The following is a 107,617-nucleotide window of genomic DNA, read 5'->3' on the forward strand; positions in this document are numbered from 1 at the left end:
CTACACACTGGTCACAGACACGAAGGTGTACCTTTAATTTCTCCAAGCTGATTGATCAATACAAAAACCCACAGTCATAATGTTTTCAGCCCAATCCAAGTTTGATTTTGATGTGACAAAGCGGTGAAACGGCTGAGTTGTAAAGTTGTTCCAGAACGCACATGAAAGCAAGAGGCGGGATTAATCGCATGAACCAATCATATCCAATCATAACCGATCATATCCAATCATAGAGCGATGGAGGTATTGCCTCCTCCTCGTGACTTTCCCCCATTCATCCTCAATTACCCCCCACTAAACCCACCGCACGCAGGGTGTCTGTTTAAGTCAAGGGGACAGGGGAGGCGCACCTTGCGCTGTAACTTCGCCTGCAGGTGTCGCTGTTGGACACTAGCTATGTTTCCATCCAAAGTTGCGAATTTAACTTATGCGCAAAATTGCAATATCACATAAAATATTTGCAAATAAAGCACCGTTTCCATCCAGTGAGTCGAAGAGAACATAACCGTCACTTCCTGATAAACTAACGCTAAAAAAATCACTAAGAAACATAGGAGAAGCCACCATATAATAATTGTCGTATATATTAAATTATTTGCGTTTCGGAGAAACTTGTGCGTCTCAATAAACTTGTTGTCTTGCTTTCAGAGGCAGATGCTGCTGTTTGGGAACGCAGTCATGTAAGACTGTGTAAAAAGTTCTCGGAGAGAAATATACCGAGCATCTTTGACAACAGACTTCTGAATGACCAAAACAGCATTTCAGATGCTGTGCAAACAAGATTTTTTCGCTGGTTAGTAGTCATGCTGTTACATCGCGAAAGTCACATGATTTTTTTTTATGCGCATCGAGGAATTTATTCGGCAAATGCATGTCCATCGTAGTATATGCGCATGTTTTTGTATCGGATAGAACATTTATCCGACTCAAATGATCGCATCTGGTTTTTTATGCACATTTTTAGAATTTATGCGCATCTTGGCGTTTCCATTCAGCCTTTTTTGATGCGATATCCCAAAATGCGCTTAAAAATAGGTGGATGGAAACATAGCTACTGTTACTTTTTAAAAACCAGTGACTTTTACACATTTTAATGTCACATTTTGTAAAATCAACCTTAATTTTATGAAGCGACGAGAATACTTTTTGTGCGCTGTTTTTACAACGTAAACTGCGTAGGAGACTGGCACAGGCTAGAACGAAATTGTGGAATAAAGTTGTTATTTTTATTTGTTTTTGCGCACAAAAGTATACTTGACGCTTCATAAAATTAAGGTTGAACCACTGGAGTCACATGGACTATTTTATCAATATTTTTTCTACATTTCTGGACCTTGAAAGTGTTCATTAAATAGCTGTCTGTGGAGGGGCCCGAGAGCTCTCGGATTTCATCAAAAATATCTTAATTTGTGTTACGAAGATGAACGAAGGTCTCACGGGTTGGAACGACATGAGGGTGAGTAATTAATGACAGAATTTTCCTTTTTGGGATAACTATCCCTTTAAAATTTGTGACATGTACGATGTCAGAGAAATTCACAAAAATATAGAGAAGCATGTCGCTTCAGCCTGCGGTGGATATCCAACCCGGCCCACATCCAAGTGTGACGTCAAACCAGTGGAAACTCCGCCCTGCAGCCGATTCTTAAGATTGTATTGGTCAATAGACCCTTCACAGACTGTGATGACGCGTTTTAACGGTCATCAATATCGTAAATCCTGCAACGTTTTTTTGTTTTTTCATTAAAATGTAGGCTACATTTATAACACTAATATTTTGTATTTTATTACTTTTGCATCAAACTACAATAAAAAAGTTACTGCTGCTGTGAGGGTGTTTAGTAATAGCGTCTATGGGAGTGAGGGTAAAAAGTTCCAAAAAAAAATTTATTTCTCTCTTTTCACTGCCATTATCAATCTCACTCTATTTTGTCCCTCTTTTTGAAAGTTGTGAAATCACTACTGTGGCATTTTTCTTTTGCTATGTGAGCAAATGGGCACACAATTTTTTTTTTTTTAATGTTAATGTATTCTCTCATTCACAGCTATAATATTTAACCCAACTATGATGACTTCCGCTCTGAGAAACCCGGAAATGTGAAAAGGGTCTATCACAGTATTGCCTACACCAAACACTGATCCCAAAACCTACCCGTCACTGTAACCTTAACCAACGAAATTAGCTGCAGGGTGGGATTTCTAGTGAAGAAAAATTGCGCTTCCCTCACACCTAATTATTTTTCATTTAGTTCTTATATTTGTTTTTATGACAGACTGCACTGAAACCCACTCAAAACCTATATATATATATATATATATATATATATATATACACACACATGTATATATATATATATATATACACACACACATGTATATATATATATATATATAAACTAAAACCTACTCCTAAAAAAACCCTTTAATCTGGAAGCTACATACTGAAACCCACTCAAAACCTACCCTTAGGCTAAAAAAAAACTTTATTCTGGAAGCTACATACTGAAACCCAACTAAAACCCACTCAAAACCTACCCTTACGCCTAAAAAACCTTTTTAATCTAGAATCTACATACTGAAACCCAAGTAAAACCCACCCTTACGCCTGAACCCACTCAAAACCTTACACCTAAAACCCTTTCAAACAAAAACCTACATACAACAAATCTGGTTTCCAGGACAAACCGGGGATGAGGAGTGACAAGGTGGCGTTTTGGATGTGGGCGGGGTTGGATGTCCACCGCAGGATGCAGTGAGCCCTACTTCAAAACATAATATACACTACAGTGGGCAAAAGTCTATTCCTGGGTCCCAGGAGGATAAGGCAAGGCTTTTAGCTTAAAATGTTCCCAGCATTACTTGTCGTAATTGCATTTTTACTAGTAAGAATTAAATTAGAGACCTCTACAATTCAATTCTTACTAGTAACAAATACAATTAGAGAGCTCTATAATTCAATTGTTGCTAGTCAAGTCATGTCAAGTCTCCTTCATTTATATAGCGCTTTTTACAATGCAGATTGTTTCAAACTAGTACGAATTCAATTAGCGAGCTCTCTAATGATTGTTAGCTACTAGTAAGAACTGATTTAGAGAGTTCTCTAATTTTTTAAAATTATTTCTGTATAAAGGAGTTTAAAATGACCCAAACATACGGGACCTTTATACCCCTCGAGTTGAACAGTTGAGTTTTACCATTTTCGAATCCATTCAGCCGATCTCCGGGTCTGGCGGTAGCACTTTTAGCACAGCTTAGCATAGATCATTCAATCTGATTAGACCGTTAGCATCTCGCTCAAAAATGACCAAAGACTTTCGATATTTTTCCTATTTAAAACTTGACTCTTCTGTAGTTACATCGTGTACTAAGACGAACGGAAAATGAAAAGTTGCCATTTTCTAGGCCGATATGGTTAGGAACTATACTCCCATTCCTGCGTAATAATCAAGGAACTTTGATGCCGTACCATGGTTGCAGCAGCACAATAATATTATGCAGCGCCTGAAAATAGTCCCCAGCACGCTCCCTGTGCAGGTTGTCACGTTGGTTATGTTGATAGAAGTTAGCCATTTTCAGGTGCTGTGTAATATCATTGCTCCGCTGCACTCATGGTACGGCATCAAAGTTCCTTGATTATTATGCAGGAATAGTTGAGTATAGTTGGTCTTAGTACACGAAGTAACTACAGAAGAGTCAAGTTTTAAATAGGAAAAATATCTAAGCTCTTTGGTAATTTTTTTTGAGCAAGATGCTAACGGTCTACTCGGATTCAATGATCTATGCTAAGCTATTCTAAAAGTGCTACCCCGGAGATCGGCGGAATGAATTCGAAAACGGTAAAACTCAACTGTTTAACTCTAGGGCAGTTGGAAAATGAGCCTATTTTTTTTTTTTAAGTGGAGTGTTCCTAATGTTAATTCCATATATCTACATTGAAATTCCTCCCAGTCACAAAGCTAAATGTAGATATCTCCAAATAAAGGTGCCAAAACCTAGTCCAAATAACATTGTAGATGCATTCAACTAGTCATGATCACATTGTAGATATCTTAAAAGTCAAGATAGTTAATAGTAATCTAGTCAAAACTAAACTACGACTAGTACAGACAAGGGCATTAAATGCTAAAACGGCTTGCCATACTGTGACAGATGCCGTTGATGAGTGGCAGTAACGTTTGTCCTGGACTTTTTTGAAACTGTTCACAAACTAAATATGATACCATGGTTCATTTCTGTACATAATAGAGTATAAACTATACACTTAGTAAGATATGTCAAGATTTAAACTGCTTTAAAGTTTTTTTTTTTAACGTTTGTATAATTAGATATTTAAGCAAGCTGAAACCCAATACTTACGTTTACTTACATTTCTCTCAAAAAAAAAATCCTGTTGTCACTGGCACGCAATGAACTCCGGGGTGGGCAAAGCCATGAAGGATCCATCTGTTGTATCCTAGCGTGGTGCAGGTATGATGTCACGGGAAATGAAGGAAGCATTTGGAGGCCACATTTAAAGGAAACTTCGAATCGGGACAGCCTTCGTCGGGCCGTTGTGACGCTATCAGCCTTCGAAGGATGCAGCCTCTGAATTGGGATGCAGCTAATGATTTATGGTTTAGAAGACAGATAAGAATGGAGGCAAATTTCTGTCACATATGGAGGGAAAAAAAATGCGGTAAATCATAATTATGACAAAAAGTTGAACTTGTGAGATAAAAGTCAACAAAGTAATAATTATCAGATGAAAATATGAAATTATGACTTTCTAAATCAATTATGACAAGTCTAAATTGAGATAAAATAAATTACAACATTTAAAAGTCAAAATTATGAGATACTAAGTCAATTAAAAAGTCCAAATTGTGAGAATAAAAAGTCATGACAAAACGCAAAAATTATGCAATACAGTCTTAATAAAACACAAAAATTTTAATAAACCAAGTAAACATTTGGAGATTTCATAATGAGAGTCAGAATCTTTTCCATAATTGACTCACCTTTTTGTCATCATTTAGCTTTTTTTGCCTTATATTTATGGCATTTAATCTCAGAAACCTTACTTATGTCATAATTATGATTTACAAAAGCATGATTTTTTTGCTTATGTGATGGAAATGGTCATCCACAGCAATCCAGTCTAATCAGATAAACACTAGTAAAATAGATTTCCAGAGTTTGTTTTGATAAACACAAGTAAAACAGATAATATTTCAATAGTTTAATCACATAAACAGGTAAAACAGTTCATATCTGAATGGTTCAGTCAGACAAACATAAAACAAAGTTTATATTTCAATGGCTTAGTTAAGTAGTGATTGAGTTCATATTTCTATGGTTTAATCAGATTATCCTTTATCTGCTTCAGTGCTATGTGATTGTGTTCTCAAGTGCAATGAGTATAGAATGACGAGCCATGTGACGATTGATAATGCAGAAGACAGTACAGTGAATAGCAGACATTTAACATCACTTGATGGTCCTGCTATTGCTAAGTGAGATGTGTTTCTCATAGCTGGTGTTTTTCTGCGTAGGAAAGCCTGTGGGCATTCTCTTACTGTATTTGTTTACCTATGACCTGGAAAGCTGAATAACAAATTCATTCAGTGTGACCTCATTTCAGCGCTGCAAGATGTTGAGAAATGTAAACAGCCAGCATGCATGAGTGACCCAACTGTAAAAGACAGGGAAAGTCTACTGGGAGCTGTTGTCTTAGTACTGCTGCCTTGCACATGCTACCAACAGTCTGTCAAACAGAAGCAGAAAGATGTTACTCTTCATATATACTTTTATTATTAGACTTAATTTTTCTCCTCAACATTCTTCAGTATCATTAAAGGTTTATGGAAGCTTGTTTCTGTCACGGAATAATACGATTTGTGAAAGTTAAGTCAGAATAGCGAGATATAAACTCACACTTGCGAGTTATAAAGTCAGAATTGTAAGATATAAACTCGCAGTTACAATTTAAGTCAGAATAGTGGGATAAAAAATCTAAATTGTGTGTTATAAAGTCAGAATTGGGAGGTATAAACTTGCATGTGCAAGTTATAAAGTCATAATCGCAAGATATAAACTCGCAGTTACGATTTAAATCAGAATAGGGGGATATAAACTCAAAATTGCATGTTATAAAGTCAGAATTGGGAGGTATAAACTTGCATGTGCGAGTTATAAAGTCAGAATTGCAAGATATAAACTCGCAGTTACGATTTAAATCAGAATAGGAGGATATAAACTCAAAATTGTATGTTATAAAGTCAGAATTGGGAGGTATAAACTTGCATGTGCGAGTTATAAAGTCAGAATTGCAAGATATAAACTCGCAGTTACGATTTAAATCAGAATAGGAGGATATAAAATCAAAATTGTATGTTATAAAGTCAGAATTGCAAGATATAAACTCGCAGTTACGATTTAAATCAGAATAGGAGGATATAAACTCAAAATTGTATGTTATAAAGTCAGAATTGGGAGGTATAAACTTGCATGTGCGAGTTATAAAGTCAGGATTGCAAGATATAAACTCGAAATTGCGTGTTGTAAAGTCAGAATAGTGGGATATACACTTGCATTTGCAAATTATAATGTCCGAATTGCAAGATATAAACGTGCAATTATGAGTTAAGCCAGAATAACAAGATATAAAGAGTTAAAAAGTCAGAATTGCGAGTTATAAACTTGTATTTGCGAGTTGTCACCTTTTTCTCACAACTGCGATATAAACTCAAAATTACAAGTTAAGTCAGAAGAATTTCAAGATATAAACTTGCATTTGCGAGTTGTCAGAATTGCGAGATATAAATGTGCAATTATGAACTAAGCCAGAATAACAAGATATAAACTTGCATTTGCGAGTTTTAAAGTCAGAATTGCAAGATATAAACTCACAATTACAAGTTCAGTCAGAATTGCGAGATATAAACTCGCAAGTTACAATTTAAGTCAGAATAGTGGGATAAAACTCAAAATTGCGTGTTATAAAGTCAGAATTGGAAGGTATAAACTTGCATGTGCGAGTTATAAAGTCAGAATTGCAAGATATAAACTCGCAGTTATGATTTAAGTCAGAATTGCAAGATATAAACTCGAAATTGCGTGTTGTAAAGTCAGAATAGTGGGACATACACTTGCATTTGCAAATTATAATGTCCGAATTGCGAGATATAAACATGCAATTATGAGTTAAGCCAGAATAACGAGATATAAACTTGCATTTGTGAGTTTTAAAGTCAGAATTGCGAGTTTATATCTTACAATTTGGATTTTATAACTAGCAATTACAAGTATATCTATCAATTCTGAGAAAAAAAGACAATATTTTGAGATATAACTTGAGTTAATACCCCCAATTATGACTTTATAACTCTTTTTTTTTTTAAAAAAGCCCAAATTTTGTGAGATAAAGCAATTCACTTTTTTATTTTCTTATTCCCTTGCGGAATCAAGCTTCCATTAAAGTATGCAAACCAAAGGGCATAAACATTAAATCTGATATAATTTAAGTGACCTGATTAGGACACATAAAAATCTTGCTAAAGTTTTACAGCGATCATTCACATTCAAAAGGCAATATAATTCAATATTTACAACACATGGCCCCTGAATATTAGAATTTAAATAATACAAGGTACTACATGCTGAGCCACTGCCAGCAAATAATCTTATATAAGAATAAAATTATACAAGGTGCAAATCCAGTAACACTGTGTTACTTTCTGAATAATACATCATCTGTACATCACAGTTATATTCGGTGACAAACCCAGTCGAATTATAAATACACAGTAGAACAATTCCTCAAAAAATGCAAGGAGGGAACGCAGCAGAAGAGGAAAAACACACTTCTCTGCTTGATTCTCACTTGGTTACAGCATTTTCGTTTGCCTGTGCTGGACCAACATCCTTTTCAATGTACAATAAAGCGGTCCAAAATAAACTGCATCTCCAAACACGGCCCTTATTTACAGTTGCCATTTCTATTCACAGCTCAATTCCCGTAGGTATTACACCATATGTACATTGCAAAGGACTGACATGGTACGACACAAAGTGACTGTCGACAGCCATCCACTTTTGTTGCAACACACTGTGCCGCTTGCTCGCAGTGTATACTGTGTAACGTACCTTATCAAGTTCTAGTTTTCAATCTAAACCAATGCTTATAAATAAAATATAATATAAAAACAAATATAAACAGCAGATTTAAGGAACCAAGTGCGAGTTTCACACGTGAACCCACAAAAATCCATAGCCATTTCATAGTAAATATAACGGCTCAACAGTGATTCTTCTTCTGATGATAATAATTTCATGTAATGTGAAATACATGTGAACAAGATGACTGAGAGAATAAATATAAATATATTAACGATTTGTGTATCAATTTAATATTTACTTGACCTGTAGGATCATTTCAGTGTCCTCTATAGCTATCCTAAAGCACTCTTATTATTTTAAAAGGCAACATATTATGAGTGTTTTCTTCCCCCAAGCTTTTGTGGATAGTTTCCTATGTATATACACGTATAGTGTACAAGTTGCGGATTTGCTGAGTTTTACTGAGTTTTACTGATCTTAGATATTAATTTACATCTGCTGAACATGACAAAAACACTGCAATCAAAACATATTTTCTCTTCAAGAAGGAAAATCGATGCACTAGTCCCATAAATGACCAGAACTTCCTGTTTGGTAGTTGAATGGTGGAGGGCTCAGACCTCTGAGACTTGCCTTGAGTCCAGTGGTCCTCTGATGCCCCATCATGCCAGTAGTCTGACGTTAGTGATAAATTGTTCCCCAGACTTCTTGAATCTTCTTACACCATTTGTCTGCATTTCCACTGGGATCCATTAGATAGTATGTCCTGTTTGGCTGCATATGAGAAAAACAATGAAAAGATTTAGCAGCAACTCGCAAAGTCCCAAGAAGTACCATGATAATACCATGTTTTCACCATGTGTACTATGGCTTATAAATGATATTTAGTAATCATTCATTATTTATCAAAGTGCCATGATACTACATCTAAAGCTACTGGAGAAGCGCTGCCTATTAGGCAAATGCCTATAAAAAAATAACCTACACTGTAAACCCTAACGCTCAAAATAACTCATTGGTTTGAGTAGAGCCAACTCAAATTAAATAAATTAGTTCAAACGAATTCACTTTTATGAGTATTTAGAACTTTCTTTTTTTTTGAGTTCTCAAAACTGACATTTTAAGTAATCTGAATTGTTTCATTGTTTTGAGATTTATGAACTTGTTTATTTTAATTTAAGCTAACTTAAATTTATCTGAAACTGGGCTGGGATTTCTATTTCCCATGCTTTGCCATGACACAAAATTTCGACATGCCAAAATTAAGTGTTATATTATGCTTTTTGTGCAAGATTAACATTAACTGGGAGATTTAGTAGTGTTTAATGTTTTGTTATGCTAGTTTAGAAGATTTTCGTTATGTTGGGTTTTTTGTAGGGGTGATGAGTCGAGCATGAGCTTAGTTTGAGAACAGATATATAGCCGCTTTTCCACCGTCAGGCCGAACGGTTCTCATTGCAGAACCGTTCTACTCCGTGCTGATCCAGGCCAGCTGGTACGGTTCTGGTTTCATTTTCCACTGTGGGGCTGATAACGGCCACTCTTTGGAATGTGGTACAAAAGCGTCAGTAAAAAACGGTTTACTGATGATATGAGACGTAAATAACGACCGCATTATGGAGGATGATCAGATATTTCCTTTAATTGTATTATTAATTTGTGTTTACGTCGCTCAAATAGAGCGCTTATCCAGCTAAAGAGAAACTGGTAGCCAGGCAATAGACAAATGACCAATCCTGAGTGGCGACGTCATTTCATGGATTCTACCAGTACGTTAGTCAACCGTGCCGAGAACGGTTTGTAATCGTGCCGTGCCGTGCCGTAACAGGCTCAAGTGGAAACACAACTGGAATGTTAAATGTTATATATTGCTGTCCTCATTCAGAAAGTGCTAAGGCATTTATTGAATTAGCTAGTTAAAGCTAGTCAAGTTTCCACAACTAAAAATGTGAGATAACATGATATTTTTAAATAAAATGTTTGAATTAGCTTACTCAAATATTTCAAGTTCAGAGCAATTAAAATGTATAACGGGAAACATTTTACAATAAGGTTCATTAGTTAACATTAGTTAACATGAACTAATAATGAACTGCACTTATAAAGCATTTACTTATCTTTGCTAATGTTAATTTCAACCTTTACTAATACTTTATTAAAAGCTTAACATTAGTTAATGCACTGTGAACTAACATGAACAAACCATAAACAGCTGTATTTTTTATTAACTAAAGTTAACAAAGGTGAACAAATACAGTAACAAATGTACTGCTCATGGTTAGTTAGTGTTAGTTAATATATTAACTAATGTTAACAAATGAGACCTTGTTGTAAAGTGTTACCATGATAAAAAATAAAATAAAAAATTCTACAAGTTCTGCTTACTTAAACTTTTTTTTAAAGTCTTTATCAACTGATTGCCTCAATTTTTTGGGAGTTTTTCCAACTTATTCGGGTTTACAGTGTATAACAAAACGATAGAAATAGCTATATATTTAACCACCTATAACTAAAATTTTACCGTATGGACAAAAAACGTCTTGAAATTCTTGGCCTCAGGACGCAGCTCTGGAGACCATGGAATTTCCCCCTTCAGTACTTTATTCACAGGATCCACATAATATAGATGTGGTCCTTCAGTCAGTAAAAGCTGACGCCGTCGAGCAAACAGTCCCTGTGAAAATGACAAACAAGAAGGGTCTAAAACACTTACCAAAGGAAGCCAGTAGAGGGCGCTATTTGTTTTCTCACTCAACACTTAAAAAAATGAAAAACATGCACCTGTTTTATACCATAAAAGATAAGAAACATGGAGAAAAATGTTACCTTTCTTTTGTCAACTGGTCCCATTTTATATATCAAGTTATTTTCAACAAACTGGTGCCTTTAAGACAGAAAAAAACAGTTGTTAATGAATAACAAGCTGGCATTGCTACCCGTGTTGTTGACCGATTGAAAACAGAACTATTATGATCAAGAGTTCCTTTTACAACATGCTATAAAAAACCCAAGAGGAAATGCATGTGATAAAAACTAATCATTATTAGTGCAAACAACCACACAATCTCTATTACTATGTATAATAACAAAACGAATGTGTGTTTAACTGTGCTGTCATTACAGGATGACAATTTAATATTTAACCAGAATGAACGTTTATAAGCAGGAAAACAAATTTCTGAGTGAAGGTTACAACATACCAAGGGTTGCCTCTTGTTTGCTTCTGCAGCAGAAGTCGTTTCTCCTCACTGGAGAACTGCAGGTCCAGCTCAAAGGAGTTGCTGTCCAGGTCATGGATGTACTGCTCAATATTGCTGCAGGATCTCAGTGGGACGATCTGTGATGAGCTGGATGGTACCACCTGCAGGCTGTTGAACTGACTGAGGAGATCTTCATACTGTGGGATCCAAAGCAAACAGCAAATCAGTACACAGTGACAAGACCCAGCGAGCCTGCAGTTGAGAGCTCACAATTTATAACATTAACTGACCATACAAACGTAAATATTTAACTTTATTTAACCGGAAGTTGTGACCGACGATACTAGTAACGTGCCCTAACAAAGTAAATAGGGTAATTTAAAGCGGACACTGGTAAACATGAAATGGTATCCGTTAATGTAGGATATTTAATAAGAGGTCAATTCTGATGTCTTAAAACATTTTATATCAGGCAAGTTTCAAAAACAAAACAAAAGATCTAAACAAAAAACAACAAAACAATATAACAAAAGATATAAACAAAAACAACAACACAATAACAAAAAAACAAGACAAAAAGCCCAAAAAAACAACAAAATAAAAAGACCAAACAACAAAACAAAACAAAAAGACCAAACAAATCAAAGACCAAACAAAAACAGCAAAACAAAAGGTCCAAACAAAAATCAAACACAACAAAACCAAACAAATCAAAAGACCAAACAAAAGGTCCAAACAAAAATAAAACACAACAAAATAAAACAAAAAGAACAAACAAAAACAACGAAACAATTAAAACATTTTTAAAAAGCCGAAACAAAAAACAGCATAGCAATATAAAACAAAAACAACAAAATAAAACAAAACACCCAAAAAATTAAATAAAACAAAAAGATCCAAACAATAAAACAAAACAAAAAGTTGAAACAAAAAAACGCAAAACAAAACAAAAGGTCCAAACAAAAAACGACACAACAATAAAACAAAACAAAAAAGCACAAACAAAAAACATCAAAACAAAAAGACAAAACAGAAAACAACAAAACAAAAGGTAACAAAAAACAACAATACAATAATAAAACAAAAAACCCCAAACAAAAACCAATAAAACAACAACAAAGGGGAAAAATAACAAAAGACAGTAATTTTTCATTGTGGATAATGTGTATGATAAGTTGAACTAACATTGCCATAGTAGTCTTCATCATCTTCAGCCATGGCTGGTAGGTAAGGGGTCAGCTTGGGTGGGGTCTGAACCGGCAAGTTCTCCCATGAGATTGTCTCAAAGAACATGTGGCCTTTCAGTGGATTGAACCCACCCATTTCCTCACATCCCAGCCGCTTTCTCGGGTCCAAAGACTGAAACCAGCAGATAAACAATGAATTTGTCACAACAATGCAACAGAAAGTGATTATATGTAACGGAAACAAACTATTATTACCAACAGTCGCTGCACCAGATCTTTAGCTTTGGGGAAGAACTTCTCAGGGAATTCATATTCCAGCTTTATTATCTTTTGGAAAATCAAGTACTCGTTCCTATTAAAAGACAAAGTCAATGACTAACTCAACTAGATCAATATCAACAGAGTGTAGTCTCACAACTGAAGAGCTCTTAATCAGCTGAGAGAAGGAAAGGGTTCATTTGAAAGTCACGTGGCTCAATGTTTTGTTTTCAACGGCTGTCCGAGCCAATTTATTGGTTGTAATGTAACCAAAACGGCAAGCGTGTCATGTGACCCGGTGGTTGGGGTTTCCTCAGAAGCCCTCTGTACTGTCTACACAAACAAGTCATAAACACCAAAGCCAACACTTCCTGTTATTTCACACCATGTTTTTAAAACTGCGATTACAACAGTGATCAACCACCAGCACTTCAGCTGTATAGTACAAAGCACCATCCCCATAGTATTAACAACGTTTAATTACTAAATCTAAATTGATCAGTAACTCACCCAGCTCTAAACGGAGGTAATCCGGCCACCAGCTGATAGATTATGCAACCCAGTGCCCAGAGGTCCGAACTAAAAGAGAAAAGAAGATAAAAAACAAATTTGATGCGATTTATTAAACTCTTAATCGGGTAATATTGCGCTGCTATTGCACATTAAACGCCAAAACCTTTTGCAGGCGGATTTTTCCGTCAGCAGCTCTGGAGAGACATACTGTGCGGTGCCAACAAAAGAATTGGCTCTTGCTGTAAAGACAAATCTTGGCATTATCCAACAGAGAGAGCAGATTCAGGTGCGACAAACAGCATTACATACCTTCAGGGTCCATAACCCTGCTCACAACTCATATATGTGCATGGAGAAAAATCATAGACCGTCCCATATTTATGCTACTCGAGAACTGTTGTGAGTGTATCTATAGATAACAAACACTTCATGCCTGACCTACAAGGGGGTTGAAGGAAGTTAACGACTGTTGTTATGAAAAAAAAACAACAACACCACCCCAGAGCAAAGCAATTCCACGAAAAATTCATGTTACTTTGAGCGCTGTCCGAAGACAACTGCTTTGCAGTCCCGAAATCCGTAATATGAATGTGCATGTCTTCGCTCAGTAAGATGTTCTCTGGCTTAAGGTCCCTAGATAAAAACAGATAAATACATACATTCAAAAACATGCATTATGAAGGATTCCAATCAAAGTCATATTGTTGACAAAGTCAATATGCAATTACCTGTGAATAATTCCCAGTGTGTGCAAATACTCCAGTGCACAAACTATCTCAGCAGTGTAGAATCTTGTGCAAGTCTCATCAAATGAGCCTATTTTGCGAATGTATCTAAGCAGTTCTCCATTCTTTGCATAACTGAGGGCGAAATCTGATGGATTAGAGGTTAAGAACATTTTAACAAAGAAATAAGGAGTCGACTTGATTTCACAGTTTCACAGCTCAACGCCACAGCTTTGCTCTGAAAAGGATACAAAGTTTATGCGAATCTTGAAACGTGAAGTAGAGCTTTACGAAAAAGGGATGATCTATGCTCGACAATATATCCTTCTCTCTGAACACATAGTGGGCTTTATTCTCTTTCCTGATGTGATTCTTCTCTAGAATCTTCACTGGAAAACACACATTTCAAAATGACATGAATTTCGTTTATTTATTGTATTGTATTTCTACTATAATGTATATATATATATATATATAAATACATTGCCCATTACTTGCATATTCCTTTCCTGTGGCAAGTTCTTTTGCAAGCACAACCTGCAATTCAAATGTGTTCAGCTATTACAACATATCAATGGAGCCATCGTAAAACTACCATCGCTATACTGGCTATTTGGACCCCAAACGTACTGCAAAATCTTCAGGCATGAGGGATGCAAACACAACAAAATTGTACCCACCGTTGAGAAGGAACCCTCTCCTAAAATTTTGCCAAAGCTGAAATCCTCCTTCTTGCGTGATTGTGGAGGCTTGAGGGTCGATGTCTTTGGCTGGGCGCTTGCCTCCCCCCCGCGGACCTCCATACTGAGACAGTGAGGAAGGTTGGAGTTCAGCTGAGTCCTTACCATTGATGAAGAAGCACAGGAACGCAACACCACGCTAGGCTGGATGGGAGCAGCATCGTACTGAACGAGCAAAAACACACACACACACACACACACACACACAGAGCAAACATGACACTGACTCAGACATGCGGGTGCATGTGCAATGAGGAACAAAACCACCTTGGAGGCAGTAAACCAGCAGCTGATAAAGTACAGTAGAGCTTCCGCAGAAGGGAGGGCTGTGTTTGTTTTCACCCAGGATTACGAGTACTCAAATTCATTCACTCGGACCTGCCTTTGTTTACGCTGCAGAGAGAACGCAAAATATTTACCCTGCCGAAGTTACAAAAACATCGTTTTTGGTTAAGTCTGACCACACTTTTGACCTAAATGAAACGTTTGAGGTGATCGGTCGTTTAAAGGTGCACTCAGTCACTTTTGAACTCATTGAATAGTACATTTGAAAAATAGGTATAAAATCATCACGTTCACTCAAATGAGATGAGTAGCCTAATAAAACCAGTTTTATTTTACATGTGGGTCACCTCATGGGGGCAGACATGTTGAGATCACATGACTAGCTGAATACTACCTACTATTGGACCCTAACAATTGTGGAATAAATCTGAATTAACTTTATTGGCAAAGTATGCATAACATACAAGGAATTTGTCACGTATAAGGCGCCCCACACGTATATGCAAAGTATTAATATGATAGTTGCAGATACCAAATACACTGCTTAGCAGACAACAACACAACAACAACAACAAAATTATATAATAACTAGTGCCGGGAATCAATATATTTTTTAAAAACGAATTAATCAACTTTTTTCTGTAATTTATCGCGATTAATCGCAAGTTTTTAATATTTTACGTTTGTTTATATTTTGATATTGTAATAATTTCAGTTACTCTCCAAATTAATGTATAAACAATATAAAGACAGCATATTTTAAATATGTGTTGTAATGGCATCTTTTTATACTAATGTCCCTATGAAACATTAATGACGTTACATTACAGTATAACTGAAAGCTCCCAATTTCAACATTTATTAGGCTTTAAAAAAAACAACTTTTAATTTAAGTGAACTTAAAACAATCTTTACATTAACCCAAAATAATAAATATTATATTTACCCATGGCTTTCCCTGTTAGACATATACAGAAATGTAATAGTTATCAAACACCTTTCATAACTGCATAAATAATAAATTAAATATAGATTAATCATAATTAAAGCTACAATTTTCTCTGTTCCCGTTGTTCTTTGATGAACATTATTGACAGGCATCATCAGTGCTGCTGTCACTTTAAGACATGACGCGGATCTCACACGCTGTCCCGCGCATCTCATTTCCTCACTACTCTTTAAGTTCATTTAAGACGTTATTTAACTAATTTAAGACTCCTAATATGAGAATACTCCAAATTCTCTGTGTTGTTGTTATTGTTTGTTCAAGAGCAAAAGAGAACACGATGTGAGAGCAGGAGACTGACGCGAGTCTGTCTGTGCGTCGAGTGTGTGTGTGTCAGAGTGTCCCTCGATTAGCTGACATAAGACACAGACAGGACATTGACATACAGCGCGTTGGATATAAAAAACGGACGCTGCGTTATTTGCGTTAAATATTTTTAAAGCGTTAAGCTGAAAAAATTAATCGCCCGTGTTAACGCGTTAATTTGCCCAGCCCTAATAATAACAACAGTGCACTCAATAGAGTGGTGCAGGTGTGACGTCACTTTGTAGTCCAACTGGCAGTTAGCATCGCACTGGTTCCCCAAAAAACACAATAGGATTTTCCCTAAGGCTTTTGGATAATCGAAAAGAAAAAAAACAAGCTCTGGGATCAACAAAAGTTTATGATACTTACACGTTTTGTCCATCAAGATAATTAATCACAGATGAACACAACTTTTATTAATTTTGAAGCCTAAATGCAGTCGCCAGAAATAAAGAGCTAAAGGTAAGCTATAAACGGACTACTTCCGACGGATAACTAAGCTTCCGACAACTCTTTCATTTTTTATCTCAAAACATTTTCCCAGAACGTATGAGTTAGAATAGTTTATAAGAGCACAATTATGAGCATAATGAGCGGACTGAGTTTATCTGTTCGCCGTGATGACGTTTAATCTCCTTGATAGCCTCTGTAGTCCCATTTAGCCTTTTTCAAGACACGTAACAACTTCAAAAAATCCAGAGTGGGGTTATACTGATGTATTTTATGTCGATTAATAAAACGTGAAAGTGTCTTGAGCTTGTGTTCACCACAGACCTTATTTCAGCCGTATAACCGAAATCCAGATGTGGACAGTAACTAAGTACATTTACTTGAGTACTGTACTTAAGCACACTTTTTGAGAATCTGTACTTTCCTTGAGTAGTGTTTTTTATTTTTTTAATCAGTAATCACTCTTGTAGGATCACATGAAGTTCAATGATTTCCAAGTATTTTTTGAACACCAATCAATTGATGGAAAAATAGAAGGCGGCAGTTCAAGAGCAGACGGATAAGTCTAAAATAGTGCGACGACATTAAAGTGCACACAGAAAGCTGCCTCTCAGACGCCAGACCACAAGTACTGAATTTTAGTCTATTGAATCTACTAAAATCGTATTATCGTCGATTAAAATAAAACAATTCAGATGCCTCAAATGTTATAGTCAAAAGTCAAAATTTGCTGTCAAAATTAACACTGGTATGAAGTATGGTTGGTCAAATGATTTTTATAGATTTTTGTCATAGCCTTGTGGATACAGCGCTAACGCATAGGTAACGTTCGACAATGATGTTAGTTAGCATGCAAAAACATAGTTGGGTTAACAATGTTAACTGAAGTCCTTTCAGTAATATGTTTTTACATAATCCTGTCAAATAAACACAATGTAGAAACCTTTCTTTTCTAGTATGATTTTGACTTTGATAAGAGCTCTGTAACTTTTAAGCAAGTGTTTAAATGCGTTCAAGATATGCATGTCAGATGGAGCATGACTGGCTGAAACCCCCATGATGGAACAGCGTGCATTCATACAACAATGCAACAATAATAAAATAATGTGTTTACTTTTACTTTTGATACTTACTGTACTTTTACTTAAGTAAATATCTATCTTTACAACTTTCACTTGTAATGGAGTAATATTTAACCAATAGTACTTTTACTTTTACTTTTACTCAAGTAATGGAGTTGTGTACTTTGTCCACCTCTGCCAAAATCCCATTCAAAAAATATTATTGACTTTGGGTGGATGGAACCAGAAGTGCTAAAATGCTAACTTGCTTCCGCGTGTTGGCCAACAAAGTGATGTCATACAAGCACCACTCTATTATGGTACTACTCAAGAGAGAAAAATAGAGAGAAGTGATAAGTGAGTGATAAAATGAATCATGACTGACAGTGAATTACATCTTTTTATGGCATTGGTAACCTTTTGCTTCAACATGATGATACATCCAAACCACTAGGAGGCAGTATAAGACCAAGACAACTGCTATATCAGATTCGTATTGTGATGTACATTTGAGTGTAACGATAATCAGAAAAGAAAAAAAAAATGTAGGGGGGGTTGGGGACTTCGTTCTATGCATTGTTTCTTCTTAATTTGATTTGGAAAAAATCAAGAAATATTAAACAAACAAAAAACGCGCCCCCTCAGCCGGGACTGAGTGGCAGAAGAGCTGCTGCATGACTAGATTTAATAGGGGGAAACGTGAGTAAAACAAACTGTTATCAGTTTAAGCTAAAGGTTGTACTCGGTATAGTGTTCCTTACAACTTACCAAAGATCCAGTGATCCATAGATATTGACATGCAGCCAGGAATTGTGTTTTCATCAAAATTGTGATGAGCCTCAAAGTCCCGTTATATTAATCAGTGAAGCTGACTACACAATGAATTTCTTATTTACAACATGTCTACACTTTGTTAAAGAGGATTTGCGCACTTGCAGAACTCAGCACTGGACATCTGGATTCTAACTTTAACACCTGTGATTGATCGGCCATTGTGTTCAAGAAATCAACAAACATGTCTGTGATTGGCTACATTACTCACCGAAGCGAAAACACGTTGAAATTGAATCATTTGACGAGTGCAAATACAGATACGCACTGGATCTTTTGACAACTCTTTTCCGCTAATAATATGCTATCATTACAAAGAAAACAGATCCTAGACCAGCAGTTATGGGCAGCTTTTCCCTCTAAAGCAATCAGTAGCAGAAGCAGCAGGCGGCAGATTTTACACGCTATTATCAAGTCCGTCTCCCTCAGGATGTCTGGCATGGGGCCTGGTTTTGTGTATTTTTCACGGCATCCACGCCGAAAACCAATGTTGCCTTCTCAGTCTTTTTGCCACTCAGTGAGTGTAACCGCAGTCACTCCAGCCAACGGTGACGTCACGTGCATACCATATAAGATCTTTAGCTATGTTCCCATCCACCTATTTTTATGTGCATTTTGGGATATCGCATTAAACACTGGATGGAAATGCCAAGATTCATGATCGCTTTTATTGTATTTTGTCTGCGCGGTCTGAAGGCAAATAATCTATTATATACAAAAATTATTAGTAGCTTCTCCTACTGCAGCAACTTTTTCTTATTGATATTAAGCAACCGTTTATCAGGAAGTTACGATTGTGTTCTCTTCGGCTCACTGGGTGGAAAAAGTGCTTTATTCGTAGAAATGTTTAATGCAATATTCCCATTTTAAATTCGCAACTATGGATGAAAAACATAGCTTAACATTTTTTTAAATAATCGATAGTGTGAATTCTCATTTCATGCCGACTTCAAAGACAAAGTTGACAAAATAAACTTGTAACAACAAGTAAACTAGCACTTATAGGTTTGACAAATGCCGGTTGAATAAACTGCTAAGACTTAAAAGTTAGTCGTCTATTTTTTTCTTCAAGACTGTTCTTAACTTTTTAAAGTCAGTTACATTTAAAATTAGATTGGTCTAATTTGAATCAGAAAAGTTAGACTGATTACCTCTTGACTAATTGCTAGTGTGTCAAATTAGTTCTTAAGACACAGTCTAAACATAATGGCTAAGTTTATGCAACTGGCCCAAGTGCTGTTTTGAATAAGAACATTGCCCTAACACCACCTGCCACTGATGAGCAACAGCAAAACTTATGGCAAATTGTGGTTCATACCTGTGAATGATGTAACCTAAAGCCAATTGGCTATTTAAAAAAAAAAAAAAGGGACACAGGAAAGAAAACTGCACTCGTTTAGCCATTTAAAGTAACATCCAAATGCAGCAGGCAAATCTATCTCTCTATAAATGCCATTTTATGTTTATATGGGACAATATGGCACTTAGATAGACTATTAGTGTGCTAATATTAATGACTTCACAAAGAGTAACCAGAGACACAAGGTTAATTATAATTCAACCATCCAATTAAGAGGAATATTGCATATTTTATAAATGTTTTATCCGGTGCACATCATATTTTTTTTATTCATGTGTCCTCATAATCGTTCATCAAAATAACTCCCCTTCCCTCTTGCAGTGACATCTCTTCTCTGATGATGTGTTTACTGGAGTGACAGGGCTACATACAAATATACATACATATACACACACACACACACACATACATATATACATATATATATATATATAGGGCTCGACATTAAGTCTGTTCACATATGTCTGTCAGTCATTGTCCAAGTAAAAAATAAGCTTGTCCGGATTTTTATTTATTTTTGTAAATATAATCTATTCTGAAGCAATATTCTCACCAGTGTTCAATCAGCTTTTACATATTTAAATATGCATATTTGTGATATTTTTACCTTTTTATAAATAGCATTTTTCCATAATCTTATTAAATATAGGCTATGCTTCAGCTTTCATTTTATATTTTAAAATTGTATCTATAAATTAAATTAGAATAAGACACTATAGGCTATTACCAATCAAATTAAATCAATTACACTGAAAATGTACAACTGCATTAAATAATGTTATGAGATTATTTTAAATATTTTTGAATATACAAATAAGATTTCTGCTGAACACAAAAGAAGATATTTTGAAGAATGTTGGGAACCAAGCAGATAGAGCAACCATTGACTACCATACTATTTTTTCCCCTACTATAGTAGTCAATGGTTGCTTTCTCTGCTTGGTTACAAACATTCTTCAAAATATCTTCTTTTGTGTTCAGCAGAACAAAGAAACTCATACAGGGTTGGAACAACTTGAGGGTGAGTAAATAATGACAGAATTTTCATTTTTGGGTGAACTATCCCTTTAATGTCGAGCCCTGATATATATATATATATATATATATATATATATATATATATATATATATATATCACAATAGGGAAGAAAATACTAGGGCTGTAATCTCCCAGTCGATTATTAGTCGATACGTTCTGGCTCGACCAAAATTCAGATTGGTCGATTTTTTGCTGCGTTCATTTCATTAGTTTTGCTGCGTTCATTTAATCAGTTTTGCCGCGCCGCGTTCATTTGATCAGGTGGAAAGCACTAATTGCTAATGGGGGTGTTTTGAGAGCAGCCCTGTTTCACAGGTAACAGTCTGTCTTCAGAACACCCCCATTGTTTTCACGTCTTTTGGATTAGCCCAACCCACTGGAGAAGAGAGACAGATTGAAGAAGGCTAGTTTTCTTGTATATTATTTATTTAATTGTGAGAGCGTTTTTTCAACTCTTGGGGCCCTATCTTGCACCCAGCGCAATTGACTTTGTACACCGACGCATGTGCCATTCCTATTTTGCACCCGCGCAAAGCGCGCTTTTCCCTCCACAGAAGCACGTCGCTAAACTAGTGAATGAACTTGCGCTACCTGGGCGGTTCAGCGCAAAAAAGGAGGCGTGTTCCGGCGCAAACAATCCCTGGTGCTATTTTGCTGTTCCATTAAACAATTGCGCCACTGACCAGAAAAAACCTAGTCTAAAGTCAGTGGCGCGTTGCGCGTTGTTCATTATGCTATTTTAAGGGCGCATGCTTGACCATAATGTATAGCGTGCACAACGCGCATACACTTTGCTCATGTAACCTACACAGATGCAACAGTTATTTTTGCAAATCATAAATTGTTACACTAAAAAAATATTTACACATGAGATGACGGAAATCATTGTGGTGTGCCACGAAGATGTGAAAAAATAGGCATAAATCTAGCTTACAAATGATTCAGGCTAATTGTAATAATTAAGGATAAGACCTGTTTGCCCAATAGTGGCGAGACATATATGTATATAAGGACATCTGACAAATTGGTTTGTCCGTCAAGAACCAGGAAAAAAAATCGACTGAAAAACTGAAAAAACTGAAAGACTGAAAAAAAAAAAGACTGTGAAATCACCTTTACCATAATGTACAACATTACAACTTCACTTCTCTGTCTTTCACTGCTCTTACAAGAACATCAGTCTCCTCGGCTGTGAACCGCTCCTGGCGTGCGCCTGGTAAATACGCCATAATAATAGCAATCCATAATGGAACTTGTGCACCTGCTTTTAAAGGGAATGTTGGGTGACGCTCGGATCGGTTTATTCACGTTACGCCCAAACCACACCTATGAATAATGAAGCTACTTCAGACCAACCCATTTTAGATTTGCGCCGGGCGCAAGAGCCATTTATCCCGCCGGGAAAATAGCAACAGCGCCGAGACCCGCCCACAAAGTTACTTGCGCTTCGCGCTTTGACACTTGCGTTTCAGATCGTTAAAATAGGGCCCTTTATCTGGCTTGTTTAATAAATATTCCTTTTTTATTAAAGTGGACGTGCCTTTTGTGTTTAAGAGTAAAAGCTTTAAGTTAATAGTGTATTCGTGTCTATGCCGCGAAGCTGAGCTCAGCTCCTGTTCGAGCTGCACAGAGCGGCTGAAATGAGTGTCTGTCAGTTATTATAATACATATGACAAAAACAATTGTCTAAATTATGTTGCATATTCCTCAAAAGTTCTTGTGATGATATCTAGTTGACAACACATAGTACTATATTTTCGGAAGTCATAGTGCTATGATATTGTGCAGGTGCACTTGCGACGCTGTCAGAGCCGACAGACTCGTGTGTCAGACTCATTTCAGAGCAAAATAATCAGCTCAAAAACTATTTAATATACTGCAAATAGCCTACTAGTTTTTTTATGTTTATTTATAATTAATTTAGGTAGACAACAAGGCTACCAAGTACTGCGCACAGTGCGCAGCTTATTCATTTAACGTTTTTTTTTCCTAACGTAATTTTAGTCGATTTTTAGTCGAAAATTTCAGGACTTCAGTCGACCAAGATTTTCTTTGGTTGATTACAGCCCTAGAAAATACTACTTTAGGGAAATACACCGATCAGGCATTACATTATGTACAACATTACCACCTTCCTAATATTGTGTTGGTCCCTCTTTTGCTACCAAAACAGCCCTGACACGTCGAGGCATGGACTCCCCTAGTCCCCTGAAGGTGTGCTGTGGTATCTGGCACCAAGATGTTAGCAGCAGATCCTTAAAGTCCTGTAAGTTGCGAGGTGGATCGGACTTGTTTGTTCAGCACATCCCACAGATGCTCGATTGGATTGAGATCTGGGGAATTTGGAGGCCAAGTCAACACCTCAAACTCGTTGTTGTGCTCCTCAAACCATTCCTGGACCATTTTTGCTTCGTGGCAGGGCGCATTATCCCGCTGAAAGAGGACACAGCCACCACCAGCAAATACTTTTTCCATGAAAGGGTGTACATGGTCTGCAACAATGCTAAGGTAGGTGGTACGTGTCAAAGTAACATCCACATGGATGGCAGGACCCAAGATTTCCCAGCAGAACATTGCCTAAAGTATCACACTGCCTACACCGGCTTGCCTTCTTCCCATAGTGCATCCTGGTGCCATGTGTTCCCCAGGTAAGTCACGCACTTGTCCATCCACATGATGTAAAAGAAAATGTGATTCATCAGACCAGGCCAGCTTCTTCCATTGCTCTGTGGTCCAGTTCTGATGCTCACGTGCCCACTGTTGCCGCTTTCGGCAGTGGACAGGGGTCAGTATGGGCACCCAGACTGGACTGTGGTTATGCAGCCCCATACGCAACAAACTGAGATGCTCTGTGTATTCTGACACCTTTTTATCAGAACCAGCATGAACTTCTTGAGCAATTTGAGCTACAGTAGCTCGTCTGTTTGATCGGACCACACAGACCAGCCTTTGCTCCCCACGTTCATCAATGAGCCTTGGCTGTCCATAAACCTGTCGCCGGTTCACCACTTTTGGACTTCCTTGGACCACTTTTGATAGATACTGACCACTGCAGACCGGGAACACCCCACAAGAACTGCAGTTGGAGATGCTCTGACCCGGTCGTCTAGCCATCACAATTTGGCCCTTGTCAAACGGGCTCAAAACCTTACGCTTGCCCTAGGGATGCACCGAAATGAAATTCTTGGCCGAAGCCGAATAATAATGAAATGCTTGGCCGAATACCGAACGCGGTGTTTCGCATTTGTTCCATTTATTTTGCCAATATTTTCACCATTACAATAATTAAATAGTAAAAATTTGCTTTTTACTATTTTGTGTTGCTTTTCAGAGAAATAAATCAAATAACAAAAATACAATTTCAAAATATTTATTTAACACTGAACATTTTTTTAACATTCCAGCAGATATTATACAAACAAAGCACAATATAACTTAAAATAAATAAATTAGTAAAATAAAAAATATATTTTTATTTGGCCATCTTTGAAGCCCCCCTTCTTGAATAGCCTATGTTAGGCCTATAACTGACTGCTGAAAGAATGTAACTCTGTATGTCTACAACAACAAATGTGCATTGAATAGTGCAAAAAATGTGGATGAACCCACAACAAATAAATAACTGTCCTAGACATAAGCCTACTTCTTCAGGAAAAGTGGCAGGTTCTTCTTTATGAAAAGTAGCTTCTCTGCTTTCTCACATGAAAGTCGGTTCCTCTTCTCATCGATGACATGAGATGCAGCACTAAACAGTCTCTCGCTGTCGGTGCTTGTGCATGGAGCAGACAAGTACCTGCAGAATAGTTGACATTTTTATTGCAGTTTTCTGACAGTTGCTCATTTCAAAACGAACAATGTCTTCAAGATAATGAAATGGTTGAAACCCAGTGTAGCCCTACTTTTTAACTACACTGAAAATAGTTACATTTTTTTCACAAAATACATAATATAAAATATAGGTAGTAACACTTTACAATGCTTCCTTTTGTTAACATTATTGCATTAACTAACAATTAGCAATACATTTGTTATGGTATTTATTAGATAATAAATAATATTTAGTTCATGTTAGTATAAGTGCATTAACAATTTTATCAAATAGGCCTACCACTTTTGATACTTTTCAATTCAAAAATTAAAAATGTGATACTTAATTTTAAGACTGTATTAGTAAATATTAACATTAAGATTAATAAATGCTTTTAATAAGGGGTTTTCATTGTTAGTGAATGTTAAAAATAGAAAATACTTATAATGTCTACTAAGTGTTACCATAATCCAAAATATAAATAAAATCTTAAATTAATTTCCCATACAAGTAGCCTACCTGCGTGCCATCTGCGCCAGGTCGGGAAAGCGGCCTTGATTGGTCCTCCAAAATTCGAGAGGGTTATTGCTCCTGGGGATGGGGACTTCTGAGAGATAACCATCTAACTGTTGAGCGGTTGAGCTTGTCCTCTGTCTTGCAAATGGGTTATTCTCTTGGAGGATCTCATCGAACATGTCAGACAGCGAGACTGTGCGCGGCTCATCTGTAGTACGAGCGTGTTTACTTTCTGCGCTGTTTTCATCTCCTGCGCTGTGCATCACCTGACCGTCTCCATCACTTAGCGGCTTTCCCAAATCCAACTCGGCCTGGATCATTTCTCGTGTGCGCAGCTTTTTCCCCACATCCAAGTAATGATCTTTATATCGTGGATCAAGCACAGTCGCGATGCAGTACAGGGGTTCTGAGTCCGCCTGACTAAATCGTGTGCTGACAGCTTCTAAGAGCGCACTTTTAGTTGTTTTTACTCCGTGGTCTGTTTCAGCCTCTTTGTTTAAAAGACGCTTTAGTGCTGCAAGTAAGGGTATGATGTCTGCCACAGATGCATCAGATGAGCTTATCTCTTTTGTTATCTGCTCAAAGGGGGCGAGAAGAGAGAGAACGTTCTCGATTAACACCCACTGGTATGCGGTGAATGTCGCGGGCAGGTCATGATCTGCTATGTATGTAGCCAAGACTCGCTTTTGCGCAAAAAGGCTTTCCAGCATATAATATGTACTGTTCCACCTTGTGCTCACATCTTGTTGGAAACGTTTCTGTGGCGTTCCGAACTGTTCTTGGATAGATTGTAGGCGCGCATAGGCAAGCGGTGAATGCTTAAAATGGCCAACAATTTTCCTGCCTATCGCTACCACATCTGCTATACTGCGCTGACTCAACAATCCCTCGTTGACCGCCAGTTGAATTGTGTGTGCCATACACCGTATGCCTTTCAGATCGCTATCTTCCATGGCTTTAGCCATATTTCTTGCGTTGTCACTGACTACCGCATGCACTTTAGATCGGTCGATACGCCAAGTGTCAAACATGTTGGCGAACGCCTCGGATATGGCTATAGCTGTATGGGACCCTCTAAACTCTTGTGAGTGAAGCACAATCTTTTGTAGCTTGAAATCTGTGTCGATCCACTGCGCAGTTAAACTCAGCATACTGGTGGGGCTCACATCCGAGCTCCAAATATCAGTCGTGAAGCTGAGGGCTGCAATATCTGTAGCCAAGAGCTCATGGACGTGAGATGAAACGACGTTATACATCTCAGGTAAGCACACGTCTGAGAAATACCGTCTACTTGGCATGGTGTAACGGGGCTCAATATGGTCTATAAGCCTGCGAAATCCAACATCCTCTACAACAGAGAATGGTTGATCATCCAATGCGATGAATTCCATTATCCTCTTAGTAATACCTTTAGCTTTGGCACTGTCATTGGTAAACTTTTTTGCCTTTTCTAGGAAGTCAGCCACAGATGGAGTGGGTGTCCTAGGACTGGGAGGAGCTATTTTCCTTTTCACTGCTGCTGTTGCCGCTGCCGCCGCCGTGTCTTTCTCGTACTCTGCATGATGTTCGGGGTGTCTTGATTTTAAGTGATAAATTAAACTTGAAGTGCTGCACGTTTTTGCAGATGCACCCCCTCTGGACAATTCAGCAGAACAGTGTCTGCAAACGGCCGTTTTTGCCTCTTTCTCTGACACTTTAAAGTGCTTCCACACTGCTGACATGTTTGCTGCATAAAGCGCGCGCATCTAACTCTACGCGGGTTACTATTTGATCGCGTCATTAAAAATGTCATTGTTCGGCAAAATTTATTCGGCCTTATTACTTATTCGGCCGAATACCGAAAGTGCTTTTTTTGGCTATTTTCGGCCGAATAATTTCGGTTGCCGAACATTCGGTGCATCCCTAGCTTGCCCATTTTTCCTGCTTCTAACACATGAACTTTGAGGATAAAATGTTCACTTGCTGCCTAATATATCCCACCCACTAACAGGTGCCGTGATGAATATATCGTCGCTGTCCGATGAAAACCACGTATGTCCATTTTGCCGATTTTGAGATTTTTCGACGGATTGAATGTCCAGGTTCATTTCCGTATACAGTATGCGTCACATATCTAAATGGCCAATGAAAAGTTGTGAAATCATGTCATCTGATTTTCACGTATATCCATTTGGTGTCAAAGCTGTCAATCACGCCGCGTATCTCCCGCCCTGTGGAAGCATCTCGCCGGTCTCGTGAAGTTGTTTCATCGAAGCTCAGCACTGGATAGCCGAAAGTACGACATTGAAGCTCTCCACAGTTTAGTTCTAATCTAGTTCTTCACAGATTAGCCTAGTTTGCTTGCTAGTATGTAAATAAACTCGGTCTCATTGATAAGATTCAGCCTTTTTTTTCTTAGTCAAACTGATCAAACTATAGCCTGTAATGCTACTGTCATGATTGTCACTAGAACATGCCTCACTCATACTGCGATCACCGCTGGCCAGAGGCTGAGAATGTCCAGCACGTATTCCTCTGTCAATATGAAACGCGACTTGGCCATTCTAATTAATGATCGGAAGAACGCGCATCGACCACCGTTACTGTAAAATATGCACGTATGTCCATTTAAACTCAATTTTGGTCAAATGTGGATTATATCATTACACTGGCAGGAATATGGTTACATGTAAAGATGCCGTACGACAACGCTACATTCAACTGCTTTTGAAATACGGTGTTTTTTTTCACTTCCTGAAAAGTACGTGTTTTGGACATACGTGAGTTTCATCGGGCAGCGACAATATATACCTGTCAGTGGTCATAATGTTATGCCTGAACAATATATACGTATATAATGTTATATATCTTCTACATATCAGCATAAGGCAGTTTTAGCCTCAAGTCTGAGATAACACCCAAAGCCATGCAAATAAAGCAAGATCTGCTTCCTCACAGAAGCTTGATCACTCCTCATTTGTTTACTATGAGAAATGTGGCGAGAGAGAAAAAAACAAATTCTAAAAGGTTCTGTTATTAGTGTAAAACCTGGTACTTTCCAGACACCTGCTCCAATACCACTTTGCCAAACACACTCAACCACAGAAACTAAAGAGGACTGTCCCCTCTGCCTGTAACTGACAAAAAAAATGGCATGGATGCTACAGGAGCTTGACGTGAAGAGAAAAAAAACTGAAACCAGGCCATATGCACACATCTTAATTGACATTTTGAAAGATAGAAAAAAAGTCAACTGTCCGCAAACAGGACTGAGAGAAAGGCACTGAAAAAATGCAAAAAAAATGTATTATAACTATTTTTTTTAATTAAAAGTATTTTGGATAATATACATCTTCGACATTATCCAGGAACAAAAAAAGTGCATCCTGTGATGCTTTTTGGCCTTAGTTCACTATCTTTTAAAATAATTGAAATTAAAACAATTAAAATGTTGGGTTTGAAAAGAAATACACACATATACGTCTTCAAGCACAAACTTTGGACTGCTAGTGTATAAGGATCCGCCATCTGAAAAGTTTAAGTAATTCAAGCAGACACAGGTGACGTCACTTTCTTTATGACACGTTAATAATAATATAAATGGGAGTGGCATAAACACAATGGCTAAAACAACAATAACGATTATGAGCTGCGCAATACGGCCTCGGGATCAATGGCATCAAAACAGTTTGGCACATTGTAATCTGATAGCAATGGCCGGTTTTCCTGTAAGTGGTATTTAGAACTAGATTAGGAAGTGAAGTTTTGATAGTCAACAAATACAATACCCTTACATCTCTGACAGCCAGCATTGAGTGACTTACAAAGCAAATAGTGGCATTGCACGCATGAGAGAACAGTATAGTAAAGGTTGACAGGATGCCAAATTAAGTGTTCACACAAACAAGTTGCAAGCTAAAGTACCATCACAAGGTCAGGCCTGCTCAATATATCGAAATATCGCAAATGTACATATCGGGATATGCATATCGCAAAGGCACGCAATATATGAATGATAGGCCACTTCAACATTGTGAAAAGTGTACGTTTTAGGTCGCCGCATTTAGCAGAGAACAAACTGGGCACATGACTGTTACTTATGTGGCTTGCTTGAAGTTAAAAAGAGTTATTAAAAGCAATAACTTGTGAAAAACAACTCCTTGCAGTCTCGCGCTGTCTGACACACGCCGAAACCTGTGCACAAGCCGCCTCTCTGAAAGCGTGTGAACCCTTCAGTTCTGTTTTGTGTCTTGTTACGCACTCGAACTGTCAAATACACACACAGTTATGTCAAGTGCAGTAAACCTGCTAATACAGTAAACCTACAAATACAGTAAACCTGCTAATACAGTAAACCTGCAAATACAGTAAACCTGTTAATACAGTAAACCTGCTAATACAGTAAACCTACAAATACAGTAAACCTGTTAATACAGTAAACCTGCTAATACAGTAAACCTACAAATACAGTAAACCTGCTAATACAGTAAACCTACAAATACAGTAAACCTGTTAATACAGTAAACCTGCAAATACAGTAAACCTGCTAATACAGTAAACCTACAAATACAGTAAACCTGTTAATACAGTAAACCTACAAATACAGTAAACCTGCTAATACAGTAAACCTGCAAATACAGTAAACCTGCTAATACAGTAAACCTACAAATAGGGCTGTGCAATTAATCGAATTTCGATTTCGATTTCGATTTTGCCTCCCAACGATCACCAAAATAGTATAATCGAGAAAAAACGATTATTTTGCCATGTTCAGTTTTGCAAGAACACTCTTATTTTGTCTTGCGTTCTGAATGAAACGCGCACGCGCTCATCCGCCCCTCCCGAAGCCACAAACTTTCTCAGATCGTGAGTCTCGTGAGCATACAATCCGCTGGAATTTAAAAACTCGGCGCGAGTAAAGATGGCAGAAGGAGGGCAGTTACAGCAGCGTTTGCTGAGCGAAAAAGGCAAAACCAACTCCGTTGTCTGGGAACAGTTTGGCTTCGAGGAATCAGACGACGAGCAGAAACATGCTACGTGCAAGATTTGCTACATGGCAGTGGCTGCAACGCAAGGGAACAGCACGAATTTGTTTAACCACTTGAAAATTAAACAGAGTGACCTATGACAATCTAATAAAGAAACAAAAACTGACGAGAGCAGGGATGCCGTGTAAACGTCCTTTTTTCCCCTCATATTTTTTGTAAACTTTGTTCAATGCATGCGAGTGCTGCCGTATGTTCGAATATGTCCAGTCATTTTCACCGTCTTCACCCGGGTGTAGAGCCAGAAGACGCGAATGAGAAGCCGCGCGCGCTGTGAGGAAATGTATCTCTGTGCACTCACATCCGAGAGCGCGCACACGTCTCACAGCGCGCAAATATTGAGTTATCTTTCAAGTCTTGCTCTTGAACGGACAAACTCACACAAAACGTATGTCAACATGTCCATCTTGATGAGTTTCCTATCAGACATAGTCTGTATATGCCTTAAGTGAACTTTATACAGTCGATAAAGACGACGCATCTCCGATCCGGATTGAATAGCTTTTGTAAGTTTAATAGGATTCATCTTTAATTTATGCACTCAAATATGCAATGTTATTTTACATTTGATACATTTCTGTATCTGAAAACTAATGTTAGACGTACCTGAAAAGCATATCTAGCCGAACCATATTGTTGATCTTATTTATTTGTGGTTATCATTTTTACGTGAATACTTTTATACTTTGATTTGAATATATGTTATAATATTTATTTTAATAGTTCAAAAAGTACAACAAATGTTACAATTTCAATTGAATTGTTGAAAGGTGTATTTTTAATAAATACAACATATTCCCAAAGTCATGTGAAATAATCGTGTTACATAATCGTGATTTCAATATTGACCAAAATAATCGTGATTATGATTTTTTCCATAATCGAGCAGCCCTACCTACAAATACAGTAAACCTGCTAATACAGTAAACCTACAAATACAGTAAACCTGCTAATACAGTAAACCTGCTAATACAGTAAACCTACAAATACAGTAAACCTGCTAATACAGTAAACCTGCAAATACAGTAAACTTGCAAATACAGTGAACCTGCTAATACAGTAAACATGCTAATACAGTAAACCTGCAAATACAGTAAACCTACAAATACAGTAAACTTGCTAATACAGTAAACCTACAAATACAGTAAACCTGCTAATACAGTAAACCTACAAATACAGTAAACCTGCAAATACAGTAAACCTGCTAATACAGTTAAACCTACAAATATAGTAAACCTGCTAATACAGTAAACCTGCAAATACAGTAAACCTGTTAATACAGTAAACCTGCAAATACAGTAAACCTGCAAATACAGTAAACCTGCTAATACAGTAAACCTGCTAATACAGTAAAACTGCTAATAATACAGTAAACCTGCAAACAGTAAACCTACAAATACAGTAAACCTGCTAATACAGTAAACCTACATATACAGTTAACCTGCTAATACAGTAAACCTGCTAATAATACAGTAAACCTGCAAATGCATTAAACCTACAAATACATACTTGCTAATACAGTAAACCTACAAATACAGTAAATCTGCTAATACAGTTAAACCTACAAATACATACTTGCTAATACAGTAAACCTACAAATACAGTAAATCTGCTAATACAGTTAAACCTACAAATACAGTAAACCTGCTAGTAAACCTACAAATACAGTAAACCTGCTAATACAGTAAACCTAAAAATACAGTAAACCTGCTAATACAGTAAACCTACAAATACTGTAAACCTGCTAATATAGTAAAATACAGTAAAATGGCTGAATAACCTTTGTAGCTTTATTATGTATCAGTGTATATTTAATTAATGTGAAGACTACTGTTTTTAGTTCTTATTTCTAATAACAAAGACACATTTAAAATAACAAAAATAATCCTCCACCCCTAGTTCAGGTGTCTTTGTTTACCTGGAAGTTCTTGATGTTAACTTTTAGGTTGATATAACTATATATTACCATGTCAAGTCAAAGAGTTTTTGGTATTTAAATATTGGCGTTACATTTTTTGTTTGTTTACAATGTTAAAATTATATTGTCAGATTTGTAGGGTTGGGTACCGAACACGGTACTTTTAAGGGCACTGACCGAATTACGTTGGTACAACCGAGTACCGATTCACATGAAATCAAGCGGTACCAAATTTCGGTACCTGAGAACGTATCTGGTGTCTGTGAATTAGGGCTGTAATGATTTGACCAAAAATAAAAACCTCTATTAATTGAACATTTGACCTCGATTACGATTAATGAACGATTATTTTGCTTTTTTTTTTTTTTTTTTTTTTTGCCCTCATAAGGTTTTTGAGTAAGTTCACTGATAAGGTTTGTACTGTAAATATTTTATACTATCTAATAAAAAAGTGAATTTCTTTGTGCTTTTAAAATACTTGAAAGAAACGGTTCACTTTCAGCGGTTATTGTCTATGGGGCAGATTTCTGCTTGTTGTACATCAGATACAGATAAATTAGCGCACTAGGCCTACATTACATTTATTTGAATGCATTAATAAGAGAGTGATAGTGTGTGTGAATTACTCATACCGTCTCTATTCATTATGAAGCTGTGGTTTGTACTTACTGCAAAGGTATTAAAATCTATGCCTATAACGGTTGAGTTTCTAAGCTCCTTTTGTGACTTTACTTTAGTCACAGGACAGCGTTGACTGCGTTTCTGCGCTGCTCTCTGCGCGCGATCTTCACGTGATGTGCAAGCTTCTGTCTGAGTGTTCGTTTATCCCAATATCATTCAGCATTACGTTCATCAATGAAACACGACAATCCTTTCAACCCCCCCCACCCCCATCACCTTCAAACTTACAACCTCTACATGACAACTTTGAGGACGCACTTGATAGAGGTCTGACTTCAGGGCGCGCGCGCGTTGTTAGAGACGCGACACGGCTCGGCTCTGTGTGTCACAGAAAAAAGCTGAGCACTGAACAGAGAAGTTTTCCGTATTGTTGTTTTTGAATAGTGCACAATCGCGTTAAATGTTGAAACTGGCAAGCCTTTAAACGCATTTACTTGACAAACTTTATGAGGTCGAAAGTGAAAGCGATCTGGCTTTGGGGCTTGCGCGCGACGTCTCTCTGTGTGTGTGTGTGTGTGTCGCAGCGCGTAGGCTATAAGAACAGCAATTAACTGACCTGTATAAACTGTGTAAAACATGCAGTAACTATAGTGATTCTGGACATCTATATACAAAGATAACTGCTCCTGCATCTCTCTCTGTGCCTGCAAACTGCACTTGATGCGACTGACGGGGCGGAGTCACGTGAAAACCGAAATAACCGACATGGGAAAAATACGCCGGTTAGAGGTTCTGAATGTCGGTTTCGGTTATTTTTCGATTAATCGTACAGCCCTACTGTGAATATTAAACCTCAACAAGACTATTTAAACACGAATCCGGCCTGTCCCTGTGCAAAGGAATGCAGTAGATGCGCGGTTTACCACACACACACACACACACACTCACTCAGAATCGCACGTGACGGTCGCATGTTTCCTTCTCTGCCGTCTCATATGACGAACGTCATCTCCAGAGCCACTGAGAGTCCCTTAATGAGCATTTTACCATTTAATTTGAGAAAAACTACCATCATATCATAAACACACAGAAACTCAAAAGGTCTTCACGGCAACACGTGAAAATAAAAGTTTGGCTAACTTGACAAAAACATCACTATTGTACAGTAGAATTTAGATATGTCTCAATGTAATAATAATACTAACACTTTCTTTATTTTTTAAGTAATACATTTAAAAATGTCTTCATGTTTTAATTTTAACGGTATAAAGCTCAGTTGCGCATCACTTTGTTTAACAAAAAAAAAAGTTTAAATGAAAAGATAAATTAAATGAATGTCTTATGTCTTTATTTGATTACCCGAAAATACACAACACATAATTTGTGGGAAATCTTTTCATAGAAATGAAATTTAAAAATAATAATAATAATATGGTTGTTTTTATTAATTAAATTTAAGTAGCTAGTAGCCTACTATTTACTAGTAAATATTACAGTAATCATCACAGACCATGGCAGACATAGACCAGGGCAGCTCTAGCACAATGTCAATAACACTTCTATAAATGACTTACAAGCTATTTATAGTTATTGATGGAAACATCCCTAAAGTACAAAAACCCTACAGATTTGTGACATTCATTTTTGCTAAAACACTTCAGAAGTTGTCGCGATGCTTTCTTTTCCCAGAAAGAATGTGAAACACATAAATGGTATCAATAACTTTTTTGCACTTAAAGCAATATCGTATCGCATTATTTAACAAGTTATAGCATTTTTCTTCAATATCGCACAGCCCTAGAGTGTTTTTGTTCATTTATTTATTATTATTTTTTAAAATTGTAATCTTATTGAAACACAGCAGAAGACGATGTACACGACTATGTCTCTGTCGATGCCTGATGTGTGTCGAGGCATACAAGCTGCAAATGTCAGATCATATCTTTTAGACTGTAAACACGTTTAGCACACTGACTTCAAGTAACTGTTTCATTCAGTCGATGTGTGTAGGTAAGAGATGCGGCATGGGTTTCCTGCATGCGCTGTGGCTCATTATCAAATCTGTAGCCACACAAACAACATCCTGATGCAGATGTCATAACACAGCTTTCCCCAGCACTGCTGGATCTGTGCAATTAAATGCAGTATTTATCAGGAGGATATTCAAACCTAATAATCTTTTCAACCTTATCTTTTGAGAACCTCAGACAGGGTCTATTTACAGGGTCTTTTCTTTTGGCCCCTTGGATTAATTTGTGATACTAAACAAGTATTCATCATTGAGTAGAAACTGCTGTTGCAGATTTCCATTAGCATATTTACCATCGCTTAAATCATTCATTCTTAGAATTAATATAATATATTATAAATTAGCAAACCTTTTTCTGTCAAATAATATCTCTAATACACGAAAGCCCATTTCTGCCACATGAAAAAAGCATGCTTTGGTAATTCATAATTATGAAATAAAGTCGAAGTTATGAGATAGCCATAACTATGAGAAAATATAAAGTTGAAATTATGAGATAAAAAGTGTCATAACGGCTTAGTAGCTCATAATTTTGACTTTGTATCTTAATATATCACTTAAATAATTATGACTTATAATTACGTCTGAGATGCGTAATTAATTAGTATAATAAGCATTATAATAATTATGTATAATAATCATGAGTATCAATAATTAGTATAATAATTAGAAGAAAAACAATATCATAATTTCAATTTTTTGTGTCATAATTATGCCAGAGGTATAGAGTAGAAACTGCTGTTGCAGATTTCCTTTAGCATATTTCCCATCGCTTAAATCATTAATTCTTAGAATTAATATAATATATTATAAATTAGCAAACCTTTTTCTGTCAAATAATATCTCTAATACATGAAAGCCCATTTCAGCCACATAAAAAAAGCATGCTTTGGTAATTCATAATTATGAAATAAAGTCGAAGTTATGAGAGAGCCATAATTATGAGAACATATAAAGTTGAAATTATGAGATAAAAAGTGTCATAACGGCTTAGTAGCTCATAATTTTGACTTTGTATCTTAATATATCACTTAAATAATTATGACTTATAATTACGTCTGAGATGCGTAATTAATTAGTATAATAAGCATTATAATAATTATTAGGGCTGTCAAAAGATTAATCGCGATTAATCTCATCCAAATTAAAAGTTTTTGTTTACATAATATGAGTGTGTACTGTGTATAATTATTATTTATATATAAAAACACACACAAGCATGTATATATTTAAGAAAAATGTATTGTATTTATATATAAAATATTTATATTTATATATAATATAAATGATATAAATGTATATACAGTATATACATGCAAATATGTTTTAAATATATACATGAATGTGTTTGTATTTATATGTACATAATAATTATACAGAGTACACACAAATACATTATGTAAACACAAACTTTTATTTTGGATGTGATTATTTGGGACTTTTGACAGCCCTAATTATTATGTATAATAATCATGAGTATCAATAATTAGTATAATAATTAGAAGCAAAACAACAATCTCATAATTTCACTTTTTTTTTTTGTCATAATTATGTTTTTGTTTTTTGGCAGAAATTGGCGTTCATAATAAGATGCAGAAAATGTGGTATTTGAATTATTCATTGATTTTATATTTATTTCCATGACTGGACCATTAGCCTATGGGGAAAACCTTCATAAAAATTATTTTGTGCAACAAATGTCCAGAAAATAAAGCCATAAAAAGATTGGCAAAGCATTGGACAGAGTGATAGCCAAATGAAATGAAAAAAAAACACACATAAAATGCAAAAAGCAGAAGCATAGATTCATATCTCTGAACATGTTAAACCGAATAGGCGAATCGATAATCAATTGGGATTCATCCTTCTGTTCTGCTTTATAATCTGTACATGGGTAACGTTAATCGGAGGCATCGTTTGTTTTACACGGTATTTACATTTCTCTGCTGATTTAAAGCAGTGGTGATAGTCGGATGTGCGCATTTAGAGTTGGATTAGCTTGTGTGGCGCTGGTTAAAGTTCACACAGTGTTGTTTATCAAGTGAACACGCCTCGCGTGAGAGCGGTTTCATAAGGTGACTGTACGGACACCTTAAACAAATTAAACAAATCCATCATTAACCGACTCTGCGCTGCTGCGTCACTTCCTCTGGCATGTTCACGAGCACTGCTGTTTGTTTTTAGCCTGTCAGCTGACAAACTACATGTCAAAACAACCGGGGTAATTAATATAAAATGATATATAATTAATTACACCACTGGCGATGAACTACGTTAAAGCACGTCAAATAGTTTTTGTTTCATTTATTTATTTAGGAATCTGCTGAAACAAACAAGTGCGTGCTCTTCGTCTTTCAAAACACCCAAAAACAAATGACTGAAATAGTTTGAATTACGTTTAGATAATAAAACTTCCTAAATTGAAATCCCTCCCCGAACACCACGTTAAGCTGCTTAGCTAGAAGATGATAGCAACTGGCTAATTTGAACACTGTAAATAGAGATGCGTTCTAGGACACCCTTTTCATTCACTGTCACCCGGGATCTAATGCTGTATTTGTCATCATATACTCACTGTTTGGCTCTTGGTCTTGGCCATGGACGTTTACAGGCAGATGTCTCAGTAATGTTGTCATTACAGAGCTGTAGTGGATGGCCGCTGTTGCCTCTCTCCTGCCAGCTCTGACATCACACCACAACAACGTCTCATGCAGTGGAGAGCTCGCCATGGGAACTGCAGTACTCATCGGTGGACAGCAGAGGGCAGCACAGCCCGGCCGATGGGGCAGAGACCGTGAAGGGGATTTTTCCCTCATCCGACGGTGTGTATTGTTTTTATATTTTGAATTGTAGTGTAGTGGAAACGCAATGGTAGTGGATTTTTTCTTTTGTTGTTAAAGCAAATGGAATGACACAATTCTATCTATCTATCTATCTATCTATCTATCTATCTATCTATCTATCTATCTATCTATCTATCTATCTATCTATCTATCTATCTATCTATCTATCTATCTATCTATCTATCTATCTATCTATCTATCTATCTATCTATCTATCCTTTCTTTCACCTCTGTAGAAGTTCACCCTGGTAAAGATTACTTATAGTTCATTTTGTAAAAAAAAAAGTGTTTAGGGTCATTGTCCTGCAGGGGGGTTGATTTTGAACTCATGATGCAGATACAAAAATAAATCATAACATAGGCTACATTTCAGCTGTTCTGCCTCCAAGACAGTAAAGATCATCAGGCGATGATAATCAAATATCTTAGATTTTTTGATTGGATCAGTAATAAATCATACAATATTCTTTCACACTCTTGAGAGTCTTGATTGATTGGGATTGGTGTGCCATTAAAAATGTATAAAACAGTGGTGTCCCTTTCACATATAATTTAATTTAAAAAAAAAAAAAATGTGTGTGTGTGTTTCTCTTCAGACAATTCTCTGTAAACCCTGGAGATGGGTTGTGCATGAAAATCCCAGTAGATCAGCAGTTTCTGAAATACGCAGCTCGTCTGGCACCAACAACCATGACACAAAGTCACTTAAATCAAATGTCTTCCCTTTTCTGGTGCTCAGTTTGAACTTCACCAGATCGTCTTGACCATGGCCCTGTTCCAAATGGCACGCTTCATGTGCACTTTCGGTCTTTTTACAATGGCCGCTGCGTGTGCGTGTCCGTTAAAGGGATAGCTCACCCAAAAATGAAAATTATCCCATGATTTACTCACCCTCAAATCATCCGAGGTGTATATGACATTCGTCTTTCAGACGAACAAAAACTGAGTTATATTAAAAATGTTCTGGCTAATCCAAGCATTATAATAGCATTAATAGTTGCTCGGTTTTTGAAGTCAATAAAAAATGCATCTGTCCGTCAAATTACGTGCTCCACGCGGCTCCGGCGTGTTAATAAAGGCCTTCTGAAGCGAATCGATGCGTTTGTGTTAGAAAAATATCCATATTTAAAAATGTACACTCTAAAAAAAAAGGCTCGTAATCATAGGGGAACCTTTTTTAGTGCTTTATAGCACCAATTTTGGTGCTTCAGCGGTTCTTCAGAGGTGCTATATAGCACCTTAGTCAAAGAACCGGTGAAGAACCTCTGAAGAACCGCTGAAGAACCGCTGAAGAACCACTGAAGCACCAAAATTGGTGCTATATAGCACTAAAAAAGGTTCCCCTATGATTACGAGCCAAGAACCATTTTTGGTGCAATATAGAACCTTTTTTTTTTTAGAGTGTATGGCTCTGGTCAGTATTAGAAACAACGGCGTCAATAAAACCATATGAGCCCGAATCAGACCCAGAACATTTGAGTGAAGATGATCGAGCAGAACCTGTTCAGTCCTCAAGAGTAAAGACTGCGGATCTATAATGATCGCTACTGAATGGCACTTTAACTTTTGTATTTTTAGAACGATTATAGCCAAATATCTGTCGCAAGAACTAACCCAAAACGAACACTAAACACTGGCTTTAACTAGTAACTTAGCCAAATCACACACAGAACCATGTTTAGCAAGCCTGTAGATAAATAATACATAAAAGCTCTAATCAAAGAATCATTTACACTAATGTCAGGTTCGCTGTTGAGATTTTAACGTTAGTGTTTGTAACGTTAGGTGTTCGTCGGATAACGTTAAGTATGAATGAGCATTTAACAGACTGGTTTGCAGAACAGCGTTGTCATCTGTTTACTTCCTTGCTACAACGTACAATTAACCTATTACAGGAAAACACATAGATGAAAAATAAATCAGACTTACAGGTTGTGGCCCGTAAACAGCTTCTGTTTGTAAATCCAGCTTTCAGGACAAGCCGTTGTGCATATCCTGTATTGAACTCGCGAAGTTTGTGGAAGTTTGTGTTGTCCTCCGTGAAATGAGCAGCGCGCGCGTCGTGCATCCACGCATCGGCAGTGTTTTTTTCACGCAGCTGACGTTGTGCAAATCTGGCATTGAAATCGCGAAGACGGTGGATGTTTTCCTCTGTTAGATGTGCTGCAGAGAGCCCTGCGCGCGCCTGTTCCCCGCTGACTCAAACACACGTGCATATAACATGCTGTATGTTAAACGCTCTGCAACGCACCCCCGTCCCTATGAAGGCTGAACAGAGCAAGTACCCCAGACCTGCAATCCGGATGAAAATAACAGCGTTTCCTCGGCATCGCGGCAACAACACTCCAGCCTACTATACCACAACAGCGCCGCAATACAAAATGGCCTCACCCTCCCTTATTTTTATTCTCCGAGGAGGGGTTTATGTAAATATTGAGCCTGTTGATGTCACCAACCCTGGAGGAATGTGTGTAGTCGCCTGCTGGCCGTTTGCTGTAGTTCTTAGAAACTGATTTCTTTAAAAGCAAATATCTCCCTTTGCTTTAAACTTTGAACGTTGTAACTTTGCAGATGTTGTTTATGCTCAAGCAGCAACATTACACGCTAGCTAAAGTTAGAATAGTGAAATCGTGGTTTACCACCCCTTTAAGTGGCTGGTGAGTGTAGGGGAGAGCGGGGTAACGCTTTTTGACTTTCTCAGTTTTGGTAAATCCACCTGGGGTTCAGAGTATTTATTGTTTCCCACATTTGGTAAATCCACCTGGGGTTCAGAGTATTTATTGTTTCCCACATTAATTGCACAAATGTCTAGTACAATTATGTGGTTTTGTTTCATTAATACAGTGTTTACTTTTTTATTTATTTCCCCCGAAAGAATGGAAGTGAAATGTGATAAAATGCCCCATAGGTGGGGTACATTGTAACATGTGGTGGGGCACAATGTAACATGACCAAATAACAGCTTAAAATGTTACCTGATATAATCAAAAAAATATACAAGAAAAACTAAAATATTTAGTCAACAAAATACAATTATTAACTTTTTAAAATAAAATAATGGCATTTTTTAATCATTAAAAATATAAGCATTTTTGAATTTGACTACAAACACATCGCTAAATACAGCTATACAGCATAGTTCAAAACATAATAATAATGAATAATTTCTGAACATTAACTCTCAGACATTATTCACCCTTTTCTCATGGTTACTCAAAAGAATTCATAAAAGTATAGAATATAATGGCATATTTCTAATAGGGGCTCATTGTAACGCAGTGTTACAACACACCCCACCAGCACAACTGGGCACAAAACTAAACTTAAGTAGTAAATGTACTTTTGCTATGGTTAAATACATGTTCAGGGATATCTTCCAGAGATTTTTTAATTTTGCCACTATTTTTTCTCTAAATAATGTTGATATGGCAACTAGTAAATCCACTAAGTTTCGTCATTCTGGCATGTGTGGAAAGGGTTAAAACATGCGTGTTACAACTAACCCCGCGTTAGGTTGTGCCCCGCGCTCCCCTATGTATGTACCAATCCAGACCAAAAAAAAACAAAAAACGATATAATTTGTCATTAATATCTATAAAATAAGTAAATTAGCCAATTTTGTTTAAATGAAGGATTGAGTAAGAAATGAGTAGGCCTGCACCCTAGATTTGAGACCAGAGTATGGGTAGTCTATATTTTGTAAATATGGGCCTAATTGACTTTATTGTGCTTTGGCCACAGTAGGTAGTTCCAGTGTGGACAACAACCATGCATGTCGCCTACTGCAGGCTGCATCTTACTCTGTGAGATAAACACTCACTCTTTTCATAGCTTTTGCTGGCTCTGAGACACTCGCCTGGTAGTTCTCTTGCTCTTTGTCTAGCAAAAAAATCACTCATCACTAAATGAAAGCTTAAAATGAAGGCCTGATTATTTCAGGGGCCTTGTCAAAAGCCCATTGTTTTTGCATTTCTGTGTTACGTTTGCTATATTTTCACACTTAAAACAATGATTTGGTAATCCTCTTGAGCCACTGTCCTCTTTTGTGCTAAGAAATAAGTCACCTAACAGTTCTCTCCCAAGTGGTTTCATTGTTCTTCTCAGCATTAAGTCTGAGAATGATTCAGTGGGCTATTACACTTTTAATTGTCAAGAAATGACTTATCTTTAAATGGTTTGGTTCAACTTAATTACCTGTTGATCAAACATTTTAACTGCTTTAAACTTACAATATATTTAAATTTAATATATAATACAAATATTTACACTATATTGCCAAAAGTTTTGGGACGCCAGCCTTTACATTCACATGAAATATAATGACATCCCATTCTTAATGCATAGGGTTTACTATGGAGTTGGCCCACCCTTTGCAGCTATAACAGAGGTTATGAGACTTTCCCCAAGGTTTAGGAGTGTGTTTATGGGAATTTTTGACCATTCTTCTTGAAGCGCATTTGTGAGGTCAGGCTCTGATGCTGGACGAGAAGGCCTGGCTCGCAGTCTCCGCTCTAATTCATCCCAAAGGTGTTCTATCTGTGCAGGCCAGTCAAGTTCCTCCACACCAAACTCGCTCATCCATGTCTTTATGGGCCTTGCTCTGTGCACTTGTGCGCAGTCATGTTGGAACAGGAAGGGGCCATCCGTTCCTACAAAGTAGGGAGGATGGAAATGTCCAAAAGTTCCTTTCACTGGAACTAAGGGGCCAAGCCCAACCCCTGAGAAACAACCCCGCACCATAACCCCCCCCCCCCCTCCACCAAACTTTACACTTGGCACAATGTCAGGCAAGTACCATTCTCTCCTGGCAACGGCCAAACCTAGACTTGTCCATCGGATGGCCAGTCAGAGATGCGTGATTCTTCACTCCGAGAACACCTCTCCACTGCTCTAGAGTCCACTGGTGGCGTGCTGATTTAATAATACATGATGCTAAATTATTTCATACTCCTCACATATTGTTTTTTTTTTTTTTTTTTTTTTTTTTTTTTTTTACAAAGTGTAAAAACATTGGTGTCTGTGAATTGCTTAATAACATCTGCTATTCCTCTATGTGAAATTGTTATCGGTTCAAGGGTGGCTTTTCCACATGAAATACACACCATTTTAATTTCCTTCCCAGTACAAGTTTCACAAATAGCAATATAATGTTACTTAATGAAAAACATAATCTAGAGAATCAAATGACTGCACACAAAACCTCAATTAAACTGTCAGCTGTGGAGGCATAGGCTACTATAACACCTCGTAACTTGTTTTCATTGAAGAATAAGTATTTCTTCTTAACATCATTTGAAAATGCCTTTACATTTTGTTCTACAACATAAGGTTGTATACAGTCATTCTTCAAACATCTGAACAAATGATAAGCATTATATGTCCGTTCATAATGTCCACGTCTAGATGTCTGGAGCACTGGAGTTGTTTTCATCCAGCTCTATATCTCTGGTGATGGTGGGGACGGGGCCTGCAGGAGTGTCTGTGAGAGTGCAGTAGTCTTGTTTCAAACACATAGGCGTTGGGTTAATGATAACTGGTGCTTCAGAGGCCTCGCAGTCCTCAAGACTCTCAAGACTAAGAGCAGAGTCCTTCAGAGAGAGAACATCTCCACTCAGACACGCCACGCTGAGAGACTGCATGAGGCTGTCCACTTTATCTGGCAACTCTCCACAGAACAAAGAAAATTCCTCACACGGGATACTGGTCTCACTGCATGTATCGGGCATTTGGCGTGGGGCCCAGACCTCAGCTGTGGGGCCCACATAGGGTTGATGGCATTGTGCTTTGGGATACATGCCCGTTTTCTCTACCTGATCCTGTAATGTAGTTATGACCTCGGAAATCTTGTCGATTGTTGAAAAGTCTTCCATGACATGAATGTCTTGCAAAGGACTTTTTGACAAAACCCAATACTTGTGGAAAAAATTGGAAAATAAAAGAGGAAATATTAATCTGATATGAATATGAGGTTATATCTTACACAATTATATATGTAAATATATGTAAAAAAAAAAAAAAAGTATAAATATATACAGTATTGTACTGTAAATATAAATATACTGGTCATTAATTAATACATACAATTATTATAATAAGTATATAATATTATAATAATTAATCTATATTAAATTTCATAGGTTCTGAAGGTACATCCAACTATATATATATATACACACACACATACATACATACATACATACATCTATGTATATACATACGTGTGTGTGTGTGTGTGTGTGTGTGTGTATATATATATATATATATATATATATATATATATATATATATATATATATATATATATATATATATATATATATATATATATATATATATATATATATATATATATATATATATATATATATATATATATATATATATATATATATATATATATATATATATATATATATATATATATTAGTCGGATGTACACGAAAAAGCCAAAGGAGCAAAAGTCATGTGTAAAAAAAACAATTATACCTTGTAAAACATTCAGAACCTCTGAAATGTAATATAAATTAATTATTATAATATTATATACTTATACTGTAAATATATATAACATATTTATACTTGTTTTAATAAAATACACTTAAAAACAAATATGTGACCCTGGACCACTAAATCAGTCATAAGTCGCATGGGTTTATTTGTGGAATAGCCACCAGTACATTGTATGGGTCAAAAGTATCGATTTTTCTTTTATGCCACATATCATTAGGATATTAAGTTCCATGAAGATATTTTGTACATTTCCTATCTTAAATATATCAAAAAATGTATTAGCAGTAGTAATATACGTTGCTAAGGACTTCATTTGGACAACTTTAAAGAAGATTTTCCCCCTCAGATTTTCAAATAATTATATCTTATTTATTCAACTTTCAGATTGTATATAAATCCCAGTTTAAAACAACTGACCCTTATGACTGGTTTTGTGGTCCAGAGTCACATATCTATCTATGTATCTATTTATTTTCTTTAAAAGTAATACTTTTGCAAATTATTTATTCATGTTAATTTTTGCAACTTTTATAACAAGCCCCTTGTAGTCATTTCATGAACCACCAAAGGGTTCAAACCTTCAGTTGGGAAACCCTGGTCAATTTGAAGTCTGAAATCTTACCTGAAAATTGCCCTGGTAATTTTGATAAAGGGGCTGGAAGTACGTTGCCGGTGTCGGCACCCATGCAATTTCTTTCATCTTAAATCTGTAATGCATAAATGTCACATTTTATTTCCAGTTATCTTTCCTGTCTCACCTGTTGGTGTTGGTGCACTGCATCATTTTGCAGTAAATATAATAGCAGGTGTATATGATAAACAATTACCTTGCAGCAGGAACAGATATAAGCAGAATCAAAAGTCCAAGCATTACAATCACTCCAATGACAATCTTGCCAACTTGATTGGGCTCATCTTAAATACAAATAAAGAAAAAAGATTCAACTGGACAACCAAGGATGGATTCACTTCAAAGTTTAGTAAAAGATTTATGAAAAACACTGTTGATTTTTGAAATTGACCCAAACAAACACACCCCTCCCTTTATTGCTCCACCCCCAACATATATGGATCAAAAACAAAGCTACCTCAGTATCTATTTTCAGGCCTTCCCGCTAAGGACTGGGAAGCCAGGGTTTCTGCAGGTTTCATCAAGTTAAATTTAAGACTTTATAAGACCTTTTTAAAGACCATTATGAATTACATTTAAGACCTATATCGAGCAAAAAAAAAAAAAAAAACGTACAAAGGAAATGAAGAATCACAAAATTACAAAGCAAATAAATTCATTCAAATTGAACAGTAACTGAAGTATTAGTAAATTTTGCACTTCCTCATAGCTCAATCCTCATATTCACCGGACATGTCACCTATTGAGCATGTTTAGGATGCTCTGGATCGGCGTATATGACCGCATGTTCCAGTTCCTGCCAATATCCAGCAACTTCGCACATCCATTGAAGAGGAGTGGACCAACATTCCACAGGCCACAATCTACAACCTGATCAACTCTCCCGCGAAGGAGATGTGTTGCACTGCGTGAGGCAAATGGTGGTCACACCAGATACTGACTGGTTTTCGGACCCCCCCCCCCAATACAGTAAAACTGCACATTTTTGAGTGGCCTTTTATTGCCTTTTACACCTGTGCAATAATCATGCTGTCAAATCAGCATCTTGATATGCCACACCTGTGAGGAGGATGGATTATCTCGGGCAAAGGAGAAGTGCTCACTAACACAGATTTAGACAGATTTATGAACAATATTTGAGAGAAATAGTCATTTTGTGTACATAGAAAAACTCTTTGATCTTTGAGGTTAGCTCATGTTTTGTACCTTAAAATCTGTGACGGCAACTTATTTTTCCAGGCATTTCTATAGTAGCGCCCCCGAGAATAAGGTGGATATTTCTATCTCATATATATATATATATATATATATATATATATATATATATATGAGATAGAAATATCCACCTTATTCTCGGGGGCGCTACTATAGAAATATACATATACAGGTAAAAAAGTAGATTTATTTCACTAATTCCATTCAAAAAGTGAAACCTGTTCACAGTTTATTACACACAGACTGATATATTTCAAATGTTTATTTATTTTCATTTTGATTATTATAACTGACAACTAAGAAAAATCCTAAATTCAGTATCACAGAAAATTATTGATTTATTTCAAAAATATTGTGAAAAGGTTCAATATTGAAGACCCCTGGTGCCACACTCTAATCAGCTAATTAACTCAAAACACCTGGAAAGGCCTTTAAATGGTCTCTCAGTCTAGTTATGTAGGCTACACAATCATGGGGAAGACTGCTGACTTGACAGTTGTCCAAAAGACGACCATTGACACCTTGCACAAGGAGGGCAAGACACAAAAGGTCATTGCAAAAGAGGCTGGCTGTTCACAGTGCTCTGTGTCCAAGCACATTAATAGAGAGGGGAAGGGAAGGAAAAGATGTGGTAGAAAAAAGTGTACAAGCAATAGGGATAACTGCACCGTGGAGAACCCATTCAAAAATGTGGGGGAGATGGACTGCAGCTGGAGTCAGTGCTTCAAGAACCACTATGCACAGATGTATGCAAGACATGGTTTTCAGCTGTCGCATTCCTTGTGTCAAGCCACTCTTGAACAACAGACAGTGTCAGAAGCTTCTCTCCTGGGCTAAAGACAAAAAGGACTGGACTGCTGCTGAGTGGTCCAAAGTTATGTTCTCTGATGAAAGTATATTTTGCATTTCCTTTGGAAATCAGGGTCCCAGAGTCTGGAGGAAGAGAGAAGAGGCACACAATCCACGTTGCTTGAGGTCCAGTGTAAAGTTTCCACATAAAGTTGGTTTGGGGTGCCATGTCATCTGCTGGTGTTGGTCCACTGTGTTTTCTGAGGTCCAAGGTCAACACAGCCGTATACCAGGAAGTTTTAGAGCACTTCATGCTTCCTGCTGCTGACCAACTTTAGGAGATGCAGATTTCATTTTCCAACAGGACTTGGCACCTGCACACAGTGCCAAAGCAACCAGTACCTGGTTTAAGGACCATGGTATCCCTGTTCTTAATTGGCCAGCAAACTCACCTGACCTTAACCCCATAGAAAATCTATGGGGTATTGTGAAGAGGAAGATGCGATATGCCAGACCCAACAATGCAGAAGAGCTGAAGGCCACTATCAGAGCAACCTGGGCTCTCATAACACCTGAGCAGTGCCACAGACTGATCGACTCCATGCCACGCCGCATTGCTGCAGTAATTCAGGCTAAAGGAGCCCCAACTAAGTATTGAGTGCTGTACATGCTCATACTTTTCATGTTCATACTTTTCAGTTGGCCAAGATTTCTAAAAATCCTTTCTTTGTATTGGTCTTAAGTAATATTCTAATTTTCTGAGATACTGAATTTGGGATTTTCCTTAGTTGTCAGTTAAAAACATCAAAATGAAAATAAATAAATATTTGAAATATATCAGTCTGTGTTTATTGAATGAATATAATATACAAGTTTCACTTTTTGAATGGAATTAGTGAAATAAATCAACTTTTTGATGATATTCTAATTATATGACCATCACCTGTATATATATAAAATGTTTCTTTTTTGGACTAGCGAAAGAAGAACTACAACACCCCAGAATAAAACACACACACACACACACACACACACACACACACACACACACACACACACACACACACACAGACACACACACACACACACACACACACACACACACACACACACACACACACACACACACACACACACACACACACACACACACACACACACACACACACACACACACACACACACACACACACACACACACACACACACACACACACTATTTTATATATATATATATACATAATCCATTGCCATACAACAGAGAAAGTGTTACCAAAAAATATATTGCCTAACATAAAAATAAAATACAATACAATAAAATAAAATATCTAAATGCAAACACGTCATTGGACAACATTACTTACTCCTTTGGATCGAATAAAGTTATAGTTCGGTAATTCTCACAACAGCTACCAGCACAACATATCCCAGGCATATTGTAACCTTGTTGTGAACCTTTCTGGAGTGTTTCGTTGATCTTCCTCAAGTTGTGGCTGCTGCGCCCATAGATTGAAAGTGCAGCTGTGACGTCACATGGTCCGCATGAATAGGCTATATTAGGTTGCTTTCACTTTAAGACCTACAGAAATGTGCAGATCCTGACACATGTCCCAAACTATTTTACTCAAGACATAACCGCCATTATGGGCATAATAATGTGTGTATTTGATAATTCAAGGGCAATACGCCTAGAAATAGAACACATTTGTATACTCGCACGAGCGCTGACAGGCAACAAACGCATGAACAGAATCCGCAGCCGGTCTGACATCGTTTCGTCATCGGTTTACATCACTTTTATTAACACTTTTTTAATACTATCAGGAATATCATACTTTTATTTGGTCATTATGCGAGATGGCAGGTGAGAAAGATTCGCCTTAGCTTTCACAATCGCGGAACTGGAAGAACTATGATTGAAGAATAAAATCTGTTTTATGTGTGTGTTTACAATCCGAAAGAGACAATAACACGAAAGCTGATTGGCTGCAATATAAGATGCATGTTGGTCTTATTTGCAGTTGTAATACAGGGAACCATATTTAGACTAGCGAAACAAAGAACTACAACACCCCGGAATAAAACACACACACAGACACACACACTCTGTTGGAGCATTTCAATGAGCAGTAGAGGTAGCGTTACATGGACTTAGAAAAATTAAGATCTGTTTAAAATGATTTAAGACCTAGAACTCAATACTTTAAGACTTTTAGTGCCTACATTTTTTATTTTTAAATTTGAGACTTTTTAAGACCCGGCGGGAACCCTGAAAGCTTTTCTAATACTAACACGGGCCCTAAAGCCCTTGCCTGATCATAACCCGTCTTTTTCCAGTGATATTTTCTCTTTTGTCTCTCAGCCATCTCTCTTTCTACAGTCTTTCTTTAAATCTCCCTCTTGTTCACTCTCTCTCTCCTCCCCCATCATGAGTTGAGTGTTGTGCTGCTCGATCTGATTCACTTTTAACAACATTTCTCAGAAATCGCTTACTGCACCTTTAAGCTCACATCAAACAGATAGATTAAAACTCAAGTACATGAGAGTGTAGATATAAATCAGTACCACAGTATTCACCTCTGTATGCCGTCTTCCATTTGACTGCGCTGCTCCAGTCGCTCCAAGTTCCACTGTAATTCACATCTTCGTGTATCCCAGTCTTCACCATAGCGGTGTACACAGTGCCCGGATCAAGCTTCATTTCATCAATCTGAATCTTTTCATCTTGAACACTGACCTCCTGAAAAACATAATATTAATGTGTAACCATTCATAGAAAACATTCATTTTCAAAGCAAGAACACACATATAGATGGCGTTTTGATGTGGGTGAAACAGAGGATGTTCTCTGAGAACATGCACCATGAATGGTGGACATTTACAGCTGAATCATAACTAATTAATCTTACGCTGTCATGATCTCCATCTTTGAAGTACAGGAATGTGTACACGATGGGTAGAGAATTTTTGTAAAAATGATCTTCATATCCGTTCTTCCAAAAGAAGCAATACGTCCCATTTGCAAATTGTAACATCAGATTAAATGGGGGTTTTGGTTTAACTGGGAAAAGAGAGAAGCTTCATGTACATGAAATATAAGAAGAAGGGAAAAAAAATGTCTTTAGTTACATAAAGATCTACTCACTGTTTTTTGCCGGACGAAAATCATCATCCAACAGAGACGAATTCTTATTGCCGTTTTCCAAATAATGAAGTGTCACAGCATAAACATCAACACTAGTCGTTGCGTTGTTATCCTTATTTACTGTGAAACTACAGGTGTGATCTTCTCGTGCTCTCTGGAGTGGGCATCTATACGGCCCATTGGGATGATCTGGATCTTCACTGGTAATGCACATTTACATTGGCATACAAATCAACTGAAAGAAATAGTGTATGAATGACTAAACAGACAATGGTACTACTTACAAGTCAAGGTTCCAACGTAATTCCAGCCAGTATGATATGTTTCTAGTGGATGTGTCTGGTAGTTTTAAAGAGCAGTTGATGGTAATCCAGTAATCTGCCACACAGGTGAGCTCTTTTGTCAGAGCTGAAACAGGAAACAGGAAAATGGTCACATATTTTTGGAAGTACATGTAAAATCCATTGTGAATGAAAGTGCAGATTTGAGAAGCATGTTTCACCCTGTAAACTGGTGTTAAGTTCCACTGAAAAAGCCAAGAAAATGCAGATGATTCCAGTGCGTTTCATCATTCTTGTACAGGACTGTATGTACACACACTTCCAGATTTCAACGCATAATTCAGCATGCAACTGAAAAGACCCAATTAAAAAAGTTAACCACAAACGGAACAATTATCCAACTGATAAAGGAATACTTTCAATATAAGTCACTTAGGTTCCATTTAATTCAATTCTAAGCAGAGTTCTACAAATTAGGTGCTTATTCTGAATGTAAAAGCTATTTAATCAAAAATGGTTAAAAATCACAAAAACCTACGTATAATGCATTCCTGTATTTAGGCTCAAATTTTAAAGAACACATATTAGAACAGACACAATTATATCAACTCACCAAATTTATTCTGGAGCATTAGAGATATATTACATAATAGCGTGAAAGTTGATGTCTGTGGCAGTGAAGGGCAGCCAGTTGATTTTATATGAGAAGTTCCTGTTTATGTAGGAGGTCTAAACCTCAAGTTATCTGAAATCTGATTAGTCGTTTGAGATGGCATCACAAGGTTCTCTCTTTGCCAAACATCACATATGGCATCATGTGTTAAATTCTCACATTCAATTAAATTGCTCATGTGAACATTCTTAAGAGTATATACAACAAAATAAACAACATAATATAACAATGAAGAGAAGAGAAAGTTTCCTCACATTATGATATACAGTAAGCACAGGTGTTAAAGCAAAGGGAGGACCTGAATGCATTGTGAATAGAAATAATAGCCTGAAATAATTGTCCTTTTTCTTATACTAAATTACAGAATTAAAAAGATATATCTATAACACTTTCAGACCGAAAAATTTTTTTCATGTGACTTTCCCATGCATGACTGATTCTATAAATGACTGCAGCTGACATTTAGTGCAGTAGTAAGTGGCTTTAAAGATTAAAAGTTACAAATATGAACTTTTGTTTGTGGTTTCCTACTGTATGTCACTGTGCCTTTTTCATCTTCCAGTTTCAGATGTTGCAGAGAACTTCTGAAGTGCTCCTGTGCGGTGTAGGCTACAATTCAAAGAATAAGGCAAAACATTTTGCAGTTTCTATCTTATATAGCTAAGGTATAGCCTACTATTTGTTAATACTTGGCCATATAGCTTTTTAAACTAAATTAATAGTAAAATAATAAACCTAAAGGCCCGTCCCAATCAAGAACGATAACTATAAAGACAACTACTATTAGACTGGGTAAACCTAGCCTGATCTGCCGGCGATTTGATTTCGCCCTGCAACTCAGTCTGGAAACCTGTACATACATTTCTACTGCTTCTGTTCCACTTTAACGCGAACCAATCACAGACTGGCTTATCCACCTGGCGTGCTATTGGCGGGTTTAACAAGACGGATCATAGCGACGGATAGAGAAGCGATGGGTCGTTGCCCGTTGATCATGCCTCTTGTGGTCTGATTGGTTGAAGGACTATCCAATTGAGTACAGAGTCATTTAATTTATGCTCGTTTATCACGTCTCTTGAGCTTTGATTGGTTGAAGGACTATCCAATTGCGTACAGAGTCATTTAATTGATGCTCGTTTATCACGCCTCTTGTGGTCTGATTGGTTGAAGGACTGTCAAATTGCGTACAGAGTCATTTAATTTATGCTCGTTTATCACGTCTCTTGAGCTTTGATTGGTTGAAGGACTATCCAATTGCGTACAGAGTCATTTAATTGATGCTCGTTTATCACGCCTCTTGTGGTCTGATTGGTTGAAGGACTATCCAATTCCGTACAAAGTCATTTAATTTATGCTCGTTTATCACGCCTCTTGAGGTCTGATTGGTTGAAGGACTATCCAATTGCGTACAGAGTCATTTGAATTATGCTCGTTTATCACGCCTCTTGTGGTTTGAATGGTTGAAGGACTATCCAATTACGTACAGAATCATTTGAATTATGCTCGTTTATCACGCCTCTTGTGGTCTGATTGGTTGAAGGACTATCCAATTGCGTACAGAGTCATTTAATTTATGCTCGTTTATCACACCTCTTGTGGTCTGATTGGTTGAAGGACTATCCAATTGCGTACAGAGTCATTTAATTGATGCTCGTTTATCACGCCTCTTGTGGTCTGATTGGTTGAAGGACTATCCAATTGCGTACAAAGTCATTTAATTTATGCTCGTTTATCACGCCTCTTGAGGTCTGATTGGTTGAAGGACTATCCAATTGCGTACAGAGTCATTTGAATTATGCTCGTTTATCACGCCTCTTGTGGTTTGAATGGTTGAAGGACTATCCAATTACGTACAGAATCATTTGAATTATGCTCGTTTATCACGCCTCTTGTGGTCTGATTGGTTGAAGGACTATCCAATTGCGTACAGTCATTTAATTTATGCTCGTTTATCACGTCTCTTGAGCTTTGATTGGTTGAAGGACTATCCAATTGCGTACAGAGTCATTTAATTGATGCTCGTTTATCACGCCTCTTGTGCTCTGATTGGTTGAAGGACTATCCAATTACGTACAGAATCATTTGAATTATGCTCGTTTATCACACCTCTTGTGGTCTGATTGGTTGAAGGACTATCCAATTGCGTACAGAGTCATTTAATTGATGCTCGTTTATCACGCCTCTTGTGGTCTGATTGGTTGAAGGACTATCCAATTACGTACAGAATCATTTAATTGATGCTCGTTTATCACACCTCTTGTGGTCTGATTGGTTGAAGGACTATCCAATTGCGTACAGAGTCATTTAATTGATGCTCGTTTATCACACCTCTTGAGGTCTGATTGGTTGAAGGACTATCCAATTGCGTACAGAATCATTTGAATTATGCTCGTTTATCACGCCTCTTGTGGTTTGAATGGTTGAAGGACTATCCAATTACGTACAGAATCATTTGAATTATGCTCGTTTATCACGCCTCTTGTGGTCTGATTGGTTGAAGGACTATCCAATTGCGTACAGAGTCATTTGAATTATGCTCGTTTATCACACCTCTTGAGCTTTGATTGGTTGAAGGACTATCCAATTGCGTACAGAGTCATTTAATTGATGCTCGTTTATCACGCCTCTTGTGCTCTGATTGGTTGAAGGACTATCCAATTACGTACAGAATCATTTGAATTATGCTCGTTTATCACACCTCTTGTGGTCTGATTGGTTGAAGGACTATCCAATTGCGTACAGAGTCATTTAATTGATGCTCGTTTATCACGCCTCTTGTGGTCTGATTGGTTGAAGGACTATCCAATTGCGTACAGAGTCATTTAATTTATGCTCGTTTATCACACCTCTTGAGGTCTGATTGGTTGAAGGACTATCCAATTGCGTACAGAATCATTTGAATTATGCTCGTTTATCACGCCTCTTGTGGTTTGAATGGTGGAAGGACTATCCAATTACGTACAGAATCATTTAATTGATGCTCGTTTATCACGCCTCTTGTGGTCTGATTGGTTGAAGGACTATCCAATTGCGTACAGAGTCATTTAATTTATGCTCGTTTATCACACCTCTTGAGGTCTGATTGGTTGAAGGACTATCCAATTGCGTACAGAATCATTTGAATTATGCTCGTTTATCACGCCTCTTGTGGTTTGAATGGTTGAAGGACTATCCAATTACGTACAGAATCATTTGAATTATGCTCGTTTATCACGCCTCTTGTGGTCTGATTGGTTGAAGGACTATCCAATTGCGTACAGAGTCATTTAATTTATGCTCGTTTATCACACCTCTTGAGGTCTGATTGGTTGAAGGACTATCCAATTGCGTACAGTCATTTAATTTATGCTGGTTTATCACGCCTCTTGTGCAGTAGAAAACACATAGCAGACTGCCAAGACCAATGTTCAATCTTAAAGCTACACTGTGTAACTTTTTTAGTTTATTCTTAGCTAAAAACACTTAGTTATTTCAAAAATATATGTGCTCATCAATGTATATTTACTTCTTTCAAGTAATAAAGTATTCTCGTAAGTTTATAATATGCCATTGAACATACATACGGGTAAGGGGTTCGAATGCAGGTCGCCATGTTGCCCCTCCATCTTGAAAGTACATTAGCCAAAGAGGGACATACCCGTAAATTCAAGCTTCACCTTTCGCGTTTTAACACTCGATGGCACCGTGTCGAATGTGGACGAGGTCAAGCTGGAAGCCATGTTAATCTTGGACTAAATCGGCCACCGTAGGAGTTAAAACGAAATCGGAATTGAGAGGAACAGAAACTAAAATTCACTGGATGGTCATATACAGTTCACCACTAGATGGGGGAAAATATCACATAGTGTAGCTTTAAATTGAGCTTGGTCTGGTGATAGCAAGACAAAACTACTATATCAGCGTCCATACAAACGCCAAGCGCGTGCTGTTGTGATGTCTCCCGCTTTAAATGCTTGAGCGCATTAAAGCAGGGTGGATTCTGATTGGCTGTCAATGTTTTTACCATTCATCAGCTGAAAAAAAAAAAACATTCTGAAAGTGATTCAATATCGTTTTTCTGTGCCGTTATCGTTATGTTGTGGACTTCTATTATTTTATATTTAGAACGATTTTTAGTTAACTCTATATCTTTAACATTATAGTTATCGTTCTTGGTGTGAACGGGCCTTAAGTCATGTGTTTGTCAAGTGACCATACATTTTGCTTTCAAACTTTCCATTCTAGTTGCATAACTGAAGTCTGTAATCACCTGCTCCAACCATCAAAGTGTCCCTTAAGAGTAATAAATAATAAGATCATGAAAATAAAGTGTGTGAAATCATTTCATTAATGGATTTATGGAAAAATACAAGGCTCATCAAGATAAAGATATTCTGCTGAGCTACTTATTTGTTCAAAAGATCTGATATGTAGAAATACCCGTCACATTTATCAGGTGGCTGGCACTTTGTAGATCCGTCTGTGACTCATGCCTTATCTTGCTCTGAGCAGCAAACACTGATAACTCCAACATTGTTTGCAATAACCAAAGAACCGCACAGCTCATGTATTTCGCACGCAAAAAGTCACAAAGTGCATCACTTCTCAGTATTACCTCGATAGATAATCAGTACCTAGGCATTGATCGCACCTCATGCTTCAGCTTTACACGCTAAATGTACTTCAGCTGATGCAGAGTATGTGGTTAGATGGTATGTCAGTATTAAAACATACATCATAAAATCCCCACAGTCCCGTGTCATGTACTGTTGGCGTTAGCATGTAAACATTAGCATGTAGCTACTCTTCTTAGGGTCAAACATTTTAACACATCCCCCAAATATTCAGAATATTAGTCGTTCAGTATGGTCTTTTTAGTGAACAATTATTCAACTTCGACTTAAATATTTGGTTACATCCTTGTCAGCTTAAAAAAAGCAAGTGCAATGTTTTTTGAACATGTCACCTGACATCCCAGCTAACGGAGAATGTTCCCAGAACTTTAGCCAACGCTCTAACAAGGTTCTCTGAAAGTTACGAACAAACGATCTTCCAGGAAAGTCAATAGAACGTCCGTTCAATGTTATCCAGTCTTTAATAATGTTAGCACAAAAATATTTTTACATTGTTTACTTTTTGGCTGAAATGTTTTAGTTGGACGTTCATCTAACATTTTTTAAATGCTACTAGTTTCAGAACGTTCAGAGAATATAAAAAAAAAGTAACATTCACATAATGTTTTAAGAATTATAAAATTGAGGTTTCCTTAACATTGGCGTCATTTTGAACTTTTCAAAGAAAAAAAAAGAAATAACGTTTTCATGACTTAAAGCTACACTGTGTAACTTTTTTAGTCTATTCTTAGCTAAAAACACTTAGTTCTTTGAAAAATATATGTGCTCATTAATGTATATTTACTTCTTTCAAGTAATAAAGTATTCTCGTAAGTTTATAATATGCCATTGAAAATACATAAGGTAATGGGATCTAACGGTGGTCGCCATGTTGCCCCTCCATCTTGAAAGTACATTAGCCAAAGAGGGACATACCCGTAAATTCAAGCTTCGCCTTTTGCGTTTCACTCGATGGCACTGTACAAAATTCTCTGCCTCGCGCATGTGCGCGTCAACTTGTTCAGACTTGTCTGGTGCATGTGCAGAGAGTTTTCATCTCAGCTGCGTCCAGTAACAGAGTTATACGGAGTTTTCCTGGCTTGTTCATTCCTCAAAAGTCTGTTTTTCCTTGTGTGGTATTTCTGTGCGTTAATAACTCCGTAAGTAATAATAGTTATTGTCATTGTAACGTTAGATGTGTTTCAGAGTGTGTCATCGCGTAATTCAGTTGATGTCACCTCAGAAGTATTTTTGTGTCAACATACAAAAGCGTAATGCTCACCTATTTGAATAATCATTCAGTTATTTTGTTATCAACAATGTTTATTCGTTTTTAGAAAATATTTGCTTGTAATGTATGTTGACGGAAATATGTATCAGGTCTGATCGGCATTTTAACAATTGTTATACAGAGCGCACTGCAGTGCTAACGTTAAAGCGCCGCACACACTTTTGTAACCGGACACCGCTTGTTAGCAGCGGCAGCTCCGCTCCTTTTAATGCAGCTGCATTTAGCACCTATATATGGTACAATAAGCTCTGGTTTACGGTTACATTATACAAATGTAACTTATAAGTATACTTATACAGTTCTGAACTGTGTATGTATATTTACCATCCTTATTTGTTCTCTCACAGAAACCACATTTATGTACATATCCACGCAAACCTGTTTATGCCTTGCAATTGGATGACTGAATAAACATTACTATCATCAAAGTTCACTCTGGATTAGCTGCAGTTCTTTCTAGCCGAATAATTAGGCCAGTTGAGTTCCAACCATCCCACTGCGCACAGAATATCCCACAGGCACCGTGTTGAATGTGGACGAGGTCGAACTGGAAGCCATATTAATCTTGGACTAATTCGGCCACCGTAGGAGTTGAAACGAAATCGGAATTGAGAAGAACAGAAACTAAAATTCACTGGATGGTCATATACCTTTTAACCGCTAGATGGGGGAAAATATCACACAGTGTAGCTTTAATGGGAATGCTCTTCAAATCCATTTTGTTAGCTGGGATAGTAAACCACCCAGGCACTTTTGGCATACGATTTTCAACGGACTAATGATTTTGGACACACTAATTGTACTCTTGCAAACTATAGGCGGAGGTTGTGTTAACATCATTCCCAGAGTAAGAGATGTTAATTATAGAATTCTGTAAAGTATACAGTCCAAATTCTGTCAATAAAAAGGATATTGTGACTTTATATATCACAACTGAAAAGTCACAATTACCTTACCAAGACTAAAGTCACAATTACCCTTTTATTTATTTAATTTTATTCTGAGACGCTATTTCTTGTAATTGTGACCTTCATTTACTCCATTTTATTTACTCTGAGCTGAAAATGGGATTCCATAGTTATTTGGGATTAGATGTGAAGCATAGGGGAGAAAATAAAGTGCAAAACTGACCAGGAGAGGGACCATTTGAAGACAAAAACATTCCAAGTATAGTTCAGTGGAATAATTCATGGGATTCTGTTCAGAAGTTCTTGTGATATGAATCTCACATTAAAAATGCCAAACGTTACAATATTTTACTGACAGATAAAAAATAGAGCATGACAGAAAATGTACAATTAGAGTGATGGAGTTGCGCAAACTCTGCCCTACAGGTTTGATAGTATGCAAATCGAGACGCATCCATACATGCTGTCCTGCAGCCTAATGTAGACCAATGTACTGTGAACGATCATACAACTGACTTAACATTTAGTCTATTTTGTGGCATTATGCCATAAATACAGTTCAGTGTAAGAAGAAACTGCTCACAAACACATTGTGAGCAAATTAGGTCCAAACAGAGATGTCTTCAGATATTTCGTAGACGCTTCCACCATCTCCCGTGTCGATTCAGTTAGCTGTAGTAATAGAAACTCCCATGAACAGCTACTTTCCAGTGCTGTGGGCATCAACTTGAACTGCTGTAAAAGCCACCCACTGTTTGACATAATTTGAATGGGAGCCTCCCACGCCATCCAATGATTCAGTCTCTATCTGCTCGTTCCCATCAAAAGCCGACGGGCTTGAACAGTCTGACTCCAGAAATCCACTGTCTATGGTGTCTAAATCCAATCCCATTTGTGGGTAGCCATCATCGGACTGCTCATTGGAACTGTACGAGTCCAGCGAGACCTGTTCAATGTTCTCCAGGTCGTGCTCCTGTAGATGCCAGTCGTCGCAGTCTGAACCCTGTAAACTTCCGCTGCCTTCTGGTACAAGAGGCTGTCTGTCTGCGATCTCAGCCGCTCTCTGATTGGCATCTTTGTCATTGAGGAAATCCTTGTGACTGTCACCGGACCAGTCGGCCACGACGCCCTCCTGACCAGACACTGTAACGGTGTCTATCGATATGTGGCCGCCGGAGTGCGCGATGCTGTTGCCGTTGCTTCCAAGGAAGTAGAGTTTCGAAGAGTTTTGACCCCCCAGGCCAAAGTCCCGCTCACCGTCCCTGCTGTTACTAGGTTCCTCTGAGCTTTCATTCTGCTGCTTCTCACAAAGCACCTGCAAAGTGGTGCTCTTCTCATGGAAATCTAATTTATTGAAGGTCAGGACTGGTCCAACCCATCTCTGAAACAAAACACAGGTAGATCCTTTTTTTAATTTTGTCATGAAAATAAAATGCTTTACGTAAAAGACTGGAAGGATCAACAGTAAGCATGTGAGAAGTGCGAAAGTTTGACAGGACAGTCACTTCTACAGTCCTGCGACATAACTAAAGGTTTTGTATTCGTTGGTGGGCCAATGACAAATAAGACTTACTAAGGTCCCATACACATGGAGACCCTAGTCAGACGCACGCTCTCGTCCATGTTAAGTGTCTCTGTGGCAGAATTACAGCGTAATTCATTGGTCTGGTATGTCTACTACATCATTTTGAGCTGGTTTCAGTAGTTTTCGTGAGTACGCAGATATTTTTCTATTATTACAAAAATGCGATTATTTTACCTCTTAACAGAGGAACGCGATCGTCTCTGAGCTCCGCCATTACTTCCGGAGAGTGAGGTCAAATTAGATCATGGTTATAGATATATCGATAGTAGATGCCTCATTCTACTGATCCGTGAAGTCGCTAATGAGGCATCTACGTATACATCTATGACCACGATCAAATTTGACCTCACTCTCCGGAAGTAATGGCGGAGCTCAGAGACGATCGCATTCCTCTGTTAAGAGGTAAAATAATAGCATAAATACTGCTCGGTTTCTCGCAGAAACTGATCGTTTCGCTAGAAGACCCTTATTTATCGTCTGGTATCGTTTAAAGCCCTTCGAAGCTGCACTGAAACTGTCAATTGGACCTTGAACCGTTTGGGTCCCACTGAAGTGCATTATATGGAGAAAAACCCTGGACTGGTTTCATCCAAAACCTTAATTTCTTTTTGACTGCAGAAAGAAAGACATGGACATCTTGGATGACATGGGGGTGAGTAAATTATCAGCAAAAGTTTATTTAAAAGTGAACTAATCCTTTAACATTTTTAACATTATGCCCAATCAAAAATGTAAGCAAATTTTAATTATGAAATTAAAAACATGTTTATCTAGATGAAGGGTATTTAAGGCATTGTATTGATGTGAAATGTATAAGCTACCATTTAAAAGGTTATGTAAAAATCTAAGTTATATTAAAAAAGTCCAGGCTAATCCAAGCATTATAATTACCGTAATAGTTGCTCTGTTTTTGAAGTCCATAAAAAAAAATGCACCTGTCCATCGAATAACGTGCTTCACACGGCTCCGGGGTGTTAATAAAGGCCTTCTGAAGTTTGTTTAAGAAAAATATCCATATTTAAAACTTTATCAAGTAAAATTCCAGCCGATCGCCTTCCGTGGAAAAGTGTTGAAAGTAGAAAGTGAAACTCAAGATGCGTACGTGACGTCATGACGAGCGTACCTGGCAGAGGACCTTTCAACACTTTTTCCATATATTGAACAGGGAAGGCGATCGTCTGGACCTTAAATATGGATATTTTTCTTACACAAACGCATCGATTCGCTTCAGAAGGCCTTTATTAACCCCCCGGAGCCGTGTGGAGCACGTTATTTGACGGACATGTGCGTTTTTTATGGCCTTCAAAAACAGAGCAACAGTCACTGCCATTATAAAGCTTGGAAGAGCCAGGACTTTTGTAATATAACTCCGATTTTATTTGTCTGAAAGAAGAATGTCATATACACCTAGGATGACTTGAGGGTGAGTAAATCATGGGCTAATTTTTGGGTGAACTATCCCTTTAATGCTTTGCATTTATTTGTAGTAAAAACTGTAATATTGTGAAATATTGGTTTAAAATAACTTTTTTTATTTCAATATATTTAAACATTTAAAAAGTAATTTATTCCTGTGATAAAAACTGAATTTTCAGCATCATTACAGTGTCATTGTACAGGTGTTCCTTCAGAAATCCTTCTAATATGTTGATTTACTGCTTAAGAGACATTTATTATTATCATTATTATTATCAGTGTTGAAAAGTGTTTAGTATTCTTTTTTAGGATTCTTTGATTAATCTAACATTCAAAAGAACAGCATTTGAGATCTCACTTTTGATCAATTTCATGCGTCCTTGCTGAATAAAAGCAGTACCCCCCCCCCCCCCCCAAAAAAAAACTTTCTAACTATATATTCAGTTGTATGACATTCTAATCCCCTGAATGAACCTTCTAAGAAAAAAAACCTGATAATGTCAAACACTTCTTGAAAACAACGCCTACTTGAAGATAAAGCAAATAACATCCGCAACGAGCTTAATCGTTTTCATCATTTCCTGACCCTTCAAATGTGTTAATGTGTTTACCAACCATTCATAAAGACAAAAAAAAAAGAAAGCAAAGCTTTTAATGAATGATTCACTTATTATGAATGCTAAACAGCACAACTACAAAAAATGTAATAAAAATATATGCTGGTCAAAATTACTAATTTTTCAATTATTTACTTTGTATACTTTTCTGAGTAGGATCTATTTTAGCATTAATGATTAAGAGGGTTGGAAAATTACAGAGGGTGTCACGGAGCAATTTAGCTACACCAAAAACGGAGCAGATCAAAACACTTACCCCTCACTACACCTCTACTATTTTCACACAGTTGAAAACCAGGCTGGTTGGTATTTATTAAAAATATCCTTCTAAATGTTTTAAAAAGTAGTTTTTTTTTAACATGACGCTTGATGTTTTTAACTTTACATTCGCTGACGCAGAGCTCTAGCGGTTGCTAATGCAGAACATTACTGACCTCTACTGGAGCATGTGTTCCTTTACAGTTTGAAAATAAACATTCACACTTCCTCAAGTCTTGCAAGTTCGCTCACAGCCACATTTCATAACGCTAACGTTTCAGAGAAAGCCTCAAGCTGCAACTATTAATATCTTAGAGTTACTGAAGTGCCCAGAGGGACAATAACAACAAGAAATATCTCTTTTTATTTTGTTGTAGCCTACCGAGCTTTAGATAGAGGGTAGTATTTTTCCAGTGGAATATTCACTAAATTCCCCTTTTGTTAAAAACAACTATTTATAACTACCCACCTTATCAGAGTTTGGGTTTCAACTCATAGTACTTTCCATTAGAGGGGAAAGCTGCTACTTTCAGTTTTCATATTCAATACGATCTCTACCAAATGTTAAGGGAGCCCTCCTGTTCCTTTGAAGCCCCTACAGACTGACTCATTTGAAAATGTCACATTCCCCGCTTGCGAGTGAGGTTACGTCGCATGTATGAAAGTCCCCTAATGTTATCGCGCTCTCACACACTCACACACACACACACACACACACACACACGTACAGAGACTTCTGCTTATGCACAAGAGATTTAAAAAACATAACATACCTTAAAGTCTCCTTCACATGTATGGTAGAGTGGTGTGAAGTACTCATGCGGGCTTGGGATGTGCTGCCATAAGGTCGGCTTTTTGATGCCCCCTCTACACATGCAAAAAGACCGTGTTATAGGACTGGAGTGGAGTTTGGTGTATGCATTTAAAAACAGACTGTTATTGCTGGACATATGACAATTATGTGCTGAAAAACAAGTGAAAACAGCAGCTGTCATGGAAACTGTCGAGCTTTATGCACTTGCAGAGCTTGTAGCTCTGACTTCCTCCAGTTTTTGACCTACATGAAAATAGACAGTCTGCACAAACACATCTGATGCTGTTGTGGTTTTTGAGAACGTGGGAGGTGAAAAAAAAGGACTATTCATATACGGTAAGTGTCGTCATATCGATTACTGGAAAATCATTTAGAGGAGGCGCTAATCGAAATGTAAGATCATACTTGTCTGTAGTCTTTTATTAAGCCCGCCACTATGTGGGATATCAGGCAAACTTCTCAGTACATAATCTTTCAGATTTTCAAGAAGGAGTGAACCGATCTAGATGGGTTTTAAAAGGTTAATATAGGCCTGAAAGGCATATGACTAACAGATAATAAAGATACTCATGTGACTCATAAATGAAGTAGCAGTCATAATGAGAGAGGTTAGAGTTTGCTTCACTTCTCCATATCCCAAAGTGACTTCTGTATAAGCTTGTACAATTCCCTAAAGTCTTAAAATGTACCTCATGGCCTCCGAACTTTGAACTTTTTGACAAGTAAACAGTTAGTACGAAGAAAGCCATTTTGTGTAGGCAAGCGCATAACTTAACTGGGACATAAGTGCCTGGGTTACACAGGCAAGGCTAAAGCCTAAAATGCATGTATGAGCGGTTTTAACTGAAAGTAACTTGCACTGGCATATCTTAAAATTTGTCAGTGCCATTGATTTGTCTCAGGATGCACATCAGTGATTTTTTTCTAAGGCACATTTATAAAAGCAACTTAAAGGGGTACTTCAGCGCTGGGGAGATGAATGTGTATTTAAACGGTGTCATTTATGTAGTAGAAATGTGAAATTATTTTTGAATTTGGTGCCTTCTAGACCGAGAAAAGACAGAAAATGTATTTGTCTCATGTGGATGAAAGACAACAACTCCCAGAATGCACTTGCTTCGCTTGTCCTCAACTCTCAAAGCCACGGAACCATACTGGTTATCACTTGCCCACCATTACACCGCCCCCACCGTTGTTTTGATATTCATAGTAATAAAATAATTTAGTCCAGTTAGAGAATGGACACTACAATTCAAAACTGAACGAGCCTTTTGAATAAAGTGTGAGTGAGCCGAACGAAAGTCACGGCGCAAACGCACCAGGAGTCAGATTTCATTCATCACGAGAGCAAAGAGCTGAGCGGAGCTGCGATGACGCAAAATTACAAGGATTTTTTCCAGAAATAAAATGCATAATTCTCTCGTCTCAGGGGGACATGAGGGGGGAAAAGTACGATAATTTGAATATAAAACCGGGTTTCTACTGATGCAAAGCTTAATGCTAACTCGCTGAAGTAACCCTTTAAATGTCCTAATTTAACAAAGGCCTACTCCTGGCTTAGTCTAAATCCTGTCTGTAAAACCAGGTCAAAATTAAATACTGGACAAAGAAAACAAGTAAAAGTGATACTCACAGTTTCCCACTGTACACCAGCAGCAGCACCGCCACCACAGGAAGAGCCAGCAGCAGGAAATAGTACTGATCTGTCTCTGGAGAGTCCGATGTCCAGTCAACGCTCTTGCTCCATTCACTCCACGTGGAGATAATCCAGCTCGGATGTATGGCGACCTGAATGTCTGCCACATACTGCTTCCCTGGCAGGAGTCTTTCACTGATGAAAACCATGGATTGCTGGTTCTCCTTCAGGATGTAAATTTGGCCCTTCTGTGGAATAATCAGCATTAAATGATGTTGTTCAGTAAATTCTGCAAAATGTGTGTCATTTTCCCAACATATGGATAGACAAATTGATTACCTTTTCTGGGTCACCTTTAGTTCGTAATCGTACTCTGTAATATAATTTTTTATACAGTTCGTGCTCTGTATAAGCCACATCCCAAGTGAGGTTGAAACCACCATCGATTTTTGCAATGCTTAGTTTGAAAGGTTGCTCTAGCTTAACTAGAAAAGAAAAGCAGAGAAAACAAATGTTAGTGAAGAAGTAAACAAGGCTGTTGAATTACAGTGGAGTCCAAAAAGTCTGAGATCACAAACCTGGGATTAAATTGTAATTGTAAATTGTATGGGATTTTGAGGAAGGTTATGATGTAAAATTAAGCAGAAATATTCAAGATTCTGCATCATTTCTGTCACTGATGAGTGAAGTATATGACTGAACGATGGTCATGTGACATTTCGTACAAACAGTGCCATGTTCTTCTTTTATTGAAGCTCAAGATGTTCTTTGGATCATCTCAAATCATGCATGAAAAAAAAAACGAACTTTAAAGCAAAAGAGATCCTCTTAAAAATAAAAGCCCCAAAAGGGGGGTTTTTCAGCGACGCCACAGAAGAACCATTTCAAGTTCCCCAAACAACCTGTCTGAAAGACATTTTAATAATCTAAAGAACAGGGGTGTAACAATACCCTCATGTCACGATTCGATACATATGGTGACACCAGAATAAAAACATTCACGATTCTGAAGCTGAAAAACACAGAATTATTTTAGATGAGTATTCTTGCACTCGACTAACTAGATATATTTAAAATAATATAGGCCACTTTTTACTGGTGACATAAGATATTTGGCATTATCAGGACCCACAAATATTCCCCCATTGCATTATACTCAACATTATATAGTAGTTTAATGTAGTACTGACACCAAAATTCTGTACATTTCTTCCTCACACAGTAATTTTAAAAACTATACACGACACATATTGTATTGTGATATATTGTGACACGATATATTGTTACACCCCTACTAAAGAAACATTTGTGCAGTGGAAAGGTTCCATGGATGTTAAAGCTTCTTTAACCATTGATTGAAGTTCATTTTAAGAGTGTATTCAATTACAAATTCTAAGCATTTCCACTAGTGATCTCAGATTTGGATTCCACTGTATATGACGCTTATTTTTACACTGCGGGTGAAGTGGTTAGAGGAACGTACTAGATTTGTATAAAGTGATTTTTTCATAGTAACGCTTTGTCGGGGTCTCCGTATTGCCTTGTTTGGCCATTTGTGTTACTATGATAGAGCAGTTGGTATCAGAGGCCATGATCATATCCATATCGTCTGGTTCCATTGTGCACCAGGTTTGCGGCGATTTGATACTGCAGCTCCCATTCACGGCAGAAAATTCATCCCTGCAAGACATGAAACGTGCAAATGAAACAATATGTTCACCGACGCCCTGGTAATAACCATGAGCAGAGGCCAGACAATGTTTCAGTAGAGTGATTCACATTCGAAGGACACAATGTGCTAGATCTGTACCTGCAATCTGCCACAACGTCACACCAAGCTGTTCCTGCCAAGTCAGAGTTAGAGCAGTTCAGCTTGGAGATGTAGTCTGTGGTGCAGGTCACACTGCAGACACCGTCATCTGCAAAGAGTGATGTGAGAGGAAGTGTGGTCAGTCGAGCCACAAAAACAGCAGCATTTCTTCTCAGAGCAACACCTGAATAGGTCAAATCATAATGTTGCAACTATATCCTCCTGAGGATGTTCTGCTATGTCTACACTTATTTTACAAGATGCTCAGAATGACTTTAGAGGAATGGTTATATTGCAATAAATGCAAACTTACTGCACTCAATAAGTCCACAAACAACAAGCAAGAATATGGCTTGCCATAGAGCCATCGTGGAGAAACAATAACAGAAACTGTGGTCAGCCCTGCTCAAATGCATTGTACAGAGCCCACATGCAAACTGCAATGAAAGCAAACATGTTTTATTACATAACGGCATTTAAAATGGTACATTTAATTTAATTCATGTGATTTTATAACAACAAATTTAAGCAAATAATAAATACAAAAGTAAATCACAATACATTTTTCGTCATAAATGTTTAAGACAATTATCATCATAATAGTTTAGTCTATAAATCAACCTATGATGATTAAACAAGAAAATGAAAAAACAGGTGAAAGTGACTGTAAAAGAAGTAAAGGATTTCTAAATCTTACCTTGATGATATTCCCATTGAACCGGTTTACAAAAATATAAAATATTGCTGAAAATATAATAATCCCCAATCCTCAATCAAATACCAGTTGTACATTGTATAAGTTCTCCTGACATTTACACTATGCCAATCTTCTGCTGATCTACATGCACAGTCAGAGCGCTTGTGACGAAAGTATGACATGAAGGATGTGGTTGTGGTTAAAACAAGAGCCCATTTGCAGATGTTCCGCCCCCAAAAAGGCCAATTAAGGATAGTTCCTGTTGTGTAGGTGTTTCCACCAGGGGATGGATAAATGTGCAGTGTCATTAGAATCTCATTTTGGGGGTCAATATAGCAGACAAAAGACAAATCACGGCTTGTCATGGGCAAAACACAAACAAAACAAAAAACGAATAAATACAAATGAAAAAGCAGTGATTATCTGTACCATTTTATATTTGTGTGCTGTTAAATGCTAATATAGCCTACAGTACTGCATAAAAAATAACGTGTTTTGAATATTAGACTTCAATATTTATTCATATAGCCTATGTGCGATTGAGAGCATCTTATAGGTGGCTAAGAAATGCCTGACCAAAAATGTTTAAATCTTAAATCGGTGGGTTTCTCTGACTCGGTTTGTAAAAACAAGCAGTACTTTAAAATGCATTGTTATTGCACTATTCAAAAAATATAAATCCCCATGTTTTAATCATCTACATTGTTTTATTAATTAATTAACTGTTGGTGCTTTACCTCAAATTGGACGTTCAGGTGATATCCATCATCTTGCGATTATAGAGAATCCCTTGCAAGTCATCAGCCTATAATTATAGGAAACAATCCATTCAATTTGACTCAGTATATATGGACATAGCTGAAAGTTTCATTCAGGCATCTGCGCGGGGGCTCACGGGTCCTAATTATCTTGGCTAAATGTCTGTGTTTTCTTTTTTTCCAGGAGGGAAACTTCGCTAAATTTGTTTGCTTTGAGCTTGACGCGATTTCCCAATTAAACGGATTTTGATCTAGAGTACAGTACTCCTCTTCACTGACAAGGTATGTCTGGTGTAAAAACAAGGTTAATTTGTGGACGTGTGCTGTAGTTTGCGGTGTTTTTTGTTTGCGGGTCTTGTTAGCTAACCGGCTATGCTAGGCTAACAGCCTATCCGGACCGCACGCGTCGCGACAAACTACAGCGCGCGCATGTATTATAATAGTGTAATTGCACACATCCAAAGTTATCAGCTCCGTCCGTGTAGATTGACATGAGCCGTTAATCCAACAAAGCGTGATTTGGTTCCATTAGCGGCTGCAGTGCGCGCAGTGAGGGATGCTGCTGTGCGGCATCGCGCAAAAATGCGCATCTGACAGGTAGATTCATTCAGAGCGGGGTATTTGCTCTTTACACTAATCAAACATAGGTGGCCAGCTTATTAATTTATAAGTAAGTTGTTTTGATTGTGCCAAATATGGAAAGAAACCCTGAGAGTAATTTGCATATTTATTTAGCATTCATGCATTGTTCTCCCACCGAATATTTTTACTATACACCTTCATTATAGATTAAAATTTTCAGAATTATTTTCAACTATATAATAAGCATGTTTGTATGATAATGCTTATCAGCTCCTCTATTTAGAGTTGACGGCACCTTTAAAATGACACTTTGTTGGGTCGGATTACACGATCATTTTTGCATGCGTTGGTAAAACCTTAGTTACACACTTTTAATATAACCGCTTCTCCATTTATACATTGTCTCACCGCACTATTATAAATTCATTAACTTTTTTTTTTTTTTTTTAACTTGGAATAGCTCACCCAAAAATAAATTGTCACTAAAGGGGGCAAAAAACACTGTCAGTTTTATGTTAATCTTGAGTACCTATAGAGAAGCACTGCATCCTTCATATCTCAGAGTTTTTAGTTTGTTATATTTATAAAAGACCGATACGCTGTACCGATTCTTTCCGAAAACAGCCGAGCTTGTGCAGTGGGCGGAGCTAAAGAACCACGAGCGCACGCACACAAAATACATTACGGCATTATAACTGGATAACTTTCGATTCACTATACGTTCGTGTTGTTTACATTTATATGCACTTACGCGCTGATTGCCAACAAAACACAGACATTTGATGCAGTTTCACTCACCACCTGCGGTTTCGACTCATGAACGCGAACTAACAAAAACACACTTGCAGATCTCAGTTGCTGCTCCAGAAAAACAAACTGCATCCACTGTTTCCTTAACGCTGGGTTATTTGGGAAGCTGAACAAGGTTCTTTCCCTCACGACCAGAAACGCACTACTTAAGTGACGTTGATTTATTATTATTTTTGTGGTCTAAAAACAAAATGGCCGCACCGTTGACGGCTTCAGTAACCCAAACGAAGCTAGTTGACGGGCCTGCTCTTTCTCTCGCTCTGGTTGGTGCACATACGCGCTCATCCGGGAGAAGTGCCCATACAAGGAATTTCGCCCTTTATGATGTCATACAGGGCCATACTCTAACATATTTGAATCCTGAAGGAGTGTATTTGGCACAGATATACTGTCACACGTCCAACTTGTTTTGTTTTTTTATTTTGGCCATGTTAAGCATGAGAATCCAACTCTTTAACAGTTTAAATAAGTCAGAATGCATGAAATGGCATTAGACCCCCCCCCATGTCACGATACCAAAATTCCAGTAGTCAGTACAAATCCAATAAAAAATGTCGGTTCTCGGTACCACAGCAACATTTTTCATTTTATTTAACTATTTGAAGAAAAATAACTGCTCGTGTGCGCCATTCATTCACACAGAGACGCAGAACATGCAGGAGTAATATTGAAATGGTGTTTTGCAGTTTAATATTGACAGACACTCGTATATATTCGGCAACAGTCTGGAGCCCTGCGCTTGGATAAACCCTGAAGCGACTGACCGCATCTGCGGGTACAGAATATACTTGGGAGTCGGTACTACAGAAATGCCGGTATCGTCACATTTTTTTTTTTTAATTACAGTACCGACTTGGTACCGAAGTACCGGTACTTGTGACATCCCTACTCACCCTCATGTCGTTACAAACCTGTAAGACCTTTGTTCGTCATCAGAACACAAATGAAGATATTTGATTAAATCCGAGAGCTCTCTGACTCCTCCTTAGACTTACTAGATTTAATGAACAATTTCAAAGCCCAGAAAGGTAGTATTTGTTAAAATAGTCCATGTGACTCCAGTGGTTCAACCTTAATTTTATTATATTATCATCGTTCTAGCCTGTGTCAGTCTCCTACGCAGTTCATGGAATCATGGATCTTTGTGTTTGTCTATATTGAATAGTTAACGAAAGATGAGACGATGACAAGACGACACCAAGCTCATTACACGATAACTGATATATCATAGATGGGAAAAAAGACAGGACTAAAAAATTTCTTTCTTCAAAAAACCCCCCAAAACATTACACAAGCCTCTACTACGAGCTTTCATGCTTGCGTTTGCCAGATGTCATGAGCTTAAATCCCCCAATTAGAATATTTTTTTTTTCTCTTAAAAGGATTCATTTTCTTCCCAGTGATTTACTTGGTCTTCGCAATCTGGCAAACATGTGCACATGCGTCGCCAATAATGTGAAAACACTGACAAGCAAGTAAGCTAGAGTTCAGACAGAGCTCTTCATTGAGTTTTTCTGCTTAAATAAGTGTCATTCAGCCAGTCTGTTCCTTCACGAGCCGCTTGTGCTGTTTGCCGTGACTAAATCTTCCCTCAAACCTTCTCAGTGATAATCTGTAATAAATCCAAACATGGATCTCGACTCTATCTGCGATCTGTTAATGAATAAATGCACTTGTGAAGGTCTGTGTTTTAAAAGAAAAACTTTAATGTAATTTGGAATTGGGGATTTTACCGGGGGTCCGCCAATTAATGTTTGATCAAACAATTTTTTGATAAAAAAAAAAAATTATGACATGGGGAGAACATCACAAAGTCCAATTCAATTATAAGCACCCTAAAACGAAAGCGGAGCACCCTCCGTTGATACTCTAATAGTATAATATTATTGGAGAAACAGATTTGGCAAACATTGCGTTTTGATTTTGCGCTCTGGAGAATGTCAAGTCAACTTTATTTATATAGCGCTTTTAACAATGTCGATTGTTTCAAAGCAGCTTTACAGTGTTAAACAGGAAAATAATGCAGCATAATTTTATTCAGCTGTATAGCCATTCTGGAAAAATTTCAAGTATCATACAGTGACAGTGTGGGCTTTAGATCAATAATTTGATCAGTAATTTAGTTTAAATGGTTAATTTAGTTTATTATTTAGATGTATTTCGATGTTTAGTTGAAAAATTTAGTGTCCCCAACTGAGCACGCCAAGCCAGAGGCAACAGTGGCAAGGAAACCAAAACCCCATTAGGTGACCTAATGGAGAAAAATAAACCTTGGGAGAAACCAGGCTCAGTGTGAAACCTTCCTATTCACAGCGGGTTTTGCAGCCGTGAGAAATGTAGCCAATCATAGACATGCTCGGTGATCTCTGGAACGCAACGGCCAATCAGAGGTGTTTAAGTTAGAATCCACACACCGCTCAAAACAGAGTTTTTATTAAGAGCTGAGTTCTGCTCACTCTTGTGAATTGTCATTAACAAACACACAATGTAAGTAAGAGATTCATTATTTAGTGTAGACAACTTTACAGATTTTGATGGAACGATATGAGATCGCGAACTGAGATGAGTGACAGATTAATTGTTATTGTAAAGTAGGGCTGTTCGATTCATCGAAAAATAATCGAAAACCGACATTCAGAACCTCTGACCGACGTATTTTTCCCATGTCGGTTATTTCGGTTTTCACGTGACTCCGCCCCGTCAGTCGCATCAAGTGCAGTTTGCAGGCACAGAGAGAGATGCAGGAGCAGTTATCTGTGTATATAGATGTCCAGAATCACTATAGTTACTGCATGTTTTACACAGTTTATACAGGTCAGTTAATTGCTGTTCTTATAGCCTACGCGCTGCGACACACACACACACACACACACACACACACACACACACACACACACAGAGAAAGACGTCGCGCGCAAGCCCCAAAGCCAGATCGCTTTCACTTTCGTGCTCATAAAGTTTGTCAAGTATGCGTTTAAAGGCTTGCTAGTTTCAACATTTAAAGCGATTGTGCACTATTCAAAAACAACAATACGGAAAACTTCTCAGTTCAGTGCTCAGCTTTTTTCTGTGAGACAGAGCCGTTTCGCGTCTCTGACAACGCGCTCGCCCTGACGGCAGACCTCTTTCACCTGCGTCCTCTCAAAGCTTTTTCATTTGTATGTGGTTTAAGGCCTGCCAGTTGGAACATTTAAAGTGATTTTTAGACCATCAGATGTGTATTATGTTGAACTAATGCCTGATATTTTGTGACAAACGAACACTCAGACAGAAGCTCGCACATCCCATGACAACACAGTGTCAACTCTGTCCTGTGACTAAAGTGAAGTCACTAAAGTAGCTTAGAAACGCAACCGTTATAGGCATATATTTTAATACCTTTGAAGGAAGTACAAACCACAGCTTCATAATGAATAGAGACGGTATGAGTAATTCACACACACAATCACTCTCTCATTAATGCATTCAAATAAATGTAATGTAGGCCTAGTGCGCTAATTTATCTGTATCTGATGTACAACAAGCAGAAATCTGCCCCATAGACAATAACTGCTGAAAGTGAACCGTGAAAACCGCTGAAAGTGAACCGCTGAAAGTTCCACCTTTTTAAAAGTAGAAAATATTTACAGTACAAATCTTATCAGTGAACGTACTCAACCTTTATGAGGGCAAAAAATGGAAAGCAAAAAAAAAGAGCAAAATAATCGTTCATTAATCGTAATCGAGGTAAAATATTCAATTAATTGAGGTTTTTATTTTTGGTCAAATCGTTACAGCCCTATTGTAAAGTGTTCGCTCTTTCCTGCTTTTGAGGTTATATAGCTATAATCCATTGAATAAAAGTGTTGTTTAACATGCTGCTAAGAGGAACGACGCCAAATTACACACTGCAAAGTTTTGGGAGTGACGTCTACATATAAATGCATGTTTCTCTCGAAATTGCAATTGACACTGATAACTAGCACGGGACAAAAATATGGCTTGTCAAAATAGATACACGATGTAAATACAGAATCATAGATTAAAAAACATTCATACTGATCCACTGTCTTAACATATCTTATTCTTAATCTTAATCATAATATAGTTCGTTTCTATTAATATCGAAGGTGCTATGCTTAATATGTAGCTCTGTTTGACACATTTTGTATCGGGGGTCCCTGCTCCGTGTCTCTATCACCTAAGGGTACTTCCCCTGATGTAGAGAGTGTTCATTTTATATGATAAATGGGCGATAATAAATCTACATGTGGTAAAATAAACCACATGTCATTTCTGCTTATAGGTAAGTGCAATAATTCTGATTAAAAAGTAACTACTTGCATGACAACTATCGTTATGATTATAAGTGAGCAAAATAATCATGATTATCAATTTAACCATTATGCAGCATGACACTTTTTTTTACTGACCAAAACTAGGCTAAAATGACCATACATTTCAACTTTGCTAAACAAAAACATGACAAGGTCAACTAAATATGATATAAAGTACATTTGACACAGGACAAAGACAAAAAATCGCTTGCAGAATTAATACAAATTTTGGATTTTATTAAATTGAAGGGAGAGCTGCAATATTTGTCATTTTAGAGACCCCCAGTACATACTAATGACGACCGGTTTTAGAAACGTATTAAATTTGACATGTTCAGTCAAACACTGGTTAAGATGTTTGAACGTAATAACCTTATCACTGCTGACAAATTTAGCGCACCTTTAATTTATACTGTACATAGTTTCTCATGCTGGGGGTCTCTAGATTAAGGGAACCAGGATTTGTATGATTCAGTCAGATCATACATCTCCTACTGATGGAGATTTGGGAAATGTACAGATATTCTGTACTAGAACCATCTGGTTGAGAACAATTTTTTTTTTTTTTTTTTTAAATAAAATTGACTTTCTAGGTTTTTATCTGTTCCCCATTATTGTTTATCTTGGCTAAAATGTTATTATTGAGGTAAATATGGATGGTGAATGGTAAGGAAGAAAATTGAACAATGTCTGTGTATAGTTTTACAGATACGTGCACCTTGCTCAAAGAGAAATTTCTTTTTTTTTTCAGGTTTTCAATCATTTATTCGGCCACAAGTCATGTCTGGTATAGCGTTAAGTCGTCTCGCACAAGAACGAAAGGCTTGGCGGAAAGACCATCCTTTTGTAAGTATGTTTTCCGATCACATATGTGAGGCTGTAATACAGAAATTAAGAGCGCGAGATGGGTTTGTTTTGCTTTTAAATGTTTGAGAAGCAACAGGCTTTGTGTAGACCCGTGAAGGGACTTTTTATCAGTTCCAAATCAACGACATTTGTACAGAAGCTTATTAAATGATTAGAGCTGCAGTACTAACCTTTGGAAGAAAAGCAATGAAGGGGTTACTGAAGGGGAGTGCTTTCCATTTGTGGTGGAGAAGCTGTTATTTTAAGATGTCTCTTTTTTTCTTTTTTTTTATTCAACTGAAAAGTCAATATTGAAACTGTTGGGGTGTATGTGCTCACACAAACGAGACCATATATTAAAAAGGTTCTAGAGTATGGCGTTTTGAAACTTTTGCAGCCACCCACAGCATTTAAAAAAAAAAATCAATCTTTTTTTTTTTTTTTTTTTTTTTTTTTTTTTTTAGGGTTTTGTAGCTGTACCAACAAAAAACCCTGATGGAACTATGAACTTGATGAATTGGGAGTGTGCCATCCCAGGGAAAAAGGGAGTAAGTGCCATTTTAACCATTTTAACCATTTTAAGTGCCATTTTAACATTTACAGTACAGGAGCACATGCCTGTTTATGCCTGGTATATATATGATTGGAAAACAAAATGTTGAGTAAATAAGTACTAATAAATAATTTTCCTCAGACACCGTGGGAGGGAGGCTTGTTCAAACTTCGGATGCTGTTCAAGGACGACTATCCTTCCTCTCCACCAAAGTGTAAATCAGATGTCCAGTGGAGCTAATCCTTTATCTGTACTTTGTATGCACGTTGTGTTGTTTTTAATTGTGCCAGATTTTTATCATGTGACTTCTTCTACAGGTAAATTTGAGCCTCCTTTATTCCATCCGAATGTATATCCGTCTGGTACCGTATGCTTGTCTATTTTAGAGGAAGACAAAGATTGGAGGCCTGCCATTACAATCAAGCAGGTAAGCTGTAAAGCTTGGATCCCTAAATGTTGCACCCCTAAAAACCTTTGTAAATTGACTAGGGATGCTCATAATTAATTAACTGGTTAACCGACAATAAGAATTATGACCGATTTAAATGGTTAGCACGCCCATATAAACCCCCCCCCCCCGAAAAAAGGTAATTTAATTTACTCAACCTTGTGTTGTTCAAAACCCATACAAATTATATATATATATACATACACACACACTTTTATATAAAATCTGAGAGCGTTCTGTCTCTCCATTGACAGTCTAAGCAACTACCACTTTGATGCTTGAAATAGTTTTAAACTAATTGAGCGGTTTAGTCTGAATTTTCTGAAGAGACATGATCGCTTTATATAATTTAATGTAGGCTTTTATTTACACACACGTGCGTTCCACGCACACCCCAGATATGGTAAATGGAAGATCAAGCACGTTCGTTTGACGTGCAATAACCAATGAGGTTAATTTCTCGTGTGTTATGCAGCACATTTGAGCTTCTGCAAGAACCAATGAGGTTAATTTCTCGTGTGTTACGCAGCACATTTGAGCTTCAGCAAGAACCAATGAGGTTCATTTCTCGTGTGTTACGCAGCACATTTGAGCTTCAGCAAGAACCAATGAGGTTCATTTCTCGTGTGTTACGCAGCACATTTGAGCTTCAGCAAGAACCAATGAGGTTCATTTCTCGTGTGTTATGCAGCACATTTGAGTTTCTGCAAGAACCAATGAGGTTCATTTCTTGTGTGTTACGCAGCACATTGAGCTTCAGCAAGAACCAATGAGGTTCATTCTCGTGTAATGCAGCACATTTGAGCTTCAGCAAGAACCAAGGAAGTTCATTCTTCTGTTAAGCACCACGTTCAACACGGTCTCACTCCTATTCGTCACTTAATGACGCTTGGTCAGGACCCCTCAGCGTCATTTTTTTTTTTAATGCACAGGGTACCCCTTTAGCGTTGTTTTTCCCATGCACAGGGTACTCCATTTGATTTCAGTTGTTTGCCCAATGCGTCAGATCGAGACAATCAATTAGTAATCAATAGACATGATTTTATGAATAATTACAGGCTACTTATATATTTTGGAACAACTAACCCCACTCCTACCCTAAACCTACCCACTTCTCAACAATATAAAACGCGTACCAGGCAAACAAAAGTACAGTCACAGGTATTTATTCCAAAAACAGTATAAAAGTATTAACTTGTTGCATTCCAAGTCTTCTGAAGTCATACGATATCTAAATGTGAAGAACAGAGTTGATCTTAATGGTTTAATCGCTGAAATGATGATCCCACTGCTCCGTGAACACACACTCCACTCATTCAAATGATACACAGACTCTTTAGCATGATACAGTCGGTCACGAGAGCCAATGCCATTTTACAATCAAAGCTGACGTAGTGACGCAATTGGTCACAAGACATACGACAGCCAATGCTGGCAAAGCTGATGTAACGTTTCCTCGGGCGGCAATTTTTGAAATGTGTTCATGATCTTTAGCAGATGAACTCAACGCTGCTTGCATTTGGAGATTTTCTTCACACCAATCAATTGTTTGGCCCCGGAACACTTTATAATACTCAAATGGGTAGGTTTAGGGATAAGGTTGAGTTATGTGTTCAAAACGTGTCTGAATAGCGTACATAAAAAAAGAAAATAAATGTAAATAAAATGATGCTGGCTAATTAAATTGAGAATCACACTCCTTGTCATAATGGCAAAATCATAACCCTATATTTAGTTTCATCATGACTACAACCATGCACAACACGTCTGTATATGACGCCAAAGGTTTCTCACTGAAATCAATGGAGTACTGCGTGTCGAAGAACGGTGCTAAAGGGGTACCCTGTACGTTAAAAAGTGACGCAGACGGGAACTGACCAAGCGTCAATATGTGACAAATAGGAGTGAGACCGTGTTGGGACGTTTGAGCTTCCGCAAGAACCAATGAGGATTATTCTCGCGCGACAAAGCAAGTACGGTTGAGTTTAAATTCAATCTATTCATCATATAAAGTGATCAAGTCCCTTCAGAAGGTTGACTAAATCTCTTGATTCATATGGATTCGTTTTACGATCTCTTTTTATGAAGTTTTTGAAGCATCAAAGTGGTAGTTGTGTAGCTGTCAAATCTCTCTCATTTCATCAAAAAGGTCTTCTTTTGTGTTCTGAAGATGAACAAAAGTCTTACAGGTTTGGAATGACACCGGTGAGGTTGTGTGAACTAACCCTTGAATACTATAAATGATTGAAAAATTACTTTTAAAGAGGTTTTAAAATGTTTGCTGCATGGTTAAATACACTACACATTAGGGATGTCTATTTACACAAATTCCCATGATCGATTGTCATTTAAATGAACGAGCAATCATTAGCCTTAATAATATGCATCTACAGCAGAAGCTTATAGCCGTGTGTGTGTGTGTGTGTGTGTGGTTCCTCACCAAATTAAGGGGTTTTAATCTAAAGGCCTAGTAGGATTGTAAAATGAGTCGATTTGATTGATCATTTAATTAAATTACTTATTTAATCAAATATAACCTCTAATACAATGTGTCACCAACACCGCCTCAGATGGTTGCTGGTCAGAATGTGTGGACACTCCTCCTGGAACAACGCGCTGAACACTGCAACTAAACCCAATGAATTTACGCCGATTTATTAAAATAGTGTTCACATTAATGTTATGTAATATGAGAGTCGCAATCATGGTTATTATTAATCGTGCATTGCTGTTTGAACTGCGTGTGCTGAAGCTGAAACGAAGGAAGGAAGGTTTGGCATGCGTCCAACTAAATTTATATATATATATATATATATATATATATATATATACACACATTACACTTTGGCCCCCCAATTCCTGAATCCAAACAAGATCACATACAAGATGCCAGCACGTTGCTATGGTTACCACAGTGTCAGTCATCGCAGTTTCGGGAGCAAGTTGTGTACTGTACACACGGAATGATAATTAATGGGACACACGCCCGCATTTAAATGCGGTTGTCACTCCTGAATTGTACGTGGCCTATTTGTGCATGTGTAACTAAACCATTTTGGTATTTTTAATGAGTCACAAACCCTTAACCTTTCTAATTTCTCAGTCTTGTCGGTTGACTTTTAATGATCTGATAACAAGCGTCGGTTGTCATTCAGGCAAAAAAACAAAAACAAATTGAACATCCCTTAAAATTCATGCATTGCTAAATGGCATTTTAATTGGTATAGCAAAGTGTGGTTCAAGATCATTTAAGGATTAATTGTAGTTTCACTGGGTTTTGTATAAGTGGGAGGTTTTTTGAGAAGATTAACTACAAATGCTACATGGGTTTGTCTTGATTTTTAAACTCTTCATAAGCCAAATGTTCAATGCATTCCTGAAGAGGGCAGTATTATCTCATGAAGCACCAACTTGTTTATATATATATTTTTTTTTAGATCTTGCTAGGAATCCAAGAACTCCTCAATGAACCAAATATTCAGGACCCCGCACAGGCTGAGGCATACACAATTTACTGGTACGCGCCTCCAGTTCAAATATAGTCTTGCCTATTGAGACTAAAAATCTTATTGCCTTTTGTTATGAATCTTGTGTTTTGCATTTCTGTTTCAGCCAAAACAGAGTGGAGTATGAAAAAAGGGTCCGAGCACAAGCCAAAAAGTTCTCGCCGTAAACCTCAAGATTTCACAGTGTAATGGAAATGGGTTTTGACCAGGTCTCCTCACCCCTGTCCCCCCCCCTGCCCCTCCCATCCCCTACAGATCACATCCACTTCATACTAATTTACTGCTGGGCTTAAAGAAATGAATGTCGTGCCATTGTCAATCCAGTGATGCTCGCCCTAACAAACACTTCCTGGAGGTTTTAAATTTGGCCTTTTGTATAATATATCTATTTTTTTTTTCCTTCCCAGTTGGGCAAATCCACAGCAGAGCTCGCACTGTGTGAGGTGTGGCTTTTTTTTTTTTTTCTCGGTGGGTGGGGTTACTTGGTAACAGTGCTACATATTTGCAAAAAAAAAAGAAGAAAAGGCACAAACGTCACCCACATGCAGAAGAAATGATATTCCACAGATGCAGAGGCATGAGCCTAAAACTTTTGTTACGCTTAATCTTTGTTTTCTTTCAGACTGGCCTCCTTAGTCTCTTTCATGGTTTTAATGATTTAAAACTTGCTATTAATGTCAGTATTTCAACTGCTGTAAAATGATACTTTTATACTTTCTTTACTTTGAATTAGTGTCTATAGAGAGATTTCCATTCCTGATGCAGGCAGTGTACTAAGCATGTACTGTTCAGTATGATAGCGTTGTGCTGTCTGTGTTTCACAAAAAGAAAAAAAAGGAAGAAAAAAAAAGACTTGCGTAAAAGGCCTCTGAATCAAATGGTTAGTTAACCGCTGCATCAGTCTCTTTGTGTTTATATGGTGTTTTGTTCATGTAAGTGTATAGAGTAAATAAAATGTTTATACAAAGCCAGTTGAGACTGCAGGTACGTTTTTCACATGGTTCACACCATGAATGGATTGATTTCAACTGTGCTTGAAAGGTAAGTCTTCTCATGTTTCTCGTTTTTTTTTTATGTTTGAAGATTATGCGACTGGAATGAATTGAATCAAAAGGTTGAATTTGTCTGGGTTGCATGTCGTATGCAGTGAGTGGAAACAAGCGGATGTCGAATTTTGTGGTTTGGCATTGAATGCCTGGGGCAAAAAACGTAGAACTTGTCCCGTGACCTGTGATATGTGACATCACTGGAACATTATTAATATCAGTAGTAGTATTAAAGATGTAGTAAAAAATTATTTAAAGATGTTTTTATGATTAAATAACACTTATAAAATCTCCAACATGAATTAGAAAAGATTTGAGAATACCAAACGAATGTATTACTTGAACTATTGAGCATTTATCTTTGTTATTAGCTAATGTTTACAAATTAGACATTATTGTAGAGTGTTACCATTTGTAGTATTATGGTCAATTGATCTTTGTTTATACATTTCTGATTGTGATATTTTATGAATCTGCTTTTGACTCATTAGTTTCAGCACTCCTGTTTTGAGCATGATATTGACGAACCACCCTTTTGACAGTGAGTGAAGTGCCGTCTTAAGTTATGATGCTCTTGCATATGACTTAATCTACAGTAGGCTAATATTGGTGATCTATGAGCTCAATAGGCTACACCGAACGTCACGTGAACAAAACGGAAAACGGGTCTCGTTGCATCCAAAGGTTGACGAATCGGCGATATCTGGACATTTTAACCCTAAAAAGGTTTTTGTATCCTGGAGGATAGGTTACTAATATTTGAAAGGCAGTGCAAATTGTGAATATTTAAATCGGGTGTTTATTTTGTTGTTGTTGTTGTTGTTGTTTTTACCCCCAGACATTGTTGGTTTAGCTCACGGGCTACATGACCACAGTAGGCCTACCTAGTGGGAAATCTACTTGCCTTAAGATAAAAGTTGATATATTTCACATATTTAGAATAGATGTAGCCTAGAGGACTGGCATGTTTTAAAAGATGTTAAGCGCTAGCTTATGTTAATGTTGAAATTTTATTTTCTGTAAATAGGCTATTTGCATCTCAATTTGCATGTTGACCTTTCAGAGGTAGGAAAAATGACTTGGACTTTATATTGCCTGTTTTATAAATCAATTCAGTACTTAATGCTTTTAGATTAAAGTTTATATTCCATCATGTAGTCATTTAATAATTTAGTTGGCTACATTGAGTTCAGTTTTAGGACAACTATGTGTTGTTTTTGTTTTTTCAGGCAATTTTTGTCAACACTTTCCATTGTAGAAGGAAGGATTAGGTCGGGGAATAATTTTTCCACCTGGGGCTTTGGTATACTAACCATGAACCTACCCCTAAACCTAACCTTAATTAGGCCTACCAGTGCTTTCTTACACTAGAAGTACACGTACTGTAAAAAATATAAAGTGCAACCAATATTTTTTTTGCATTTGTTTCATCAGCAGAACAATCCAAAAACACATTAAATTACAGTGCAACCCACTGAAGAGATCGATGTATGTCTATCCCTCACTGCCACTCTTTCATTCCCGCTGAAAGATGGAGCTGTGATCCAGGCAGGTTTTTGAGCCTGTAAGTTACGACTTAAAACCACAACTCACGACTTTGTAGCGTTCCAGGCAAAGTCACAACAAACTGCCTGAGCGTAAGGAATTGTGGGAGCTAGATGTAAACAAAGCATGGTGGACCGTACGGGGCTTATGCTCATTTACAATCATTTCTATCGCCAAAGGTGCTTACTTCTTGCTTATTTGAGGGAAACGGAGGAGAAAAAAACCGCGCATGAGGCAAGAGAAGCTATTATACCTTTTTATTTTACGTTATTTGTATATTTGGAAATGTATTTGGTATTAATTTATTCTTGCACTCAATGGACTGAAAACTAGCTAACGCTAGAAAAGCTGCTGATAATGCATAACATTTGCGGATAAATAACGTTCGCGCAATACCTTATTTTAATAAACGATCTATGTGACGTCAGAGCTCGTAACTGGGAGTACATCGATCTACTACGAGTTCATGGGCGGGAAGTCCCGGCTTTCCAGTGCACTTTCACAGGTAGAATGTTGGAAAAACACAGATTACGGGTTGCCTGGAACGCGGCATAATATCTATTCAGAAGTTTGTTGCGTATATAGGCCTATAACCCACATTTGTTGAAATGAGAGGCAACATTTGTGGTTAGGTTGGACTTGTAGGTTCTGTACATTTATATTTTCAAATTTATACCTGAATCTTCTGTGTGCATCTACCTCTTTCTGCATTGTCTTTGCATGGGAGAGGTACATTTCTAATAAGCTCTGAATAATCGAATTTCATCTTTGCCTTAAATTACTTATACTGACATTTTACTGGCAAATCATATTTATGGCCTTTTCCATACATGTTTGAAATTGTCATCTGTGAATTTGAAGTGCATGCTGATTGCATTTGCACTTCAACAGAAATGTCAAGGGCGAAAGCAAACATTATATATGGCTGTTTTTCTTTTTATCAGGAATGTTTTTCATGTTAAATCTTTATTTTATTGATGTATTCCTTCTCCAGACATACATAACCGCTTAGACTCTTCATTTACACTGATAAAGAGACCATTGAATCACAAGAAAACACACAATGCAGACAACAAACCAGTTACACTGATTTATTAGTCCAAATCTGGTTTAGCTGAAGCGCTCCAATGCTGCCTATAGCACAGACCATGAGATTTGTGGGGTTGGCTAGAGGAAGCTAACAGCCAGACCGCTAGAGAAAATGCCCCACACTGAATGTTAAAGGTGAAGCTAGCCCTGGATTTGATAAACCTCCTCTCACTGAAACGAGATGTTAAAGCAGGAGAATTTCCATGCTTATTATGCATTCTTCCTAACAAAGGCAATGTTTAATCACACTGACATTAACTTGGTAAGGTGTTCTCACTGCGCTCATTCCCGTGAGATTTGTAGCGTTGGGTTCTGTGAGCTTGTCAAGGCTGTTCTAATAGAATGAGGAAACGCTGGACTCCAGGCTCTTGCGGGGTTAGCACAATTATGAATATGAATATTTTCAGCATGATTTCTACAGCATGAGCTGTACGGAAACTGGCTTTGCTATTAGCGGGAAATCCTGTCAGCGGAGAGACAGAAAGACTCACTTAATACGCAAGTCTGCTAATTGCAGGAGATTTCTAAAGTGTAACTTCCTGGTAATTACTGGTTTTATTTCATTCTTTTTTTGATATTTGACCATTTTTGGCTGTATGCATTTAAAATTAAACCCAAAAACGTAGCATTACTAAGCTGACACTGAGGCAAGCATCACTATTTCTATTGCTCATATTGGTGAGATTTTTTTTGTTATGCTACAGACATGAACTGTGCTGTGTTATCAAAGGTGTGCTATACCTTCCCACATGATCTAAGTTATGAGTTTGATCAGATGATAAATGAGTGGGAAAATCCCATTGATTTAGCCTACAATGAAAATCCTTAGCCATCTGTAGGGGTTTGAATATCATAGAAGCTTGGAAATGGGCCCTTTGACGTGGGCCAAAGCAACCAACCAGCGCACCATAGCAACCACAAAAAAATGGCCTAACAACCACTAGCGCTAACACTGTGCTGGCTTGATTTCATCGAAAAACAGCTGATGTTTTCTTGAGCTCTAATTGGATCGTAATACTCTCTATGCATTTCATGACACAATGGGCTTTTGGAACCTTATGCATCAATTTGCATTTTGCTAATAATGTCAGTAAAATAATGTCCTCAGAAGCTTTTAGAGTCATTTGTATGTCTTGAGGGATTCCTTACAGTAACCTTTTTGATTGGCATCGTTGAGTAGCTGGTTAAATAAGATTAACACACAATGCAAATGACAGTTCTGCAATGCAAATTAAATCATTATCACTGCTCTACGCACATCCTCGGCATTGAAGCAATTTATGCCTTTTTTCCAAGTCTCTGGAAAGGTGGCGTTGATTATTTGTCACGTTTCATAAATGCTGATTGCCATTTAGAGACCTTTTACTCCTGACATCCATTTCATTTTTAAAAGACTTATTTTCTCTGTGTCTGGAATCGCTGCATATAATATCCATTTAGGAATCACTGAATGTGATGAGAGATTATGTGTCCAGGTGTCTCAGTCTGAGACCAGGAAGAGAAATTCCTTTTGCGTTTCCAAAACGTGATCATTCAAATATGATCCGACATTTTTATATTAATCAATGTTAGATCCGAGTGCCTCTTTAAAGTAAAGCTGTGCGGTATACCATAGTCTGAGCCAGCCGGGACGGTGCACTAATGATGTGCCCATGGAAACAGATGGAAGGGTCATCCTGTACATTTTCCACGGATCAAAAACGAACAGATATCTGTAGCTGTCCACCGAGTGAGGAGATCTAACACACATTAATGTCAAGCGTCTGTCATTTATTCAATGCGAATTGAAGTTCTCTGCATATATTGATGCGTTAGTTTAAATGTATGAGTCATTTTAATATCAAGAAATAACTTTTCTGTATTTGTGTCTGGCTGTTTATAGTGCCGAGCTTTGTTGACTTGACGTTGAGGCCTTTCAAATTAACTCGATTTCTGCATGAATGACTCATGAAATGTGATTTCAGCTGCATCCAGGTACCAATAAGAATTATTTAATTAGCACCATGCACATCATTTGACTGCTGTGTTTTTAATGAACAAATGCTTTGTACTACCAAAATAATTAATGGAAAAAGTATATTGGTAACTGGCAAAACTTAATTGCTATGCCATTGATTAGACCCCTGCAGTGTATATGCACTCAAAAAAAACAAAACAATCTTGGGTTGTTTTGTATATCCAAAATCTGGGTTGAGGCTATTTTTTTTCAGTGTTTGGGTAATTTTTTTTGTGTTACCCAGATACCAGGTCAAATTTGTGCATGTCTTCGGTAAAATACAGGTTTGTGTACATTTTATTTTTGTCTATAAATTCGAGTGTATGCAAAGCAATATACAGGGGCGCAATGTGAGTCACCTAAACAAGTGCCGCGCCGGTGTTTTCGCGTGATGAAAATGCTTGACGCCTTGCATAACATTTTATATTACTGCATATAAATACTTGTATGTTAAAATGTTTCATCTGAGCTCTTCACTGCTTGATTATGGGCAGATTATGGAGCCAGTCACAGCGAGACTGGGTAAACCCGGCCTGATCTGCCGGCGATTTGATTTCGCCCTGCAACTCCATCTGGAAACCTGTACATTCATTTCTACTGCTTCTGTTACACTTTTGCAGGAACCAATCACAGACTGGCTTATCCCCTTACCTGTCACCCCCCTTTTTGAGAATATACATGAAAATGCACTATCCAAACTTAAAGGGCTGTAATTCAAGAATGCTTTGGAATATAGACCTAAGTTTGGTCTTGTTTTAAAGAAGACACAGATTATTGCTGAAGTGAACACAATTCAAAATATGAAAGTATGAAAAAGTTATGGAAATTTAAATTTACTGTAAATAAAAAATACTGTACTAAATATTTTTATTTTATATAAAATATACATTTTACAAAAATGTTTTAATCTAAAATTACTATAAAATCAAAGCCATATGTCTAACCAAGTTGTGTTCCAAATTTGAAGTTGATATCACAAAAATTGAAGTTCCCATGAGATTTTGTTCAGGCGCTGTACCACAAATAGCCACCGGGTGTCACACATATTCCATTGATTGTTTTTTGATGCATTTTTCTGTAAATTTCTGTCCAAATATCTTTTCCATCACAAAATGGTCACCAAATATGGAACCTTGAGACTCAGACCTTTCCGACGATATGTGTTTTGTCAAGATTAGAAAAGATTTGTATTATAAAGTAGTTATAATACTTGTAATGTAATAAATGTTGTAATATAAAACATGATGACGGCCACTAGGGGAGGAGCCCGCTGGAAGAATTTAAAGTACCGTTTCCATGGTAACGCAATGTCCAATTTCAAAACGGTTTTCACAGGATGAATTTTGAGTTCGTACGCTTTCGAATGATACCTAATTTATGATAATTACTCAAATATATGATACAAAAAAAAGCCGATCAAAAAAAGAGTGCCAGGTGTCCCGCCAGCGGGACGGTGACAGGGAAGAGGTTATCCACCTGGTGTGCTATTGGCTGGAGAAGCGATGGGTCATTGTTGATCACGCCTCTTGTGAACTGATTGGTTGAAGGACTATCCAATTGCGTACAGAGTCATTTAATTTATGCTCATTTATCACACCTCTTGTGCAGTAGAAAATACATAGCAGACTCCCTAGACCAATGTTCAATTTTAAAATTCACAGCATATTTTGGCTACAAGAGAAATGCAGGGCGGCTGACTAAAGTTATAAGTTATCCTGCTGAACATGATACAAGCTCTGGCATGAGATTCTTCTTATTTGATGTTTAATGGCGTTTGGCATCCAACTTCAATGGTACAGTACTGCCACCTACTGTACTGGAGTGTGGACCAAAGCTTAGGCAGAGATAAACTATATCTATAATACATGAAATAAATGAAAAATTATAAATAAATAACAAACAAAAAAATATATATATATATGGTAAATGGTAAAAATTTGTTTCGAAATGTCATTTAAGTGAAAATGTAGCCATTTTGAAAAAACTTCTAAAGACCAATAAAGACTAGCACTTAACCATTATATTCTTTTTTTTGTGTAAAAAAAAAAAAAAGTGTATCTGTACTGTACTATGTGTACTCCACTAGATTAACTGAGACTTGTTACAACACTCGCATGCTGTTGCCCCTTGTTTGTTTATTGCTCTCCTCATTTGTAAGTCGCTTTGGATAAAAGCGTCTGCTAAATGATTAAATGTAAATGTCATTTGATGTTTTTCCCAGTATTTCCTTAGGTCAGTGTTTCCCAACCACGATCCTGGAGGCACACCAACACTGCACATTTTGCATGTGTCCCTAATCAAACACACCTGATTCAAATGATCATCTTATTAGTGGAGACTCAAAGGGTGCGTTCCATTCGACAGGGTCCCTACGTACTGTTCACTGCTCCCTACTCCCTGAGCACGAGATATCAGGTGAAGTGGACTTCGCTGACAATAATCGCTCATTTGGAACGCCCTGCAACGTCATCAAAGAAAGGCAACGACGGGGGAGCGCAGATTGATATAACATAAATTAATATTGTAATTTCCTTTACTTTTAAATGTAAAACTATATAATAATCAAAACACTTATCTAAAAATATATAATCAAAACATTTTCCATTAGTTTTATTAGTTTACATATACCTTTATTGACTATGAACAGAAACTCCTCCATAGCAAAACTTTAAAAACTCTTCCAACGGCTCTGCACCATCATTAGTTCAGACAGCTGATGCGATTCGCAATGACAGTTGGGTGATTTTCGCTCTCCACTTCCTGTGAAGTGATGTATCGATGTTCCCTTCTTCCCTACGCCGTTCACAGTACCCTTCAGACTGACCATGTTCGCTCCCTTTGGATTGGAATCTCACTTAAGATGGCGGAATACCCTCTGAAGTCCACTTCGCAGTCCCATCACGGTCGAATGGAATGCACCCAAAGACCTGAAATGGGTGTGGCAGAGAAAGGAGACATGCAAAATGTGCAGTGTTGGTGTGCCTCCAGGATCGTGGTTGGGAGACGCTGCCTTAAGTGAATTTCCTTGAATTTCTCTTCTTTCATCTTTATGAAGATTTCCCTCTCATATTTCATGTTCAATAGACTCAATATTATTACAAAGTTCACACATTCCTGATGCTTCCCTATAATACATAAATATTTATTTAACCCTGTGTCCAACCCTTAGCCTATTAAAGATTATTTCTTCCCTTCGATTCCTTCCAGAGACCCTCCCTGTCCCAGCCTTTTGTTTTATGCTGTATAGATTCAGTCTTTCACCTCTGCGTCCCAGCATCTCTGCCACTTTTCCATAATTTCCTCCAAATTTAGGCCTTAGCTTCTGCTTTACTTATTAAAATTGATATTTCAACAGATTCCCTTTTACTGGCTTGCTTTGCCAAACCATCTATTTCCTTTAACCCCAACATGCGCTGGAACCCATGTGAATTTGACTCTCATACCCTGACAAATGCATGAGTAACATTCTACCTCATATACTATGCCCTGCCTTGATTGTGATTTGAATGATTGCGAATTCTTTAAAACTGCACTAGAATCTGAGCAAATTACAACTTTATCTGGTCTTCTACCCACTGCAACGCCAACCAAATACCACCAGCTCTATTGTGAATATTGATAAATGATCAGACAGTCTCTTCTGTACCTTGATCCCTATCTTTGGTATTCCCTGTTTGTCCAGATTGAGGATCTTTAGACCCCTCCAAATACCCATTATACTCAATTCAACTGATTATAAAATCCATCACATAAATCCACATCCCTTCTACTCTTTAGGTAACTATTTAACATCTGCAGGTCCACACTAAGCTGCACAAGTAGCCATGGTGGTCTGACTGCATCGGAACTTTTGGGCTAAATTTCTTTCCCTCCAGTCCCATCTCTTTTCCTATAACATCACCCACCCATCCAAAACTCAGACTTGTAACCCTTCCATGCTCCCAGCATACCTGCAGAACTGCTCCGGCATGAGATCCAGCGCCGTTACGGAGGAAACGGGACAATGTTGACTGGTTAATTACAATTGAGTTACTTCTAAATGTTTCGGTAACACTTTACAATAAGGTTGTATTAGTTAACATTAGTTAATGCATTAGTTAACATGACCTAACCATGAACAACGCCTCTGTTCAGCATTAGTTAATCTCTGTTAACGTTAGTTAATAAAAATACAGCTTTTCATGGTTTGTTTATGTTAGTTCACAGTGCATTAACTAATGTTAACAAGATTTTAATAATGCATTAGTAAATGTCGAAATTAACATTAACAAAGATAAATAAATGCATTATAAGTGCAGTTCATTATTAGTTCATGTTAACTAATGTAGTTAACTAATGTTAACTAACAAACCTTATTGTAAAGTGTTACCAATGTTTCATTTTTACTTCTAATATTTGTCAAACAAGCTTAAATACAGGCAATATGTATTTAAAAAATGATATAAAATATGCTATATTGTCAAATATGACAATAAAGGAATTATCATGCAAAACAATGTTTGTGTAGAGTATTTAAGTTAATACGTAAACATTAATTCATGTATGAAGTAAAAGATAGTCAAAATATAGCAATCAAACCATTATTTTTGGTTAAATAAACAACCCAATGTGCTGGGTAAAATTAACCCATTATGTGTTCTGTCCCAGCTAGACCTTGGGCTAAAAACAATCCAAATTAGGTTGTTTTTGACCCAGAGTTATCGTAGACTTGTGAAACTGTTTGTCATGTTGTGGTTCACATGAATGTTCATAAAAGTCTTAAAGAAAGTGTGAAAACCTGATTCTGCTTCAAAAAGGCTAATTGCAATAATTATTTTACCCAGCTGTGATCGTGAATATTTCATAGTTGCATAATTGCAATTGCTTTATATGTCTCAGCTGTGACTTGAAATGTGATCTCTTTATTACTTATTGGAAAATTATATATTTCTTATTGTAAACTTTAGTTCAGTTTTTTTACTCTGAGGTGGGAACGGGCTTCTGCAAAAACACAACTTTCTATCTGATGAACTTTTTTTAAGATAAACATTCGAAGAGGCTCTATCATGATCGCCTGGGACGGCACTGAAGAAGCTCCTAACATACGAACACTTCCGATTACACAAAAGGAGACGTTTGTGGGATGACGATTTGAAAGCTTCGAGTGCAAGCGATGAGGGAAGCTTGAAAGAAATATTTCCATTTGATCCTTTCAAACTGTGATGTATTTTAATACAAAACAGTTCGCAGCATCACAAGTGGGCTGGTGGAACCTCTAGAGCTTCAAAGGACCCATCAATTGCGACGAATGGCTATTTATAAAGTGCAGGCCCTAATTCTCCATGTTACAAGCACTCAGTGTTTGCAGGAACACAAAACAGTAGCATCCTGTTTAAATCTAATTCATTCTGAACCAACCACTTAGCATGCACTCAGAAAAAAGAAACCTGCATGCTGTAGTCCAGTGGAGCTCATTACATGGGTTATTGCTCAATAACAGTACTCTTAATTATGTTTTTTACGACTTTTAACGTTCTATTTGTCGTGATAAATATGTTTCAGTGCTAATGCATCTATAAATGACTAAATTGGACATGTAGCCACTCAGCAGTGGAGCCAAATGTATCATAATAGAATGAGCTGTAGGGTGTAACTTGAGTTTTTCCTGTGCTTTAGCAGTTTTTTTCTTTAACATGCTAGTAGCATGGAGCACCTATAAAGCATAGCTTACTTGTTACAGAAAAAAAAAACTGCATTTCAGCTATTTTAGTAACACTGTATTTCGCTCCACTACTCCACTACAATGCTCCACTTTAGACATTCTACCAAATAACTGCAACAAGCTACATAACTAACTCTAGACTATTAGTAGACTGTTTGTAATCTACTAACTCAAACCTAACCTAATGACTGGAAGTTGACATGTAGCTGTAAAGTTATAATGTCTAAAGTGGACTCGAAATAATGTATAATCACTTTTTTTAACCATCATAATAGTCAAACCAAAATGTATTCAGACGCTGTTTATATGCGTTAGAAAATGGCAATAAAATATGACAAGAACTCAGAGTTAAACTGTGTCAGAATCTTGATAATATCAGATAACATTGATGAAGATCAACCAATCAGCTGTCAGCAAGTAAACAATTATACCAATTTAGGTCACCCAATCACCAAGCAATGATTCATTTTGTTCAGTCTGTGGTGTAAAAGGTCCATTAAAGAAAAAACACTTAAGCAAAACATGGTCAGGTCAAAGTGTCTGAATAATTTTGGTCCCAAATGTTTTATCAATTTTACTGGTAGTCCACTGTATGAAGAATATTTGGGTATAATATGTCACAGTTTACTTTATTTTGCTATCCTCATTTACATAAATTAACTTTAGAGTCCTGCACCCACTAGTAACAAAATTATATCTAGTGTCTGAATAATTTTTGGTTTGACTGCAACATAGTTTTTCATTTGTGGGTTTTGAAATTAAGATTTTTACATGAACTTCAGAATATCAATATTCATGAGAAATCTTATTTAAATATCTAAGAATTAACTATCATTTTTATTATTAATATCAAAAGTCTGCTCAAAAACAGTACAATTTATGAAACAACCTTAAAGGAACACTCCACTTTTTTTGAAAATCGTCTCATTTTACAAGTCCCCTAGAGTTAAATAGTGGAGTTTTACCGTTTTTGAATCCATTCAGCCGATCTTTGTCTCTGGCGGTAGCACTTTTAGCATGGCTTAGCATACATCCTTGATTCAGATCAGTCCATTAGCATCTCATTCAAAAAATGGCAAACGACACTTTCAATATTTTTCCTATTTAAAACTTGACTTTTCTACAGTTACATCGTGTGCTAAGACCAACTGAAAATGAAAAGTTGCGATTGTCTACACCTTTATGGCTAGGAACTACTTTCTCATTCCTGCGTAATAGTCGCAGATCTTCGTGGCCGTACCATGGCTGCAGCGGCGCAATGATTCGTTGGTATTCTGTGAAACATGGTGGTAGTTTACACCTTCGACTTACTATCACAGCCCTTTACAACACACAGAACCATGGCTAATCACACAGGTAAATCCACAACACAATTTGTCGGCTGCAAGCCTGAAACTTTCTCTGCAACTACACAAACTTAGTGCCGGTCACATTGAAAGTTACCTAGCTGGGGGCTACTTTCAGGCGCTGTAATATCATTGCGCTGCTGCAGCCATGGTACGGCCGCAAAGATCCGCGGCTATTAGGCAGGAATGAGAAAGTAGTTCCTAGCCATATAGGTGTAGAAAATCGCAACTTTTCATTTTCAGTTGGTCTTAGCACACGATGTAACTGTAGAAGAGTCCAGTTTTAAATAGGAAAAATATTGAAAGTGTTTTTGGTCATTTTTTGAATGAGATGCTAATGGACTGATCAGAATCAATGATGTATGCTTAGCTATGCTAAAAGTGCTACCGCCAGATACAAAGATCGGCTGAATGGGTTCAAAAACGGTAAAACTCAACTATTTAACTCTAGGGGACTTGTAAAATGAGCCTATTTTTCAAAAAAGTGGAGTGTTCCTTTAAAGCAACATAAATGTTATTTTATAAGGTTTTAATTAAAATAAATACATTTCTCTTGCATAAACTTTCACTTTGATGAACAATACATTTTTAAATGCTGCAATGGTTCATCATGCATATTCATGTTTATCAACAAAATTCAGTGTGTGTGAGATATGGTAAAGAGACTATATATATTTTACAAAAGTATTTCTGAAACAAATCTCGTATATCAAAATAATAATAATGTGTAAAGCTTTATTTGATACCTGCGTAAAAATGGACCCGATTGCAAAAACTTTTTTTATGGTTATACAGTGAGCCAAAATGTATTCAGACACCTTCAACATTTTCCTCACATCACCACAGTTTATTCGCTATAGTTTATGGAAATGGTAATAAAATATGACAAGAACTCAGAGTTAAACTGTCAGAACAAATTTGTCTTGATAATGTCAGATAACTTTGATAGAAAGGTATGTAATGCATTACAATCAGCCAATCAGCTGTTAAATTTAAGTACACAATTATATAATACCAATTTAGGTCAACCAATCACCAAGCAATGCTTAGTTTTGTTCAGTCTGTGGTGTAAAAGGTCCATTAAAGAAAAAACACTTCAGCAAAACATGGTCAGGTCAAAGTGTCTGAAAAATTTTGGTCCCCAATTTTGATCAATTTTACTGCTAGTCCACTGTATGAAGAAATGTTAGGTATAATATGTCACAGTTTACTTTATTTTGCTATCCTCACTTACATAAATGAACTATAGTGTCCTGCACCCACTAGTAAAAAAATTTATCTGGTGTCTGAATAATTTTTGGTTTGACTGTATATCTCTTAAAATATGAAAAGATAAAATAAAAAATATGTGTATTTTAATAGTCTTGACACATTTCCAATGTTTGGTTCACACTTACAATATCTCTTCAGGGTCAAAATGGACCCAAATGCATAATGAGGGTGAGCAGTGGTGGTCATTTTTTGTCTTATGTAATAATACCTTTTATTTATAAAGTGCCTTTCCCAAGCTGTACAAGAAAATAACACATACACACCATCAAACATAAGCATCATTACATATCCACATACAAATAAGTAACTAAACAGCAGAACACTAAACAGAGGAGGGTTGGAAATACTGTAAGAAAAGATACATTTTTAGTTGAGCTTTGAAAACAGTACCTTCAGAGTACTGTTTGTAGCTTCTAGCTAACTGCCTGTTCAAAACAGTAACTTGCCTATTACTTTAATCGATTATATTGTTTCTTGAAAAGCTGCGATTTCAAAACCCAAGAATTTTGATGCTGATAATCCCAATCTATTCCACCATTCAAGCCAGGTAGAATACGATTTCAGCACATTTGGGAAATCAATGAAAGTAAATAACCATTGGATACATCCCCCATCCCCGCCTTCTTGTTTGCAGGTAAAGCTGTTTAGAGCTCCTTCCAGCCATTTGGAAATCTTTAAGTCAGAAGAGATGCCCGGCTGGTGCTTTGTTTTATTGGCTCTGCTAAAGAATAATTTCAGTACTGAGAGGCACCTCACCCCAGCAGCTACGTAATTAATGTGTCCGAGCCTATTTATAGTAGCGAGGAAAGGCAGTGGAGACGTGGGTGGTAGATGGGTGAGGGGTACGGATGGTGGTGAGGAGGTATAAGGAACGATCCTAGTGGTCGTGAATTCTGAGACTTCCTATGTGAATGACAAATAGTAAAACGCTCTGAGACAGGCTCTGATGTGGCAATGAAAAACACAAATTGAATAAAGTCTGGAAACATCTTCAGGTGATTTCCAGATTTCTACTTTTACCTCTTCTGTTCACACACACACACACACACACACACACACACACACACACACACACACACACACACACACACACACACACACACACACACACACACACACACACACACACACACACACACACACACACACACACACACACACACACACACACACACACACACACACACACACACACACACACACACAAATCGGCAGATCCTTGTTAGAGTCTTTTCCTGAGCATGTACGGGTTTGCGATCCATTCAACAGAACTGTTGTTCACTCTTAAAAATAAAGGTTCCAAAAGGTTTTTTTTTTTTTACAGCAATGCCATAGAACAACCATGTTGGTCTCCCAAAAGATTTTTTTTTCTTAGTGTGAGGAACATTTAAAAAATATAAAGAATCCTTTTCCATTATAAAGAAACTTTTGTGGAATAGAAAGGTTCCATAGGTGTTGAACTGAACCATCAATGCCGACAAAGAACCTTTATTTTTAAGAGCATATGGCATTGCTCTGAGAACTTCTAAATGTCTAAATATCAATGTTGTGTCAAATGTTTCTCCTAAAATTCATGATGAGAAATAAAATAGACAATTGTTGACATGGAAGGAGTTATAAAATGAATTTGGTTAGCATATCTCAGAGCATTTGGATTAGAAGAATTTGACGGTTCATATGGAGAGCTGACATCTGATTGTAGACATAGCAAATCAGAGCAGAGTTTGTGACATTGTTTTCAAAGGAGATGTGTTAAGGTCTTTTTCTGAGAATAAAAAATGAGCAAAAAATGTGACTAATGTCTCTATTTCCTCTCTATTGAATCTGATTGCTGTTAGAGAAACAATTGAGATATTAGGGAGGTCTTCAACCCCAGCAGCATTCTTTGAACAAAAATGGCCGATGATAGACTGGGTAATCCCAGCCTGATCTGCTGGACACTTTTGCGGGAACCAATCACAGACCAGCTTATCCACCTGGTGTGCTATTGGCGGGTTTAACACGATGACGGATAGAGAAGCGATGGGTCATTGCCCATTGATCACGCCTCTTGTGGTCTGATTGGTTGAAAGACTATCCAATTGCGTACAGAGTCATTTAATTTATGCTCGTTTATCACACCTCTTGTGCAGTAGAAAATAAATAGCAGACTGCCCAGACCAATGTTCAATCTTAAATTGAGTTTGGTCTAGTGATAGCCAGACAAGGCCGATGATTGAATCACCTGGGGTTCTGCTCGAGGCTAAAAGCTCCTGTGTGGGACTTTAAACAAAATTAACAACTGGCATTTGGCAAAGATTGCGTTTTAATTTCCTGAGTTGACTTGCCATATTAGTCCTTTGAGTGTAACGTTGGCTAGTCCAATGTTGACACTAATCCATAGGCTATCTAATCTAGTTTCCCATGTTGAATCAATAACCGCAGCTCAATACGATCATTAATCAAGAAGTAGGCCAATTTGAAAGAACACCCAAATTTACAGCCTGTCACATGTGCACATTTAAATTATTACTTATCTGGAGACAAAACTAAAGAATAAGAAACAAAACACCTGAGAGTGGAGATGATTTTCCTCTTGCAATCTGCAAAGACTCCTCAACGTCCTGTGCTTTCTTCCCTTGCTCGGAGCCCTAAAAACATCATGTTTCATCATATTCTCACACACATGGGCATGATCACAAGGCTCTCACACGTTTGGTCTGTGACAGTATGAGTCACCGCACTGTTTGGGAGCTCAGGTCCACGCTTCTGTTTTACTCATACTAATAAATGTCTCAGATACTGTCTGCAGGGTAGCACCTCCTCCTACTGGTTTGTCTAATTGGAACAAAATAGAGGAGACCTACATAAATGCCAAGTCTTGGCTGTGGCTTTCTTTCTGGGAGCTCTGAAAACAATAGCCTAGAGGGTTTTATGGAGGTTTTGTGAAATTTGCCTTAGTTATGCAATGGCACAGTATGCAAAACCCACAGTTAAGGGAGAGTCAATTATTGGGCTGATTTATTAAATTGTAGGCTGTCCAAATTGTGATATTCATCTGTTTGGCAGGCAACAATCAAGCAACCATTACAGAGAATCTATTATTTTCTAGGCTATTAAAAAAAGCAGCTGACTTGCTCTACGATTCACACTTTTCTGTAGGCTACGTTTTTACCTGCCGTTTATGGTTTTGTATATATGACTCTGATAAGCATTTCATTTATTTCATGTTATAGTACCTGCTGTACACATAAAAATGAATATATGCTTTTGTTCTGTAATAGTATAAAAGACGGCAAAGCCGTCCTTTCTTGGCAAAGCGGCTGACAGCCCCTCAGCAACAGCTCGAGGCATGCAAAGTAGCCTTGCACTTCCCTTTACCATATATGGATTATACCGGTGCGCACGAGAGCAGACGGAAACGTCTAGCAGAAATTAAAACGTTTTCCGATCATCAGATGAGGGCAAATTAACGTATATTGCTAAGTTGACATCTCCCGTCTTAAAGAGATATACCACCAACCAGTTGCGTAGATTTCGATGGGAGAAGAAAAGTCTGAGACGCACAGAAACAGTCGCGCGCGCATCGCACAGCAGTGAATGAGAAATCCACAGGTGAGAGGCATTTATATGGATTTATACGTGCCTGGATCATATTCATTAATTTAACACGGGGAATTATAGTCTAATAAGCATGAGAGGGAAGTATTACTTGTTTATTCTAGCTTTTCTGTGAGTATGTCTTGCTTTAAACCTCCCTTTGTTGTTACGGGATTTCTCTATTAAACTAAATCATAATATTTGTATATGCTTGATGGCTTATTGTGCTTTTGAATTGGGTTTTAGTTATATTATAAAGGATTAATTGAGATTTTTCAGCATTTGATTTAATGTTGCTAGCTTTTTTTTTTTTTTTTTTTGCTGCGTTCAGATCTGTTTATAGTAGTTAAACACCTGTAGCTGTCTCTCAACAGATGTTATAGGTGGTAAAGTCGCCAACAGAGAGCTCTCTTTTTTGTCTAGATTTACTGACAATTCTTTTTTTTTTTTTTACTGAACAGAAACTGAACCATCATCTTGCTTCTGTCATGCACTGCATTCATTACACAAAAGTAGACTCGTGAATTGTTATGTGTTTTGTTGGTGTATTAGTTGATGCAGTGTTCCATATCACGTTCAATTGTCTTTATTGTAAATTATAATAATTGAAATATTATAAAACTGCACCACACACTACAGAGATGTTTTTTTTTTTTTTTTTTTTTCAAATCAGAAATTTTAAATGTGTGTGGGTTACAGCTACCAAAAGTAGAAATAATGCAGGAATAAATGGAAGACGTGTGTCTGGATAACTTAGAGTACCAATAACAATTTTCATTTAAATGCGATCACATATTTTATTTTTCCCCTGGGTGATGTGATGGTGCAATGGTGCACAAGGGAGTTAGTTTCCAAGACAACAACATATAGACAGAAGATAAGGTTGACCACCCAAGAAGCAAATTAAAAATCAAGTTGAGTATATTCATTTAAACAGCGCAAAAACTTTTCAGTTCAATGCAAAACAAACAATAAAATCTCTTAAAAATGCTTGAGAATTAAATGACAAATTTAACCTCAACAAGATTAGAGTTTATTGGTGAAAGTGTTTTAAATAACAACTTAGTGATGATCTTAGTAAAAACAATGTGAGTAGAAACATTATTTAGATATGTTAATGTCAATGTTCTATGATTTTTTTCCATGATTTGAAAAGGTTTATATTTATTGTGAACTAATAAATGGTTGAGAATCCAGAAATATAGTATATAAGACTGAGGTATCAAGATGGAAAATACGCCTATTTCTTTTTCCGTAGAGAAGCAAGCCCTCGCACATGAGCTTGTCCCAGTGTAATTGCATGTGAAAGCTCGGCAGACTTCCCTTTGGTCTCTGATTGACAGTTTAAATCTGTGCTGTTCTTAATGGGGGCTTGAGCAGACGTGTAAGCAGAGCTTCCTGCCACAGGTGAAAGACAGCACTCCATTCTCTCATCTGTCTTTCTGTGAGTTGCTGTGAACGTCTCCGTACAGCTATAGAAAGATGAGAGTAATTGTTTTACTTTTTTTGAGGCGAATATGTATTTTAATGCGCAGCAGTCAGATGCAGTTTTGGCGTTTAAGTGCTCCTTTGATTTGAAGTTAAACTGTATTTTATTAGAGCTGTTGGCTTGCAAATGTCCATCCCTTTTTTTTTTTACCCCTCTCTAAAATCATGATGGCTTGTGAACATTTACCCTTTATTTTACCCAATAATCAGCTGCTCCACTTTAGTTGAGTGACAGTTTACTACCCAATTTAAAAATGCCTCTTAGACTTTGCTGTTGATTTTAAATGTATTCCACTCCTAACAGTGGCTTGTTAAAACCATGGCCGTAAATGTTCAAATAAATCTGTAATATTATTGTTTTATTCTGTCATATGAAATAAGCATCACAAGGTAAATTCCCAATGATATTATGCTATGAAGTGGACTACACAGCCTGACAACTGGAAAATATCTGTATTAAATTGTGATGGTTCATCCAGAAAAAACACTCCTATGATTGTTGCAGAATCTTCACTTCCTTGTGATGAGAATTCACAGCGATAATTCATGATAATGTCCGAAAATGCACAATACAATGCATTATTCTTATATTCTATTCAATGAAGTATTGTGTGAAGTGCAAACTGAAATTGAAGTTGTTATTCACTGAAAATCTCAATCTGAAAGTCAGTGCGAGTTGAAGAGAACCACAAAACTATCATAGTTTTGAAATATAGTTCCTTTTTTTGTTATGTTTGGAGCTTTACGGCTATTGTCAAACTTTTTGTTATAATGAAGAAAAAATCATACAGGTTTGGAACGACATGAGGGTGAGAAAATGATGACAGAAATTCACTTTTTTGGTTGGACTACTAACACCCTGTAACACTCTGTAACAAATTCCCGAAATAAATTTTTTTTTGCATTTAAGCAGTGTAAATTAAGTTGCAATTTTGGCCAAAATTCAGTGCAGCATTGCATTGCATGGAAAATTGAGGTTTTCTGAAAGCGTGCTGCACTGCTACAGCAAATGCTGACTAAGTATTTAAAGGTTTTTTAACATTAATATGAGTTCCCCTAGCCTGTATATGGTCCCCAAGTGGCTAGAAATTTTAGTAGGTGTAAACTGAGTTCTGGGTGTTCTGCTCTGCTTTTGAGAAAATGAAAGCTCAGACGAGCTGATCTGGAATCTTCCCTGTTATGTCGTCATACGGGGAACGGTTACCGCCCCTTCCTTTGCTTTGCCCGCCCAGAGAATTTGGAGAAAATGGATTCCGTTTATCAGTCGCGATGTCAGCACAGGCTTTACAAACAGACTTTTACGATATGGATTCGACAGCACCGCCACAAACAGTGAGTAACAGTGTTCATTAATGTACACACTCAGGACATCTGCAACTAGCAACCCCGACAGCTGCTGAAAGAGCTTTAAATAAACGATTAATCCGTGTTGACTGTACTAAGTGCATGTGCCATGTACTTCACAAAAGACGTACTGTAGTTTTGTCAAAGCAAAGTGCAACACAAGGGTAAGCGCATTGTTGTTATTTATTTGTTGACGGATTATTGTACAGTATCAATGAATTACGCATTTTGGCAGTGGTGTGTGCATTAACGTGTGAAATGCTTGTTTATTACATTGCTTTTTCCAATCTCTATATTGGGCACTTTTTGCACGTAAATTGGCTTCTTACTGTTGACATTGAAAATCTTGTGTTTTTCTAAGGGATTGCTGTTTTGACAGTTTCTACCTGGACATATAGTCATATTTGAACCGTTTTACTGGGAATTTTTTTTTTTTTAATCATCAATGTTATGCTTTAAGGAGATAAAATGGTAACTTACTTATCAACATTGATTGGTATGGCAATAAAATAATATCACATTATTTTGGCAGTTTAAGTTTTGGGTTTTTTTCTTCGAGTGACTAGTTGCCTATAAGTAGGCTATTGTAAGAAGTGCAAAATTGTTATCAATAGCAGGCATGTTATCAATAACCATTTTTTTTAAATATAAATGTACATTTGGTGAGGTTTTTGGGCTGGAAATTGTTGACCCAATCTGGCCACACTGATCACACATTCAAAAAATGGTTATTGATAACATGCCTCTGAATTTTGACTTTTTGCACCTTTACAATATTTATAGGCAACTAGTCATCAAATCTTCCACTCCATGAAACACGTTAATGCTCAGTAGTACACAATATGGTTCTTTAATGTATTTGCATTGTCCTAAAATGCGTTCATTTTCAATGGGAATATATGCGGCTGAAACGCGTAGTCAAGTGCATCTAAAAATGTTCAACATTAACTTTTTAATATAACATTATAGTCATTATGGCCTTCAGAAAAATGTTTTTTTGAGGAGGTGGGGTATGCACTGTGGCACGGCCTAATCTTTTGTCCTTAAAGGGATACTTCACCCAAAAATGAAAATTCTGTCATCATTTACTCACCCTCAAGTTGTTCCAAACCTGTATGAGTTTTTGTTCTGAAGATATTTTGAAGAATGTTTGTAACCAAGCAGATAGAGCAACCATTGACTGCCATAGTAGGGGAAAATACTATGGCAGTCAATGGTTGCATATAATCTGCTTGGTTACAACAATTCTTCAATCTTCAGAACAAAGAAACTCATACAGGTTTGGAACAATTTGAGTAAATTATGACAGAATTTTCATTTTTGGGTGAACTACCCCTTTAATGGCATTTTTCCCCTTACATTACTTTTACTTTTATACTTTAAGTAGTTTTGAAACCAGTTACTTTTACACTTTTACTTGAGTAAAAAGCTTGAGTTGATACTTCAACTTCTACAGAAGTCTTTTTAAACCCCAGTATCTATACTTCTACTTGAGTAATGAATGCGAATACTTTTGACTTTTGACATTATAGCTTGTCCAATTTGCCCCTATTTGGGTTTGAGCAAAAACACGCAGTTTTTTGTGTGTCCCTTTAAATGCAAATGAGCTGCTACTGATCCCCCCCCCCTCTCCAACTGCTCCTTTACATGCGCTTCTGATACAATGCAAGCGGCAACCTCCCCCAGTTTCTCTTGAAGCCAATATAGAAGTGACTTAAACTGCAGTAAATCGACTGGCCGCTAGGGACAGGCTCCAGAAGGGAGCAGAATCTCATTGAACTCCATGTTAAAATGCCCGACTTTGCAGCAGAAAAAAAAAACATGTTTACAGCCTGGTACAAATTGTGGTTTTGGTCTATATAGCTAATTTTGCCCTTCATGACAACTGTGAGGGTGGTGGATTTTTGTATAACTCATTCGTTTACATTATATAAAGCATTAAAGTTCTACATAATTAAGGGCGTGGCCATTTTGAGTGACAGGTGGATTGCCGTTTGTCTTCTGTCTGTTAGTCATCGCGTCAGCTCAGCTCCACCCACGTCCCGCCTCTTTGCCCATTTTCTGTTAGCCGGGAGTGACGCGCAATGACGCGCTGCCAAAATGGCAACGGCCAGCTCGACCCTACTTTACGCTTCAAAACTGCTCTTCAGAAACCTATGAGTGATGTCACGGACACTACGTCCATATTTTTTTAGCCTATGATACAACGTCAGCAACAAAACAAATATCACTCTAAAATGTCAGAAATAACCAGTTGTGGTGTGCAGTCTTACATGTTTGAACTGGAGTCTGTTGGACACAGATGAGAGACTCAGGAAGAAGTTGCAACTTTTAGACTGCACCTGGATGTTTCTGAATGGTTAGTGGATACATTTATGTAATGTTAGTTGTGGCAGAGTTATGTTGATTCAACTCATCAACTAGCATGTACTGTCATGTTAATCTATAAATTGTTGTATAAGTGCTCGTGTAGGAATGTAACATGTCCGCCACCTGACTATAGCCTACAATGCATAATAAATGCATAATAAATGTGTGTTCATGAATTACGCAGACGGTGAGTGTTTTCGGGATAAAACTAACGACATAGCTCTAGTTTCTGTGAGTACAGTCAGAGACTATGGTAACTTTAGTCATATTAGCCGTACAGCATTCTAGAAAGCTCATTCAGAAAGGAAATTCGCAAACATTTACAAAATATGAAGTGCCATCCTTACTTGTTCAGCATATGATGTTAGAGCCTGAAGCGTTGGTATTGACCCATCCTTCAGAAACAACTTTGTCGCGAATCCAGTGTTATACTGACCACATTTCCTTAAAAAATGTAATTCAACCACGTTGTCCTCAGTGGCTCGAATGCCGGGATTCGTAAGTTCGTTGGTACAGCCAACAACAGAATATTTGTAATTTAGCGCAGATATTGAAACACTCTAGGTAGCTGATACAGCGAGTAAACAGAAATGGCGGTCTCTGTGCTTCTCACTCAGGGGTGTGACTATGCTAAAAGGGCCAATCGTCAACATTCATGGGTGGGGTTTCCCTACTCTTACGTATGGGGGGAAATGTGAAACAGAGTGTTATGAGAGATTTATAAAGATTGATGAGGATTATAAAAAAAGTATTGGCTGGATTTTTATCATTATGGGCTGGTTGTTTACACACACACTGTGGACATACATCTGTGTTCTAAAAGTGAATTTTACATTATATGTCCCGTTTAATTGGACAATGGCCGCCATGTTTTTCAAGATATATAAACATCCTCATAGAAAATGATGGCGTCTTGGACAAAGACACCACATGCCAATTTTCAAGTCAATTGGACAAATGGTTCCATAGTTAGAGCCATTTACAAATAAATACAATTAAAAATAAAAATAAACATTGGGTAATATTTTACTCAACATTTCGGTCCTTTGGTTATTTATGCTTAAGAATATTGCAGTGTTACCTCAGCAACAGTGACAAACTCTATTGAAATCAATTGTGTGCGTCAAGTCTCCTTTGCAGAGTGCTATTTGTGTTGCTGCCTATAGCTAAACACAGTGCAGGATTCAAACATGTTGATTGATTTAAGCTGATGACTAGTTTGCAGCAAGAAATCTAAGATCGCAGTGCACGTCGTCTGCTGAAGTTCATCTGGAGAGCTGACTTGTGAGATGACAGCATGCTGTTTGTTGACATGTCAAGAATCAGCAGTCCCGTTTGTATGCGAGCAAATTCTTGAGAGAATGTATTCAAGGTCCAGGGATAACAACAGTCTCGTAATTGACGCACCTAATCAGGAAACACTTGTATTCACCACCATGACAGGAGTCTTTTAGTGCCCGCAGGGAGACATTTTCAGTCTTGAAGTGTGTGCTTTGGCTTATGTGGAGAGTTTTTTAAATCATTAGAGGTGCCATGATGGTTATAGGATGCTGCCTTAGAGGCAAGTTGCCAATGTAGGCAACAAAGCAGCTCACTAGGTTTTGGAACTAATATTTCAATAGGTGTCATCGTTCAGCATCTAGTTACACAACACACGTCTATCTGATTTGTTCCATCACATGGTGTGTGTAAATGCCTGTAAACATCTCGAATGCATCTTGGATAGAAACAGGACTGTAGATATATTCTTTTTTAGTTTCATTTCAGAGAGACCAATAAGTCTTAGTCGGATCGATCCCAATTGTGAAACGTCTCTGTGGTACTATGCTTGATGTTAACGTTGATCAACACTGCAGATTGGCTCTGTGAAAATGGCCTAGTGGGGAATAAGCTGGCATAGATCCCCTGATGGCCCCATACACCTTTATCACAGCCTGGAGGATTATTGGTCTTATCGGCTCCTAGATCGTAATGATATGAGCCCCGGTTCCTCCCCTGTGCTACCTGCCCTGTATTACTGTTTCCTAATCTATTTTTTTGTCTAAGGACCCCCACAGCCCAGCAGTATCGTTCACACCAAACCAGAGATATGTTCCTTCTGACTTAGGTTACACTGAAATAATGTAGAAGCAATTTAGAAATCTACCTCTGTCTAAAGTCTTTTTATGTAAATAATGTTCTGCTAAAAGGCATTCTGTGGAAAGTGTCATGCTTATAATTCATTTAGTCAATTTGTAATAAGTTTTTTCCTCACAGTTTTTATTTATTATTATTTTTTCATAAATCAAATTAAAATCATGTCCCAGTTACACTTAATGTTGTCACTTTTTCCCCTGGTTAAATAAATTACATCAAAAAAGAGAAACAAAATACAATTTTATTTAGTATTTTTACATGAACTAGGCCTCTGTAATAAAGTGCTATTCATTAAAACAAGTTAATCTCAAGTTAGTGATTTTTATTTCCAAAATAATAACTAAAGACGGTAACAATTTAAACAATGCATATTATTTGTAAACTAATGTTCAGCTTTTCTTTTTAATAGTCAACTTATTTTCATCAGTCATCAAGCTCGGTAAACACTGGTTTACAAACACAAAGATGAACACCAAGCTGATCGCTCACTAATAACCACACAGTCATCATGTTGTCAGGCCAATTTAAGTTTTATTTTGACGTGACATAAAGTGGTGATATCCAAGTGGGTGAGTTGTTTACTTATTTTTTAATTAGTCCTCCCATTAATGCTATAATTTTGTTTAATCTGACCGATTTGCAAAATGAACAAAAACAAAATGAAAACAAGAGGCTGGATTTATCGCACGAACCAATCATGTCCAATCATAGTGCGATGGAGGCATTGCCTCCTCTCACGTGACTTTCCCCCGTTAATTTTCAATAACCCCCATCTCACGCCTTAGGGTGTCTGTGTGTTGCCAAGTCCAGTGTACAGTTACAGTTGCCGCAGGTTTTTTTGCCCGCAGTGTACCCCTGGAACGCGTTTTATTTTTGCAATATGGATTTTTTTGAGGAGGCACTAACTCCCTTGCCTCCTTGGAGAAAGGGCTGTTATCTTCCATTTTGCCAAATAGTAAAACTTCAACTCCCATAATGCACTAGGCATGTTGCTGTCCATGGCCACTCCCACCAGTTGGTTATCGATACGCTTACCAGAGTCAAATACCAAATTGCTTTAGTAGGAAATACTGCTTAGGAAACTTTTAGTCATAACTGGTGTCTATCAGGGTGCAGGAATACAAAGAGTAAACGTTTAGTGCGAGTTACTTTGGGTTTCCAGTGAAGGATCCAGTGCGTTGTAGGCTGTGGCTAAAGGCAAAGAATTGTAAAAATGAGAGAGCACTATGACAGAAAATCTGAAAAACCTCCATGTTTGTAGTCAACATTTCAAATTAGAGGACTACGAATACAACGTTTTATGCCAAATGGAGGGGGGAAAAACTCAGGGTATTCCACACCCACACAACCAATAAAGATGACACGTTTGGGGAAAGAATTGTAGGTCTGGTTTGATTGGATTACTTTCTGGCTATAGGCAGGTTAAAATATTAAATAAAGGTGTATATCATTTCATTATTGAAGTGAAAAAATGGGCACCCTTACAGGTAACCTTTTACCCCACCATTCAGAGCTTCATAATGAGAAGGACACTTGACATTTCTCCAATTTATGAAAGACTAGAGACACGGTTATGGGCAGTCTCTCAGTGCTTATCAAGACAGACTTCCTTCATTGTGTGAGAAGAGAGCAGTGATTGCATCAATGACAATCACAGGGCCTGCCATCATAAATTATTATGAAAACAGAGTGGGCAGAGAGTAATAGAATAGTATCAAAGATCTTGCATATGTTCCCAGCACATTTATGTTGAAATAGCTCAAAAGTAATGCAATACAGAACTTTATTTGCTATTTTATGACACCAGAATCATACAGAATGGTCTATTTAGTGACATATGGCTAGTGGAGGCTACATACTGATACATACTGACCAGACCCTGTAGTCTGAAAGGTCTTCCTTGGATGGCATATCTTGTCAGAAAGAATTTGCCACAAATAAATGAAGGTTGAGGAAAAGCACTGGCGAGAATTGTGTGTCAGACTGGCGAAAGCATTATACAGCAGCCCTGCCTCATTTCGCTTGACAAAGATCAGAAGGTTAACTCATCTCTATGAATGAGAATGAAAATCCATATGACAAAGGAGCCGTTCAGCCTTTGTATATGAATGAGAGTGGCAATCTATGGAAAAGAAGATTATGAAATCAATAAAACAATTTGGTAGCAATTGGCGAAACTGAAATCGATACATCTAAATCTAAGGAGAGAAGCATATCAGCAATATTGCTTATCAGCTGGGGGCACTCTTAACTTTTACTTGCGAGTTTAGGAATAGAAGATGATGTTGATTTTTTCCCCCCCAGAATTCTCTGGTCACTTAAATGCCCCAACAAAAGATGATATAAGCAAAACAAGAGCGTGATTTGTGCAGCTTTTGTTGAATCCTGTGTACCTGCATTGGCGGTTCCTCGTGCTCAACCGTTACCATAGTGACCCCTCCGTCCCCAGCGGAGAAGCCTTTGACTGCCAGGCTTACTGTCTCTCTATCGAGCAGCAGTGTCATTCACGTGGCCCAAGAGCTTTTGCGAGGGACAGAGGCTCAGCGGGGACGACCTGGCGAGATTGAGCCGATGTTCCTGCTCTCGGCTATGGCAACGCTCCCTTGGCAGCTGTTGTCTTGTGTTTGGTAGCATGTCAGTTCTCGCCTTTCATGGGAGCTGATGACTGCGACGGAGTGACATTCAATTCAGGTGGCGGAGTGCGTAATTGAAATGAGTTCACCTGGGAAGCAGCTGCTCGGTGGCCTGGTGCTAATTGCCACCAGTAAGAGCTGAGAATTCAGGTGAATGCACTGCGGTCCCCTTCGATGCACATTGCGCTCGATTCCAGCACAGCGACTGGTGGAATCTGCTCTGTGGAGGGACTCGAAAAAGGTGCCGGGAGTCCGATAGACTGCTTTGCTTTGTCTAATCTTTTGACATTTCTTAATGCACTTCTGGTCAGATTAAAGAGGGTGAAAAGCAGACACATCCTCTCCTGATGTCTTGCATGATTAATCAAGCTGAGAGAAACCGGACCAAAGGCTAGAATACACTATACCACTTTTGCCCAGATTTTTGCCCCGATTTACAGTCTGGACAAGTAGACGCTAATTACCGAAAGTCAGAGCCAGTTTGTAGATTTGTGTTGACATATTTTACAGAAAATCATATCTTGTATGATGGGACACAAACTAAAAATGTTTCGTTTTTATACTATAATTCCATCCAGTCAGAGGATGCTTCTCATAGAACACTTCCAGCAGAGTTTGTTGTGTTCAGAACTTTAAAGTCTGGATAGTGTGTGATCTTCAGTCATTTAGGGTGTGTTCACACTTGGCATGTTTGGTTTGATTAAAAAAAAACCCTGGTGCGATTGCTCTGTTAGTGCGGTTCATTTGAATAAGTGTAACGCTGCCATCCGAACCCTGGTGTGAACCAAACAAGCAGACAGAGGCCGCTGAAAATATGGATTATGAGATATATAAGCTCTTCACGAGTTCTCAGCTGGTCAAAATACCATCTTATTTAGGCTGCGCACAACAAGCACATTTATCCCAGCACACAGCATTGTTTTAGATGTTTGGTTTCCATTATGAAATATACACTAATAAAAGCCGACCAATCAGATTGTGCTTTTAGGTTCAGTATCTTGTGTCCGGACCAAATGAACCAAGCAAACCAAACTACAAGTGTGAACATACCCTTGGTGTATGATGCCCAGTTTTTCTCTCTAACCATTTAAAATCAGGCAGAAGACCAACTGGGAGACCAGCAACCAGCTTAGGCTAAGACAGGGGTGTCTGATCCTCCTACTGGAGGGCCACTGTCCTGCAAAGTTTAGCCCCAATTAAACACACTTGAACCAGCTAATCAAGGTCTTCAGGAATCTGTAGGAAGGTAGTCCACCAGGAGCAGGATTCTTAAGCTAAGAGGGTTTTTTTTCGCCAACTGGGTTGGATTCAAAACAACCCTGAACTAGCTAAATTGGTAACCAGCTTAAATTACCAGTTTGTTACATCATATTCACCAGTACAAGGTGTTGATGCACCTTCATATTGTTTTGGCTGGTCATATCCAAGACTTGGTCAAGCTGGAATGCAATAATCAGCATATAGGTAGTATGTTGCTATATAAACTCCAAACTGGTCTACGGGGATTTAAAATGCTGAATCTTCAGAAAAATACACCCTTACTCCAAAATGTACGATGTAGTAGTATG

General features: G+C 37.4%; 4 protein-coding genes across 6 annotated transcripts; 1 reads left to right on the forward strand and 3 right to left on the reverse strand.

Moving 5' to 3' along the window:
• Positions 1-4,913: 4,913 nt before the first annotated feature.
• pdpk1a (3-phosphoinositide dependent protein kinase 1a) lies at positions 4,914-37,674 on the reverse strand. 3 transcript variants are annotated; one of them, XM_079829056.1, is made up of 15 exons: positions 37,550-37,674; positions 14,661-14,885; positions 14,475-14,517; positions 14,232-14,369; positions 13,984-14,128; positions 13,791-13,888; positions 13,419-13,494; positions 13,253-13,321; positions 12,740-12,836; positions 12,483-12,656; positions 11,298-11,494; positions 10,924-10,981; positions 10,619-10,771; positions 8,731-8,871; positions 4,914-5,743 (listed from the first exon to the last, which is right to left on the reverse strand). In XM_079829056.1, the coding sequence occupies exons 1-14, from the start codon at positions 37,571-37,573 to the stop codon at positions 8,779-8,781; spliced, it is 1,590 nt and encodes a 529-aa protein (XP_079685182.1). In that variant the 5' UTR covers positions 37,574-37,674; the 3' UTR covers positions 4,914-5,743; positions 8,731-8,778. The 3 variants fall into 3 exon arrangements, 2 of the variants coding, with proteins under 2 accessions (XP_079685182.1, XP_079685181.1); XR_013817489.1 differs by lacking the exon at positions 4,914-5,743 and adding an exon at positions 5,771-6,167 and having other exon boundaries at positions 6,372-8,871; XM_079829055.1 differs by lacking the exon at positions 4,914-5,743 and having other exon boundaries at positions 6,162-8,871.
• Positions 37,675-42,811: 5,137 nt separating this feature from the next.
• On the reverse strand, positions 42,812-51,140 carry il21r.2 (interleukin 21 receptor, tandem duplicate 2). Its single transcript, XM_079820888.1, has 9 exons — positions 51,002-51,140; positions 50,610-50,739; positions 50,392-50,515; positions 50,108-50,307; positions 49,872-50,023; positions 49,540-49,702; positions 45,155-45,242; positions 44,950-45,034; positions 42,812-43,729 (listed from the first exon to the last, which is right to left on the reverse strand). The coding sequence occupies exons 2-9, from the start codon at positions 50,677-50,679 to the stop codon at positions 43,217-43,219; spliced, it is 1,395 nt and encodes a 464-aa protein (XP_079677014.1). The 5' UTR covers positions 50,680-50,739; positions 51,002-51,140; the 3' UTR covers positions 42,812-43,216.
• A 4,226-nt stretch (positions 51,141-55,366) lies between these two features.
• Positions 55,367-66,899, reverse strand: il21r.1 (interleukin 21 receptor, tandem duplicate 1). The gene is made up of 9 exons (XM_079812785.1): positions 66,686-66,899; positions 66,302-66,425; positions 65,989-66,097; positions 65,662-65,858; positions 64,518-64,663; positions 64,176-64,426; positions 62,502-62,595; positions 57,636-59,233; positions 55,367-56,365 (listed from the first exon to the last, which is right to left on the reverse strand). The coding sequence occupies exons 2-8, from the start codon at positions 66,402-66,404 to the stop codon at positions 58,553-58,555; spliced, it is 1,581 nt and encodes a 526-aa protein (XP_079668911.1). The 5' UTR covers positions 66,405-66,425; positions 66,686-66,899; the 3' UTR covers positions 55,367-56,365; positions 57,636-58,552.
• A 667-nt stretch (positions 66,900-67,566) lies between these two features.
• Positions 67,567-79,474, forward strand: ube2ia (ubiquitin-conjugating enzyme E2Ia). Its single transcript, XM_079828274.1, has 7 exons — positions 67,567-67,725; positions 73,903-73,997; positions 74,462-74,545; positions 74,692-74,764; positions 74,868-74,977; positions 78,436-78,515; positions 78,611-79,474. The coding sequence occupies exons 2-7, from the start codon at positions 73,932-73,934 to the stop codon at positions 78,669-78,671; spliced, it is 474 nt and encodes a 157-aa protein (XP_079684400.1). The 5' UTR covers positions 67,567-67,725; positions 73,903-73,931; the 3' UTR covers positions 78,672-79,474.
• Positions 79,475-107,617: the final 28,143 nt, after the last annotated feature.

Source organism: Gobio gobio, assembly GCF_949357685.1.
Source record: "Gobio gobio genome assembly, chromosome: 1".
Classification (NCBI taxonomy): domain Eukaryota; kingdom Metazoa; phylum Chordata; class Actinopteri; order Cypriniformes; family Gobionidae; genus Gobio; species Gobio gobio.

Bases quoted from the DNA above. Each gene is read 5' to 3' on its own strand.
- pdpk1a (XM_079829056.1), bottom strand. From the start codon at position 37,573: ATGGCCAAGACCAAGAGCCAAACA. The intron at 14,370-14,474 runs GTAATGGGCAAT...TGTGTTTTCCAG, and splicing joins CACAGGAAAGGAATATGCAA to TGAAGATTCTAGAGAAGAAT. The intron at 13,889-13,983 runs GTAATTGCATAT...GTTTTTATCTAG, and splicing joins ACACTGGGAATTATTCACAG to GGACCTTAAGCCAGAGAACA.
- il21r.2 (XM_079820888.1), bottom strand. From the start codon at position 50,679: ATGATGAAACGCACTGGAATCATCTGCATTTTCTTGGCTTTTTCAGTG. The intron at 50,308-50,391 runs GTAAGTAGTACC...GTGCATTACCAG, and splicing joins TTACGTTGGAACCTTGACTT to TGAAGATCCAGATCATCCCA. The intron at 45,243-49,539 runs GTGAATACTGTG...TTTGTATTTAAG, and splicing joins ATGGAAGACGGCATACAGAG to ATGAGCCCAATCAAGTTGGC.
- il21r.1 (XM_079812785.1), bottom strand. From the start codon at position 66,404: ATGCATTTGAGCAGGGCTGACCACAGTTTCTGTTATTGTTTCTCCACG. The intron at 66,098-66,301 runs GTAAGTTTGCAT...CACTCTTTGCAG, and splicing joins TTGTGGACTTATTGAGTGCA to ATGACGGTGTCTGCAGTGTG. The intron at 62,596-64,175 runs GTGAGTATCACT...TTGCATGTGTAG, and splicing joins CTGGTGTACAGTGGGAAACT to AGGGGGCATCAAAAAGCCGA.
- ube2ia (XM_079828274.1), top strand. From the start codon at position 73,932: ATGTCTGGTATAGCGTTAAGTCGTCTCGCACAAGAACGAAAGGCTTGG. The intron at 74,978-78,435 runs GTAAGCTGTAAA...ATTTTTTTTTAG, and splicing joins CTGCCATTACAATCAAGCAG to ATCTTGCTAGGAATCCAAGA. The intron at 78,516-78,610 runs GTACGCGCCTCC...TTTCTGTTTCAG, and splicing joins GAGGCATACACAATTTACTG to CCAAAACAGAGTGGAGTATG.